The following is a 144,179-nucleotide window of genomic DNA, read 5'->3' as shown; positions in this document are numbered from 1 at the left end:
TGACTAGTAAAGTTGCTTTTAGTAGCCCCAGAGCCAGGAAGAAGAATTCATATGGAATTGTTAAAGACGCCCACTCTTAGCGTTAATTACAGCGCAACATACATTTCTTGAGGAGATTTTCCTGGGACAAGTGAATACCCTCTACATTTTCTTAACTGGACGGAAAAAGGATTTTCTGCCCATACATCTTGCTAATAAATCAAATCTCTTCTTCAGATTCTTGAGTGAAACATTTAAAATACAGTTTCTTTAGAAATAAAAAAGTATGAGGCATTTTAAATTACGTGACAAAAAAGTCAATGCTCTTGCGCTCTTTACAGTAAATAGATTGTGTTTACTCATAGGATACAGAATCATGGCTCTCAAACATCAAAAATAAATTGTAGAAATAGTATCTCATTTTCTGTTGCACATTATTAGCCTGTCTCTCATTCCATCATTTGTTCTTTTGAACTGGAAAATTGTGGGCTCCTAGTCACTGCACTAATCTAACTGAATATCCAACTACCAGAAAAAGTTTTTTCCTATCTCAAGTTTGTCAGTTGCTTTATACGGTTAAGGGTGTTTTTGCCACCCTGGTTGTGTTCATGATTACCACTGAGAAATGTCACTGTTATTAAAATACATTCTGTGTTCCAACTACCTGCCTCTCTGCCTTAGCAGTTTCTCTCCCACCTCCCTCAAATCATTGACTAAGGTCTTTCTGGCAGTAGCTTCTAGCTATTTTCTGGAAACTGGCTTCTGGTACACCTTAAAAATATTGTTAATTATTCCACATTTGCTAAAGTGTTTATATTTCATGGTCTCTCTGCTCTTACACATCTGCCTTCCCTGCAACTAGATGTCATCATTAGATTGGAGAACCGCCAAACACCTAAACTATATGAAGCTAAAGTCTAAGAAAGAGCCCATCCAGGCCAGGCTCATTGGCTCGCACCTGTAATCCCAGAACTCTAGGAGGCCAAAGCGGGTGGATCACAAGGCCAGGAGATCGAGATCATCCTGGCTAACATGGTGAAACCCTGTCTCTACTAAAAATAAAATAAAATTTAAAAAAATTAGCCAGGCGTGGTGGCGGGCGCCTGTAGTCCCAGCTACTTGGGAGGCTGAGGCAGGAGAATGGTGTGAACCCGGGAGGCAGAGCTTGCAGTGAGCTGAGATCATGCCACTGCACTCCAGCCTGGGCAACAGAGCGAGACTCCGCCTCAAAAAAACAAAAACAAAAACAAAAGCCATCCTAGCACTTTGGGAGGCCAAGGCGGGTGGATTACCTGAGGTCAAGAGTTCAAGACCAGCCTGGTCAACCTGGTAAAACCCCGTCTCTACTAAAAATACAGAAAGTTAGCCAAGTGTGGTGGTGGACGCCTGTAATCCCAGCTACTTGGGAGGCTGAGCCAGGAGAATTGCTTGAACTTGGGAGGCAGAGATTGTGGTGAGCCGAGATTGCACCATTGCACTCCAGCCCAGGCAACAAGAGCGAGACTCCATCTCAGGAAAAAAAAAAAAAAAAAAAAGCCCAACGTCATTTCAACTTAGCCTCCACAATGAGCTAAAGAAAGCACACTTGTGCTGCCTGAATCTAGCAAGTGCTTGGCATGCATCATTTACACACAGATGCCACAGACAGTCCAATCTTCTTGGTGTAACCCAGATTGCTATGCTTCAGCTTACAGCCTTTGCAATCCTGCAGAAATGTTTTTACAGAACTATGACTGAATTTATGTCTTGGCTTTCATCAAATGGATATTTTTTAAAGCCATACATGAAATATTGCTATGTGGTTTTTGTTCTTCTTACTGTTTTGAAAACTGCTCTTAGGAGGTTTAGGAAGGATAATTTCGAATGCCTCTCTCCTCACATCAAACTGGGGACCAGCTGAGAAATGAGATGCAGAAATCAGACAGATGGAATTGACAATGTCAGTTTTTAGGTTAATAAAAGAGAATTTGAAATCATGCATGAATCTGCAGCACCCATCAAGCTCTCTAATACTTAGGGCCTCCGTGTTCAACTGGGGCCCTGGGGTAGCCCCCCTGCAGAAAAGTAAGAGTTAATCTATCCTGGAGGACAAGCAAACTTACCCCAAAACCCATGCCTGCAGTCACTTGACTTCATCTTGGGGACAATGAGAGAAGGATCCCCAGGCCAAACTTGAGGGCTTCTATCCTCAGCACATAAAAGCAGTCTGTTCTGTAGACAGGCTGATCAGAGAGAAAGGGAGCAGGCGTTTTCATCCTCCATTGCTTCTCCCAAATTTACCAATGGGATAAGTCACTCTGCTTCCTTTAGGGAGGAGGAAGTGAGGATAGAGAGACGCCAAAAATTTCTTCTTTTAGCAAAACTTGAGGTGTGAGGAAGAGGTATTTCATGTTGCATCACTGTGTGCCATCTTGTGCATACAGCATGATGACAAAATCAGTTCCTACTGAAATACCATTGCTCAAATACTACCCTAACCCTGGACCCTGGTCATGTGTCCACTAGTCTTGAACTCCCCTTGGGCCTTAGAAACCATCTGCCACCCTGACATCAATGCCTGCCCTTTCTCCAGCCTAATGTGCATCTCTGTGGCCTATTTGGTTCCTGTGCCTGCTGCAGCTTGTAAGTAAAAATGAATCCTGGGGCCAGGCGCGGTGGCTCAAGCCTGTAATACCAGCACTTTGGGAGGCCGAGACGGGTGGATCACGAGGTCAGCAGATCGAGACCATCCTGGCTAACACGGTGAAACCCCATCTTTACTAAAAAATACAAAAAACTAGCCGGGCAGGGTGCCGGGCACCTGTAGTCCCAGCTACTCGGGAGGCTGAGGCAGGAGAATGGCGTAAACCCGGGAGGTGGAGCTTGCAGTGAGCCGAGATCCTGCCACTGCACTCCAGCCTAGGCAACAGAGCGAGACTCTGTCTCAAAAAAAAAAAAAATGAATCCCTTCCTTAGTGTGCCATACGCCAGTGTGGTTTCATATTAGTAGTTAAGTAGAGGTCAGGCAGCTGATTTTGTTCAAATAAATCCTGGCAAGGGTGTTTTTGCTTTTTTTAAAAAAAGGTATTTGTGAATTATGACCACTAATCACAATTAACTATAAAACATGTTGTGTTTCTAGACCGGTACAATCCAACATAAATATAATACAAGCCATATATGTAATTTTTATTGTGGTAAAATTTATCATTTTAATTGTTTTTAAATGTACAGTTCAGTGGTATTAAGTAAATTCACATTATTGTGTAACTATCATCACCATGCATCTCCAGAACTTTTTTATTGTCCCGTACTGAAACTCTGCACTCATGAAACTCTTTCCCCTGTTCTTGGTAACCACCTAATATAGTTTGACTATTTGCCCCCACCCAAATCTCATGTTGAATTGTAATCTGAAGTCTGGAGGTGGGGCCTGGTGGGAGGTGTTTGGGTCATGGGGGCAGATCCCTCATGGCTTGGTGCTGTCTTCATGATAATGAATTTTTTTTTTTTTTTTTGAGGCGGAGTCTCGCTCTGTCACCCAGGCTGGAGTGCAGTGGCCGGATCTCAGCTCACTGCAAGCTCCGCCTCCCGGGTTCACGCCATTCTCCGGCCTCAGCCTCCCGAGTAGCTGGGACTACAGGCGCCCGCCACCTCGCCCGGCTAGTTTTTTGTATTTCTTAATAGAGACGGGGTTTCACCGTGTTAGCCAGGATGGTCTCCATCTCCTGACCTCGTGATCCGCCCGTCTCCGCCTCCCAAAGTGCTGGGATTACAGGCTTGAGCCACCGCGCCCGGCCGATAATGAATTCTTACCAGATCTGGTTCTTTAAATGTGTGTGGCAACTTCCCCGCTGCTCTCTCTCTCATTTGCTCCTGCTTTCACCGGGTGACATGCCTGATCCCCCATGACCTTTCGCCATGATTGGAAGCTTCCTGAGGCCTCCCTAGAAGCTGAGCAGATGCCAGCACCATGCTTCCTATAAAGACTGCAGGACCATGAGCCAAATAACCTCTTTTTTTGTTTGTTTTTGTTTTTTGAGATGGAATCTCGCTCTTGCAGTGGTGCAATCTCAGCTCACTGCAGCCTCCGTGTTCTGGGTTCAAGTGATTCTCCTGCCTCAGCCTCCCGAGTAGCTGGGATTACAGGCATCTGCCACCATGCCTGGCTAATTTTTGTACTTTTAGTAGAGATAGGGTTTAGCCGTGTTGGCCAGGCTGGTCTCAAACTTCTGACCTCAGGTGACCCGCCCACCTCAGCCTCCCAAAGTGCTGGGATTACAGGTGTGAGCCACCACACCCAGCGCTAAACATCTTTTCTTTATAAATTACCCAGTCTCAGGTATTTCCTTACAACAATGTAAGAATAGTGTAAAACACCACTGTTCTACTTTTTGTCAGTACGTATTTGACTAATAATCTAGGCACCTCATATAAGTGCAGTCATACAATATTTGTCGTTTTGTGTCTGGCCTATTTCACTTATCATTATGTCCTCAGGGTTTATCCACGTTGAAGCATGTGTCAGAATCTCCTTCCTATTTTAGGCCAAATAATATTTCATTATTATCTACCATGGACATTGGGGTTGTGTCCACCTTTCAGTTGTTGTGAATAATGCTGCTGTGAATATGAGTATGCACATGCCTGTTTGAAACTCCGTTTTCAGTTCTTTGGGGTATGTACCCAAAAGTGGAATTGCTGGAACAAATAAGTCTAGTTTAATATTTTGAGGAAATGCTACATTATTTTCTACAGCTGCAACATTTTACATTCCCACCAGCAATGCACAAGGGTTCCAATTTCTCCACATCCTCACCAACACTTTATGCTTTGCTTCGTTTTATAGTGGCAATCCTAATGGGTTTGAAATAGTATCTCACTGTGGTCTTGATTTGCTTTTCCCTAATGATTAGTGATGTTGAGCATCTTTTCATATTATTATTGGCCATTCGTATATTACTGTTGGAGAAATAGCTATTCAAGTCCTATACCCATTTTTGAATTGAATTATTTGCTAATTTATTGTTGAGTTTTAGGAGTTATTTATATCTTCTGGACATTAATGACTTACCAGATATGTGATTTGCAAATCTTCTCTCTTATCCTGTGAATTGTCGTTTTACTCAGTTGAATGAACTTTACTCCAAAAGTTTTAAATTTTTTATGAAGCCCAATTTGTCTGTTATTTCTTTTGTTGCCTGTGCTTTTGATGTCAGATCTAGGAAGTCATTGCCAAGTCCAATGCCTTGAAGCCTTTCCCCTGTGTTTTCTTCTAAGGGTTTTATAGTTTTAGTTCCTACATTTAAGTCTTTGATCTATTTCATGTTAATTTTTGTATTTAGCATTAGCTAAGGCCCAACTTCCTTCTTTTACATGCAGATGTGCAGTTTCCCCAGCACCATTTGTTGAAAAGACTGTCCTTTCCCCATTAAATGATCTTAGCACCCTTGTTGGAAATCATTTGATTTCCAACAAGTATGGATCTATTTCTGGGCTCTGTACTTTATTCCATTGGTCTGTATGTCTGCCTTTATGCCAGTACTACACTGTTTTGATTACTGTAACTTTGTAGTAAATTTCGAGATCAGGAAATGTGAGACCTCTGATTTCTTTACAAGATTGTTTTGGCTATTTGGGGTCCCTTGAGATTCCATATAAATTTTAGGATGGACTTTTCTATTTCCACAGAAATATCAGTAAGATTTTGATAGGTGTGTTAGGCCATTCTTGTGTCACTATAAAGAAATCCTGGGCCGGGCGCGGTGGCTCAAGCCTGTAATCCCAGCACTTTGGGAGGCCGAGATGGGCGGATCACGAGGTCAGGAGATCAAGACCATCCTGGCTAACACGGTGAAACCCCGTCTCTACTAAAAAATACAAAAATCTAGCCGGGCGAGGTGGCGGGCGCCTGTAGTCCCAGCTACTCGGGAGGCTGAGGCAGGAGAATGGCGTGAACCCGGGAGGCGGAGCTTGCAGTGAGCTGAGATCTGGCCACTGCACTCCAGCCTGGGTGACAGAGCGAGACTCCGCCTCAAAAAAAAAAAAAAAAAAAAAAAGAAATCCCTGGGCTGGGTGCGATGACTCACACCTGTAATCCCAGCACTTTGGGAGGCAAAGGTGGGCGGATCACCTGAGGTTAGGAGTTCAAGACCAGCCCGACAAACTTAGAGAAACCCTGTTTCTACTAAAAATACAAAATTAGCTGGGCATGGTGGTGCATGCTTGTAAATCCCAGCTACTCGGGAGGCTGAGGCAGAAGAATCACTTGAACCCGGGAGGTGGAGGTTCCGGTGAGTGAAGATCACGCCATTGCACTCCAGCCTGGGCAACAAGAGCGAACCTCCGTCTCAAAAAAAAAAAAAAAAAAAGAAAAAAGAAAAAGAAATACCCAAGGCTGGGTAATTTATAAAGAAAATATGTTTAATTGGATCACAGTTCTGCAGACTATACCAGCATGGCTCCAGCCTCTCCTTCTGGTGAGGGCCTCAGGAACCTTATACTCATGGCAAAAGGCAAAGGAGGAGCCAGTGTTTCATATGGTGAGAGCAGGAGGAGGTACCACATATTTTTAAACCACCAGATCTCACAAGAACTCATTGTCACAAGGACAGCACCAAGCCATGAGGGGTCTGCCCTCATGACCCAATACTTGCCTCCACACCGCACCTCCAACATTGGGATTACATTTCAACATGAGATTTGGAGGGGACAAATATCCAAACCATATCAATAAACAATGCATTGAATCTGTAGATCACTTTGAGTAGTATTGACACATTAACTATATTAAGTGTTCCAATCCATGAACATGGAATGTGTTTTCATTTATTTATTTATCTCTTCTATAATTTCTTTCAGCAATGTTTGTAGTTTTTAGTTTATAGGTCTTTCCCTTTCACGGTTAATTCCTACATATTTTATTCTTTTTGATGCTAGTATAAATATAATTGTTTTTAAATTTCCTTTTCAATTGGTTCATTTTTAATGTATAGAAATGAAACTTTTGCATGTTTTATATTCTGCATCTTTGCTAAATTCATTTATTAGTTTTTACAGAGTTTTTAAAATGTGGAATCTCTAGGGGTTTCTGTATTAAGATCATGTTGTCTGCAAACAGATAATTTTACTTCATCCTTTCTGATTTCAGTGCTTTTTCTTTTTTTTTTTCTTGCCTAATTGCTCTAGCTAGAACTTCCGTTAGTGCTGAATGGAAATGATGAAAGCAGGCATGTCTTGTTCCTGATCTTGAAAGAAAGGCTTTTAGTCTGTAATCATTCAGTATGGTGTTAATTATGTTTTTTTAAAATATATTGCCTTTATTATGTTGAGGTAGTTTCCATTCCTAGTTTGTTGATTGTTCTTATCGTAAAAGAGTGTTGAATTTTGTCAAATTCTTTTTCTGCAGCAAATGAGATGATCATGTGGTTTTTGTCCTTTATTCTTTTAATGTGGTGTATTACAATGATCCATTTTTATATGTTGAATCATGCTTGTATTCCAGGAATAAATCCAACTTTGTCATAGTGCATAATCCTTTAATATGCTGCTGAATTCAGCGTGCTGGTATTTTGTTGAGCATTTTTGCATCCATGTTCATAAGGGATACTGGTTTGTATTTTTCTTCTCTTGTGGTGTCCTTGTCTGGCTTTGGTATTAGGGCAATGTTGGCTTCATAGAATGAGTTAAAAATTGTTTCCTCTACCAGCCCGGCCAACATGGTGAAACCTTGTCTCTGCTAAAAATAAAAAACTTAGCCAGGTGTGGTAGTACATACTTATAATCCCAACTCCTCAGGAGGTGAGGCAGGAGAATTGCTTGAAACTGGGAGGCAGAGATTGCAGTGAGCTGAGATCACACCACCGCATTCCAACCTGGGCAACAGAGCGAGACTCTGTCTCAAAAAAAGAAAAAAAGAAAAAAAAATGTTTCCTCCTCTTCAGTTTCTTAGAAGAATTTGAGAAGGATTTATACTAGCGTAACTTTAGTAGCATATAGAAACTCTACTTCTAGGCCAGGCGCGGTGGCTCACACCTGTAATCCCAGCACTTTGGGAGGCCATGGTATGCGAATCACCTGAAGTCAGGAGTTCAAGACCAACCTGGCAACGTGGTGAAACCCCATCTCCACTAAAAATACAAAAATGAGCTAAGTGTCATCGTGCACACCTGTAATCCCAGCTACTTGGGAGGCTGAGGCACGAGAATCGCTTGAACCTAAGAGGCAGAGGTCACAGTGAGCCAAGATGTGCCACTGCACTCCAGCCTGGGTGACAGAGTGAGATTCTGTCTCAAAAATAAATAAATGAATAAATAAAATAAAGAAACTCTACTTCTATACAGCTTCATCTCAACCCCTTTAATTTATTAATTGCTACAAGATTCTAGTTTTATGTAGTGTGTGTCCAAAAACATAGACTAATAATTGTTTTTTTAAGCATTATTCTCTTAAGGCATGTGAAAACAAAAACTGGAGTTACAAACCAAAGTTACAATAATAGTAGCTTTTATAATTTCAAGACCAACCTGGCCAACATGGCGAAACCAACATTTTTAAAATGTGGAATCTCTAGGGGTTTCTGTATTAAGATCATGTTGTCTGCAAACAGATAATTTTACTTCATCCTTTCCGATTTCAGTGCCTTTTCTTTTTTTTTTTTTTTTCTTGCCTAATTGCTCTGGCTAGAACTTCCATTAGTGCTGAATGGAAATGGTGAAAGCAGGCATGTCTTGTTCCTAATCTTAGAAGTAAGGCTTTATCCTTGCTGGAGATATTTCTTCACATGGTTTTGATCTACTGTCTCACATCCTTTCATTTCAACCTATAGGACTCCCTTTAGCATTTCTTGCAGAGTTAGTCTAGTGGTAATAAGCTCTCTCAGCTTTTACTTATTCTGAAATATTTTAATTGCTCCCTCATTTTTGATGGACAGTTTTGCCAGATATAGGAATCTTGGTTGGCCATTTTATTTCTTGCAGCACTTTGAATATATCAGCCCACTGCCTTCTGGCCTCCAAGACTTCTGATGAGAAATATGCTGATAATTTTTTTGAGCACCCTTTAGTGTGATGAATGACTTCTGTTTTGCTGATTTTAAGATTCTCTCTGTGTTTGGTGTTTGACAAATTCTTTTATTTTTTTTTATTTTATTTAGGAGAATGTGTCTCAGTGTGGGTTTGTTTGTCTCCCTCTTCTCCTTCTGTAACTCACAAACTGCATATGTTTGTCTGCTTTATGGTGTCTTACAGATCTCACAGTCTCTGTTCACTTTTCTTTAATATTTTTTCTTTCTTGTTCCTCAGGCGATAATTTCTTTTTTTTAATTTATTATTATTATACTTTTAAGTTCTAGGGTACATGTGCATAACGTGCAGGTTTGTTACATATGTATACTTGTGCCATGTTGGTGTGCTGCACCCATCAACTCGTCAGCACCCATCAACTCATCATTTACATCAGGCATAACTCCCAATGCAATCCCTCCCCCCTCCCCCATCCCCATAATAGGCCCCAGTGTGTGATGTTCCCCTTCCCAAGTCCAAGTGATCTCATTGTTCAATTCCCACCTAGGAGTGAGAACATGCAGTGTTTGGTTTTCTGTTCTTGCAATAGTTTGCTGAGAATGATGGTTTCCAGCTGCATCCATGTCCCTACAAAGGACACAAACTCATCCTTTTTTATGGCTGCATAGTATTCCATGGTGTATATGTGCCACATTTTCTTAATCCAGTCTGTCACTGATGGACATTTGGGTTGATTCCAAGTCTTTGCTATTGTGAATAGTGCCCCAATAAACATACATGTGCATGTGTCTTTATAGCAGCATGATTTATAATCCTTTGGGTATATACCCAGTAATGGGATGGCTGGGTCATATGGTATTTCTAGTTCCAGATCCTTGAGGAATCGCCACACTGTTTTCCACAATGGTTGAACTAGTTTACAATCCCACCAACAGTGTAAAAGTGTTCCTATTTCTCCACATCCTCTCCAGCACCTGCTGTTTCCTGACTTTTTAATGATTGCCATTCTAGCTGGTGTGAGATGGCATCTCATTGTGATTTTGATTTGCATTTCTCTGATGGCCAGTGATGATGAGCATTTTTTCATGTGTCTGTTGGCTGTATGAATGTCTTCTTTTGAGAAGTGTCTGTTCATATCCTTTGCCCACTTTTTGATGGGGTTTTTTTTTCTTGTACATTTGATTGAGTTCTTTGTAGGTTCTGGATATTAGCCCATTGTCAGATGAGTAGATTGCAAAAATTTTCTCCCATTCTGTAGGTTGCCTGTTCACTCTGATGGTAGTTTCTTTAGCTGTGCAGAAGCTCTTTAGTTTAATTAGATCCCATTTTTCAATTTTGGCTTTTGTTGCCATTGCTTTTGGTGTTTTGGACATGAAGTCCTTGCCCATGTCAGGCAATAATTTCAATTGTACTTTTCTTCACATTCACTGATTTTCTCTTCTGCCTGTTCAAATATGCTTTTGAATCCCTCTAATAAAATTTTCATTTCAGTTATTGTACTTCTCAGCTCAAAAAAAAAAAAAATTTGTTTTTTCTGAGAGAGTCGCACTCTATGCCCAGGCTAGAATGCAGTGGCTCAATCTCAGCTCACTGTAACCTCTACCTCCCAGGTTCAAGCAGTTCTTGGGCCTCAGCCTTCCAAATAGATGGGACTACAGGGCTGCACCACCACACCCAGATAATTTTTATATTTTTAGTAGAGACAGGGTTTCCCCGTGTTGGCCAGATTGGTCTCAAACTCCTAACCTCAGGTGATCTGCCCACCTCAGCCTCCCAAAGTGCTGGGATTACAGGCATGAGCCACCACGCCTGGCTCAAAATTTCTTTTTTGTTCCTTTTTTGTTTTCTATTTCTTTATTGATAATTCCATATTGTTCATACATCATTTTCTTGACTTTGTCCACCTCTTCCTTTAGGTCTTTGAACATCTTTAAGACAGTTGTCTTTGTCTAGGAAAAAGTTTTCTACTCTTTGGTCTTTCTCAGAGACTATGTCTGGTGAGTTAATTTTTTCCTTTGAATTAGCTATACTTTCCTGTTTCTTTTTATGCCTTGTAATTTTTGTTGAAAACTGGACATTTGAATTTTATATTTTGGCTAGTTCTGGAAATCAGATTCTCCTCTTCCCCAAGGTTTGTGGCTTATTGGGTTTTGTTATTGCTGTTGTTTTTTGTTTTTGTTTTGTTTTGTTTTTCGTTTTTTGTTTCTGAGACAGAGTCTTGCTCTGTCGCCCAGGCTGGAGTGCAGTGGCACGATCTCAGCTCACTGCAGCCTCCACCTCCTGGGTTCAAGCGATTCTTCTGCCTCAGCCTCTTGAGTAGCTGGGACTACAGGTGTGCACCACCATGCCTGCTAATTTTTTTGTATTTTTTTTTTTTTTTTGAGACGGAGTCTCGCTCTGTCGCCCAGGCTGGAGTGCAGTGGCCGGATCTCAGCTCACTGCAAGCTCCGCCTCCCGGGTTCACGCCATTCTCCTGCCTCAGCCTCCCGAGTAGCTGGGACTACAGGCCCCTGCCACCTCGCCCGGCTAAGTTTTTGTATTTTTAGTAGAGACGGGGTTTCACTGTGTTAGCCAGGATGGTCTCGATCTCCTGACCTCGTGATCCGCCCGTCTCGGCCTCCCAAAGTGCTGGGATTACAGGCTTGAGCCACCGCGCCCAGCAATTTTTTTGTATTTTTAGTAAAGACAGGGCTTCACCATATTGGCCAGGCTGGTCTCAAACTCCTGACCTCATGACCCGCCCACCTTGACCTCCCAAAGTGTTGGGATTACAGGCGTGAGCCACCGCGCCTGCCCTGTTGTTGCTGTTCTTACTGTAGTAGGGTGACTTTGTGCCAGGCATTCACCCAAGGTGTAAATTTAATCTCTTCTGGGTATTTTCTGAGCCTAAATCTTTCCCTGGATATATGTAGTGACTTTCTGAATTCCCTATATATGCAGCTGCTTTTTGATGTTCCATTGTTCAGATGTGGCTTCCAAAAGGGAAAAGAAGGAATAACGAAGGCGGCAGGAGAAAACAGGCTCTGGGTCTTTAAATATTCTGAAACCTACTTCAGATGGTGAGGTTGCAACAGTGGAACCTGCCTCTGTGTCTTCACCTCCATGATCAGAAGCAGCATTCAGAACATAGATCCCTGATATCTGGAAGACAAGGTCCTTATTCCCTTCTCTAACTTCCACAAGCTGTGTGCAAGCTGCACCAGGTACACATGCATGACGGACTCCCATGGAGCTGGGAAAAGGGGATGGTTAGCCACTACCATGCAAAGAGCTGAAATTGACCAAAATTCATTGCAATTTACTGTCCAAGCCTTCCTTTGGCAGCTGCAAGCCTTTGAATAGACTCCAGAGCTCCAAAATAGTTACATCAAACAGATTCTGCCAGTGTAATTATCTAGATAGGGAGACAGAGTCCTATATTTCCCACGCTACCATCTTGCCTGACGTCATCCACATATATAGTTTTAAATTTTTTAGTAGCTTCTTTAAAAAGTGAAAAGGAACAGATAAATATTTTAACAATATATTTCACTTAAACCGTTGTATTCAAAGTATTATTTTAACATGTAACAATATAAAAATTGGTGATTTTTATACTAAATATTTCAAAATACATTTTGTATACCTAGAGAACATCTCAAAGACGCTAAATTTTCAATGACTAAAGTGAAATGTATCACTACCAAAACAATAATGTTGTGCTTCGCAGAAAAATATTTTATTCTGCTTTAGTTTCTAAATTAAAATTTAACAAAATTAAAAATTCAGTTCCTCAGTCTCAGTAGCCACCTGTGGCAGTGGCTGCTGTACTGGCAGCACGGCTATAAGCACCCGCTTCCAAAATGGGATGTGTGAGGTAAGGTTTGATTTGGTTCTCTTGTTTTTTGTTGTTGTTGTTGCTGTCGTCGTCGTTGTTCTTGTTGTTGTGGGGGCTGTGGGGGACGGAGTCTTTCTGTGTCCGGCAGGCTGGAGTACAGTTGCGTGATCTTGGCTCACTGCAACCTCTGCCTCCTAGGTTCAAGCAATTCTCCTGCCTCAGCCTCCCTAGTAGTTGGGATTACAGGCACCCACCACCATGCCCAGCTAATTTTTTTGCATATTTAGTAGAGACCAGGTTTCGCCATGTTGGCCAGACTGGTCTCCAACTCCTGACCTCAGGTGATCCGCCCGCCTCGGCCTCCCAGAGTGCTGGGATCACAGGCGTGAGCCACTGTGCCCGGCCGGGTTTACTGAAGGGCATTCTGTTCCTTCCTTTTTCAAAACGCACACTGGATTAGGTGAGACGGTTCCCATGCAAAGAAGGCTTCAATCTGTAGAAGGCTGGGAAGTCGCTGTTAAAACAGAAGCCTCCACAGGGAATCCCTCCATCCCTCCTAAGACTACCCCTCGACATGTGGGTGAGTGGTTCTATCTTCTAGGCCATAAGCTTCCAGCAGGGAGAGATGGGCGTGTGCACAGCCATTTTGTGCTCGTCTTCTGTTCTGGAAGCAGCAACACTTTCATTCTCAGTCCAGCATAGAGCCTGCCACTTCCGATAACAGCAGTGCTGGCAGCAGCTTCGGCTTCATTTTACAACCCTGAGAAGTTCTGCCCTGTTTGTGGGGATTCGTGCTGTGAACATCCATGCAGTAGAATTCCTGCTGCTTGCAGGAAGTTTTTAATAGAGCTGATTGAGCAAGACAAAGAGGACTTCTGAATTTTTTTAGGTTTTTAATTTTTCAAATTTAGTACAAGATGGTAAGCCTCAGGAAATGCAGATTAAAACCGTAATAAGAGGCCAGGCACAGTGGCTCATACCTGTAATCCCAGCATTTTGGGAGGCTGAGGCAGGCAGATTGCCTGAGCTCAGGAGTTTGAGAGCAGCCTCGCCAACATGGTGAAACCCCATCTCTACTAAAAATACAAAAAATTAGCCGGGCGTAGTGGCACGCGTCTGTAGTCCCAGCTACTGGGGAGGCTGAGGCAGGGGTTGCAGTGAGCCGAGATCTCACCACTGCACTTCAGCTGGGCAACAGAGTGAGGTTCTGTCTCCAAAACAAAACCATAAAATGATACTATTTTACAACCGTCAAATTGGTAAAAGAAAAAAAAACTTGTCTTTGTCAACAGCCATCCAAGAGCCTGTAAGGATATGGACTAAAGCGAACCCTCATCCAGAACTAGCTGGACTGTAAATTAGTTCAGCCACTTGGGAAAACAACTGACATTATCAAATGAAGTCAAAGGTGCAGATCCTTCACTGAATGTACACACTGGAGAAACTGCATGTGATGGAGGAGTCACTCCCCAGGTTGCTCAGAGAGCACTGTTTGTAACAGCAAGAAGTCGGTTATGAACCCAAATGTTCATAACAGAAGAATAGATACATTGGATATATTCACATAATAAAATACTATACAGCTGTGAAAATCAATGAAGTTATGTCTATCAACATGGTGATGTCACATATACAAAGTACCACACAAATCAGGATGAATACATACACTGTGATTTCACTTACAAGATCAAAAGGAAGCTAAACTGGATAGCAGGCCAGGCGTGGTGGCTCACGCCTGTAATCCCAACACTTTGGGAGGCCAAGGTGGGCAGACAGCTGGAGGCCAGGAGTTCAAGACCAGCCTGGCCAACATGGTGAAATACTATCTCTAGAAAAAATTTTAAAATTAGCTGGGCATGGTGGTGTGCACCTATAGTCCCAGGCGTTTGGAGGCTGAGTGAGGTAGGAGGATGACTTGAGCCCAGCAGGTCAAGGCTGCAGTGAGCCGTGACTCAGTCACTACACTCCAGCCTGGGCAACAGAGCGAAATCTCTGTCTCAAAAAAAACAAAACCAAAAAAACCTCAACTTGATAGTGTATTGTTTGGGAATACATTCCTATGTGGTGAAACTATAAAGAGAAGCAAGGCAGCCTGCTTGTGGTGGCTCACCCCTGTAATCCCAACACTTTGGGAGGCAAAGGTGGGAGGATTGCTTGAGGCCAGGAGTTCAAGACCAACCTGGGCAACAGAGCAAGACTCCTTGTCTACAAAAAAATTTTAAACATTAGCTGGGTGTGGTGGTGCACACCTGTAGTCCCAGCTACTCAGGAAGCTGAGGTGGAAGGACCTCTTGAGGCCAAGACTTAGAGGTTACGGTGAGCCATGATCACTTCACTGCACTCCAGCCTGGGCAACAGAGTGAGACCCTGTCTGTAAAAAAAAAAAAAAAAAAAGGGGGCTGGGTGCGGTGGCTCACGCCTGTAATCCCAGCACTTTGGAGGCCAAGGCAGGCAGATCACGAGGTTGGGAGATGGAGACCATCCTGGCTAACACAGTGAAACCCTGTCTCTACTAAAAATAGAAAAAAAAAATATAGCTGGGCATGGTGGCGGGTGCCTGTAGTCCCAGCTACTCGGGAGGCTGAGGCAGGAGAATGGTGTGAACCCAGGAGGTGGAGCTTGCAGTGAGCAGAGATCATGACACTGCACTCCAGCCTGGGCAACAGAGCAAGACTCCATCTCAAAGAAAAAAAAAAGAGGGAAGTGAAGCACTGGTTAAGAGAAAACCCTTAGAGTGGTTACCTGTTTTCATGCTCTGAAGTTTGGTTGAAGTCACAGTGATCACTGCCATTCTGTGTACCTTCCAACATACACAAATTTGGAAATCTGAACTATTTCATAACAGAAATGCCACCTAGCTTAGCTAAAAGGAATTATAGGAAATATACTTCTCTATAGACTCATGTGCATGCTCAATTAATTAGTCACATATTATATATCATGTAGGTGGTTAAAGAGCAATGTAAATAAAACATGGTCCCTGCCCCTCAAGAATGTGCCATCTAGCAGACTGAGAGGCTTGCCCATCTGTGGCACAATGTATCCTGACAGTCACAGCTGGCCTCCTCTGTGCAGGCATGAGGTATTCATTAGATTAGCTAGCATGAAGGCTCTGCCGTATTAAGGAAGTGTAATGGGGGTGGCTTATAAGTGGGGGTGCCCAAGGAGTGGGCCTGACCAGTTGGTAAACTGGATGATTAGTTTGAAATGGCAGGATTTCAAATACATGCTTCACCCATTGTGTAGTTTTGCTGAAATCAGTCCTGAATCTTAGGGGTTCTGTGGCAAATAAAAGGCAGATATCATATCCTCGTTTTGCCACTGGAAGAATTGAGACATTTTCTGGCTTACTCTGGTCAGAAATCTTGGTGCACGGAAATATCCCAAAGGAACCCCGGTGGGTTTATACTTCGTTCTGTGTGTCCTGGTGTTTAACAAGCTGAGCGTGCTCTACCTCGGGAAGTGTAGGTCTCCTTGGGTGGCACTGGCTTCCAGGCCTGCGGGGAGCATCATTTTGGAGCCCATGCCAGTATTTTATGGGTAAATTTTTCATCCAGCATCCTACTCCCACCTCCCCCAAACCCTCTTGATTCTGAGCAGCCATGGGCCAGGCCTTTGCACCTAACAGGTAACATTTTGATAGGTGTATTGCTGGACGGCTCAAGAGCACATGGATCTTTAAAAGGAAGCAAATCAGGGTAGCTGAGAAAAAAACACCAAATCCAGTGCTCAGTGGGAATTTATAGAATTCTATGGACTATTTTATCAGTCTGACTAACGGAGGGACCAAATACATCCTCACAGTTACTTGACATGATCTCTGCCCTTACTTGTTATTATTCTATTTTTATGGTTATTTTTATTAACAAGAAAACTATTGTTTCTAGTGAACTTAAGATGGCTAAATATCAAACCTAACAATTTAGGATGTTTTCCCAGAGTCTTCCAATCATTCCTCCAAAAAATGAGGGAGCATTTGATTCCTAACTTCCTCTTCTCCCTTCCCACGACAAGCCATAGAATTATAAGCACAGGCATAAATATCTTCCAGCTGATTAAATGGTGTCCTGCCAAAAGAAGATTTGTTTTGAGTGTAATTTTTTGGATGCTCTTCTAAAGGAGAATGATCTTTCTTTAGAGGCCTCCATGGAAACGCAGTATTACATTTTCCATTCTTTTAGAAAAGGGGAACAAAAGAACTATCTTCCTGTTGAAATCAAGAAATCGAGGGTCGGAGGATCCTAAGCTGTCCAGAACCCTATGACTGAGTCAGCTGATAATTCCTGTAAGAACTTGGCGTTTTCGAAGCCGCCCGGGCCGGATAAGTCCGGAGGTCCAAAGCAGCCTTCCAGATCAAGTCCTGCAGTGGAAGCACCTCCTCCCCTCCTCCCTCCAAATCAGGAAATGTGCTCAGAGCTAGGTTTGGGGATAATTTAAACAGACAGTCCTTGTTCCCTGCCCAGCACATTCCCGCCTGGTGGGAGCTGAAAGCCGCAGCAGGGAAGGGTCTGTCCCTCTGAGGGTCAGGAACATAACGGGGCTGCAGCGTTCGGTCCCTTTAGCTCTTCTGGGTGCCCTGCTTCTCCTGACCCTGGAACCCAACCCTGTGCTCCTGGAACTTACGTACCATTCTCTTCCTGTCAAATGGGAGCCTTCTGTGAAAAACAGTGCCTGGTTGAAGTTTCCCTGCGAAGCCTGCTTGTTTCAGACACTGAGATCTGCTAAGGGCCCAGATGGCAGGATCTCTGACCAGCCTCCTGTCGTTGAAAAAGGCTGTCTTTTGTTGAGAGGATGCATTAAATCCTTCTCGGTGGGGTCAGCCCCAGTCCCTGCATAAATACCTCCTGTGGATTCGGTCTTGAAGGATGGGTGGATCCCAAAAGGAGGGCACCTTTCCTGAGTTCCAGAAGACCTTCCTCAGCTCTTTCCTGTACTATACGCAGCTGTGGCTGCATAGAGGAAATTTATCCTTTCCACTACTGCAGGCCAGCAGGCCCCGTGAGAAACGAGTGCTGAACACGATCGTGTTTCTGCAACACTTGCCTACCTGTGACTCCCAGAAACAGTAGCATCCGTGTACCTGGAGAGCAGCAGCCCCAGGGGGCATCTTCCCACGGCCACACCTCCAGCCTGGCCTTCCCTAAACCCCCTTCCACACAGCCACCAGAGTGGTGGGTTTGATCACTGAGAGGCTAAATCTCTGTCATGTGACTGAATGACCTGCTGACCATCTGTCATTATTTTAGGGAAATATTTGTTAAAAGGATTTTTTTTATAAAGACAGGTGACTTTCCTAAATGCTCATGTAAATGAAATAAAGAGTTTTAAAAAATTACCACTCACAACCATAAATATCCTTTTTTGTTGTGTGTGTGTACCCACACATACGTATACAGATACACACAAGACATACACAATAAAACTGCAGTGTTATAAAGGTTCTCATAAATTGGAAATTGGCTTCTGTCCTCCACTCAGGCCCTGGCTAAAGCTCTTATCCTACTGGGAGGAGAGGAGACACAAAGGGGCTGGCGAGGTCAGGTGGCAAAAGGGAAGGCCCCACTGAGGCCCGGGGTGGAGAGGCACAAGTGGCACTCTGCGTTCCCCCATCCTCCCGAACTCATGCCTTCAAACCCGGCTGTAAGATCCAGAATTGTCCCCATCACTATGCAAGCTGCTGCCAGTCTGCATAAGCCAGACCAGCTGGGGGCTCCCAGATGGACCCTCAGACTCAGGCCTCAGGCTTGACGGGCTGCCTGCAGCCTTTGCGTTGACCACTCGATAATGCAATCCTGCATCTTCTGTGATGGAAACTTTTAGTCCCACACTAGGATAGAAATATATACTATTTTTATTTTATTTCATTTATTTATTTTTGAGACAGAGTCTCACTCTGTCACCCAGGCTGGAGTGCAGTGGCACCATGTCAGCTCACTACAAGCTCTGCCTCCCAGGCTCAAGTGATTCTCCTGCCTCAGCCTCCCGAGTAGCTGGGATTACAGGCACGTGCCACCACGCCTGGCTAATTTTTGTATTTTTAGTAGAGACAGGGTTTCACCATGTTGGCCAGGCTGGTCTCAAACTCCTGACCTCAAATGATCCACCAGCCTCGGCCTCCCGAAGTGCTAGGATTACAGGCGTGAGCCACTGCGCCTGGCCTGAACTATTTTTTTTAAATAGTAAAATGAACAGCAGTGTACCTCCCATCTATCTTAAAAAATGAAGTATTCCCTCTGCCTTTAAACCTGGTCCCCTGCCGCCCAAGTACATTCCCTTTCCCTCCCCGTAAACACTCACTCTCCTGAGTTGTGTGGAAAGCAGCCCCTTGCTTTTCTTTATGGGAGTGCCACATATGTGCATGTTCCTAAACAGGTTATTGTTGAGTTACTTGTTTTTGACCTTTAGATGATGAAATTGTACTGCATATATGCCCCTGTGACATGCTTCTGCCACTCGATTTTACGTTTGTGATACATACTCACCATGCCAATAAGTGTAATAATAGTAGTTCATTTCTTTTCACTATTCTCTGATAAAAAATAATTATCCTTTCCACTGTTGAAGGACATCAATTTCCAGTCTGTGATTTCTCTAAAGTGCTGCCGTGAACATGGCTGTTCATGTCTCCTGGTGTCCATGTGTGCAAACATTTCTCACACTTGGATGTGCATCAGTCACCTGAAGGGCTTGCTGAAACCCAGGTTGCTGGGCCCCAGCCCTAGAGTTTCTGGCTCAGGAAGTCTAGCGGCTGGAGAATTTGCATTTCTAACAAGTTCCCCCGTGATACTGACGCTGCTGGTCTAGGGACCACTGCCCTAAAGTACATCCCAGGAGCAGAGTTACGCGCTGTAGGGTGTGTATTTGTTCAAACCTTTTAGGTAATGCAAAATTATTTTCCAAAGTTGAACCAATTTGCAGTCTTGCCAGCAATGAAAATGAGTTCCTGTTGCTCAGAATCCTTGTCAACATTTGAATATTGTCTAACTTCAAAATGTGTGCCCATCTGGTATGTGTGAAATAGTGTCTCATGATTTTGATTTGCATTTTTCTAAATACTAATGAGGTTGAAATTTATCCTATGTGTTTTGCTCACTCCTCTTTCCTCTTCTATGACAGACCTGTTCCTATCTTTGTGTGTGTATGTGTAGTTTGCTATTAAGTTTTTAGTCTTTTCTTACTGATTCAAGGGAGGGATTGTAAAGTCTGTTCTGCACAATAATCCATATTGGTTGTCTAGGTGCAAATTTATTTTCCTAGTCTGTAGCTTGTCTTTTCTCACTCTGTATTTTCTTTTCTTTTCTTTTTTTTTTTTTTTGAGATGGACTCTTGCTCTGTCGCCCAGGCTGGAGTGCTGTGGCACGATCTTGGCTCACTGCAAGCTCCGCTTCCTGGGTTCACGCCATTCTCCTGCCTCAGCCTCCTGCGTAGCTTGGACTACAGGTGCCAACCACCACGCCTGGCTAATTTTTTTCTATTTTTTTTTTAGTAAAGACGGTGTTTCACCGTGTCAGCCAGGATGGTCTCACTCTCTTGACCTCATGATCCACCACCTCGGCCTCCCAAAGTGCTGGGATTACAGGTGTGAGCCACTGCGCCTGGCCTCATTCTGTATTTTCTTTCTTTGTTAAACAGAAGTCCTTAATATTAATGGAGTCAAATGTATCCATCTTTTCCTTTGTGGTTCATATTCTTTGTGTTTCCTTTACGGTTCATAATTCCTTTGTATTTATTTAAGAAGACCTCCCTACTTTGGAATTTTAAAGCTACTTTCCTGCATAATATTCTAAATGTTTTATGTATTTGTGTTTTACAGAACAGTATTTAGTCTACCAGAAATTGATTTTTGAGTAGGGAGTGATATTGGGATCCAATTTTATTTTTCCTCTTGGGATACAAGGATAACTTCTCATCCTTGTATGAGAGGTTTATTAACTATCCCGTCTTTTCCCACTGATCTGCCTTGCTGTCTCTATCAAAACTCAAGTTTCCTTATATGGACAGGTCTGCTTCTGAACTCTCTATCTGTCCTGTTGGACTACTTTAAGTCAGTGCCACGCTCTTTTTTTTTTTTTTTTAACTTCTGTTTTTTGAGACAGGGTCTACCTCTGTCACTGAGGCTGGAGTGCAGTGCAATCTCAGCTCACTGCAACCTCAGCCTCTCAAGTAGCTGAGATGGCAGGCACATGCCACCAAGCCTGGCTAATCTTTCCTTTTTTTTTTTAGACAGGTGTCACTCTGTCACCCCAGCTGGAGTGCAGTGGCACGATCACATCTCACTGAGCCTTGACCTCCTGGGCTCAGCCTCCCAAGTAGCTGGGACCATAAGCATGCATCACCACATCCAGCTAATTGTTATTTTTTGTAGAGACAGGGTTTTGCCATGTTACCTAGACTGGACTCAAACTCCAGGGTTCAAGAAATCCACCTGCTTCGGCTTTCCAAAGTGCTAGGGTTACAGACTTGAGCCACTGTACCCAGCCATTTTTACTATTTTCTTTTTATAGAGATGGGTTCTCACTATGTTGCCCAGGCTGGCCTTGAACTCCTGGGCTCAAGTGATTCTCCTACCTCAGCCTTCCAAAGTGCTGAGATTATAGGTGTGAGCCACCATGTGCAGCCTGAACTTTTGCTTTTAATTGACCATAAGAATTGTACATATTTATGGGGTACAGTGTAATGTTTTCATACAAGTATATATTGTGTACTAATCAAATCAGGGTAATGAGCATATCCATCACCTCAAACACTGTGCAGGAAGTCAGGGACCCTGAATGGAGGGACTGGCTGGAGCCGCAGTAGAGGAACATAAATTGTGAAGATTTCATGGACATTTATCAGTTCCCAAATAATACTTTTATAATTTCTTATGCCTGTCTTTACTTTAATCTCTTAATCCTGTTATCTTCATAAGCTGAGGATGTACGTCACCTCAGGACCACTGTGATAATTGTGTTAACTGTACAAATTGATTGTAAAATGTGTGTATGAACAATATGAAATCAGTGCACCTTGAAAAAGAACAGAATAACAGCGATTTTTAGGGAACAAGGGAAGACAACCATAAGGTCTGACTGCCTGTGGGGTTGGGCAAAAAGAGCCACATATTTCTTTTTGCAGAGAGCCTATAAACAGATGTGCAAGTATGAGAAATATTGCTACATTATTTTCCTAGCAAGGAATATTAATACCCTGGGAAAGGAATGCACTGCAGGGAGGTTTATAAACGGCAGCTCTGGGAATGTCTGTCTTATGTGGTTGAGATAAGGACTGAGATATGCCCTGGTCTCCTGCAGTACCCTCAGGCTTACTAGGGTGGGGAAAAACTCCATCCTGGTACATTTGTGGTCAGACCGGTTCTCTGCTCTCAAACCCTGTTTTCTGTTAGTTAAGATGTTTATCAAGACAATACGTGCACTGCTGAACATAGACCTTTATCAGTAGTTCTGCTTTTGCCCTCTGCCTTGTGATCTTTGTTAGACCCATATTAGTAGTTCTGCTTTTTGCCCTTGGAAGCATGTGATCTTTGTATCTACTCCCTGTTCTTACACCCCCTCCCCTTTTGAAACCCTTAATAAAAACTTGCTGGTCTGAGACTAAGGTGGGCATCTCGGTCCTACCGATATGTGATGTCACCCCTGGTGGCCCAGCTGTAAAATTCCTCTCTCTGTACTGTCTCTCTTTATTTCTCAGCTGGCCGACACTTACGGAAAATAGAAAGAACCTATGTTGAAATATTGGGGGCAGGTTCCCCCAATGAAACACTTGTCATTTCTTTGTGGTAAGAATATTCAAAATCCTCTCTTCTAGCTATTTTGAAATAAACAATACAGTATTGTTAACTATAGTCACCCTACTGTGCAATAAAACAGCAGAACTTATTTCTTGTATTTAACTGTAACTTTGTACCCGTTAACCAACTTCTTCCCATTTTCCCCTGTCCCCCACCACCTCCCCAGCCTCTGGTAACTACTATTCTACTCTCCACTTCTACGATATCAACTTCTTCAGACACCTGATATGAGAGCATGTGGTATTTGTTCTTCTGTGCCTGGCTTATTCACTTAACATTATATCTTGTCTGTTCATCTATGTTGTCCCAAATCACAGGATTTCATTCTTTTTTTAAAATCACTGAATAGTATTCCATTGTGTATGTGCACCATGTTTTTTTTTTTTTGAGACAGAGTCTGCCTCTGTCACCCAGGCATGGAGTGCTGTGGTGCAATCTCAGCTCACTGCAACCTCTGTCTCCTGGGTTCAAGGGATTCTCATACCTCAGCCTCCCGAGTAGCTGGGATAACAGGCATGTGCCAACATGCTGAGCTAATTTTTGTATTTTTAGTAGATGCGAGGTTTTACTATGTTGTCCAAGATGGTCTCGAACTTTTGACCTCAAGCGATCCACCCACCTTGGCCTCCAAAAGTGCTGGGATAATAGGTATGAGCCACCACGCCAGGCCACGCATCGCATTTTTTAAAATCCATTCATCTGCTGATGGACACTTTGGTTGATTCCACATCTTAGCTGTTGTGAACACTGCTGCAATAAACATGGGAGTGCAGATATCTCTTTAATATGCTGATTTCCTTTCCTTTGGTTAGACACCCTGTAGGGGGATTGTTGGATCATAGGGTAGTACCATACTCTTTTATAGTACAGCATTACTAAGTCTAACTATCTTATAGAGCAATATCCATGACCCTATTCTTCAAGAATTGCTTGGTTGTTCATGGCCTTTTGCACTTCTATATACAATTCAGATTCAACTCTTCTAATTCCACCAAAAAACAAACACCAAAAAAAAATATTTTGGTGATTTTGTTTGGAATTATATGTCACTGTGGGGAGAATGGACATCTTTAGGGTACCTTATCTTTCTGTACAAGAATAAGGGTATGTCACCAAAATAATATAACAACGGCAGTACTGACATTCTCAACTTAATGTCTTTTAATGCTTTTTCAGTAAAGATTCATGATTTTCTCTCTGGAAACCTTGCATATCTTTTGCCAAATTTATCAGTAGCTCTCTACCATGTCTGATAGAGTTCAAATTTGAAAAACTAGAATTCATATTTGAAAACCTATCTCCTAATTGAAAATGTATCCCCTAAAACAGCTCTGTGGCCATTTTGCCAAGTTCTGTCCTAAGAAGTGACCCAACATAGCTTTTGTCTTTTCTCTCCATCAGCACACACAGAAGAAAGGAAAAGTTAAGTGGGTAGCAGGGGAATGGGCCACTCATAATTTCTACTTAACACAGATTTTTTTTACCTGTGAGAAAAATGATCTGCTCTAAGAACATATACAATTTGGATATTTGCAGAGGTCTCAGATGGAATCTTCAGTGACAAGGCCACATCTATCCCAGCTCACTCAAGCATTTTTGGTTGCATTGTTTCTATTACAACCCAGGTGGATCCTTGCTGGGCTCCTGCCAGCAGCTTCCACACACCTGGAGTGGGTCAGCTTTTCCTGCAGTTTTGCTTCTATGCCAGTTCCTGGGAGCAGCTGTCTACCAGGACACAGCTGGGGAGCTGACAAACACACAAAAAAAGCATGTTTGGCTCCCCAGCCAGATGGCAAGGCCTGAAACCCCTGACCGTTTTGGAAAGGTTTGCTTTACTAATGGGATAACATTAACCCTGCTAGCACCTGTGTTGGGGAAGCCTTCTTACCATGTCCCTCGGTGGCAGGGAGGGAGCCTACACACTTATTCAGGGTAGTTTGCTCGCCTGGACTAACCCCCAGCGGGAATTTCAGCCTCTTACTTGAGTCTCTAAGAGGACAGCCATTGCTTGCATTTTTTTCCCCAAAGTCACAACAGGAGTCAAGAAAATCAATGAAGAGTATTCCTAGGCTCCGGAGTCCCCCCGCTGTCAGTGGAAAGCCCTGTGCAGAGACAGTCACCTGCCACTGGGACAGGGCAGGATAGGGCATGTCCCCACCCAGGCTCAGTGGCAACGGAAGCCCTTGGGTGGGGCTCAGCCACAGCCACAGAGAAGGCTGGGCCTCCCACTGTCACACTCCCTTCACTCCCAGAATAGTTGAGGATGTTTGGGAAATTCACACTCTAAAAATAATTCATCTTTTCCATATAGGCAAGATAACAGCAGAGCGACAGTGTGTTACTAAGAACGCGGTTCCCTTGTTATGTAACATGGGCAAAAATAGTGTTTGGGGCCAAAATAGGGCTGAGAAAGAGGAATGTGAACAAACAGCATGGACAAGTCATTATTTACTCAAATCGTCCTGTGGCTGGGGGGCTTTGGAAGAGCTTTGATGGTGTCCCATCACTGATGACCCAGGTCGGACTGGCCTCTGTCCACAGCCGAGGCCACCTTTCTGAAGCAAAGTTTAATGGAAGCAAAGGTGTCTGTAGAGGAGGCTGTTTAAGGCAAGGCCCTGGCCCAGCAAACAGACAGGCGGGGAGACTCCTGGATGAGTGAGGGACGGGGACCGCCTCCTGGGACACCATCCCATTTCGGGGCACATGCTGAAGAGGAGGGGCCATCCCAGAGCACAGGTCGCGCAGCGCTCCTGTCATGGCGCTTGGGGGTGGGCTGGTGGCAGGGCCCCAACCCTGAGGGGCTGGGCCACGTCCCCACCCTCTCTGGATGCGGTCCCAAGTTGGGGGTCTTCCGGTTCAGCTGCATCCTTGGCTGCTAAGGCCAAGAGCGCCCCCTGCAGGAGGCGGCACTGCTCACTTTGGAGGGATCATCCGTGACAGCCTGTCAGACACCACAAGCTGCCAGGGGAGGAGTTCAGTCTCTGCCCATAGAGTTGGCAGAGAAGTTGTGCTTAGATGGAGTAGCTTGAGTTTGTGCTACAAGAACTAGCCAAGTCCCACTTTTGAGAACCAGAGAAATGCCAGCGGCAGAGTCCTTGGGCTTCCGGGAGCTAATATTCTCAAGCGTAGTCTCATGATGCCCGATGGTCATATATTAGAGGCCAGAAGATTTAAACACAAGAGTGGGGCCCCTTTTGCCAGAAAGGCATCGAGGCATCCATCCATCCATCCATCCACCCACCCCTATCCGTTACAGTGTGCCCAGAAGAAAGGAGCTGGCAGTAGGGGCCAGGGCAGTAGACAGGGCCACCTGTTGGACTGAGGCAAACTGGCGGCTGCTTCATGACCTTCGCCCCTTCCACATCCTGCCCACCAATGCCTGGCAAGGAGCAGTGCAAGAAACCCAAACCGCAACTGGCTTGGGGCAGAAGTTTTAAGGGCACCCACCCTGCTAGCAAAGGAGTACTGACCTTCCCAGACTGCCCTCGAGGCAGCCCTTCTCTATTCTTTCCCAGTAACAAGTATTTGCCTCTCTCTGAATGCATTTGCTCCTCTGCATAGACAGACACAACAGTCGCCTTTTAGTCCTCATCTTGTCATCCTAGTGGCATTTGACACAGCTGATCAATTCCTGCCCTCTTGAAGTATGTTTTCTCTTAGCTTCAAAGACATCACGTTTGGTTTTCCTTCTGCCTCTGTAACTATTTCTTCTTCATCTTTTCTGCCGGTCCTTGTCCTCCTCTTCCTCTCTGGCTCAATCCCCAGACCTCTTCTGCTTGGGTGACCTCATACTGTCCCTGGCTTAAGTATTATCTAAGTTTCCCGATTTATTATATTATAAGCCCTAACCCTTTCCTTAAGCTCCAAACTTACACAGCCAACCACTTGGGTATTAGTTATCTATTGCTGCCGAATAAATTACCCCCAAATTTAGCAGTTTAAAATACACATCTTACAGTTTCTGAGAGTTAGACATCTGGGAGTGGCTTAGCTGGTAGTCCAGGCCCAAGGTCCCTCCTGAGGCTGCAGTTACCTGCAGGCCGGGAGGATCCACTTCCAAGTTCACTCACGTGGCTGTTGGCAGGGACCTTCCATTCCGCACCATGTGGGCCTCTCTTTAGGAACCAAAATAGAAGTTGCAATGGCTCCTATAACCTAACCTTGGGAGTGACATTCCAACACTTCCTCCACGTTCTGTTGGTCAGAGACTAACCCTGGTACAATGGGTGTGGGGTTCGGGGGCTACACAGCGTGTGAGTTGGAGGCAGGAGGCTGGCCACCACAGCCATCTAATAAACCTCTCAAAATTAACATGCCCTAAGCTCGAGTTCAGCACTCGCAGCAGCCCCACAACTTGCTCTTCCCTGTCTTCCCCATTGTAGTAAATGACAGCATCATTCACTCAGGTCCCAAACCTTCAAGTCATCCTTGACTCTCAGACCCTCGCTGAATCCATTGGTAAATTCTGTGCATTCCGCCTTCAAGATCTGTATCATCTCTGATCCCTTTTATGCTCCGTGGCTACCACACCAGTCCAGAGTGCTCTCACCTCCCCTCTTCCCACTAGTTTCACTACTTCCCCCCCAGCCTCTGCAGTGTATTCACCACACAGTGGCCAAAGGGATTTTTTTTTCTTTCTTTTTCTTTTTTTGAGACAGAGTCTCACTCTGTTGCCCAGGCTGGAGTGCAGTGGCACGATCTCGGCTCACTGCAACCTCTGCCTCCCGGGTTCAAGCAATTCTCCTGCCTCAGCCTCTAGAGTAGCTGGGACTACAGGTGGGCGTCACCACGCCTAGCTAATTTTTAAATTTTTAGTAGAGATGGGGGTTTCACCATGTTGACCAGGATGGTCTCAATCTCCTGACAGATGACCCGCCCACCTCAGCCTCCCAAAGTGCTGGGATTATAGGCACGAGCCACTGCACCCGGCCCCAAAGAGATTTTTAAATGTCACATCATGACATTCCTTGATTCAAACTCTCCAATGACTTCCCTTCTTAGTCAAGAAAACAAATCTCAACTCGTACGGCTGTACGCATCTGGCCCTTGCACGTCTACAACTTTCTTTCCTGCCCCTCTTCCCCTCACTCCCCTCCAGCCACACCGGCCTTCCTTCTGTGCTTCCCATGTGCCGGGTACACCCCTGCCTCAGGCTTTTCATTGGCCAGCCCCTGTCTGCAATCTTCTCCTAGTCATCTATACACAGGACTGCCTCACTTCAGTCTCTGCCCAAATGTCACCACCAAATGTCGTAAGCCCTCCCTTATCACCTCCTAGAAGGCAGACTCCCTCCCTAGACCAGCTGTTGACACTTGGTGTCCCATACTGTGAGCTTCCTGAGCACCAGGTCTTCCATGTTCTAGTCACTGCTGTCTCCCTGATGCCTAGAACAGTACCTGGCGCATAGCAGGTACTGAATAAACATTTGCTGGACTAATGAATGAAATATAAACATAAATGCGTAGGGTTTTAAAATACTCCAACTTGAAGAAAAATCTGAATTATTCCAGTGGTACAGGAATGTATGGGGGTGGGAGGGCCCCAGAGAGGCCATTTCACAAGCACGTGCACCTCTTAGGAGCACAGTCTCAGGCACACAGGATTAAAAAACACTATAATTGCCACCTTCCTTCTAAGGAGCAGACAGTTTCGCTCAAGATCTAGGACAGCTGTGTACTTTCTTAGCCTCTCCTCTCCTGCCAGTGTGGCCTTTCTAAAACCCACCATGTCACTCCCCTGCACAAAACCCTTCAGTGACTCACTACCGCCCCAAAGGCAAAGCCCTAACTAACTTATAGCTGCGGCTTCCCCCGAACTTCTTGGTCTTGCCTTAGTTCACCTCACCATCTTCATTTCTTGCCCCTTCCCACTCTAGATACCATACTTCAGCCAAATAGAAAGGTTGGCTGCTCCCCAAATAGACATCTTCCCTTATTTCTGGGATTCTGCCCATTCCGTTCCTCTGCTTGTAACACACTTTCCGTCCCCTCCTGTCAGTTACCTTTTGCCCCAACTCTCACCCTAGAGCGAGTTTCTTCACAGTGGCCTCCAGGCTCCTGGCAAGAAGGGAGGGCAAGCCCCAGTGTGCAAGGACTTGTTAAGTCTCTGTCTGTTGACCAAAGAAAGACACAGCCGAGACCAGATTGAAGAGGTGGAGAAATAAAGCACTTCACAATGAAAATCGTGATTTCACTGCACACAGGGCTAGAGGAACGCCTGGTTCTCTGCAAGCCATTTCCCACCCGCCCCCCTCATGCTTTCCCAAGCGCCTGCTCAGCTTCTGGTCTCAATCCCAAAATCACATCCTCTGGGGTAATTTTCCTGATCCCCAAAGCCTGGGTGAAGAACCTTTCCTACAACACTTTATGATACTGCTGCATTTATTACTCCGTACTGCCAATGAATACACGAATGTAGGATTACATTCAATTATTTGTAGGAGAAATGCAGGCCCTCCGATCCACACGGCGGAGGTGACTATACTCAACATTTTGTGGCACATGGTGTCAGTTCTCCCTATAAGGGAGTGTGTTTTGGTTTCTGTTTTATCTTCATTGCTCGTACTGTACCTGACACAAAGTGGGTACTTAAAAATATCTGTGAAATAAATACATAACTACAATAAAAATAAAATGGAGTACTTTAAAAAGGCACAAAGAATGTTCTGGGGACCACTGCCTTGTTAGGCTCAGCAGGCTGCAAACATTAGAGCTGAGACAGCACAAAACTACGTGAAATGAGAATGAAATGCCTCAGCAGGAGAAAATGAGAGAAACACTACAGAAAGCGACACTTTCCTTTTATTAGATTCACAATGCTTTGTAACGCCCAACCTCTCCTTTGTAGAATTTTTCTTTGTTAGAAAACAGACAAACTGTGTCCTTAGGAACTATCTTCTACTTGGTCCAGCGCTGGCCTCAGGCCGCCTGCATCTGCGTGGACCAGTAAGAATGAAATCCAGCGGCATAGAGAAAAGCATCATAAACTGGAAGGTCACCCCCAGGGCCTCCCCGACTTCACATACACAGAGACGTGTGCGTGTGGCACACACATTATATATAGAGATATGTATTTTTTTTTTTTTTTACAAAAAATAAAATAATTTGCACAGCTCTATTAATTCTTTAAAATTACACAGGCAAGGTTTATGCTTCAGTATAACCATTTTTACTTTGGATTGAAGTGAGAATTTTAGGCCTAAAAATAACTTAACATTACCAAGCAGAGGCCATCTAGCAACACAGACACAAGACATCTTGAGCTCCATGAAACTAGAAATGTGGTGATGTCATCCTCACACAGGGGGCTACACATCCCCATCGATTATTTTAACTAAAATACAAAAGCAAAATAGTGTGTTAAAATAATCCTCTACTCAGTGCATTAGCACATATACCAAATTATACTATCTGCATGACAGTCTCTAGGTACCAAGACTGTATTTTTGCAAGTGCTATTCTCTACTTCATTAAACAGAGTACCCAGCCAGCAACCACAAAAAAGGAACGCATGCTGTACAGCAAGAGAAGGGGAGGGAGACGATTTTCAGGGTGATAACTTACATGGCAACCAAAAGGAAAATAAGTAAGACAAACCTCACAAGATAGATATAAAACTAATTTGCAGTGACATTTGATATGTAGTTTTATCAGAAGTAATACATTTAGGTTACAGTTATGTGAAAAAGAGAAACTATATGAAATTATAGGCTTTCTCCTAGAATATCCAAAATGCTTATCAACAGTTAATTAGTACAAGAAAGATGACCACCAGGTGACTGAATAGATAGAATGTCATGTAGTATTTTAAAAACACAGATTCTGGGACTAGAAGCTACCACCAAAATATCCAGAAATCTGAGTTAACAGGTCCTTTACTTTGCACACTTGCTGCTGATATATAGAACCACGAAGTGTTAGCACAGACCACAAATGCAACCGCTAGCCTAGAGGCCCGTCACAGAAGAGAAGGCGATGAACACCATCCCGCCAGGGTGAGGACAGGGAGTGTCGGATGCGTTTGTGTTCCCCCCCATATACAAAGGCCATCTCTAGCGCGGAAATCTCTCAACAGCTCAAGCCCATTCTCGCTGCCTCCTCCGTGAAACAACAGAGCTCAAGCTTGGTGCTGGGAAGTCTTTCTGATGCTGGTTTGATTTCTGATCACCCAAATGGACAGGGCCCTCTCCAGGACCTCCCAGGTTCTCCCTGGTACCTTCCCTCCCGCAGGAGGAGGCAGCACTGTCACTGACGCCACCAACGAGTAATGCTCCAAGAATCAGAAGAAGGAGGTATCTGATGAAAAGGCACCTGCAAGTCTAAAGTCCTCTTTGGTGAGAACACTGTACATCCGCTGAGGCAGAGCTTTGGAGTAGGGAGCAGGGCGCGGCACAGTGGTGCGCAAAATGAATTCCCGGCCGGCAGGGGGTGGGAAGTCTGACACGGAGTTCTGCCTTCTTTCCTCTGGGGAGCCCATTCTCTTCGATTCCTCCTCTGGTGGAGTCATGGCTGCAGCCTGGAAAAGAATCAAATGCTAAAGCCAAAAGCAGGTCAAATGCTAAACTCAGATGCTTTTGAAGGACAGGTGATTTAATATGATAAAGATATGAAAATGCCCCAAGTTACTCAGTAATGCAGTCAGCTATATGTTAAGATTACTCAAAAACCACATAACACAGCAAATGCAAGAAGCTGGAGACACTGCATGAGCAGCCGGGCTGGAGACAGACAGGAGGGATGATGACTGCCAGGCAATCTGCTCTGAGGAGAGAAAGCCACATTCAGACATCTGATGAAAAAGGACCTCGGAGCTGTGTTGCTTTCTACGTTTCTTCCAGCGATGACCCAAGTCTACATCTGATAGCCTTAGTCCAGTAAGGAGCTGTTTTTCTCCAGAGTGAAAAGATGATTTTCATCTTGACTCTGGGTCAGAATTTTTAATAGATTCTTTTTAAGGTTCACTTGCCAAATTAAAAGTAGGAGCACTGGTCTTGCTTGCTGGGCAGCTAATGTGATGCCGAAGTGATAGAGCCCCATATGGCAACCACACAAGAGAAGTTCTCAGTATTAAAGGCATCTATTTTTTCATTGAAATGACATAAAATGCATATTCATTTACAGCCTACAATTTTAATTCTTATTACTATACTTTTTTAAATACCATCAATTTGGAAAAAAAATTGTTTTGGCAATGAAAACATGAAATCATGTTGCGCTAAGTATCAGCAAGAAAGGTAAGCCAAATCCAGACTGTGAGAGAGGTGGTTAGTGTTAATGACCTTATGAAGTTCGAGGAATGGGAAGGAACAAGGAACTATGAGGGGCAAAGGCTATTTTGTTACCTCATCAGAAGATTCAGTCAGCTTGAGAAGGGGTGAGAAAAGAAACAGTGATGAAAGGGAAACAAGCAAGATGGTTTAAATCGGGCTAGACAAGGGAGTTCAGGATTATTTCAAAGACAGCATGCACTACATTAAGGAACACGATCCTATCAAAAGAATATTCAAGACAAAGTCACACCACACACAGCACACCTAGCTGTCAACTACAGCAAACATCTACTACTACTCATGCATCCATGGCTCAACAGGTGACATATGATGTCATTTAATGGGAGAAATGACCAACAAAAACCTAGCTCTTTTACTGGGAATTACAATGCTTAAAAAAAAAAAAAAGTGCTCATGGCTTGAAAAATAGATATTCCAGTGAATTTAGGAATAGGTGCCTAAAAGTTATTCAATCTAGCAAGTCTGAAGCAAAATTCAGTTAAGTCATTTATTTGCTGAATTCCATTTAAGTATGTACATACCAGGGACACCTGTAATCATAAGGCTCATTACTATTTATAATTTTAAGGAAAAGTTATAAATATATAAAATTACTATAAGTTATAAAAATGCCAAGTGAAATTACATCACAACTTTTTTAAGAAAATGTGTTAAAATCTTGACTAATTAGTAAAATTGATACAAAGTATCAGCTAATGAAAATAAAAGTTACATGAATAAATTCTAACACTTTACTTCAGCCAGACATTTAAGTACTGAGTTTAAAAATGAACCAATCAGATGCTTGTTATATTGATTAAGACAGTCTATCAATTCCCTGAAAACACTGACTACAAGGTCTGAAAACTTTTAAAATTTTTTCTTAAATGACATAATGTAGATGAAGGTACAATTTCAGTAGCCATTAAGGGAGTTAGCTATACAATGAGGCTACTAAAAGATGACATACTATGTTCCTGTATTTAGTGATTTTGAAAGATAAGTATATTAAGTGGAAAACAAGAATAACAAAGTAATTATATAATATAACCATTTTAAAATTTATACATATGTATCTACTAGATGTTAAATCATCAATGGGTAGTGAGATTATGTGATTAATATTTTCTTATAATTTTCTAGGCCAGGTGTGGTGGCTCACACACACGTATAACCTCAGCACTTTGGGAGGCTGAGGAAGGAGGATTGCGTGAAACCAGGAGTTCTAGATCAGCCTGGGCAACAAAGTGAGACCCCGTCCCTACAAAAAATACAAAAATTAGCTGGGCGTGGTGGTGCATGCCTGTGGTTCTAGCCTCTTGGGAGGTTGAAGAGAGAGGATTGCTTAAACCTAGAAGTTCAAGGCTGCAGTGAGCTATGATCGTGCCACCACACTCCAGCCTGGACTACAGAGCGAGACCCTCTATTTAAAAAAGTGAATAAATAAATATAAAATTTCCTATACTGTCAAAGTTTTACTTGCAGTCAGTAGAGGGGGTAAGGAGGTTATTTCTATTTTGGGGAAAATAATTTTGTTCAGTTATCTAAAATAAGTAACAGTCTCAGGACTAAAGATATAAATACTTCAGATTTTAAATCCTCTTAACACATAACTTTTTTTTTTTTTGAGACGGAGTTTTATCGCCTAGGACAGAGTGCAGTGGCACGATCTCAGCTCACTGCAACCTCTGCCTCTTGTGATTCTCCTGCCTCAGCCTCCCAAGTAGCTGAGATTACAGGTGCTCACCACCACGCCCAGCTAATTTTTGTATTTTTAGTAGAGACAGGGTTTCACCACGTTGGCCAGGCTGGTCTTGAACTCCTGACCTCAGGTGATCCACCCACCTCGGCCTCCAAAAGTGCTGGGAATACAGGTGTGAGCCACCATGCCCAGCCAACACGTCACTTTTTAAAAATGATCAAAGAGGAAGGAATTTTTGCAATACGAGGAACATTCATATGGGTGGCTAACAAGGAAATGTGCTTGTAAGCTTCTGGGTAGTGAACTGGATAGATATTATCAGATGTGGAACCAAACTCAGTTCTTGTTTTCATGCCAGAGACAAAAACAAAATAAATCAGAGCAAGTATCTATTATTCATTTGAAATTCTGAAGTTTAAGGAGCTGCCCCACAAACAAACTGAGATTTGAGCTCTTGCTAAGAATTCCTATCGGTGTATCTGGCTATGAATTTGAATATATTAACTAGCTGTATTCCAGACCAACTCTATGGGGATTAGCCAGTTGCTATTCCCTGTGTAGACCTACAGAAATTCTTTTTCTTATTTGTTTCTGAAAATTACACTCTCACAACTGGGTCATTCTAGTGTAATCACAGTGCCACAGAAGGGGAAGTGTGTAATTAGTGCACATCATACCTTTATCAGAATTCCTAATATTAATGAGCACTGAACTGAGAATTATCTGTGGGATGCCAGAGCCCTTAACCAGTAACCAAGATACTATATAATTTTAAAACCTTTACTTTCACTACTAGAGTAATGGTTATGATAATTTTTCAAACTGGGCTTTCTTTCTGTGCTGAAATCTGTTTCCATAGCCCTAAAAATCTGAAGTTTTTCCTCTTCTTTTCTAGGAAACCTCAAAGGTAGATCTCCTCACCATTACAAGCACAATTATATTTATAATTTAAGCTGAGTTGTGAATCCACTTTGCCCCACATGGGGTTTAAAGATGGTAAAACTGAACTCCATTCTAATTTGAAAGTTCCTATTTTTTTCCCACAGCACAACTCTGGCCATTGCTAACTGAGTCCCTGCCAACTTCTATAACAATGGATTTTGGACTCTTCTAATTTTTAAAATTTAGGTCCTAGAATATACTTATCATTTTAATTCAACATGTAGGAAATCAAATGGATTTCAAAGACTCAGAAGTCATTGTTTCTTCAGTGTTCAAACCCAATGCCCAGGCTTACACTCAGGTGGCATGAGTGTGATCAGCCATGTGTGGGAACTAAGACAGCCTCTTCTCCAGTAGAGGTTTGGAGAGATCATGATGGAGTCAATAATGATTCTCACATACCCTCTGAGCATTCACAAACAGCTTGTGAATGATCCTGCCAGCATGTCCTCTTCCTGCACCGGTGACTAACACTTCAGGCTGCTCCAGCAGGCAACTCACAAACCTAGGAGAGAGAGACAGGCAACGAAAGGATGGAAAGTGAGCTGTCCAGGCCACTGGGCGTCCATCCTCCCACAGGAGTTTTGTGGACAAATCCTCAAGCTGATACTGGCTAAACCCAACAAAGTTGGAGTGAAATTTTACAGCAAGATAGATTGACATTTGCAATTATTATCGACTTAACTGACAATCTTCCTACTTTTTCGCCTGTGTTAATAAAAAATTTTTAAAGCCCATCTCTGTCAAAGTGTAAGAAAAAAGTCTATTTTTTTCAGACTAGCTTAGAAAATGCTACAGTTAATAAAAGATGAAAAAAATTTTGTATGATATAAACTAAGTTACATTTATCCAATAAAAGCAATGATCCATATTTGTTTTTGTTTTTTTTTAAGGGGTGTGTGTCTGTGTGTGCACGCACACGTGCACATATGCTTAAAATACTTGTGTTGGGCAAAGTCGCAATTGTAAACTGTTCCATTAGATGCTGGAAACACTGAACTTCCAAGTATGTCACAAATAACATATGGTGGAACTAACAGAGTTGAAGGCACAAAGCCACCAAGCCTGCACCACCTGCTCTTAATTCTTACTACTATTTTAGAAACAAGTCCCTTGATTACAGCTTATTCTTCTCATTTAAAAGGAAGAAATTTTCAAGAGCAAAGTAGTCAGGGAGAAAACTTCACTCAACAAAAGACATAAAATGTAAACATGAACTTGTTAAAAGACAGCAAATGCCTTGCCATACAATATTAACTATTTAGCATCAATAATGCCATTTCTTATGGAAAGGCTCATGAAAAATTTTAAATGACAAATTTAAGCCACTGAACAAGCTAATTTGTAAACACTTTATCACACATTAAAACAATATTGCCCTTCCAAATAACATGGGCAAAAAATGAACAGGACCTCACACTGATCTAAGCTCCACTGGTAATGGTGTTGAGTCTCATAAAGAGAATGCCCCAATCATTTGCTTCATCTGAGAAAAGCCATCTGGTCACTCTTTCAAAACATAATTGCAAGGTGCATAGGATGTGTACCTTTGCTATCACAAATCTTGTTTAAAATAAACAACTAGGAACAGTAAGCAGAAATGGTTTCAGCACCTGCACCCTGAGGTCAAGGAATAGTAACAGCTGCAAACAAAGTTTTGGGGCAGGGTGAGCAACACAGTTAACAGCTCCTCCACAAGAAATTACAGACACCACATCTCCAAGAGCAAACCAAGGAATCCCTAAAAAAGGAGGCTCTAGGAGACTGTTTCTAAAAGTGGGAAGAATGGAAACACCTGGTAGAGACTCAGAAATACAGGAGAGGTCAAATGCTATAATAATTATTTCTGTCTCTAGACAATGCTTGTTTCAAATAATATATGAGTACCACAAAAGAGTCTCAATATCCTATTACAATTTTTCTTAAGAGAGTGGTGGCTTTTCCTACTGCAGACAAAACCGAATTAGCCAAATAGCAATTACCTTTCAAGATCTTCCTTTTCCTCCTCCTGTTCACATTTCTCAGTTCCAAACTTGGCTTTTAGTGACCGAGCTCTTGCAATGAGAGCTTCCACATTAGTAATCTGGTGAATGATTTCCTGGTGGTGGAAAAGGAAGAGGCATACGTTGGGAGATGGCAAAAAAGCAAAGCCCTTTGAAAATGCATCTTAAAAATTATTTTTGCCAACTGAGGAGAACACTTGGCAAGATTCTGACACTACATCAAACTTACTTCCAATTTCTTGTCTTCTGGATTGGGGAAGTGCAAAACTTTACTGGAATGGGATATTATCTGCTTTATGATCTTCTTAACTGAAGAAATGTTTTCCAGACTTTCTATTTTAAAGAAGATTAAAACCAGCATTAAATAAATTAAGCAAAATATACTTTCACTTTGGAAATGACTAATGACTAGTTAAATATGACATTTACCTTCTTCCTTTACCTTGAGTACAGCTGCATGAATCACAGAAGGTAACAGGTGCCGAGCAAGGTCTGCAGGTTTCTGGATTGCCAGATAGTGCAGCACCTGAAGGAGGCGCAGCGCACACAAATGATCAGCACAGGTGTCAAAGGATGAAGCAGCCACTTATAGAAGTGCAAATCCTCAGCCACTTGTCTTAATCCTTAACAAGACAGCACTCCTCCAGGCAGGCAGCCACCACCCCAAAGGTGAGGATAATGTTACTGAAAGCACCTCAGAACTTCAATCTTTAATAATGACAAATATTCTATTTTTTTCCTGCTTTCATATGTAATACATGCAAATAAGGAAAATACAAAGAAAATTAAAACTACTGATAAATTATAATACAGAGAGATAAAAATCATTAACAGTGGAGCGTTTCATTTTAAGACACAGAATACACATACTAAAGGCACTAATATTGTATATGTAAAATACTGCCTTTTAACCTGCTTTTCTCATTTAATATTTCTAAACAGTGTTAGTGACTTTCCACACATATTTTGGTTTTAGTTGTTCTGTTTTTTTTTTCCAATTCTTATTATAAGAATACAGAGAAGTATGTACAAAACACAGACCCTACCTTTGGGCTACTTATTTGACAGTAGTAAAGATAAAAGAAGTATAACCCTATAAATATGTGTAATTCTTTTACATCAATAAACGAAATTTTAAGAAGTATAATCTCATAATGTGAGTCTGACTGATAAATGCTCATGGACTTCAAAATTTAAAAAATACAGGTGATGCAGAAATTTTCCTGAAATCCTAATTCCCCAAAACCACATTTTCATGTTTATCCTCGCAAACTACTTGTATGTCCATTTAAACACAGAGATGCAGATGCATATGTAATTTCTTAACAAAAATTAATAACTTACATACTGTTTTATTATTTGCTTTGTTTATTTAATGACTTGTGGTAGACTTTCTTTTTTTTTTTTTTTTGGCTTGGAGAGTTTTGTCTGATTTGAAACTTCTTTAAATTAAGAAATGTACATACTAGAGTATTAGAAATAGTTTAAAGAAAACACCAGCTTAGGAAACAGAATGTTACCAGGCTTTTCCAAGTCCTCCTGTGTACCCTCCATCCCCAGAATTAACTACAAATCATTCTTTTGCTTTTCTTTATAGTTTTTTTCTTTCACATATGTAGCCTTAAATAATATACTGTTTACTTTTGTCTACTTTTGACCTTTATATTAATGGAATGTTTCTGTTTATACCCTTCAGTGAGTTGCTTTTTTTATTCAGTATTGTTTTTGATATTCGTATACCATTCCAATATGCCACAGTTTACTCATTTTCACTGCTGTGTTAAAATGTTCCTACACTAATAGTGGATAGCTCCTCAGTTTTTGGCTATAACAAATAATGCTCCTAATACATTATCGCACATATTTCCTGGTGCAAATGGCACATGTACAACAATTACTTTAGGATATATACCTAAAAATTGAAGTAGGAAATGTACAAGATAATTACCCTACAAAATGTTTCAATAGATTTACATTCTTATCTAGAGTAATGAGTTCCCTCTGTTGTACCTCCTTGCTAACACCTGCCTTTCTGAATTTTGTTTTCCTTAATTCACAGGAAAACAAATTTGCAGGAACAACACGAAATATGTTATTACCCTTTACCTGGATTCACATATGAACTGTCTCCCTCCTGTTCTGGACCCCTTGCTCTTTCTCTGCTCTCGTGTGTGTACACACTACAGACATAAACTTGTTTCAAATAATTTCAGAATAAGTCGCATACTCATGTCCCTTATCCCAAAATATGTGTATTTCCTAAAATTAAAAATATTTTATTATATAATCAAAATGCAAATGATTCTGATTATATACAATAAATTTAACACTGATAAAATAATTGTAATCTAATCTACTATCTTTATTGCAGTTTTGTCAACTGACCCCATATGTGTCTTTTTTTTTTTTTTTTTGAGACAGGGTCTTTCTCTGTTGCCCAGACTGGAGTGCAGTGGTGCGATCTTGGCTCCCCGCAACCTCCACCTCCCAGGCTCAAGTGATTCTCCTGCCTCAGCCTCCCAAGTAGCGAGGACTACAGGCACGCAGCCACTACTGCCCGGCTAATTTTTGTATTTTTAGTAAAGACGGAGTTTCACCATATTGGCCAGGCTGGTCTCGAACTCCCGACCTCAAATTATCCACCTACCTCAACCTCCCAAAGTACTGAGATTACAGGCGTGAGCCACCACGCCCGGCCGCATGTGTCTTTTATGACCCTTTCCCTCAACCACTACACATCTTGGTAAGGATCATCCATTGCCTTTAGTTGTCATAGCTCTTTACTCTCAAGTAATCTGGAACAGCTTTTCACTGTTTTTTACAACATTGACGTTTTGAGTATAGTTTCCTCTGCCTCCGAACTTTATGGCTAACTAAATTCCATACTGTATTCAGATCTCCTTAGTTTCTAAAAACTGAGCTATAACTCACATAGCATAAAATTCACCACTTTAAAATGGGTAACTTCAGTGGTTTTTAGCATATTTGCAAGGTTATGTTACCATCACCATTATCTAATTCCAGAACATTTTCTTTCATCTCCCCCAAAAGAAACACAGTACCCCAAAGCAACCACTCCCAATTTCCCCCCTTCCCAATCTCCATTGCTGCCAACTACTAATCTAACTTACTGTCTCTATGGACTTGCCTATTCTAGACCTTTCGTATAAATGGAACAATGCAATATGCGGCCCATTGTTTTCTGGCTTTCACGTAGCATAATATTTTCAAGGTTCATCCATGTTGTAACACATATCAGTGGTTCATTCCTTTTTATGGCTGAATAATACTCCATTGCATGGACAGACCATATTTGGCTTATCCATTCATCACTGATAGACATTTGGGTTTATTGTATTTTGTGGCTGTCATGAAAAATGCTGTCAGCATGTATGTATGTACACGGTTTCCTTAGTTTTTATCTAATGTCATTTTCCTGCTCCAGGATCCCCTTCAAGATACCACATTATGTTTAGCTGTCATATTTCTAGGCTCCTCTTGGCTGTGACAGTTCTCAGATGTTCCTTGTTTTTACTGACCTTGACAGTTTTGAGTTCTGGTCAAGTATTTCATAAAAATTCCCTCAATTATGGTTTATCTGATGTTTTTTGCTCATGATGAAGCTGGGTTATGTATTTCTGGGAGGAAGACCAGAGAGGTAAAGTGCCACTGTCATCACATCATGTCAAGAGTACATACTGCCAGTATGGCTTAGCCTGTGGATGTTAACCTTCATCACCTGGCTGAGACAGTGTCAGTTGGGTTGCTGCCCTGTAACGCCACTCCTTTTCCCCTCTCTGTGCACTGTACTCTCTGGGAGGAATGCACTACGTGCAGCACACACTTGCGAAGTGGGAATTAGCTTCACCTCCTTGAGGGTGGAGTATCTAGATACATTTAGAATTCTGCACAGGAGATTTGTCTCTTCTGTCCCATTAATTTATATATCCAATCAATTATTTTTATCAGTATGAACTCAAGGATACTTATTTTGTACTCTGAGTTACAATCCAATATTATTTTATTTTGTTGTTCAAACTGTTTCAGTCTTGGCCAGTTGGGAATTCTGATTTCAGTTGGCTCACGTGTCTTTAATATGCTCCCAAAATTGTGCAAATTTTTCTTTTTTCAAACTCTTTTAAAAATAGAATGTTCCTCATTTTGGGTTCATCTAATGTTCCCTCACAATTAGACTCAGATTTTACATGCCTAGACCAAATAGCATATAAGTGGTATTGGGTACGTCAGAGTATCACAGCCCAATGTGTACGATCTCCATTTACTCCTCATTTCTGATGTTAATTTGGAGATACTGTCCTATTTCTCCACTTTCCTTGCAATGCAGACGCATTCTATAGAGAAACACTTAAAAATCATGCAAGATGATGCTCTTCAAATTTCCACCTAGACTTAATATCTATTCATGATTCTTGCTGAACCAATCTTTACTATGAACATGGTTACAAAATGAAGACTTCCAAGTCCAACGTATCCTCTACATTTACCAATCATCTTTTTTCTGTAGGAAATGACCTCCCCTTTCCTCTAGTTCTTTGTTTATCCATTAATTATCAATATGGTTCCAAGAATTCCTGTTTTTTCCAACGGTTTATAATCATTCCTGTCCTTAAATATTTAGAACTCAAATTGTCCCAGATTTGGCCAATGTGAGTGAGTCCCTTCAAGTTAGCTCTCTATGAAATGCCCCCATCTTTTTTAAAAGCACTTCCCTTACTGTCTAGCAATCCAGGATGTTCCAGGTTCATCTTGTACCTTCCTTGCCTCAACCTTGAAATCAGTCATTTTTCTGAGGAAAGCATGGTTACTAAAAGTAACCACAAGGAATGTGTAAAAAAAAATCAAGCTACGTGTGCTCACTGCTATGAGGGTGTCAGTGCTTCTAGACTCTTTCAGAAGAAAGCCGGGGAATGTTTGCTTGTATATATGCGTACACACAAATACTTACTATGTCCACACACCTATCCATATATTAAAAACCCGTAAGTCCACACCAATACCTCCAATTCCAATTCATTGACACTGGGTTCTTCCTTGCCTTCCTTCATTTCATATTTGCATCTCACTTCCGCAGTAAGAAATTCTGACTTCCAACAACACCAACACATTTAGTTACTCACTTCGCCCAACCAATAATGCATTTCTGAAAGAGTTTCAGAATTGCTCTATCCATATCACTACAAAAAACAAGCTTAGATAATAGGGTTCAAGATTTTTTTTTTGTTTTTGCGATGGAGTCTCACTCTGTCACCCAGGCTGTAGTGCAGTGACGCGATCTCGCCTCACTGCAACCTCCGCCTCCCAGGTTCAAGCGATTCTCCTGCCTCAGCCTCTTGAGTAGCTGGGGTTACAGACGTGTGCTACCACCCCCAGCTAACTTTTATATTTTCAGTGGAGATGGGGTTTCACCATGTTGGGCAGGCTGGTCTTGAACTCCTGACCTCAGGTGATCCACTCGCCTCGGCCTCCCAAAGTGCTAAGATTACAGGCGTGAGCCACCGCACCTGACCTCAAGATATTTTTGTAGTCCCATCCTCCACCACAACTGAGAGTATAGAGTCAAACACATTTGATGTGTCCATAAATCACTTGGATTAGATTTTCCATCCTCCCTTCACCAATCCCTGTCGGTGTGGTTATGTTACTTATTTAAAATACAGCTGGATTAATGTGTCTCAACTTGCTTTCAGGTTTAGGTTATTTTTCCTCTTTCCATCCTTGTTGATTTATTTTTTAGAATAAGTAAAGCACAGGTTATAGCACAGTGGCTCACACCTGTAATCCCAGCACGTTGGGAAGCTGAGGCAGGAGAATTGCTTCAGGCCAGGAGTTTAAGATCAGCCTGGGCAACACAGTGAGATCTAATCGCTATAAAAAATTAAGAAAAATAATTAGTCGGGCATCATGGTGTTCACCTGTAGTCCTAGCTACTAGGGAAACTGGGCCAGGAGAATCACTTGAGCCTAGGAGTCTGAGGGCTATCTTTCTATTGTTCAAGTGTGTTTTTGAGAAGCATTTTATTTTCTTCATTAAGATTTCAAACATTTTCTGTTAAGCATTTTACCTTTTTTCCCCTTACAATGAAAATTATATTTAGATCTTCTAAATGGTTATTAGTGTATATGAATGCTACTGATTACTGTATGTTAACTATATATCCTGCTGCCTTGCAGGATTCTTCTGTTTTCATTAGTTTTAACATTGACTTTTTGAATTTTCCAATTTACAGTCCTATCACTGCAAACAGAGTTCTTCTTTCAACTCCCATAACTCCGCTTTCTCTTGCTAATTACACTAGCTAATAACTGCAGAACAATTTTGATTGGCAGTGGAGATGGCAGGCATCCTTACTTTGTTCCTGACCTTAGTGACCCCCTATGGCTTCCCCAATTAAGATGCTGTGTTTAGGACTAAAGTTTCTATATGTTTTCTTATTTTAAGGAAGTAGCCATCTATTCCACTCTTTTCCCAAGAGTTTTAAGTTAAATGTATCAAAAGTTTTTTCAGCACAAATGGAGATAATGATATAATTTTCTGCTTAGACCTATTAATGAAGCAAATTATATAAACAGACTTCTAAATAATCATCTCATATTTGATCAACATGTATTATGTTCTTAAAATGATATTAGAGTCTGTTTACTTCAGATTTTGCATTAAATTTCTTAAGTATTATTGGTCTGCTATTTTTAAAGATATGCTATCTTTATCAGGTTTAGGTACCAATGTTATAGTTGCTTCATAGAAGTTGGAAAATTTCCTCCAATTATCATGTGTTGAAATAATTTATGTAGCATTGAGACTATATGGTTTCTTGATATTTAGTTGAATTTCCCTGTGAAACTATCTGGGCCTGGTTCTTTTTAATGTGGCAGTTCCTTGATAATTGTCTCTATGAAAATTTGTCTGTTTATACTTTCTGTTTTTACTGGGGTTGGTTTTGATATAAATTCTATTTTTGGTAGGAATTTCCCTAGGAAATTGTCTAATTCAACTTGGTTTTCAAATTTACATACACAGAGATGTGCAAAGCAGTATTTTTAACACATTTCCTCTGTATCAGTAGTTATTAATATGTGCCCTTTTTGTCATTTATTTTATTTTACATATGTGCTTTCCCCTTTTTTCTTGATTAAATTAGCTAATGGCTTCTCTATTTTGTTGACTTTAAAAGAACTAGATTGAACTCATTCATTTCATCTGTTTTCACCACCCTCTCCTTTTCATTTGCTTCCTTTTGTTTCCTTTTGATTTGACTTTTTTTTCCTCGGGTTTTTAGTTAGGAATTTAATTCATTTATTTTCATTCTTTTGTTTTTACTGATATAGGTGTTAGGGCTATGAAAGTTCCTTTCCTCAATTTCTTAAGTATAGCCTATAGGTTCTCATATGTAGTGTTTTCATTCTCATTGTTTTGCAAAAATTCCGTACTTTCAATTTGTATTTTCCCCTTTCACCCATATTGTTTAATAGAAAGTTTGTATTCCATTAATTTTCTAGCCTAAGTAAGTGGTAGGCTATACCATCTGGGTCTGTATGAGTACACGCTATGATGTTCCCATGACGAGAAAACTGCCTAACGAGGAGCTTCTCAAAATGCATCCTCTTTGTTAAGCCATAGGACTGTATTAGTTCTGTCTTAGTGTTCTGATTTTTCTCCTTAAAAGGAAACTAATGAATTGAATATTCCTACTTTTCTTGTCTTTCATTTATACTACTTTCTCTTCAATTTCTTTACTGCTATATCTCATTTTCATCCTCTTGGTTGTTTCCCACTTTTCTTCAATGCCTTTTATAAATTTTAAATATAAATCTATTCTCTTTTGGGCCTCCTGTAATTTAGTCTTCATTTTTTATATGGTTGTCTTTTTTTCTTTTACTTCTATCCTGAGCTAAATCAGTTGCGGTTTCATTTCTTTGTGGGTTTTTTTTGGTCCATCTCTGTTCTTGATTTTAGTATTTCTTATTAAACATGGTTTTTTCATATCCTCCTTAACTGTTTGAGGATATCTGATTCAGTTTCGAATGTTATGTTACAATTTTCTTCTGTTTTGTGACTGATTTTCTGGGAAATATTTTCATTAGCTGAAATGATCTGATTTTCATTTTCTGTTTTGTAAAGTAGTTTTATATGGATACGGTCTGTTCTATTCCATTCCTAGTAATATCACAAATAGCTTCAAAGTCCCCTCTTCTGAAGTTTCTTTAATGGACAGAGGGGGGTGAGGGAGGCTGGTTGTCTTGTTTTCCTTTCATTTCTGCAAGATCCTTAATTTTCCCCTCTTATTTCCTTTTTTCCCATCATTCCCATCCACTGCTTCTTTGTGTATCTGATCTTCTCCAAGGCTCCATTTCTAGTCCTGTTTACATTCAAGCCCCTTCCCTGTGGCAAGTGCTGTGAACTAGCAAACCCTACCTGTGTTCAGTGTTTCGGCATGTAGTGTTAGGCTCTCTCTTTCTGGGGTGACTTTGTGTTTCATCTAAGTCTTCTGTATCTCTTGGCTCTTTGTCTTTTCCTGCCCCCTACTCACTATATCTACATAGACTTATAGCAGTGGGAGCTCCACTGGAATTTGGTTTATTTCTATTTACTGTTAATTTGAAGGTCATTGAAATTTCTGTCTCTTAGTAATGCTGAATGCATGGATTTATTTACTTATTGATTTCATGGGACTTTTTTGGCGGGCTGGAGGAGGTAGGAAGGTGTGCAGGGCAATTCAATATCAGGCAGGTGCCATTATATTCTCCATAACTCCAAATGTTTTTTAATAGCTGCTGCAAAGCTGGCCGCTAAGGTATATACCATAATTTATTGAACCAAGTCCCCGTTGTTGGAAACTTTGGTTGTTTCTACTTTTTCACTTAAGAACTTTGTTGAACATCATTCATATACATAGGTCTTTGTATACAATTTCTCATTATTTCCTTAATAAATGTTGTGGTAATAATGGAAACTGCTAGCTTAAAGGACATACCCATTTTTAACACTTTTAACATATACTGTGAGACAGTTCAATGGTAAGCAGTCTGTTTAAACTATGCATGTCTGTTATTTGCCCTATTTGCAACTAGTTCTAGAACCTTAAATGTGAAAGTAGATATATAAAAGGCTCATTGAATTTCAATGCTTTGCACCTCAAGTGTGTCCAGAGCTCTCATGTCTATGACAGTGAATTCCTAAATTGCAAGAACAGTAATTTGCATTTTAGTATTAGAGACTCAAATCTCAATTACCTTTTCTGCTTCCCGTGTATCATCAAAGAGTCTCCTTTGCCTTCTAGCAGGAACTGGCTTAGCTGTTTCCCAGGCTTCTACCCACATATTGCTTGGAATCTTCATCCGGGCACTCAGTTCTCCTTTCAGCACCACGTTGCCCTTTTCATCGATCACCTCCTCTTCAACATAATCCCGGGGTGAATACCACCTCACAAAATCTTCCAGGGAGCAACCTGGATTAGCTGCCTAAAATAAGACCAAAAAATTCAGCAGAATCAAACGAAAATCAACAGTTACTGATAAGCCTGTTTGCAAAATTGTATTTTCAAAAAAAAGCCTATCTAATCTTTACAATCTAATATGTAAAATGAATTTGGATGTCACCTTTAAAACAGGTCAGATGTTAAAGTACCAAAATAATTTTATTTTTATTTTCTCAGCTTTATAGAAAAATAAAACACTTTCATTCAATGAACTTGGATATAAAAACTCGATGTAAAGAGAAAATCATTTTCTTAAACATATTATGTGCTATATAACTTAGTAAACGAAAACATTTTCATTCAATGAATTTGGATATAAAAACTCGATGTAAAGAGAAAATCATTTCCTTAAACACATTATGTGTTATACAACTTAGTTTAATATTACAATATAATGACTACTCAATACTAAGAAAAGTAAAAATTAAATAATATACCACATGATCAGAATAACACAATGATGGAAAAGTTCTGTTCTTCTTTTCCTCAATAAATCAACACTGGTTCTGCAATAAATATCAGCTAACCTCAAAACTGTTCTATTCTGCCATCAAATTCTTATACTTTATATAACAAATTACCATCAAATTAATCGGTTTTGTGCTGTTAAGCAGCTGGAATTCAAACTACTGTTTTTCACGCTTCTGGAACCAAACTGATTAAAGTTTACTCGGTGGATAGTTCTATAGGACTAATGATGATGTATGCCAAAAACTTTTCAGTGATTCTAACTTCAAGCCTGGAAAAAAAGACGAGGCTTCCCAGTGTTTGTGGTAAGGCACAGAGGTCTTTCTGCAAGTGTTCCAGTGATGTACTAGTAGAGTCCTAAGGATGGGCATGAAAACTACCATGATGAGAATGTTCTGTCTTAAATATGAAGAGTAAAACTACCAGTTTCTCCTCACTGGGCTCAAGGGCTACCAGCATGACTATCCCTACCATCTTAGGATATACCCCTCAGGGCATATCCCCTAGAAGATCCTTCACTGACTGTCAACAACACAAACATAAAAGGGTTATGATACAGTCCATGGCAAAAGCAGTGGGTCAAGATTATTTCATGATACTGGGTGACTCAGGATTCATGTACAAAGATCTAGATCTTAGTCAGTCAACATCATACCCACATGAAAACATCCTAGGAAACCAGAGGCCTGGAGTAAAGAGCATAAACTTCAAAAGAAAATAATATTCACTCACACACTATAGATTGTATTAAAGAAAGGCATTTCATACCAAAATTCTTCCTTCTGGTTGTCCTTACTATACCAGGCTGAACACAGCTACCAACAGAAGGCCAAGGCTCACTTGAGCTTATCTTCTCTTTATTGTTAAAGGTACGTACCACAAGGGCATGCTCCAGAATCCACCCTCTCCTTCTGGAATTCTGAGGTGTAGGTGTAGGTGCCCAGGCCCATATTAGTATGTTTCCAATACTCTGGGAACTCTCAATAGCCCCTAATACTAACTCATCCCTATACAAAAAGTAAAGGCAACCATATCTGTTTTAGAATAACTACGTATTTCCTTAAATGTATTATCTGATTTTGACATAAGGGCATGTATGTAAGTTGACTATTTAAATTACTGTCTATTTTCTGGTGAAAACAATGTCAAGAAAGATTTGTAGGTACCCAGGTTAGCCCAAAATAGTCTAATGAATCACAGTTTTGCTGAAGGGCAGTGTTAGAGGAACTATATAGAACCTTACCAAGAGGGACTAGTATGTTTCCGCGGGGAAAAACTTTCACAGTTCCTATTTGGAATGTCCTCCCATGCATGCCTCTGCAAAGACACTGCAGCAGGATAGGGACAGATGACTCTGAAGGCAGCTAGAGGTCAGATGGAAAATTACTGCTGCGGAGGCTGGTATTTCCTGCTGTGCATACACACCTTAAGTCAATTCCCTTCTCTACCTTTTGGTCTGACATGTGCCCCAAGAGCCAACTGGCTTCTCTTTATCCACTGTACCAACTAATTGTTTTAAAGCAACTCATCTCTTTCTTGTCACATGGCAGTGTAGAACTTGCAGACTTTCTGTATCATTTTAGTCTCCAAGGAAACCATACAGCTCTTAAGAGGTTCACTGAAGAGTTTTTCATTTAGTAAAGATGGGTAAAATAAGCAGGAAACAAAAGGCTCCCTTTACTGTCACTTAAAAAGGATGAAAGTGGCATAGGTGTTTGTGGAGTGTTTATGTTTAAAAATAATACAGAAGTGTTTCAGAGAAAAATCAAACTCACACTGGCCTAAACAGTACAGAAGCAAGACTGAGTAGGGGCAATGGATTGGGAAGGTGGAGGCCACCACAGGTTAAAGAGGGAAGTTTGGGCCTGGGGATAGTTCAGACTATCAGCAGTAGGAAAGGAAGCCCTGTAGCCCATGGGGCTACCCACTTGGGGTTTTAAAATATACGTGGACTTGCCTTTGCTTTCAAAAATAAAAGTCCTTTCTTCATTCCTAGTTTTTAAGCTAATAAGCCAAATGTCACCATTCCCTGAATCCTATATGTTCGAAATACTGACCTATATCCAACCCTAAAATATTCTTCAGATAGCAAATGCCTACTCATCTGAAATAGTGACTCTTCTGAGAAACCTTTCATGACCTACTCAGCAGAGTCAGTCTTTTTGACCCTGTCTTCATAAGAGAACTCATGACAATTCCTTACATATCTCCTCCCACAACCTCAATTGACTGTAATTGAGGGTAAGCACTGTATTTCTTAACTCATCTAATCACAGTGCAAGGCACACAATAGGTACTCAAAAGTTCGCTGAGTGAAGTGACCCATGTTAAATCCTAAGTTTCCTAAAAGTCTTCATTAAATTGGCTGAACACAAAGAAACCACTGCAATTCACATATAAGAATGATTCTATTCTCAACCTTCAACTATTAATAACACTGGATCTTTGCTTTTTTAAAACTTCAGAAACAAGTATGACTATGTCCTCTGGGGGGATGGTGGCAGAGTGCTGAACTACTAATGAAATCCAAACACTTAACAAAAAGACATTCGCCTTTATACCACTTTACAGAGTGACTTTCACAGTTTCATCCCAGAATAGCTCAAAATAGACCCCAGAGCTCTGCAAGTGTGACCCACCTTAAAAGACTCCATATCTGAGAGCAGACAGGCACTCTGCATGCGTGCTCGGAGGTGAGCCCCTTCTGCCGATGTACCTAATTTAGCTAAAACCTCAGACTGCTCTTCTAGCAGATCTTCTGTCATAGGTGCTGGTTCCTGTGAAGCACAAAAGGACAAAGCTCACAAACAGTCCTTTTTAGAAAAAGAAGTACCATAAAAATAGAATAAAGACAACAATCATTTCAGCTCTAGCAGTCACAAGATGAGTATTTTTAAAAATCCAGAGAAATGCCTAAGTTTTTTAGAACTTACATTAAAAAAGGAACAAATTAAGAAAAATAAATATCACTTTCAGGCTTTCTCCCCATCACAGGTAAGATTACCATGTTTCCCTTGACAAGGATTGATAGTAAAAGACAAAGGAATTTGGGTCCACTAAGCAACATTTTCCTGCCTGTTACTGACAAAGAAATGAAGTCCTAACGATATTATTATATATGCCGTCACTAGTAGCAACAAAATTTTAATTATAATAGAAATGGTTTGATATAGAAACAATGGGAAAGAATTGCTCTAACAGGGCCGGGCGTGGTGGCTCACGCCTGTAATCCTAGCACTTTGGGAGGCCGAGGCGGGCGGATCATGAGGTCAGGACATTGAGACCATCCTGGCTAACACAGTGAAACCCCGTCTCTACTAAAAATACAAAAACAAAAATTAGTCAGGCGTGGGGGCGGGTGCCTGTAGTCCCAGCTACTTGGGAGGCTGAGTTGAGAGAATGGTATGAACCCAGGAGGTGGAGCTTGCTGTGAGCTGAGGTGGAGCCACTGCACTCCAGCCTCGGCAACAGAGTAAGACTCCATCTCAAAAAAAAAAAAAAAAAAAAATTGCTCTAACAATGATCATCTCTGGCTATAGAAGTATGAGTTTTTATTTTCTTTTCTCTACAATGAACGTGCATCACTTTTAATTATCCTGCAAGTACTAAGCAAGAATCTCACACTGAGATTTAGGGTTGAATAGCAACTAGTAACTAGTATTATATACTGGTTAAGAGCTTGGGCTCCAAAAACTATATGCTATGTGTTTGAATCCCAGCTTTGTGACCTTGGGCAATCACTCAACCCTCTTGTGACTCACTGCTGTGAAGAAGAGATCCTGGCACATGCTCAAGACATACTAGCAATTAAAGACAAAATACTTAGATTATATTATAAGCTTCCTACTTTCTTTTTGAATAAGGGTCAGTATACTTCTCAAAGTATTTCAGTCAAGTTCACAAATTATATTCAGTCTCTTATGAAGGAGTATACTCAAGAGCAGAGGCCTTCATTCTTTCTACTAAGAAGGGGCTACATTTCATTGGCCTACAGCCCTGAAATCACAGGATGGGAGAGAAAGAAAGAGATATTGAGAGGACACTGACTATCTCTCCCACTTGGAAATTTGAGCCACCTGTAAGTATAGAAGAACATGATAAAGAGGAGAATAAACAGCAAGTTGCATGTGGGCCATACATTTTCACATATACTGTTTCTGAATATGCCCAAAGCTTTCTTATATACAGGACCCATGGGATCACTGAGAGGGGTCAGGGAATTTTGCAAGTGATGAAAATGAGACGCAGAGATAAAGCGCCTTGCCCAGGATCACCAAGTGGCAAAACTACCAAGCAGCAAACAGAAAAGAGAATCCAGGACATCAGTTTAATGCTGACTTTAAGAATTACTAGCTTGAGGCTGGGCATCATGGCTCAAGCCTGTAATCCCAGCACTTTGGGAGGCTGAGGCAGACAGATCACTTGAGGTCTGGAGTTCAAGCCCAGTCTGGCCAACATGGCGAAACTCCATCTCTACTTAAAAAAAAAAAAAAAAAAAAAAGATACAAAAATTAGCCAGGCATGGTGTATGCCTGTAATCCCAGCTACTCAGGAGGCTGAGGCAGGATAATCGCTTGAACCCAGAAGGTGGAGGTTGCAGTGAGCTGAGATCACGCCACTGCATTCAGGCCTCGGTAACAGAGCAAGACTCCCGTCACACACACACACACACACACACAAAAGAATTACTAGCTTGGTTCCAATCCACTGGCTAAGGACATTTTCTTCTAGCCCTGGCTCTAGTACATTGGGGTAAAGTCTTCAAACTTTTTCTAGCCATGTATTTTATGTTGTGACCTAAGTCTACATAAATGGAACACAGAAGTATGTTTGAATTCTTATGAAGCAACTACATAAAGTCTTATTATTTTTCAGTGAAGAGGCAACTGATTAATGGCATATTTTGAACCAACTTCTAAAGCTTGAAATTACATTGGTTTCAACTGGGATCATTTTGAATTCCAACCATTTCATATAAGTACACTTATAATGATTACAATTCAAATAAAATTAACCTAAAATAAGAAAGTAAAATGGATGAAAATTTTGCCTAGATTTACCTAAAGGCAAAATATAAAAATTAATTTCTAAATACATAAAATGTACATTGAAAGAAGAGTAAGTCAATCCAGATTTAGACTATACATTCAAATGTGAAAATTCAAGCATCTGAAATAAGGGAGGGAGCACAGGCCTTTGAAGAAAAATAAAGCACTAAATTTAAAAAGTATTATTTTTATTTCAGGAAAGCAGCAGCCTCGGCTTCCAAAATAACTTTTTCAGACTGTTTATTAACCCAGTCAAACCAAGGAAACAAATGTACAATTAGCTTATTAAAAACAGGGACTCCAACCTGGGCAATAAAGTAAGACCCTGTCTCTCAAAAAATTAAATAAGTAGCTGGGCATGGTGGTGGGCGCCTATAATTCTAGCTACTTAGGAAGCTGAGGTGGGAGGACCACTTCAGCCTGGGAAATTGAGGCTGCAGTAAGCTATGACTGAGCCACCGCACTTCAGCCTGGGCAACAGAGTGAGACCCTGAGTCAAAAAAAAAGAGGTGGGGGAAGGGACTAGAACTAATTAAAATCTGGAAGGAGAAAGGATACAAAAAAAAAATTAACCTTTGCTGAACACTTACATGCCAAGTGCTTTCAAATATGATATGTGATTTAATCCTGAACAAATTAGAATAATATAAACTATTATTGCTTTTTAAGAATTCAATATTTATTAAACAGATAAAGAAGTAGGGTTTTAAAACTGCAGATGTGTTAGAACAAGATAGAAACACTTGGCCGGGCGCAGTGGCTCACGCCTGTAATCCCAGCACTTTGGGAGGCCGAGACGGGCGGATCACGAGGTCAAGAGATCGAGACCATCCCGGCTAACACGGTGAAACCCCGTCTCTACTAAAAATATAAAAAAAATTAGCCGGGTGTGGTGGTGGGTGCCTGTAGTCCCAGCTACTCGGGAGGCTGAGGCACGAGGATGGCATGAACCCGGGAGGCGGAACTTGCAGTGAGCCGAGATCAAGCCACTACACTCCAGCCTGGGCGACAGAGCGAGACGCCGTCTCAAAAAAAAAAAAAAAAAAAATAAAAACACTTTTTTTTTTTCTTTTTTTTTTTTTTTGAGACAGAGTCTCACTCTGTCGCCCAGGCTGAAGTGCAGTGGCATGATCTCAGCTCACCTGGGTTCAAGCAATTCTCATGTCTCAGTCTCCCCAGTTGCTGGGGTACAGACATGCACCACCATGCCCAGCTAATTTTTGTATTTGTAGTACAGACAGGGTTTCATCATGTTGGCCAGGCTCGTCTTGGTCTCCAGACCTCAGGTGATCCACCTGCCTCGGCCTCCCAGAGTGCCTCCCAGATTACAGGCGTAAGTGACCTCTCCCAGCCCTAAACAACTTTTTAGAAGTATAATCAACATACAATAAAATTTAAAGGCACATTTGATAAATTTTCATATGTGTGTGTTTATACCCCCATGAAATAATCACACAATCAAGATACTGAATATATTCATTACCTCAGAAATTTCCTTATGCCCATTATTTTTGGAATGTCCATTAAGAGTGAATGGATAAACAAACTGTTGTATATCTATGCAAGGGAAAACTACTAAACCTAAAAATGTATGAACTATTGATACATACAGTTGTGAATCTCAAGATAATTATGTTGAAAGAATACACACAAAAAATGTTATTCCATTTGCAAAAAATTCTAGAATATGGAAATTAATCTATTTCTGTGTTTTAAGATGAGAAAAACAAGGCTCAGAAAGGAAACATAGCTTGTACTAGCAATACTGTTAATAAATGGTGATGAAGGATATTAATCCAGTTCTGCTAGATCCTAAAACCCAGGTCTATACAAGACCTCAATACCTACTGCATTCTCCATAGGAAGGTTAGAACAAATATACACTTGGAGTCAGGGGCGATGGCTCAAGCCTGTAATCCCAGCACTTTGGGAGGCCAAGGTGGGCAGATCACTTGAGGTCAGGAGTTCAAGACCAGCCTGGCCAACATGGTGAAATCCCATCTCTATTAAAAATACAAAAATTAGTCAGGCTTAGTGGCAGGCACCTGTAATCCCAGCTACTCAGGAGGCTGAGGCACAAGAATCACTTGAACCCAGCAGGCAGAAGCTGCAGTGAGCCAAGATCACAATCGCACCGCTGCACTCCAGCCTGGGTGACAGAGCGAGACCCTGTCTTCAAAAAAAAAGGAACAAATATGCACTTATATACTTGGTTTCTAGCATTAGAAGATTCTGTTCTAATACTAAAATTTAATCACGAAAAACCTAAATTCTAACTTACTTTTAAAAAGGTATAATAAAGCAAATAGCATAAGGGCTATCAAAAACAGAACAAAAACCAAACCTACTAAATTATACCTGGCAAAGAAACAATATAAGCATGGATAATAAAGTTAACAGAATTCATGTTTCAAATTATTATTTACTTCACTATACCTGGTACTTTACTAAAATTCATAACTATTAAAGCATATTTTCATATACCACAAAAAATCCAAGTTGAGGGATATAATGCAAAGCACACAACTCCCTTTACAAATATTATAATTCATCAACCCATTTCAGAATATAAAGACTAGTTACAAAAACTAAGTAATCCTTGCATCTTGAGGGGCAATAATAGCCACTTATGTAAGAAAATGTCTTCAGAAGAATAATAGCTAAAAATTGTTTATTTTGAATTAGACATTATGTTAATCACTTATCAGGTACCATGTCATTTAAATGATGTAGGAAGTACTATGAACTTATAGTTGAAAAAACTAAGGCAAAGAAAGATAAAACATGTATACCCCAAGTCATACATATGCTAAGTGGCAGAAATGGAATTTGAACTCAGGCAATCTAACTCCACTGACAGTGTTCCTAACTATCATGCTGTGAGCAAATGATATAAGAACTACGTAAAACTAGAATAATTACTAGAGGTTGAGAAGCATGTGTGTGAATGTGTGTGTTCACTGTTAATAAATGGTGATGTAGACCAGCCTGGCCTTCAGAAAAATTCAGAAAAATACAATCTAAAACACTGAGAGACTATTTTTGACCATCATGTTAGCAAAAATTTATATGGTTGGTAATACCAATTGTTTATAAGAAATTAAGGCTGGGTGGCCGGGCGCGGTGGCTCAAGCCTGTTATCCCAGCACTTTGGGAGGCCGAGGCGGGTGGATCACGAGGTCAGGAGATCGAGACTATCCTGGCTAACATGGTGAAACCCCGTCTCTACTAAAAATACAAAAAACTAGCCGGGCGTGGTGGTGGGCGCCTGTAGTCCCAGCTACTTGGGAGGCTGAGGCGGGAGAATGGCGTGAACCCGGGAGGCGGAGCTTGCAGTGAGCCGAGATCAGCCACTGCACTCCAGCCTGGGAGACACAGCGAGACTCCATCTCAAAAAAAAAAAAAAAAAAAAAAAAGAGAAATTGAGGCTGGGCACAGTGGCTCATGCCTATAATCCCAGCACTTTGGGAAACCGAAACAGAGGATCGCTTGAGGTCAGGAGTTTAGGACCAGCCTGGGCAACATAGCAAGACTCCATCTTTACAAAAATTTTAAAAGTGAAAAACTCAGCCTGGCATGATGGTGAGCACTTAATAGTCCCAGCTACTTGGGAGGCTGATGTAGGAGGATCACTTGAGCCCAGCAGGTAAGGCTGCAGTGAGCCATGATCATGCCACTGCATTCCAGCCTAGGCAACAGAATGAGATCCTGGCTCAAAAAAAAAAAAAAAAAAAAAAAAAATCCATAAAACCGTGTGTGTGTGTGTGTTGGTGAGGGGTGGTATGAAGAGAGGTTAGCTAATGGGTACAAACAGAAGGAATAAGTTCTAATGTTCAATAGTAAAGTAAGGTGACTGGCTAACAACAATGTATTGTATATTGCAAAATAACTAGAAGAAAAAACTTGAAATGTTCCCAACACATAAAATGATACACAAGTGACAGATTTATCAATCACTTTGAGGAGGAGGAGGAGAAGGAGGAGGAAGAAGAAAGTGAATAGATAAGCAACAAAATACTTGCAATAAAAGTATCTAAGGACTAATATCTAGAATATATGAAGAATTCCTACAAAGTAATAAGAAAAAAAGACAACTGCTTTTAAAAAAAAAAATAGCCAAAGGCCTTGAACAGGCTTTTCACCAAGAAGATAGACAAATGGGCAATAAGTATATGAAAATCTCTATATGCTTCAGGAAAATGTAAAACCACAAGATCCTACCTCCTACCCTTCAGAAAGGCAAAAATTAAAATGACCAAAAACATCAAGTGTGCAGAAAAGAGTTAACATTGCAGGTCGGAGACTGCCATTCTTAGAAAGACCTGCTTGCAAAGTTGGCCTTTGACTAGCATCTGAGAACCTGGATTTTGAGAAGGTTTCCACCATTCCCAGAACTGATAAAAATGACTCACTATGCCTAAACAGTTTGTGCAAATAATATGGTGTTTGCTGAACACCTGCTTTCTTTATGGGAGTCTAGGATTTTGGTATGGTTAACCCTAAGCTTAAGCAAAGGATGCCTACTTGGCCAGCCCCTACTGATCACTGCTGTGCCTCTAACAAGCTTCCCGGGGAAGACGACATTTCACACATGTGGTCACAATTTGTTGCAACAGGAATTAAATGCACTCTGTGTAACTATACTATGAGAAGCTTTTTGGAAGCTTAAGCCTCTTTTCTTCCAAACTTCATCCCATGTGCCTTTTCTCTTTGCTGATTTTCCTGCAATAAATTTTAGCCATGAGCACGATTACAGGCTAAGTTCTATGAGTCTTCCTAGAAAATCACTAAACCTGGGAATGGTCTTGAGAACCCACCAAATTGGGAGGATTATGTAGAATAACTACACTACTATAAATTGTTGGTGAGAAGGTTAACTAGTTCAACCACTTTGGGAGACTATTTAGATACATCTACTAAAGCCAAAACATATTTGCACCATATAGTCCAACAACTCTACTCTTAGGAATATATCCAAAAGAAAATGAGTGCCTGTGTCTACCAAAAGAAACAAGAATGTTCACAGCAGCTTTATTCATATTAGCCCAAAGTGAAAACAACCCAAATACCCACCAACAGGTGAATGGATAAACAAATTGTGACAAATTCATAGAATAGAGTACTACGAAGTAATAACACATACACAAACACTGAAGCCTGCAACAAGGATGAATCTCAAAAACGGTAGTTAAATAAAAAAGCTCAATGGTATATAATGTATGATTATACAATGAAAGAGTATACAATGTATGATCACATTTATATACAAAAGAGTAAGCAAAGTATGCCATTTAAAAGGTTCAAAAACTGGCAAAACTAACCTATGGTGATTAAAAGTTAGAGAAAGAGTTGCTGGAGGGGAATACTGGACTTCACTATCCAATGCATCTGGCTATTTAATTTAAATAAATTAAAATTAAAAATTTAATTCCTTAGAAACATTAGCCACATTTCAAGCACTCAATAGTTACATTTGGATAATGGCTATTGTATTGAATGGGAAAGACAGAGAATGTAGAGCATTTCCATCTTCACAGAAGGTTTTATTTATCAGCACTGTTCTAGGATGATAGGAATTTTCTATATCTTGATCTGGGAAGTAGTTACATGCATGTATCAATATGAAAAAACTCACCAAGCAGTATACTAAAGATTTGTGTGCTTTTTATTTTCTTATTTTTATTTTTTGAGACAGGGTCTTGCTCTGCTGCCCAGGCTGGAGTGCAATGATGCAATCATAGCTCACTGCAATCCCTGCCTCCCGGACCCAAGCCATCCTCCCACCTGAGCCTCCCGAGTAGCTGGGATTACAGCCATACACCACCACGCTCAGCTAATTTCTGTATTTTTTGTAGAGATGGGGTTTTGTCATGTTCCTCAGTCTGGTCTTTAACTTTTGAGCTTAAGAAATCTGCCCATCTTGGCCTCCCAAAATGCTGGGATTACAGGCGTGAGCTACCATGCCCAGCCAAGATTTGTACACTTTATTATATTAAGTTATAACTCAAAAATTAAGTAAATACATGAACGTATGTTTTTAAAATGACCAGCAGAAAACACATACAATACATATAACTGTAGATTCACATCTAAAATATGAAGAATTCATATAAATCAGTAAGAACAGGAGAGCAACCTAAAAGAAAAATCATAGGTGATTCACAGGAAAGGATGGCTAACATATTAAAAGATGCTCAGGTTCATGAAAATTCAGAAAAATACAATCTAAAACACTGAGAGACTATTTTTGACCATCATGTTAGCAAAAATTTATATGGTTGGTAATACCAATTGTTTATAAGAAATTGAGGCTGAGCATAGTGGCTCATGCCTATAATCCCAGCACTTTGGGAAACCGAAACAGAGGATCGCTTGAGGTCAGGAGTTTAGGACCAGCCTGGGCAACATAGCAAGACTCCATCTTTACAAAAATTTTAAAAGTGAAAAACTCAGCCTGGCACGATGGTGAGCACTTAATAGTCCCAGCTACTTGGGAGGCTGATGTAGGAGGATCACTGGAGCCCAGCCACTGCATTCCAGCCTAGGCAACAGAATGAGATCCTGTCTCAAAAAAAAAAAAAAAAAAAAAAAATCCATAAAACCATGTATTAATATGTACACGCATATATGTATTATACATCAATGCATTGAAACAGGTATAAGAAATATAACCCAAACCAATAATACTTGTTAGTTACTAGTTACTTCAAGGAATGTGAGTCAAAATTAGTGGATGGTGGCTTTCACTTTTTTTTTTTCTTTTTTTTGGGACAGGGTCTTGCTCTGTTGCCTAGGCTGACACAATCACAGTTCACTGCAGCCTCAACCTCCTAAGCTCAACTGATGCTTCCACCTCAGCCTCCCAAGTAGCTGCAACTACAGGTGCATGCTACCCCACCGGGCTAATTTTTTTTTTTTGGTAGACACAGGGTTTCGCCATGTTGCCCAGGCTGGTCTTGAACCCCTGGGCTCAAGCAATCCGCTCCCACCTCGGTCTCCCAAAGTGTCGGGATTACAGGCACTGAGCCACTATACCCAGCCTCTTTCATTTTTACTAGATTACAATTTTCACAATAAAATGTTTTCAGGCCAAGCGCAGTGGCTCATGTCTATAATCCTAGCACTTTGGGAGGTCCAGGCAGGCAGATGGCTTGAGTTCAGGAATTTAAGAACAGCCTGAACAACAGGGTGAAACCTCACCTCTACAAAAACCACAAAAAATTAGCCAGGCATGATGGCATGCACCTGTAGTTCCAGCTACTTGAGAAGCTGTGGTGGGAGGATCGCTTGAGCCCAGGAGGTCAAGGCTGCAGTAAGGCATGGTCATGCCACTGCACTCCCCACCTGGGCGACAAAGAGAGACTCTGAGTCAAAAAAACAAAACAAAACAAAACAAAACCCATAAAAACAACTATTGCTGCTGCTGTTTTTGAGTTATTGCTGTTCTACATCCTAATGGTGTATATGGCGTCAAACTATATTTTTGAGCAGATAAAAGCTAATCATATAATTGAAGGATATTTACTTCTGTTCTCTCTACATATTTTTGGATTTTCTTTTTTCAAATCAATAAATTTTTATTCAAGGAATTCCATGTCGTGATTTCTTCCACTGTCCATCAAGGTCACTTTAGATCCTCTAAAGAGCTGGAGTCAAAAGATTTATCTTCAAGTTAGCCTTTCTAATGAAACTGAGGCTTATTTTAATCCAGTTGTCCTGTTAGCCCATAATTCTTTTATTTTGGCCTCTGTCGTCTCCTTTTAATATGGATATACTGAAAAAGACTTCAAAATTCACCAAGAGTCTTTGGGATCTAATTTCTTCAACCAATTTACTTTAGGGTCCTTTTTACTGTAGGTGATGGATCTGCCTGGTTCTCAATTTGACACCCTAAGCGATCATACTCAAGAATAGTACGGATGTGTGGAATACGCCAATACCTTTAACTCCAGACATCATGTTCTCAAGATAAAAGCCTTTAAAACAAAAAGCCATCATATGTATCAAGTCAACATGAAATTGGAATGCAAAATCAATACTGCTGAGGATTCCCCTCATATCCCATGCTGTTTAACTATCTCTTCGACAGTCCTAGAATCAATTTTTTTTTTTAGTAAGAGACAGGGTCTATCTTTGTTACCCAGGCTGGAGTACAGTGGTGCCATCAAAGCTCAGTGCAGCCTCTAACTTCTGGGCTCAATCCTCCTGCCTCAGCCTCCTCTTTCTGAGTAGCTGCAACTACAGACACATGACCCAATACTCAGCTAATTTTTAAATTTTTGTGGAGATGAGGTGTTTGTTACTTTCTTGCACAAGCTGGTCTTGAACTCCTAGCTTCAAGAAATACTCCCACCTTGCTATGGGGATTGCAGGCTTGAGCCACTGTGCCTGGCCTGGGACCAACCCTTATGGCTATCAGTACTCCCATCAGTTAATTGTGTCAGGTATCATAATATCCCTTCTTATATGTATCAAAACTCATACTGAACAATGAGTTCTGGGTTGCAAAAGAGGATTTATTTTTTGCACCTATTTATAAGTCTTTGTCCACAAGTTAAACAAAAACATACATAAGTGCAGTTGGATTTTCTTTTTTAAACATCTGAGCATTCACCACTCAGTTTAACAAATAATAAACCACCTTATATATGATGAGGTGATCTACTTAAACTTCAAAACATTTCTCAATTACAGAAATGGCAAACCTAAAAACCCCAAAAGTTTACTTAGATTTCTTTAATCTTTAAACATAGACTTTGTTCAAGCTTTTAAAAATCCTTGATTAAATCAAGACCACATTTATCTATGTCATTGGGAAATCTTTACCTTTAGTTTCTTTAAACATAGTCTATATGTTTATTTTTAGACATAAACTTTTTTTTTTTCTTCTGAGACCAAGTCTCGCTCTGTTGCCCAGGCTGGAGTGCAGTGGCGCGATCTTGGCTCACTGCAACCTCCGACTGCTGGCTTCAAATGATTCTCCTGCCTCAGCCTCCCCAGTAGCTGGAAATACAGGTGTGCACCACTGCGCCCAGCTAATTTTTGTACTTTTAGTAGAGACGGGGTTTCACCATGTTGGCCAGACTTGTCTTGAACTCCTGACCTCAGGTGATCTGCCCACTGCGGCCTCCCTAAGTGCTAGGATTACAGGCGTAAGCCACCGCACCTGGCCTAAACATAGACTTTTTAGAGAATTTTCCTTACCCCAAGCCCTATCTTCTACCAGGATGAAGTTATATAAACCATAAAATAAATTAAAATGGAAAGAACTAGTGCATCCTACCTGGGTTACTGGAATGTAGAGAGGTTCTCCATTATGCAGCAGTGTAAGTTTCCCATGCTGATAGAGCCGTCCTTCCGGCCTTAAATTTGCCATCTCCTTAGGTCCTCCTTTCTTGCCACTCTCTTGTCCATTTCCTTTAAGTTCTTCAGTATCACTTAGGCATTCAAAAAATTCTTCTTCGCTGTCACTCCAGGAATCCCAAGATTTTCCTACCTCTCCCTTGTCCTTATCTGTTTCTTTTAGATCATCTGGCCCCAAATGGTCTCCTGCTTTTCCAGCATCCCCTGGATATATATTAGTGACATTATCTGAAGCACTTGTCTTTTTCCCCTCATCACGTGCCTTCTTTCTTTCAATACAACAATTTAACATCTTAAGAAAAGAGAAATAACATTTATAGTTGAATTAGTTACAGAAAAATAAAAATCTACCTACTGCTTGAATATTTAATTTTCACTCTCCACTTCTCAGGACATTGTGAACTGCAGTGACTACTGACTATAGATAACCTACAGCAGCACCATGAGAACATCATGTAACCCATTATCACATTTAGTATTAGAATAATCTCTGACTAAATCAAGACCACATTTATCTATGTCATTGAGAAATCTTTACCTGTAGTTTCTGATGCAGTAAACAACACCTCAGATCTGGGGGTCCACTTGCTAATCTATCAAATAAAGTAAGGAGAAAAGACAGCTTAGTTTTAGTAAAATTGCTTCAGATATGATTATTTTCTATACTACCATAATTTTTAGCTATATTGATAAGAAATCAAAACTAGATTTCCACACGTAAGTGAATTCCAGAGGGGGAGCACATAGAATTAAAAGATGAAAATTTATTTTACACTCCTAGTCCACAAATCACCAACAGCAAATATAACAGATACTTCAAAACATAACAGCAAATTAGTGATAGTTTTCAGGCCAATAAAAACTCAAAATGAGAAAAAGTCCCTGAACCCCCTTCTAGGAAGTACTAGCACACAGTATTTCACACCATACAAAATAAATCAGTTTGTGTATTCAGTACTAAATTCTTACAGTGGATTCTCACTGTAAAAACCACGATCTCCACCTGTATTTCAATAGGACCTCAGACTGTCTCTAGTTCTAGGTTCCTCTAGACCACTAGGTTCCCAGCAATCAGCCAGAGGCACTCTCTCACATTCAACATGCTTCTGGGTCTGTAAAACGTTCCAGAGCAAACTGTCTAGAACCAAGAGAGAATCCAGCTAAGCAGAGATTGGAAAATGATATAAATGTTTTTGGATCAGTAATCATTTTATATTGCTCATAATCATGATTCTCCTATCTTAGCATGGGTAGATGAGCACTAAACTATGCAATATCAACCTATGTGCTAATGAAAATGTTCTGTTTGATTAAGTAAAATGTCAATTACAAAATGCAGGTTTATTACAAAAGACTTTGAAAATACATAAAAGTATAAAGAACAAAATAAAAATATAATTTCACACTGGAAAAAACTGATAGCATTTCATGTTATTTATAATCTTTTTCCTGTACAAATATAGCAACATAATTAAAAGCACTTTGTATATGTATTAGTATATTATACTTTATTAGAAACAATATGAACATCTGTTATTAAAGATTCTTGGGGAAAAAATTGTAATCAATCTGTAATTTTCTATTATAGAGATACAGTACAAGTTATTTATTCTTTTATGTTTGATATTTAGGTTTTGCCTTTTTTTCTATTATATTAATAAATTTGCTGCAGTGAACACCTCTAACATAAATCATGTCTAAGCGTCTTGCCACTTTCTTAGGGCAGATTTCCTAGAAGAGGGAAAAATAGGTCAAAAGTCAAATGTCTGCTAACAAACAAAATCCTATCTAAACAACTGAAAATTGAAATTATTACCCTGGAATTAGAAAGTTGTTTTCCCATCGGAAACGCATTTCAAGAACAAATTCCTGCCAGAGGTGTGCCACTCCTTTCAACCCTCCATGGTAAAAATTGATCATACAGAGACACAAAGCCAATTTGTATGTTAAACTGTCAGATGGTGCAGACTTGAACTGATTGTAGAGATTCTAAATTTAACGAAACAGAAACAAAGCAAACTTGTTACCAAAATATTTTACACATATAATTGAAGAGTTCATAGGGAGAGATTTTAGTTCTAAAATTAACCTATCCCACCTAAACTAGGCATTATCAAATGTCTAATACACTACTGCATAAACTATTCTTAGGCAGTCCCACATTTTCAAGATTTCTACTAAGATTAAAAACATAAAGCTATAGTTTAATGAAGCTAAAGTTGTAGCTTTCAATTTCTTCTGTGGAATCTCTAGGAAATATTCCAAATTTCATGTGTTGTTTTAAAAATCTTTTAATTACAAAATGAGCATGTCTAAACAAACAAATATCATAACTGTCTAAACTGAAAATGTAAAAAGCCTTTGCTTTTTTCTCTCACCTCATGAAATCTACTTTTCAACAATAACTGTAAAGTTTGACATATATCTACTCTTGTCATTTAAATTCTTCCACTTCTTAATTTTTCAAAGACTAAACAAAGAGACCATGAAAATTTACCTAATTTTACACATTTTACTTCATTAAAGAGTTTTCCATTTACTAACTAGTTTTAAAATATAGAAAAGAATCTGTTGAAAAACATAAATTTAATGATTTCACCAAAACTCTACAATGAGAGAAATCCTACAGCTGTGTAGAGTATATTCATGCTATTTTTTCATTGTTTCCAGAAAAATTCTTGCTACTCAAAATGTGTATCTGTGCTAGTTATCTAGGTGGAAACCATGATCTCCCATCCAAAATTCCCAAGGTGATTTTTAAAATAAAAAGATATTAAGCTATTAAACTAGAAATATATAGAACCTCTAGAAATTCAGTGCATTTAAAACATTTTAATATTGAACCCCAAATCAACTTACATAGTCTTCACTCTCTGATGGAGGATAATTATTATCTGTTGAAGTAGTTACATCTAGTGGTTTCTCAGAAACAGCATCAGGGAATAAGAACTTGAAGGAAAGGAAAAAAACAATCGTGTTTTAGACCACATTTCCTATTTTGTTGACTTTTATAACTCATATAGACATTATTTAACTTTTTAATGGTTTTGCTGCTCTAACAATAGAAATGTTCCAGTTGTAATGGCCAGTTTGTTCTACAATCTCAATTTTTTTCTATTTTTCCTTGAAAATACACAAGGTTTCAGTGACTAGCCAATTTTAGAAATTAGAATTTTTTTCTTAAAAGTAATCACTTGATTCTGTAAGCTGAATGGTGCAAAAGCAAAATCTCATCACTGTGACTTCATGCTCATCCAAGGCCATTACATTTTTTTAGAGTTACTACTATTTAAAAAACAAAACCATAAAAGACAATTTAAAAACACCCATGTACTCATGAGGATCTGAAGAGTTATATCATCCACAGGCTTTCATATATAGACTACTAAGAGATGATATTCAAAACCCACAATTTTATTTTATGATACCCCTGGAAAGTAAGAAGCAGTCTAAACCTATAATAACCGACGTACCTTTTCCATGTGGTTTCTGTTTATATGTACGTGTAGGAGTGGTCAAAACAATCCAGTGTACATGACAACTAAGCTACATGATTTGAATAACATTCTTTAAGAATACAGTCTTGCCGGGCGCGGTGGCTCAAGCCTGTAATCCCAGCACTTTGGGAGGCCGAGACAGGCGGATCACGAGGTCAGGAGATCGAGACCATCCTGGCTAACACGGTGAAACCCCGTCTCTACTAAGAAATACAAAAAACTAGCCGGGCGAGGTGGCAGGCGCCTGTAGTCCCAACTACTCGGGAGGCTGAGGCCGGAGAATGGCGTGAACCCGGGAGGTGGAGCTTGCAGTGAGCTGAGATCCGGCCACTGCACTCCAGCCTGGGCTACAGAGCGAGACTCCGTCTCAAAAAAAAAAAAAAAAAAAAAAAAAGAATACAGTCTTAAAAAGGAGGCTCTCTACAGAAATTTATTTATAGTCCTTTTACCACTGTTCTTCTCAATTGTTTTGTGGTATTGCTGATTAGTAATTCCTCTCACTATGTATACTTTGCCACATATTATAGAACATGTCCAACACTTTTAAAAATTAGATGACCTACTATGTGCCAAGTGCCAGTACCAGGCACAATTACCAGCATTGTCCTATTCTCATACAACTGTTTGAGCTAAGTATCACTGCCCACATCTTACGACGTACAAGCTAAAAAGTTGGCTGAGAGTTTTGTTCAGACAAATGGTAGATAAGATTAACATTAAGTTTCCAAGTACAGTTTTCTTTTCAACACTTTTCTTGAAGGTTTTTCCCAATGCACAAATTTCCAGGAATATGATTTTAACCACAATTACAGTAAAAATAGCTATCATTTATCAAAGGCCCATATATGCCAGGCAGTGTCACAGAAGATCCTGTAATCCTCACAGCAATCTCGCAAGGCTTTGTTAGCCAGATTTTATAGATGAGGAAACTGAAGTGACTTATTCAAAGTCACGCAGTAAGTCATGCAGACATTAAACCATGGTGTGGATGCCCCCAGGCTGGGGCCATTCCATCCTGTTATACCTAGGAGCCACCTTAGCCCTCTACTTATCTCCCTCTCATTCTCACTAAAAGCTTTCTCTCAACTACTGTCAAAGCAACCTTTCAAAAATATAATTCTGGGGCCAGGTGCAGTGGCTCACGCCTGTAATTCCAGCAGTTTGGGAGGCCGAGGCGGGCGGATTATGAGGTCAGGAGATCAAGACCATCCTGGCTAACACGGTGAAACCCCATCTCTACTAAAAAAATACAAAAAATTAGCCAGGCATGGTGGCACGCAACTGTAGTTCCAGCTACTAGGGAGGCTGAGGCAGGAAAATCGCTTGAACCCAGGAGGTGGAGGTTGCAGTGAGCCGAGACGCGCAACTGCACTCCAGTCTGGGTGACAGAGCGAGACTTCATCTCAAAAAAAAAAGAAAAAAAAATTCTAATCATTTTGATCTTCTACTTAAACTGCAAGATAAAAGCCAGTGCTTCAGCATGGCAGGTTATCTACTACTTTCTCCAGCCTCAACCCTGGTCACGCTCTGGGAAGCACCCTACAAAATGTCAACTGTTCAGCATGCTCTCAAACCTCTGCTATTCCTCTGCTTCTAAAGCCTTCTTTTCATCAAGATTCAGCTCAAATGTCCCTCTTCATGAAGCCTTCCCTGATTCCCACTGCCCAGACAGGGACAAATGCACCTCTGCTGTGCTCTCTCACAGCCCCCTTGCCAGATTTCTCACGTGCAACATGGTATCATAAGTACTATTTACTTTCCTTCTCACCACTAAACTAGTAGGAATTTTCTATATGTGGTAACTGTTTCACTCATTTTATATTCCAAAGTCACTGTCTACCACATAGAAGGAGCTGAATATATAATGAATAAATGATTCTGCAGATAGACCTATAAAGACAGAACATTTAATTACCAGGAGAATAGTATTGAGGACATCATTATTTAGCGGTGACTCCTCTACACCTCTGTGTTTTCGGATTTTCTTCTTTGCAGTGTGTACCATATTTGAAACTGATAATTTATGAATTGGAACTGATGCCGGCTCTGTCAATTTTGACAAAGCATGAGTTATATCAGCAGTTTCTAAAAAAAGAACAGAAATAAATATAAATTATATTGCCAACCTTAGCAGGTGAAAGTGATGAACAAATTGATGATTGTATAGAATATTTTACTCATTCTTTTTACTAGTGTTACATGGTCTTGGAATTATAAAATATTAATATACACATTCAGCTTTATGTGCAAGCATGAGTGACAATGGTGTCACACAAATTATTTCTCCCCAGGAGACTTCAAAATTTAACCTCTAAAACTCTACTTTTCAAAATATTTTACATTTTTGGTGGAAAGAACTTATTAAATGCCCTTAATGTCTTAACAAGCACTGGGTATAGCCTGGAAAGGAACTGTAGCTGTCTAGTCCATCAAAACTTGATTCTCCAACTTAATTCAAAATGAGAAAATAGATGAAAAGTTGCTGAAAAATGTGCCAAGGAAAAAGAGGAAGACATCTGAAGGTAATGTTAAAAAAAAAAATGTAGGTTACCTTTGCCTTCTTCCTCAAATGCGGATCGTCCAAGAATCTCATCAGTTGACTCCTTTCGACGGCAAATTTTAAAAAATTCAGTGACAAAATCACCTATGTAGGAAAAAAGTTATCATTTTTGACACTTAAGTGAAAACACAAAATCAGTCCTATAAATTAAAGTATGTTTTCCACAAAAGCTATTAACTAAGATATGGTAGAAAGTAAAACCATTCAGTTTTTCCATTGAAAAAGGCAAGAATTTAATCCTATATCAAAGGTAGCCTTGTTCTTTTCTTTCTCTCCATGTCCCAGGATATTTAAAAAGCTTTTCCTTAGAATTCCTTCTAGAAGGAAAGAAAAAAATAATTGTACCTAATAGTACTTACTATATGCCTCAATGAGACCCAGCATCCATCTGTCATTAAGTTACATAAGTAACAAGAACTTACTCCAGGTATGTAGTAATCTTTCCCCAACTGCTACACTACTAGAATCTAAATCCATTAATAAATAAAATTAAGAAGAAACACTAAAGATATGTTTCTAGAGGATTAGGAAATCATGTAGGATAAATATATCTCAGTTTCTGCTACATATTAATGGTATTCTTTCTGTCATTATTATTATTTTTGAGACAGAGTCCTACTCAGTCGCCCACGCTGGAGTGCAGTGGCACAATCATGGCTCACTGCAGCCTTGACCTCCCAGGCTCAGGTGATCCTCCCACCTCAGCCTCCTGGGTAGGCTGGGACTGCAGGTGTGCATCACCATGCCCAGCTAATTTTTGTATTTTTTGTAGAGACGAGGTTTTGCCATGTTGCCAACGCTGGACTCAAACTCCTGGGCTCAAGCAATCCGCCTGCCTCAGCCTCTCAAAGTGCCGGGATTATAGGCATGAGCCATTGCACCCAGCTGTCTGTCATTATTATAAAAAGAGGTAAAGTGATTTGAATCTTCTAAAGAGCAACAATGTTTACACAAATAAATGAATGCTTGACAAATACTATCAGTACTAAGATACATCAAGTACATCTAAATTTTATAATTCACCAACTAATTCTGAATTAACCCATAACTTTTTGGGGGCTTCCTCAGAAAGGTAGGAAAAGTCTATAATCTAGTCATACAAAATATTATAAGAAGTAAGGTAAGATCATGGAACATTAAACTAAAATGAGAATACTTTCAATTCTGAGATCCTCAGCAAATATCACAGAGTCACAAAATGAGGAATAATAATGTTACTAAGAAGCAACTTAGTACGTAAACATAATATGTAGTAATTCAATGATTAAACAACAGAAAGCATTTACTGTTCATTTACTATAACAAAGGCACTGTTAAATGTGATATATATACATGCACACAGGTACATAATCTCATTTGATCCTCCCAATAACCCTATGAAGTAAGTACTAATGTTATCTCTATTTTACTTATGAGGACTCTGGGGCTTAAAAAGATTAAGAAACTTGACCAATGTGGTCAATCTAGGATTTGAACTGAGGTCTGTCCAACTGTAAAACTCTTGACATTGACTCTACACTGTTGCCCTAAAACCCCAGACAAATTCGCCAATGGTGGACTTATACATTATACATCTTTGTTTTCGCTATTATATAGTTAGCACAAATGGCAACTACTAATCAGCATTTGACAAATAGCATATGAATGATAAAGAGCCCAAGAAAACAATGCTTTAGAGAAATGCATCATTACTGTCATAATAAATATTTGGTAACTCCATCAGTTAAATGGTAATATATCAAGTGATAGGGAGTTAAGGTAGCATAGATGAACATTAAAAAAAGGAGAAAATATTATGTGTACTAAATATAAGGAGGAAAAAGATGACAAGGCACATTGAGGAGATGGGTTCAAAAGACTTCATGAAAGAGATACACCTAAAAAAAGAGAAGGGGACGAATCCCAGACATAAGATACAATAATAGTATCTGAATAGCAATTAATATTTTTCAAAGTACTTCCATTTATGTTATTTCACTTGATCCCTCAAATAACCTTGTGAGGTGTATAAGATTATTCACATTTCTTTTCCCGTATCAGAAATAGGCTGCAGATGTGACACAACTCTACAGAAGGGCTCTAATGTGCACTATCAAAAACAGTGCTCTTCGGGCTGGGTGTGGTGGCTCACTCCTGTAATGCCAGCATCTTGGGAGGCCGAGGCGGGTGGATCACGAGGTCAGGAGATCAAAACCATCCTGGTTAACATGGTGAAACCCCGTCTCTACTAAAAACACAAAAAATTAGCGGGCGTGGGGGTTGGCGCCTGTAATCCCAGCTACTCGGGAGGCTGAGCAGGAGAATGGCGTGAACCCGGGAGGCGGAGCTTGCAGTGAGCTGAGATGGCGCCACAGCACTCCAGCCTAAGTGACAGAGTGAGACTCCGTCTCAAAAACAAAACAAAAAAAAGAGCGTCAGAAAAATAAAGCTGAGATAATGAGAAAATAATGGAGAATTTGCTGGCACTATTCAAAAAAGGATTCACTGCTATTGGCAATGATTGTTTTCCTACATGGTGTTAACTGAGGAGGTGACAAAGTATAAGGAATGTATGCAGTGTTTCTGATTTGGAAGTTAAGCAGATCAGTGGTATTTCAGGAATGGAGCATAATATACCTTACCTAGCAAACACTGAGGATTCTCAGCTTTTCGAACTCTAACAGACCAATGCGGAGCTTGAATAGGATCCAAATCACTAAAACGCAAACCAATAAACATAAGATCCTAATTATGACAATCTGCAAGATTCATGAACTTATTAAAATGCAGTCTAATGAAAACATAGAAGGACAAGCAATCCATTTAGCCTCCCTTAAACTTACTCTTATCCAGATACAAAGAGCCATTTGGATAAGTTTTTAAAAAATAACATCATAAGAAATCAAAGTCCTTAGACAATAAAACACAAAAGGGAACACTAAAATCAAAAGAAAACAATAAAAAATGCACATAAAAATTACTAGCAATTTGAGAGTTATTCTACTGAAGTTTTTTAATCTCATTGTATTACTACTCTTAACATACTTACGAATAAACATCATTATCCACAATGATCCCTTCAGTCAGATGAGGCCATGTAGTAGCTAAATGGAGTTCACTAAAGTAAAACATAAAATACAACCAAAAGCTTTAATACTGACTCAGCAATTATATTTAATACTTCTAGAAAACTATTCCAAGAAAACAAAAGTATGTTACAGTGGCATTATTTATAATACAACAAACTGGAAACAACTTATTTAGCAAATGGTAGCACATCCTTATGAAGTTAATGTTTTGCAAACATTAATCTCATTATACATAATAGTCAAAAAGCATAAATAACCCACCAACTAATGAATGGATAAACAAAATGTGGCATATCCATACAATGGTATATTTACAGTCATAAAAAGCACAGAAGTACCTTAATTCCCCCTTATCCACAGCCTCACTTTCTGCAGTTTTAGTTACCCTAAATCAACTGCAGTCTGAAAATATTAAGTGAAAAATTCCAGAAAAAAAAATCCATAAATTTAAAATTGCATGTTGTTCTGAGTAACATGGTGAAATCTTCTGCCATCCCACCGCAGTAGGTGAATCATCCCTTTGTCCAGTGTATCTACACTGTCTATGCTATCTGCCCTGTTATTCACTTACTAACTGTCTTGGTGATCAGAGAGATCACAAGAAGAATGTGCATGGTACAATGAGATATACTGAGAGAGATAGATCACATTCACATAACTTTTATTAAGGTATATTGTTATAGCTGTTCTATGTTATTATTAGTTATTATTGTCAATCTCTTACTGTGCCTAATTTATATTTATTTTATGTATTTATTTATTTTGTATTACTACATCACCTGGAAATCTTACTGTGCCAAATTTATAAATTAAATTTTACTACTTATATGTATGCATAGGAAAAAACAATGTATTTAGTGTGTGGTACTGTCCATGGTTTCAGTCATCCACCGGGGATCTTGCAACATACCAGCTGTGGATAAGGGGTGACCACTATACTGATTCATGCTACAAGATGGACAAACCTTGAAAACATGCTAATTAAAAGAAGTGAGACACAAAGAAAGCCACATGTCTCATGATTCCATTTATACAAAATGTCCAGAATAGGTAAATTCAAAGAGACAGAAAGTATATCAGTATTTGCCTAGAGTCAGAGGGCTGAGAAGACTAGGGGGAAATGATGGCTAAGAGGTGAAGAATTTCTTTTTAAGGTTATGAAAATGTTCTGGAATTAGATGATTATGATGGTTGCACAGCTCTGTAAATATTAAAAACCATTGAATTGTACACTTTTAAATAGCGAATTTTATGGCAGGTAAATTATATCTCAAGTTTCAAAAATGTTATAGATCAGGAGTTGGCAAACATTTTCTATAAAGAGCCAGAGAGTAAGTATCTTAGGCTTTGTGAACCATGTACAGTCTGTTTTATTTTTTTTCTTTTATAACCTTTAAAAATGTGAACAACATCCTGACTTCACTGACCATACAAAAACAGGCTAATGGCCAGATCTGGCCCAAAGGACACAGTTTGCTGAATTACAGATGAATATTAAATCTCAGAAAGTTTTCATGTAAAATTATAAAATAAAGAAAGCAAATGTAGGTCTTTCTTTCTTTTTTTGAGACGGAGTCTTGCTCTGTTGCCCAGGTTGGAGTGCAGTGGTGTGATCTTAGCTCACTGCAACCTCTGCCTGCCAGGTTCAAGTGATTCTTGTGCCTCAACCTCTTGAGTAGTTGGGATTACAGGTGTGCGCAACCACACCCATTTAATTTTTATATTCTTTCATAGAGACGGGGTTTCGCCACGTTGGTCAGGCTGGTCTTTAATACCTGACCTCAGGAGTCGCCCACTGCAGCCTCCCAAAGTGCTAGGATTACAGGCATGAGCCTGTGCCTGGCCCAGGTGTACATCTTTCTTTATTTCCAGTACTACATTCATCCCAGCAGGCTATAGCATCATAAAGCACAGTAAAATCAATATCAATATAAATTTGAAGTAAAATATTCCCACAATTCAAATGACAGGTTGAAATTCTCACCTAATAGGATCTTCGCAGGCACCAAATGGTAACTTGCCAAACTCCAAACCTCCAACTTCTCCTCCTACAAGGGCATCTATGTCTAAACAAAAGAAATATTTTTCCATCATTTGGGAAAAAATACAGAAGAGTCTATTCTAGTTCAGCCCTTTGGAATATTATAGCTTTAAAAGTGTCTACAAGAGAACACATATAGCAAGTTAGCAAGTTAGAGCAAGTTACAGCATACGTAGTCTAACAAATATTTGACTTCCCCAGAGAACGTTATAGTAAAAGGGCACACTTATTTCCTATTTATCCAATATTTCATTCAGGCCATGTATTTTAAATTTTGCCCTTCTCAAATATTCCTTAAATATTACTCAAGAGAATATTACTTCTGTAATTTTTTTGCATTTTAAAAGAATGTAATTAATATAATCCAAAAAGAGTATCCAAGTATTTAAAAATCTATTCAGCAACTACATTAATCAGTTTTGCTGTCAGTAATTTCTGAATAGGAAATTAGTACATTTGTCATCATTAATAACATTATATTTTGGTTGACAGTAAATGGAAATATATAAGATCAGAAAAGAACCTCCTTTCCATTATGAATGGCACACTAGACTAGAAGAGAACTTAGAAGGTAAATCATTCCTCTTAGTTCTGTGTCTCCTGAGGAAGTAATAAGCATTTCTAAAAGTCATCAAAAGAATTTTTTTCTCTTTGAAATAATACAAATTGTGATGTTTAATTATTCACATTACACAAGGATTTCCTAAAATTAAAGCCTACTGAGTTAAGAAAACTTCCCATATTTGCTAAAATCACATCTGATATTTATCTACATCCTAAGTAAATGATTTAAAATTAGTCATCAAATATGAATCAATTACTTGATTCGGTAAATTTTCTCAAGTCAATTCCATTTTTCCAGCTAAAGAATGCTTATAATAAGAAAGATCACAATGACTAGCATTGTTACAAGTGAGTTTGTAAAAGTTCAAAATTACGACCACATTTTTATAAATTAGTAAATTAAAAATTACTAAAATATAACTGTTTTAGCTGAATTAAAAAGGGAGAAGCAACTCGTGGAATGAAAAGCGTATTGGGCTTGGAGTTTGACTAGTGTTTGTACGCAAACTTTATCACATGGTGACCATATGACTTTAAGCCACTCACGTGAGTTCTTTAAAAAACTTACAATCTAAGAAACTTACATCTCTAAGAAGGATAATAATACATGTCTTGGGCCGGGCACAATGGCTCAAACCTCTAATTCCAGCACTTTGGGAAGCTGGGGAGGGTGGATCACCTGAGGTCAGGAGTTCGAGATCAACCTGGCCAACATGGTGAAACCCCATATCTACTAAAAAATACAAAAATTATCCAGGCATGGTGGCGCATACCTGTACTCAGGAGGCTGAGGCTGAGGCAGGAGAATCGCTTGAACCCAGGAGGCAGAGGTTGCAGTGAGCCGAGATCATGCCACTGCACTCCAGCCTGGGTGACAGAGCAAGACTCTCTCAAAAAACAAAAGATAATAATAATAATTGTCTCATAGGTAAGTGAAAATTATACAAAATAGGATATAAAATATGAAAAGCACAGTGTCTTGTCCATATTATATTACATGTTCAGTCCCTTTCCCCTTATAAAGGAAAATGTTAAGAATTTATATGACTTTCAACTTACTGAGGGAGAAGGTTAATATTTTTAATCCCCATTTTAAAAACTTGACAATAGAAGATTAACAAAGACCTTATTGGCAATCTTATAATGCTAAGGTTCTAACTCTTGGGCTTCTTCACAGATCATGAGCAGAACACACTACCTCAGGAAAGCTTTAAAACTGCTTTGTAAGAGAGTAGCCTTGGGGGAAAAAAAAAGTAAGATAAGAATGGAAACTTCTAACTAGATGTATACTATAACTTGTCCAGTGGGTACTGTTATCTGGGAACTAAAATCACCAACACAAACATTTGCGTGTTTCTTCTGATATAAATCTAAAGCTTAGCTTTTATTTCTCTGTTGTAGTTTAGATACGGTCCTTTCATAGTGTACATTAGAGTTGCAAATTATTTTGTGATATATAAAATAAAATAGTAGTAGTACATATAACTGCCAAAAGCTAAGGATATATTACATTAAAAAAAAATTTTTTTTTGAGACAGAGTCTCACTCTGTCACCTAGGCTGGAGTACAGTGGTACAATGTCGGCTCACTGCAACCTCCACCTCCCAGGTTCAAGGGATTCTTCTGCCTCCGCCTCCCGAGTAGCTGGGATTACAGGCTCCTGCCACTGCACCTGGCTAATTTTTGTATTTTTAGTAGAGACAAGGTTTCACCATGTTGGCCAGGCTGGTCTTGAACTCCTGACCTCAGGTGATCTGCCTGCCTTGGCTTCCCAAAGTGCTGGGATTACAGGTGTGAGTCACCATGCCTGGCCTGTATTATATTAATTTTTATATCATCTCATGCCTACCAATTATTTTCAATCCTATAACTAGCCAACTACTTAGAACAAAAATAAACAATAAAGAATATTAGTTTATTTTATTTCTCTTTAGGGGAAGGTAGATTAAAAAATGTTTTCAAGCTAGTGAAATTCTTGTATTTTATAAGTTTGTGTTATATTCCTTATTAGATGGGCTTCAATATAATCAAACATATGAAAGAAACACCCATGAATCAAAATGTTAATTAGGACATATGTCCATGAAACTGAGGTAATGTGTTGTTCATATTGCTGTCCTTAGCACTGCCTAGTCTATTACAGGTTAATAATTAATAATTGTTGAATGAATCTGTTTATCAAGGGTAAGCAGGCAAATTGATTTTGATTATATTTCTATAACATACAAGTTAATTATTATTTTCCCCTACATATATTTTTCTTCTCTGCTTTCCTTGTTTAGCCCCCTTTCTTGAAACAATACCCTCTTTAAAGTTTTTTGCATGTCTGTTCTCATTTTATGAGGGTGAGCTGAGAACAGCTCTGCTCTTATAATAGTCTAAAAACAGACATGTTAATCATTCGCTACATTTATGGCATATGATGTGCCACAGCAAGGGGTGCCTTATATAAGGCTTTTAAAGACAGATTGTCAAACATAGAGTATTACTATCTCTAGAAAACCCACAGTTTTTCTTTAAGAGAAAAAAAATGATAAGGGCAATGAAAGCAACAATATTACATTTAAAATGAATCACAAATATTTCTAATGTAAAACACTTGAAACTCTTGTTAAGTAATTGTAATTTCTGAATGTATCTTCTTTCCCATTTATATTCAGTAAGTTAAATATAGTTCTAAATGCTCTCACCTGGAGGTTGCTGAGGCCAAAAATACTGTTGCCAATCTTGAAGTACATAGGTAAATCGAATAGCAATACTAACTGGAGGCAATGGAGTTAAAGGACATCCCTAGGAAATACATGCAAAGACAATATCATGTAAATGCTGGTACCCTTTCGTATTAATTCAACATCAAAATTTCAAACTTATGGAACGGATTAATACTACCTTTAGGAAACCTGGATTTTCAGATTCTAGTCTTAAACAACAGGGTGCATATTCTAGTTATTAAAAACATGATATGCTAGCCATTCGAAAGGAAAAATAAGTCACTGAAGTCATTAGAGCCACAGATGCAAAACTTAGGAAATCCTTTTCACAGAAGAAATTTTCACAGTCCAAAAGCTCAAGAAGTGGATCAGGGATGAACAAGAGGAAAGATCCTATACCAAGCAACAGTACTGGCAATTGTGAGACCGGGTTTTAAAAAATGGAAAAGTAAACTTTCCAAAGAATCACTGTATTTTTGTCCACATATTTGTGTGTACAGAAGGATTTCCATAATTTCTGCATACTGCTTCCACAAATGTTTTCATTTGATGTAGCTAAAAAAAGTTTCTAAAACAATGCCATAGCTTTAAAATAAAGCTGTTTAAACTGTTATTAGAAAAAGAGATATTACATTCTATTAAGCAAAATGTTCTTTAAAGTATCTTTTACTGTTTTAATCATAAAACACCATTTCTTACTATTCACTTCAGACATATTAAATGTGAAAAAAAGGTGATTCATTTTTCAAATAAGTAAAAGTATTAGAAAAGTATAAGACTTGGTTTGGGGAGAGAATGTCTCTTCTTTCTTTTAAATGAAAATAAACTCAAATGAAAGCCAGCCTTGAATATTTAACCAAAATTTCAGACTAAGAGAAATGACTGCTCACTCACACAAAATAGATTAACGAATCAGTTAACAAAAGAAAACTTAGATTTATCTGTCAATTCATGAAAAATCACAAAACCTAATACTGTCATTTAAACATCCTATGACCTCAGCTTTCCTTCACAATGCTTAATCTGAACTAATATAAAATAGGACTTAAATATGCATAGGAATCACCTAGGGAACTTGTGAAATGCAGATTCAATACTCTTCTGCATATCTAACCAGTTTCCAGATGCTGCTGTTCAGGAGACTACACTTTGAGTAGCAAAGGAATACATGACATTTACATTTAGCTCAGCAGCAGCATCTATAAATGTCACTAGTAGCTTTAAGAACACAAACTCAGTCTGAAGTCACAAGAGTAGATAGCTGCTCCCAAAAAACTGAATTCAGTTTTGGGCTCCTGTGCCCAACAGCAAGGTGAGATTTTGGCTGGTCAGTGTATCAACTTTTTAGTCATGTCCAGATATCAAATGAGCATTCACCTATAATAAGGAGTAAATGTTCTAGAAGCCATAACAAGGCCACTTTGACACATAACCTCTGATCCAGTCACACAGATAAATACAAAAACAGATTCCCAGAAAGAAAGAATTAGGGCCAGGCATGGTGGCTCACGCCTGTAATCCCAGCACTTTGGGAGGCCAAGGCGGGTGGATCATTTGAAGTCAGGAGTTTGAGACCATCCTGGCCAACATGGTGAAACCCCATCTCTACTAAAAATACAAAAACTAGCCGGGCAGTAGTGATGTGTGCCTGTAATCCCAGCTGTTTGGAAGGCTGAGGCAGGAGAATCGCTTGATCCCAGGAGGCAGAGGTTGCAGTGCCTCACCACTGCAGTCCAGCCTGGATGATAGAGTGAGACCCCATCTCAAAAAAAAAAAGAAAAGAAAGAAAAGAAAAGAAGAGAAGAGAAGAGAAAAGAGAAGAGAAGAGAAAAGAAAAGAAGGGAGGGAGGGAGGAAAGGAAAGGAAGAAAGGAGAGAGAGAGAGAGAAAGAAAGAGAGAGAGAGTAAGAAAGAAGGAAGGAGGGAGGGAAGGAGGGAGGGAGGGAGGGAAAGAACGAAGGAAGGAAAGAAGGAAGGAAGGAGGGAGGGAGGGAGGGAGGGAGGAAGGAAGGAAGGAAGGAAGGAAGGAAGGAAGGAAGGAAGGAAGGAAGGAAGGATGGATTAGGATGAAAAATGATGGAAATATCTTTGTGGACCCTGGAGGATAACTGGGGTTCAAGGCACATGCCTTAAGGTATGGAAGGCAGCACTGACAATCTAGGATGAAACCAAAAGGGCTCAGTCCAGAATGAGGACATTGCAAGACTCTCTGCTTAAGCCAGACATTGGGACAGGTCACTCCTGCTTGGCACAACGGCTTTATTGGAAGGTATGGGACTGGGGGCTATTGTGTGAAGGGAAAAAACCCTCACCTGCATGTGGTGAGCAAGCAACCCAAGATTCTAAGACCAGTTGTCAAAACCCCAACATTACTACAGAGCAAGAGACTCCAAACACTATTTTAAGACCTAGTTCTGAAATATTCTGCAGGTAGGGAGTAACCATAAAACCACAAAATCACTAGAGAGGATGGATGGGAGTGAACATTAAAAATTTAAAATGAAACTCATTCAAAATGAGCCTACAAACTAAACTTCTCAAAACATAAAAAAGTAGTTCTAAAAGAGACAAACATCCAAATCAACAGTCATAATATAATACCATAAAATGTAAAGAACATCTCAAGAACTAAGAATGTCTAAACTGAAAAAGAAAAGACGATGAAGTTATGAGAGTTTTCAAATATTTACAGGATTAAACTTAAGCGCCCAAACCAGCTCTTAAGTTCAATTTTCTCAAATCAATTTTGAGAGATGTTTCTTATCAAAAAAATAAGTTTTAGGTTTGTCAGATGATGAGATAAACTGATTAAAAACTTTTTTTAAAGTACTGCTAATAAATAGCCAAGATCTAAGTTGGGTTCCAGAGATCAATGTATTCCCTACCTTCAAAAAAGAGATGTGACATAAAAGACCTGAAGATAATATTCATTAATGATTTCTTAAGAAGAAAGACTAAGGCCCAGCGTGGTGGCTCACACCTGTTATCTTGGTACTTTGGGAGGCTGAGCAGGCGGACTGCTTGAGCCTAGGAGTTTAAGACCAGCCAGAGCAACATGGTGAAACCCTGTCTCTACAAAAAATATAAAGATTAGCTGTGTGTGGTGATGCACACCTACAGTCCCAACTACTCAGGAGGCAGAGGTGGGAAGATTCAGTGACCCCAGGAGGTTGAGGCTACAGTGAGCCATAATCATGCCCTACACTGCAGCCTGGGTGATAGAGTGAGACCCTGTCTCAAAAAAAAAGAGGAAGAGAAAGAAGAGGAAGAGGAGGAGGGAGAGGAGGAGGAAGAGGAAGAAGAAGAAGAAGAAATGAGGCATTGATATTTCCATGTGACCAGAAACTTGATCTAAAAATTTTAAATATAATTGAAGACTTATGGTAAGAGCAAAGGAAAAATAATGGAGAAGATACTAATACATACTTGCCTTTTACAAAAATTTCCCAAACTATATGTGGAATTAAACAGTACCCACAGCACTTCAGAGCCCAGAAGGTTTTTGAAAAGAATATTACATATATACATGGAATTCTCTAAAATCGAAGCATCTGTAATTTTTCTAATGGAGATAATCACAAGCCACTGCTAACAGTTGTCACTTTGAGGAGACAGGTGGAGAGGTAAAAGAAGCTTTTACTTTAATTTCCTAACCTGGTAAATGCATTACATTTTTTTAACATCAAAGGGATTTATGTAGTTGGTAACAATCCTACCAGCACACTATTTAGGTCCTCAACACTAAAAACATATCTTTATGATTAAATTCTAATCCTAAATATCTTTCTAACAAATGTTACCTATTTAAAAATAAATTTCAGCAATTTTTTCTTAGAATTCTTTTTCTTTTGAAAATTCTCAAACCTTCAGAAAGGTTGGAAAACTAGTACAATGAACACCCATATGACTTTCACAGAGCTCATAATCAGTAACACTTTGCCACACATACACATATATATATTAAGTATATGACTTTTTTTTGGCTGAATCTTCTGAAAAAGGTAGGCATCATAACAATTCACCCTTAAATACGTTAGCATGTAATTCCTAAGAACAAGGACATTATTCTATACAACTATAATACAATTATCACACTCAATAAATTTAACGTTGATACTATTTTCAATATACAGTCCATATTAAAATCATCCCAATTGTCCCAATAATGTCCTTACTGACTATTTTGTTTTGATAAAGGATCCAATCAAGAATCATGCGTTGCATTTAGCTGTCAGGTCCCATTATCTCCTTAAATCTAAATTGCTTCCAGTCTTTATTTTGCCTATCATCATACTGACCAGTTACTGCTACAAAACAGGGCTCACTTTGGAAATATGTGATTGCTTCCTCATGGTTTGATTTATAGTATGTTAAACATTTTGGCAGGAATGCCACATATGTAATTATATATCATAATTAATATATTTACTTATAATCAATGTACTTCATTATAATATACATATAATCAATATCCTAATCAATATACTTATATATTTAAGTGCTAAAGCTGCCACTATCTCACATAAGTGGCCAAATGTGATTAACAGCCATCACACGACACATGATGTCAGTTTATTAATCAACTGTGAGATAGTGTCATGTTTAGCACTTAACATACTCCAAATTTAAATCAGCATCCTAATAACCTAAGAGTAATATTTCTCTAAATAGAGGATCCCCTCCACTACTTGGTTATCTAGCTTTCTCTATTTTCTAGAGGTATTCACAAACAGCTCCTCAACTTAAGCCCTAATCAGCCCCATTCCCCCAAGCCCCGCAGAGCAGCACAGGCAAGTCCTCCACAGCTATAGACAGTGTTGTTATAGAATATAAGAATATATTTAGCATGTCCCATTTAGCCCTGCTGCTCTCAGGCCTAGGATATAAGCCAGATTAACCATGAAAATTAAATCAAAGAAAGATTTGAGGGAAAAAATGCAATTCAGAACCCAAAGGGTTTAGACCTTAAGGAGTTCATAGTCAAATGCTTCAAATGCTCAAACAAGCAGCTACCTGAGCCCCATTAAGCTTGGGAGACTGGCAATATTGCCAACAGAGGACAAGGAGTAAAAGATACACGGTCAATAAATGCTAACAGACCGAACAAACAAACAAGTCAGTTGTTGCTTTAGCATTAGTACACTAAAATTATAACTGGATATTTTGTTTATTTGAAATTACAAAGTAATTTATGTAGTCACTTAAAGCTTTCTTCCAAGCAATTACATTATCAATATTATAGAGAAATGTTTCTATATGCTGAAAAAAATGATCAAATCTCTACTTTTATCTGGATCTTGGATAAGACTGATAATATCAATCCCAACTCACGATCTTTGATTTGAAGATATCCAGCAGACCTGATAAGTGAGTGTACTGATTTGGCACTTTTCTAAGATGAACCATTTCGAAGTCAGTTCGTACACCAGGACCTTGACATTCTCCTACATACATTCTTCGCCATTTGTGGTGAATTTGCACGAAGAGTGGCACCTGACTGCAGGACATGATTAAATAGGAATAGAATACAAGCTCATTAAACATTAAACCTGAACCCAAATTTTTTCCAAATTATTTTAATCTCAAGAATTTCAAAGCACTAAACTGGAAACACAACAAAAACACAGGTTTGTGTTTATAACAAAGACATTCTGAGTTCCTTTTTCTCCCTATACTACTAAACTACAGAAACTATCATCTAGAAGTACTTTGATTAGTCTGAAAAATTGTTTTAGAACAGCCAACTAAAAGTCAGAAAACATCAGAATGAAAACTGTCTTGCATAAAAGTGATTATTTCATATTAGTCTTTCCAAATTAATAATAAAACCTAACTCACAGGTATTAAACAATATAAATTAAGCCAATATTGTGGTGAAATATTTTTCACATCATTTAAAGACAAAGTAGGGCTCCTAAGCACAAGGAGGTTGTGATGTGCCTTACAGAGAAAATACATGTTAATACACGCATTTTCCCAGAAGCGTCGTTCATGCACAAGTTACATCGCTTTTGGCTACAAGTTCAATGTTAATGACTCAACATTGTATATTAAATAAGCTATCTTTAAACAGAAACACACATAAGAGAAGGTTATGTATTAACTGGTTGACAAAAAATGTGGCCAGAGGCTCGAAGGAACCGCATTTCTCCTTGGAGAAATAGGTGAGGAATTGATAACTTAGTGTTGGTGGCAACTTTAAAGCACACAACTACCTTAAATAACAAGAAAGGACTGCACAGATACATCCCCAAGTTAATAATCCTACAGCAGTAACTATTCTAGCAAAATTATTCACTTAGGATACACCACGGAGTACATCCACTAAAATAAATTAATTATTCCCCAGTAGATTTAGAGTATCATAGTCTATTCAATACGCAAACGAAATACAATTCAAAACAGCAGAATAGTGATTAAACAAATTTCATCTTCTTCAATACTTCCATTTAAGAATAGGGTCTAAAGGTACTGAAAATTAACTTTTAAAAAAGTTATTCCAAATACACACTGAATTATTTCAGGAAGATTACCTTTAGAAATGGCCTCCATTTAGGTTTTACTAGTTTTGTCCTTATATACCAAATTCCAGTATAAAAATATGCAGGTATATTGTTAAAAGAAAAATTTTCAACTAATTAAACTTAATGGAGTTTAAGGCAGGGCACAGTAGCTTATGCCTAAAATCCTAGCACTCTGGAAGGCTGAGGTGGGCGGATTGTCTGAGGTCAGGAGTTTGAGACCAGCCTGGTCAACACAGTGAAACCCCATCTCTACTGAAAATTTAAAAAATAAAAATAAAATCAGCCAAGGGTGGTGCACACCTGTACTCCCAGATACTCGGGAGGCTGAGGCAGAAGTCACTTGAACTCAAGATGTGGAGGCTGCAGTGAGCCCAGACTGTGCCACTGCACTCCAGCCTGGGCGACAGAGCAAGACTGTGTCTCAAAAAAATAAATAAATAAATAAAACATTTATTTGAGCAAAGAATGAGTTGAGAATCACATAGTCTTCAGAACCAGTGGAGGTTCAGACAGATCAGCTCTGTAAGGTGGGCAGGCAGCATTTATAGACAGAAAATGGAAGTAAGGTACAGGAACAGCTTGATTGGTTACAGTTCCGAGTTTGCTTTATTTGTGCATGCTCTGATCAGTTGGCCTGTGATTGACAGAACCTAAGCTGCTGTGATTGGCTGGGACTCAGTGAATTGTTCCAAAAGTATACTCCCAAATTAAGCTTTCAGTTTGTACATGAAATAAGTTAGGTAGCAGTTCTTTATACAGGGAGCAGGTACAGAGGTAACCTCAAGACAAATTTAGTTTAACAATATATATGCACTAAGTTCCTAATTACAACAAAAAAGCTAACATTTAATAACTGTTGCCTTCATAAATTACTGTTAAAAACAGTTTTTTTGTCTAGGTTTTAAAAAATGTCCACTCACCAGCCAGTGTTTCCCAAGGCAATAGAAACAGAACTCAGAAGAAGGTTGCACTTAGATTCGCTGAGAACAGCATCACTGTGTGCAGCGGGAGCAATCACCACGAACTCACGCAGCCCATACCTTAAAAAACAGAATTAACTGCATTAAACAGGGGAAACCTCAGAACAAAAATCCATTACTTGAAAAACACAAAAAAATTTCCCTACAGAAAATTTAACAAGTCAGGTTCAAACTACAGGTGTTTCTTTTGATGGCAACCGAACCTACAAGAACTCAATTTTAAGAAGCACTTCTATCATCCACCTACTAGTTCCCCTCTATTCTTTACAAATTAGAAACAATTAGAAACAATCTGCTGAAATCTAAATTTGATTCGACTAAAATAGGCTCAGATATATTTGCATGCCCATCTCTCTCTCTCTCTGTGTGTGTGTGTGTGTGTGTGTATGTGTGTGTGAAAGAGAGAGACTTTTTCCGCTTTGCCTACTTTATGTTGTATACTCATGTGTTTACCAACAAGTTGATCACACGGGTGTATTCATAAGACCACTGTAATACTGATGTCACTGTTGCTGCTTGAGAAAAAAGGTCAACAGCTGATTCCTTAAACAACTGTCACAGAATGGCTGGGCTGAGAACGCTGCCCAGAGCCCTGCAGCTGGTGGGAGAGGTGTCTGGTGGGAGAGGTGTGGGTGGGAGAGGTGTCTGGTGGGAGAGGTGTGGGTGGGAGAGGTGTCTGATGCCTCGGTCTGCTGCTTCACATCTCTCACTCGAGAGTTTCTTCTGGTTTCATACTGTTTAACCCCTCTGTGCTTTAGCAGCTGTGACCTTGCCTTCATTGCTTCATCCAGTGCAGGTCTGAGATACTGAGGACACCAAAGTGTTTCTCTTTCAGCTTGAAAACCAGGCAGGTTTACATATGGGTTTCAGTGTATTTGCCTTTGAACCCTTAACTAAACTTTAGCCTTTTGGCTGGTGTTGAATACCTTTAGCTGGGGTGACCTGGGACGGTGCTGCGGTTTACCGTCTCCAGCTTTGGCCTTTCCAGAACCCTTGTGGAGGGCAGTGTCGGCTGCAGGTTTTATCATCATATTGCAGTTTGAGGTCACCACTATTTGGGGGACAAGCTTGCATCCTGCTGAGGGGCAGGGTTTTCAGCAGAGGGTCAGTGGTGGGGCTGAGCCATTGTGGAGGTGGCCCCAGGGGTCGTATGGCCATGCGCATGGCCATGCTCTAACACACTCCGTGTGGCCTGCTCAGAGTTGGATGCCACCTTTGGGCAAGGTTTACAGTCTATTTTCTGAAGTTTTAAGTATTTTAAGAGGTATTGAGACTAATGAATATAACAGTTCAGTAATTTAAATGTTTATTTTTAATGAAAGCATTTTTATTAAAAAGAAGCTAATTGACATGGAAATGTCAGTGAAATTTCTTACCTGCAAAGAGAGTATTTTGTATTTAAGTAAACTATAATGAGCACATTTTAAGAATAAAGAAATCTGATATTTGAAAGGAAAAAAAAGAAACGATTTGCTGAAATCACAAGGACCATTAAATGATAGTTTTGCCTTCAAAGTTAAGTTTACGAGATAAAAGAAGAAAGCAAGTATTGAAACTTTGCTTTAATGAACTGATACCACTAAGTCTGTAAATGAAGAAGGTTTGACAGATTCCCTAAACTGCAGGAAAATTATCAGCAATGATGTATATGTCCTTTCTAAATGTGAGAACACAGTTTACTAAGTATCCTAATTAAGGAATTCTTGTGTACTTTTACTCAATAACACATTAAAAAGGGGTAAAAAAATATCATAAAACAGCTTAATCTTGCTATGACATCTACATTAATTAAAACTTCTCATTCAGTTGCCATATCCTTTAAAGTCACAAATTTGCTGCCAAACTTTTATGAAAATATACAGTCAAATTGATTATCTTGTCTACTGAAAATCCCTCTTATTCACTCTTTAATGTATTTATATTTAATATTTTTTGAATCAAGAAAATAACTTATGAGAGATATTACTCTTTTGCCTAATTTATTACCTCTGGTATATAAAGAGTTATTAATGCTTATTTTTATAAACATCCTACTCAAGAAATCCCCCAAACAGGAGTAATGATTTAAAAAATTAAGTCTAATTCATAATGTTTATTATTTACATGACAAAAACTTACTTCATTTCCTTACCCTACCTCCACCCTCCTAGCCCTGAAATCAAAATTAGTTATGTAGAGACAGCATAAAATAATGACAATAATCTACAGCTTTAAAAACTAAGCTCTAAAGATCTTTGAAAAATAGTTTTCTTTTTTTCAAATGTCCCTGGAAGAAAGAAAACAAAACAAAACAAGTGAACATCCCCCTGTTCCATCCTCTGTACTTGTATAAAATCCCTGTCAACAGTCTCTTGGTTATTCTTCCACAAATGTTCCATTTACCACATAACCACCCTACCCTCAAATATGATTATACTATTTGTATACACTTTGTAAAGCTTCTTTTCAAAGGACAGTACCCTACTGATCAGGACTTTATTTCCAGTTTTATGCTGCTACAACCATACTGCAACTGTCTTTCTACATGTATATCTCTATAACAAATTTCTAGTGGTTGCTGGATAAAATAACATTTGCATTTTTACACTGATAGCTGTTCCAACCTTCTTACTATAAACACACACAATGCCACTGTATACAAGCCATGAATAACAAGCCAAACTGAAGTGCAATTTATCTGCAATCTACCTTCTATCCCCTAAGCCTTTCTTTCCTCTTTCTATTGATAAAATATCTCCCTCTCATCCACTCTACTACCATTAGTAAATACCCAAATCCTGACAAGTTATTTAAAGATTTACCTTGCCAGGTGTGGTGGCTCACACCTGTAATGCCAGTATCTTGGCAGGCCAAGGCAGGAGGATCACTTGAGCTTAGGAGTTCAAGACCAGCCTAGGCAACATAGCAAGACCCACTCTCTATAAAAAATTGTAAAAATTAGTTGGGCATGGTGGAGAGCACCTGTAGTCCCAGCAGCTTGGGAGGCTGATGTGGAATAACAGATTGAGGCGAGAAGGTCAAGGCTGTAGTGAGCCATAATGACACCACTGCACTCCAGCTTGGGAAGCAGAGTGAGACCTCATCTCAAAAAAAAAAAAAAAAAAAAAAAGATTTACCTCAAATATCACCCCATCACTCTTGATAAATGTACTCTCTTCTTTATGATCTTCAAAATGTCAATATAAGGCATTACTTTTTCCCCAACAGTTCTACTTGAATCCTGAGACTATGTCTTCATCGAAAGTAAACAAACATTAAGTGGGAGGTTTAAAAAAAAAAAAAAAAGCAAAAATCAACAACAACAAAAAAAACAACCAACCTGATTTTAAAATGGGCAAAGGACTTGGATGGATGTCACTCAAAAGAAAATATACAAAGGCTGGGAGCGGTGGCCCACAGCTGTAATCCCAGCACTTTGGGAGGCTGAGGCAGGTGGATCATGAAGTCAGGAGATCGAGACCATCCTGGCTAACATGGTGAAACCCCGCCTCTACTAAAAAAATACAAAAAAATTAGGCGGGTGTGGTGGTGGGTGCCTGTAGTCCCAACTACTTGGGAGGCTGAGGCAGGAAAATGGTGTGAACCCAGGGGGCAGAGCTTGCAGTGAGCCGAGATCACACCACTGCACTCCAGCCTGGGCGACAGAGCAAGACCCCATCTCAAAAAAAAAAAAAAAAAAGAGAAAAAGAAAAAGAAAAGAAAACATGAAAATGGCAAATAAGCACATGAAAAAATTCTCAATATCACTAATCTTAGAGGAACACAAATCAGATCTACTATGACATACCACCTCATAACCATTAGGATGGCTATTACCAAAGAAACCAACAATAAGTGTTAGCAAGGATGCAGAGAAATTAACATCCTTGGGCATTGCTGGTAGAAATATAAAACAGCTAAGCAGTATAGATTATTTTTTTAAATGAACACTAGCCATTTGATCCAGAGAAATGAAAACAGATACTGAAATAGATATTTGTGCACCCATGTCTGTAACAGAGTTATTCACAGTAGCCAAAAGGGAGAAACAATCCAAATGTCCATCAACAGATGAATGGATCAATGTGGTATATACATACAATGGAATATTATTTAGCCTTAAAAAGAATAAAATCTGATACATATTGCAACACAGCTGAACTTAGAAGACATTATGCTAGGTGAAATAAAAGCCAGTGAAAAAAGGGCAAATGTTACATGATTCCACTTACATGAGGTACTAAAAGAATCAAAGTCATAGAGAGAAAGTAGAATGCTGGTTCCAGTGGCTAAGAGGGAGAGGAGAGAAGTCATTGTTTAATGGTTACAGAGTTTCAGTATGGGATGATAAAGTTCTGGAGGATAGTGGTTGCACAAAAATGTGAATGTACTCAATACCACTGAACTGTACAGTTAGAAATGGTTAAAATTGCAAATTTTGTTATGGATGTTTCACCACAATAAAAAAGTTAAATATAAAAGAATGAGAAAAAACTAATACACATTTTATAGAATAAGAAATATAAATAGTTAATAAGTCTATTAAGAGATGTTCAATCTCATGATTAAAAAATAAAAATTAAAGAAGATATCACTGTGGCAAAAAATATAAAATACCGATAGACTCCAGTGTTGGCAAGAGTGCTGGGATATGCCACAGGTGGTGATATAAACTTTAAAAGCATTTTTAGGCTGAGATGGGAAGATCGCTTGAGGTCAGAAGTTCAAGACCAGCCTGGGAAACATAGTGAGACCCCATCTCTACAAAAAATTTAAAAATTAGCTTTGCATGGTGGTGTGCACCTGTACTCCTAGCTACTCAGGTGGCTGAGACAGGAGGATCACTTGAGCCCAGGAAGTCGACACTGCAGGGAGTCATGATCACACCACTGCACTCCAGCCTGGTGACAGAGCAAGGCCCTGTCTCTTAATAAAAAATTTAAAAAAAACATTTTTGGAGAGCAAAAGGGCAGAATATATCAATATTTAAAATGGACAAAACTCAAATGAAGTACACATATCTTTATATCTATGCTACAAAACCATTCATACAAATGCAAAAAGGTGTACATACAGTGATATTCACTATAATATTTTAATTCAATTGTAAAAATCTAGAAACAACCTAAATATTTTTCAACAGAGGAATGGCAAAATAATTACGGTTACCACCACCAATACCACCACACACACACATAATAAAGAGATATTCTATATTCACGGATAGGAAGATAATATTATCAAGATATCAGTTCTTTCCAAGTTCATCTACAGATTTAATGCAATCTCAATCAAAATCTCAGCAAGTTGTCATGAGGATATCCACAAACTGATTCTAAAGTTTATAAGCAGAAGCAAAAAAAGACTCAAAGTAGCCAATAAAATATTGAAGAAGAAAGTTGGAGAACTAACACTATCAAACTTCAAGCAATACTATAAAGCTACAGAAATCAATACAGTGTGGTAACGGCAAAAGAACAAACAAATGGAGATCAATGGAACAGAATAGAGAAGCTAGAAATAAACCCACATAAATATAGTCAACTAATCTCTGAAAAGGAACAGAGGCAATACAATGGAGATAGTCTTTTCAACAAATGGTGCTAGAACAACTGGGCATCCACATGCAAAAAAATTAATCTAGACAGGCTTTACATTCTCCACAAAAACTAACTTAAAATGGATTACAGATCTGAATATAATGAAAAGTTATAAAACTCCTAGAACACAGAATAAAATCTAGATAACTTCGGGTTTGTTGATGACCTTTCAGATGCAACACCAAAGGCACAATCCAGGAAAGAACAACCTGATACGCTAGACTTCATTAAAATTAAAAATTTCTGCTCTGCAAAAGACACTGTCAAGAGAATGAAAGAGACAACCATAGTCTGGGAGAAAATATCTGCAAAAGATTTCAGATAGAGGACTGTTATCTGGAATCTACAGAGAACTCTTAAAACTCAAAAATAAGAACATAATTCAAGTTTAAAAAAAAAAAAAAAAAGGCCCAAAGGCTTCAACCAGACACCTCACCCAAGAAGATATAAAGATAGCAAACAACCATATGAAAAGATGTTCCGTATCACATGTAATCAGGGAAGTGAAATTAAAACAACAGTCAGAGACCACTACATACCTACTAGAGTGAGTTTCATTACTAAATCTTTATAGTTCCTACAATTTCTAGCCCAGTAACTTAAATTTATTAGATCAAATGTATCAACACAAATTAAAATGTCACAATTGCACTTCTTAATAAAAGAACTGTTTCATCTGAATAACAGACTGCATATGTCTACTAAATACTATATTTAAATATAAATGTGTCTTAGCATCCCATCCTCCAAATGAGAAAGGTAGGACAATCAACCATTCATTTTTAGTTTCAGATGCATTTTTCTTTTCTGCACCAATAAAGACCAAAAGTAACAACAACAAAAAGTTAGCCAATATTTGATATATTTGTTGTTACTCTCACATAGGCAAATCATAAAACTATACCACTTACTTTGAATGTTCCCATTCTACAACTCTCACATACATTACTTTAGAAAGAAATAGATTAAGGACCTTTTAAAAAAAAGGTATAAAAAAGTTAAATACCTATCACTTACAAAAATACCTGGGAAATTGGAGGTGTTCAAACAACAATTCATTTTTTGAATTTATTTTTAGTAATTTTTTTAGATATTACAATACACATCTTTAATTTATAATGTATTCAGGTTATTCCAGTAAAATCTAGCAATTTTATACAGTATAGCTCCATTCCCTCCCCCTCTTCCTTTGTGCGATATTGTCATATATATTACATATTACATGTATGTTATAAACCCAACAATACAGTACTGTCACTATTGCTTAAGCAATCTTACGCTTTTTTAAAAAATTATGAGAATATATTTATTGTATTTACTAGAGTATTTCCAATGCTCTTCATTCCTTCCTATGGATTCAAGTTACCCTCTATTTCTTTTAGTATTACTTGTAAGGCAAGGATGAATTCTGTCAATCTTTGTTTACATGACAATGTCATTATTTCACCTTTATTTTTGAAATATAGTTTCACTGGATATAGAATTCTTGGTCAACAATGGTTTCTTTTTCCCCCCTTTCAGAACTTTGTGTCACTGCACTGTCCTCTGGCCTCCATTGTTTCTGATGAGAAGTCAGTCAAGAGTATTGTTCTCTTGTAAATGACAAGTCATTTTTCTCTTGCTGCCTACAAGATTTTCTTTCCATCTAGGGATTCAGCAGGTTGCCCATACTATGTCTGGGGGTGGTTCTCTTTTGTGTTTATCCTACTTAAAATTCACTAAGACTTCTGGTTCTGAGTGTTTTTAATCAAATTTGGAAAATTCTCAGCCATTATTTCTTCAAATTTGTTTTTCTACCACTTTCTTTCTCTTCACCTGGGAGTCCCATTACATGCATGCTTTGGAACACTTGACACTGACCTACAGATCTCAGAGGTTCTGTTCTTTTTTCTTCTCCAAACTTCTTTCTCTGCTCTTCGGACTGGACAATTTCTGTTAATCTTTCAAATCTCCCAACTCTTTCTTCTATCATCTCAGATCTGCTTTTGAGCTCATGTGAAGAAAGTGCATTTCAATTATACTTTTCAACTCTGGAGTTTCCATTTTTTTTTTTTTTGTTGTTGTTGTTTTGTTTGTTTTGTTTTTTGAGATGGAGTTTCACTCTGCTGCCCAGGCTGGAGTGCCATGGCAGTATCTCAACTTACTGCAGCCTCCCCGTCCTGGGTTCAAGTGATTCTCCTACCTCAGCCTCCCGAGTAGCTGGGACTATGGGCTACCCATACCACCACACCCAGCTAATTTTATTTATTTATTTATTTATTTTTGTATTTTTAGTAGAGATGGGGTTTCACCATGTTGCTCAGGCTAGTCTTGAACTCTTGACCTCGAGTGATCTGCCCACCTCAGCCTCCCAAAGTGGTGGGATTATAGGCATGAGCTACCACACCTGGCCACCATTTGGTTCTTTATTATAGTTTCTATTTATTGAGATTCCTATGTAACTCATTGTTAGTATTTAATTCTTTGAAAACCCTTTCCTTCAATTCTCTCTACATACTTGTAATAAATGTTTTGATGTTATTGCTAAATCTAATATCAAGACCCACTAAGAGCCCATTTCTACTATTTTTTCCCCTTGCATGGGTCACACATTCCTGTTTCATTGTACATCTAGTAATTTGTGGTTGAAAACTGAAAAAAAATCACAAAAACGAATATTTCTTTCTTTTCTTTTTTTTTTTTGAGATGGAGTCTCACACTGTTGCCCGTGCTGGTGTGCAGTGGCACGATCTTGGCTCACTGCAACCTCTGTCTCCCGGGTTCAAGCAATTCTCCTGCCTCAACCTCCCAAGTAGCTGGGACTACAGGCGCGCACCACCACGTCCAGCTAATTTTTGTATTTTTAGTAGAGACAGGGTTTCACTATGTTGGCCAGGTTGGTCTTGAACTCCAGACCTCGTGACCCACCCGCCTCAGCCTCCCAAAGTACTGGGATTACAGGCATGAGCCACCGTACTCAGCCGAAAATGAGTATTTCTTAAAAGCCATAATAATTATTCAACTACACAGTCTTCACAAGATTATTTGTGGATTGTTCCTTTGTGGTGACCAACAAAGCATGACTAAAGCTAAAGGCCCAAAGACAACGCCCGACACAAAGGCAGAGCCATGGGGACAAAAATGTGTCCTCCCTTAAACCTAGCTGTGCTTTCAGTATATTGTTCAACTCTCAATGGAGCCTCTCCAGGCATCTACAGCTTTCACACTGTTACTTTCTGTATTAGTTCATATTGTTGCTGTAATAAATTATTACAAGTTTGGTGACTTAAAACAACAAAGACTGATCATCCTATAGTTCTGCAGGTCAGAAGTCTGAAACAGGTCTCACGAGGCTAAATTCAAGGTGGCAGCAAGGCTGTATCCCTTCGGGAGGCTCTAGCGGAGAACCCATTCCAGTTTCTAGAGGCTTACCCTCATTACTTGGTTCATGGCCCTCTTCTTTCATCTTAAAAACCTACATCACTGGGACCAGTTCTTTTCATACTGCTATGACACTAACTCTCCTCTGTCTCCCTCTTCCACTTTTAAGAACTCCTGTGATTATACTGGGTCCACCCAGATAATCCAGGATAAATCTCCCTACCTTAAAGCCTATTGTTAAGCAATGTTAATACCATATGCTCCCTTAATTCCTTTTGCCACATAATTTATATTCACAGGTTCTAAGATTTAGGTCATGGACCATCTCTGGGGGCTAGCAGGGTTCATTATCTTGCCTACCACACCTTCCTATTAAAATCTCTGCTCATGAATTTCCATTTGGACATAAATGTTTGCTACGGTTAAAGTCTGTGTCATTTCCAGGGCTATTTATATTATCATGAAGCATAATAATCAAGAGAAAAAATCTGTAATGATGGTTTCAGGAAACACCCACTAGAAGATATTTAAAGGAAAAAAAAGAAAAGTATTTAAAGGATAGGTATATTAGAAGGCTGAAACACATCCAGTAAAACACATCATTAAGATCAATTACATTGCCACGAACATAAAATTTATCATGCCCATATATCTTTTAAAGTCCACCTTTATAAAACACCCTTAACAAAGTTAAATAGGCTTGGAGCTAATCTGGGAGGTGCTTGATATGAAAACTGAAGCCAGAAGATCTCAAAATAGATATAGATCAATAGACAAACTTGAACTACCAAAATTGAGCATTGGACATAAATACCAAAAATCTATTTTCTAGAATTGATTTGAAAATATAAATTAATCATACATTATTTTAAAATCACTCTGACAGGGTCAATCTATACTAATTGTATGTTTATGGTATAAATAAGTACAGATGCATATATTGCAAAATCATTTTCAAATTTTCACTGTCATTGCTTTAATTCTGGTTTAACGTTTTAAAATTCAAATTTAAATAAATGTATAGGTGAAAACTTCTGTGTCTGTTATTCTTCAGTATCTCTGAAGCATTACAAGTAATTTGTATCCTTGAAATTTTTGAGAAATGTATTTATTAGCAATTACAATAAAAATTATATGAATAAAACAGAAAGAGAATATTACGAAATCCTCTTAGGATGTCCGGTTCACATTAGTCTTAAAATACCCATATACCAAAGTCCTTCTCATCGTTTCCCATTCCCAACCCTCTACTGCTATACCCAACCTTACCAAACTACCTACAAGTTTCAAAAGTTCATTTAAACATCATCACCTCTACTAATTCTGCCTCAAGTATCTTTTTACCTAACTTATTAGTTAACCTTATTCACCTGGCTTATTCTCACGTGTCTTTCAGGATTCAGGTGTACCTTGTCTAGAAACATTGTCCTGACTTAATCTGTCTGAATTACAGGTACCTCTTATGAGTTTCCATCAAACCTGTGTTCTGCCCTCTATGAGAGCATTTATCACAAAATGTTATTGTTGTCTTGTCCCTTATCTGTCTTTCTACTAATCCCAAAGATTACTAAGGCAGGAACCATGTTCTATCCTTGATATTCCTGTATCTGGATCACAGTAAATGTTTAAAAATAATGTTTGCTGAATAAAAGAAAATGCACACACATTTAATATGCTTAATTTTTAAACAGTTCTCAAAAGCTTTGTTGTTGGCTTCCTAAACTTTAAGAAAGTTCAAGTAAGACAAAACTGAATGTGACTTCCAACCATATGGCAAACTAACATGACACAGGCCCCCCTTGACCCAAAACACACAAAAACATACCTGATCAAATATGACAATGTTGTAAAAATACACAGCTGAATTTGAAAAAATAAAAAGGAGATTCCTGGGTAACAGAAACAAAGAGTATACTGAAAGGCAAAAGCGAGCGTAGAAGGTGACTGAAAAATACCAGGGGATGATAAGCTTTGGCTATAGGCCCCAACAGTTGGGCACTGGGAACTGGGATTTTACAGGGTAAGCCTTTTACTGTTAAAAGTCTGTTAGTTTGACCTATAAAACTGTTTGCAAAACTGACTATGCTGTGTTAGACTGGAGAGAACAAGAATGATGGAAGAAAAGTCTGTTTATGTCTGACAATACCATATATTTTAGCCTAGCAGTCATAATATGAATTATGTAACTCTGAGATGATGAGGTACACCCAGACCAGGGAAAGTGGTCTCTGGCATGCATCTAGATTAGGCTATGTCCAAGAATGCCCCAGTCTCATAATAATAAATATAAATAAGTCTAGGCCCAGAAACTAGGCTTCCAGAAGCACAATATCACTCAGATATTATCCGTAACTGTGCCTCTGCTTATAAGGCCCTGGGACTTGGAAGCTGCATATCTTTCTGGTGAGATTACCAATCTCTCTGCTATATAACCTAAACACAAAAGCTTCCTTATATATCCTTTAGATTTGGATTTCCTGCATCAATCCAAATCACTGCGGAGGTTGTAATGTTTTGAATGGCCTCTCAGGGATATGGGTATACATGAGACAAGGTACTGGAACTGAGACTTCTACTTACATCCTGGACCCTAGAAGGAACTGCCACCTGAATAAAGTGAGAATGCCAGGCCCAGAAAGTTTCAAAGGCAAATTCTATCAGTTAAAAAAAAAATCAATTTTACACACTCTCTCAAAGAAAATAAAAGAGAACAAAATACTTTCTGACTTCACATTATGAGGCCAACATTACTGATTCCAAAACCAAAGCATGAGAAAAGAAAACTAAAGACTAACATCCCTCATGAACATAAACACTGAAGTCCTCAACAAACTATTAGCATATCAAATACAGCAATATGCATACATATACATATACACACACACACACACACACACACAGAGAAAGAGAGAGAAAGAAATACAAATTACACCACAAAGAAGTGGAGTTTATCTTGAGAATGCAAAGCTGGTTATATATCCAAAAATCAATCAATGCAATCAATATATTAAAAATCTAAAGAAAATAAAGCATATCAACTTAAACAGAAAACAACAATCATATCAATTTAAACAGAAAAAGGATTTGACAAAATTCAACATCCATTCATAATAAAAACTCTCAGCAAAGCAGGAACAAAAGGGAACTTTCTCAATCTGATAAAGAGCATCTACAAAAAAATACACAGCTAACATCATACTTAATAGTAAAAGACTAAATGCTGTCCCTCTGAGATGAGGAGCTCTTATTCAATATTTTACTGGAAGCCCTGGCCAGTTTTAAAAAGAAAAAAAAAACCATGAACAGACGGCTTGATGGTATACATTTTTAAAAAAATACATATTTTTAAAAAAGAACTGAGATTAGAAAGGAAATAATACTATTCATATTCAGAGACAGTGATTATATACATAGAAAATCCCAAAGAAATGACAACTCCTAGAACTAGCAATTGTGTTTAGCAAGGTTACAGGATACAAGGTCAACCCCTCAAAATCAGCCATATCCCTACATACTAGAAACGAACAATTGGAAATGAAAAAAAATTTTTTTAAATATCATTACAATAGCTCCTTTATTAAAAAGCAACAAGTAGAAACATAATATATAACATTTACAGGATCTTCGTGCTGAAAACTGTAAGACATTGCTGAAAACTGTAAGACATTGCTGAAAGAAATCAAGTAACATCTAAATATCAAAATGGATAAATTGGGATTAGGGGTTTTTCGAAAGAATACTACAGGCCACTGCCACCCCTTTTGCCAGCTAGGTAATGGATCTGCTACCACCATCCCCAGCATCCATAAACAGCTGCTTTCACCCTCAGATTTTGAATAATTCCAAAATAAAATAATTTTTTTAATAGGAGAAAGATTTGTGACCTAGAGCAAAAAGTCCTCAGACATGGCCAAAAACACAATCCATACAATTAAAAATTGATAAAACTGAACTTCATTCAATTTTAAAATTTTTGTTCTAGAAAAGACATCATAAGAGAAATTAAAAGATAAGTTACAGTCTTATCTGTTACAGATAAGCTTTTCATTTCTCTTAGCGATGTCTTTTCTAGAAAATTTTTGGAAATCACACATTATAAAAAAGATTTATATCCAAAGTACACGACGAACTCTCAAAACTTAACGGTAAGAAAAAAATCCCCCAACTCCAAAAAAGAAAACAAATAACCCAATTAAAATATGTGCAAAAGACTTAGACACTGTAATATAGAGAAGATATAAATGGACAAACACACAAAAGATGTTCAAAATTAAAATTAGGATGAGATACCACTATGCACCTACTAGGAATGGCTAAAAACAAATACTGATAATACCAAGTGCTGGTAAGGATATAGAAACTGGAATTTTCATACATTATTGATGGGAATGCAAAATGGTACAGCTACTCTAGAAATGTTTGCAGTTTCCTATAAACATACAGTTACCACATGACTTAGCAATCCTACTCTAGGTATCTACCCAAGTGAACTGAAAATGTGTTTTCACACAAAAATCTGTATACAAATATTTATAGTATAGCTCTATATAAAAATGCCAAAACCTAAAAACAATCCTAATAACCCTCAACAAATGAATGAGTAAACAGTGTGGTATATCCTTATAATAAAATACTACTCAGCAATAAAAAGGAACAAACTATTGATAAGTAGAATCACCTCAAAGAATTTCAAAGGCACCATGCTGAGTTTTAAAAGCCAGTCACCCATGGTTACGTACAGTAGAATTCTAATTATATGACTCTCTCAAAAGGACAAAACTATAGTGACCAAGAAAGATCAGGGATTCCAAGGATTATAAGGATGTGGGGAGTATGGTCAGGTACAGTGGCTCACGCCTATAATCCCAGCACTTTGGGAGGCTGAGGTGGGAGGATCACTTGAGGCCAGGAGTTTAAGAGCAGCCCAGGCAACATAGCAAGACACTGTCTCTACAAAAAAATAAAAAACCAACTTAGCCGGGCATGGTGGTGTGCGCCTGTAGTCCTAGCTACTCAAAAGGCTGAGGCAGAAGGATCACTTGAGCCCAGGAGTTCAAGGCTACAGTACCCATGACTGCACCAATGCATTCCAGCCTGGGTGACAAAGCGAGACCTGTCTCTTAAAAAAAAAAAAAAAAGTGGGAAGGATGTGTCTATGCTTACTAAGATACAAAAGGGACAATAGGGCTTTTTTTGGCAGCAGAGGTAAGGGGGTGTTATAGAACTGTTGTATCTCCTGATGTTGGTACTAGTGAAAAACTATATAAAGTGCTGAAGTTCAGAGAACTGCTCACCTCCACAAAAAGTCCAATTTTACTATGTTAATTTTTAAAATATTTTAAAAAGTAAATGGAAAGGTTACAAAAACCACCCTACTAACAAGTTATTTATATTAATATATAGAAAGGTTTCATTACTTCATTTAATATTTAGACTACGGACTATGTAACAGCTTGAGGAAATACGTATCAAAAAGCTGAAATCATGTTAATAGCATTTAGATTTTGATAAACATACTAGGTGCCATTATCTTATTTGATCCTCATAACTGCCTTGAAAGTGCATATTATTTATTATTCTTAGTTTACCAGTGTAGAAACAAACTACAAGAAATTAAGTAACTTGCCTAGAGTTGCAGAGATACTAAGTACCTGAGTTAGGAATTAAACCTAATTCAGCATGTAGCCAAACAGTAAGTGTTCAATTAATGTTGAATGAATGAATGAATGCATACAAAGCTCGTGCTCTGATACTATGGTGCCTTCTGATAAATTTAATCATATTAAATGTATATATTCATATTTTAAAAGGCCAGAATAGAATGTGGAAGGATTAAATTAAATTTAATATAATTATTACATCTTTTTTAGTTAATTGCTTAAGTGAACAAAAGGTCATACTAAAAGAGGAATATTTATGAAACACTATCCCGTTTACCTGCATTTACAAATAATTTTCTTTTTTTAAAGTGCTACACAGCCTATTTGCTATATGAAATGAAGAAAAACATAAACACAGATTAATATCATTTTCCCCTCCCTTAGAATTCTTTAATTTGAAAAAAATCAAAAGACCAACTGATACCAATGGAACAATTTCAAACCAGTATATAAACTTTCTTTAACTAGGTCTCCTTTCCTAAACATATACTCTTTACTAGGGCCATTTTGGTGGTAGCATGTTTTAAGACCACTCCATCCAAAATAAATAAAAGTTCACAGACACTTGGAATAATTGAAAAAGACAGAAAAGACCTTTTAAATGTGATGCAAATAGTCCCCCTTATCTGTGGGAGGTCAGTTCCAAGACCCCTAGTGGATGCTTGAAACTGCAGATGATATCGAAGCCTGTATGTACTGTTTTTTCTCTATGTATCTGTACCAATAGAACAGTTATGACAATATTTTGTAACAAAAGTTACATAAATGTGGTCTCTCTCTCTCTGTCTCTCTCAAGATATCTTATTTTACTATACTCACCCTTCTTGTGATCTGTCAATCTGATAACCAAGGTGACTACTAAGGGCCTAAGGGGCAGGTAGTGTATACATTGTAGATACACTGGACAAAGGCATGATTCACCTCCAGGACAGAACGGCCCAAGACTTCACCATACTACTCAGAACAGCATGAAATTTAAAACTTGTTGTTTTTGTCTGAAATGTTCCATTTAATATTTTCAGACTACACGTGACCACAGGTAACTGAAAGCACAGAAAGCAAAACTGCAGATAAGAGGGGGAAGACTACCTCTTACATTAATGTGTCACATTTATAGTTTAGACACAGTGAGTTTTGATTTTATCATATAACAGATCAATATCCAATATATTGAGTTTATTTCAATATTCAATAATATGTATTAAAATTTCTATGATATTTAAATGTTCTTGTCATGCTTGTCATGAGACTACAGTTAAGCACTACCCTGGATTATGAAATATATTGTGCAGAAAACATGAACTAGCAGGGCTGTGACTGCGTATCCTTAAAAAAGCCTGCCTGCAGCCGGGCGCAGTGGCTCACGCCTGTAATCCCAGCACTTTGGGAGGCCAAAGCAGGTGGATCACGAGGTCAGGAGATCGAGACCATCCTGGCTAACACCGTGAAACCCCATCTCTACTAAAAATACAAAAAAATAGCTGGGCATGGTGGTAGGCACGTATAGTCCCAGCTACTTGGGAGGCTGAGGGAGGAGAATGGCGTGAACCCGGGAGGCAGAGGTTGCAGTGAGCCGAGATCACGCCACTGTACTCCAGCCTGGGTGACACAGCAAGACTGCATCTCAAAAAAAAAAAGCCTGCTTGCAGAAAGGAAATCCATATACTGAAGGGAAATCTCTACTCCCATGTTTACTGCAGCAGTATTCACAATAACCAAGATATGGAATCAACCTAAGTACCCATCAACAGATGAATGAATAAAGAAAATGTGGTACATATACACAATGGAATATTATTTAGCCATAAAAAAGAATGAAATCCTGTCATTTACAACAACACAGAAGGAACTGAAAGACATTTAAGTGAAATAAGCCAGGCACAGAAAGACTAGTATTGCACATGTTTTCACTAATATGTGGGAGCTTAAAAAAAAAAAAAAAAATGAATTCACAGAGATAAGAGAATAGAATGATGTTAGTGTCTTATGGATAGTCATTTAAGTGTGTAAACATGGGTTAGAAGTGGGAAACTGGGTAGAAGTTTTATAAGAAGATTTAAGATAGCCAGGGAGCTTAAAACGGCTAGCTATGAGAGGTGATATAGAGTTGACATATCTCTAAGTAGAATTACCAGATGCTTAGAAGGGTAGTGGGGAGTGGGGCATAAAGAGGGGATGGTTAATGGGACAAAAATACAGTTGGATAGAAGTAAGACCTAGAGTTCAGTAGCAAAATAGGGCGCCTATAGTTAACAACAATTTGTTGTATATTTCAAGATAAATAAAAGAATGGAATTGGAACGTTTAATTGGGGAATCCATCACCTCAAGCATTTATCATTTCTTTTGAAGATGAATATGTACAACTATTACATATGTAAAACTATTATATATCCATAATAATTAAAAACAAAAAACAAAAAGAAAAAACAAACCAAAAAAATAAAAAATAAATAAAAGCCTGCTTGCAAGGTTAGCTCTTGGCCAACAGCTGGGAATTGGGATTTGGGTAGGGTTCTCACCATTTCTGGAACTGATTAAGCTGCTCACTAAGCCTAAGTTGTTTATGTAAACAATGTAATTTATGCTGAACACCTGCTTTCCTTCTGTGAGCCTGGAATTTTGGTATATACCAGCGAAAGGGTGCTTATATGACCAGCCCCCTAATTAAAAACCTGGGGTGCTGAGCCTCTAACACTGTCTCTGATAGATAATGTTTCACATACGTCGTCACAACTTGTTGCTGAGGGCACTGAGTACATCTTGCCTGACTCCATTAGGAAAGAACTCTTAAAAGCTTGTACTTCCTCTGGACTTTGCCTCATGTGCCTCTTCCCTTTGCAGATTTTGCCCTGCATCCTGTCTCTGCAATAAATCAGCTGCAATTAAATGCTGAGTCTTCTGAGTCTCCTTACCAAATCGGTGAACCTGGGGACAGTGTTGAGGTCCCCCGCAACACACATACTAAAAGGTATCTGAGTAAAATATATACCTACCATCTTACCAGGCAATGTGCTCTTGGAGGAAAGTCATTATTCATACACAGCAAATCTTGCATAGATTGTGGAATAACATCTACAAAAACATTTGATAATGAAAAAGTTAGTATGTTCATGATCAGGCAGAGTTTTATAATCTGCTTTGAGGAAACACATGTCTTGCTAGACCATGCAGTTTTGATATCGCTTTAAGATTCATATCTAAAGATAGCTTGAGTACAGGGAGAGGGATTTCTCTTTTTTTTTTCTTCAAACAAAAGTAGCCTATAAAAAAGACATATGCCACTCCCATGTTTAAAATATTGTTTTGCTTCTGAGTCATGACTCACACAATTCCTCACCCTTACCAGAAAGCTTTGTTTTATTTATTCTTCTTGGCCTTACCTTGCCTCTACTTTTCTTCAACATTCTATTTAGAGATATGTCAACTCTGTATAACCTTCCATAGCAAGCCTTTTTAGGCCCCTGTCCATCTTAAATGTTCTTGTAGAACTTCTACCTGGCTTCCCACTTCTTTTTTTTTTTTTTTTTTTTTTTTTTTTTGAGACGGAGTCTTGCTCTGTCCCCCTGGCTGGAGTGCAGTGGCGCGATCTCGGCTCACTGCAAGCTCCGCCTCCCAGGTTCCTGCCATTCTCCTGCCTCAGCCTCCCAAGTAGCTGGGACTACAGGCACCTGCCACCGCGCCTGGCTAATTTTTTGTATTTTTAGTAGAGACAGGGTTTCACCATGGTCTCGATCTCCTGACCTTGTGATCCGCCTGCCTCGGCCTCCCAAAGTGCTGGGATTACAGGCGTGAGCCACCGCGCCCGGCCCTGGCTTCCCACTTCTAAACCATGTTTACACACTTAAATTACTATCCATGATAAGGTACTAACATCAAAGATCATTATACTCATAAACACATGATAAATTCAATGCATAAAAAATAGTATCCATTCATAAAAACAATTTTTGTTGTATAGCTATCATTGCTTAGCAAATCTATACTTTTTATTTTGCTAAAAGACTAAAGAGAATGCTAACGATTTGATGCTTTTCAGACCAAAAGCAATAGGCAACTCCAACAAAATAAATGATTAGTGCTCAAATCTCCTGACCTCTGATAATATAGTTTTAAATGCGTATCTGTAAAACTGAGCTGATGGTTTGGCTTGTAACTCCCACCATCAGTTATAGCCTCAATCAACCAAATTAAAAGAAAACTGCACTTTATATGTACACATGCAACGATGCCTTAACTAGCCTAAAATTCATTCACCTTTCGCTGGGCCCAGTGGTTCACGCCTGTAATCCCAGCACTTTGGAAGGCCGAGGCAGGATCACCTGAGGTCAGGAGTTCAAGACCAGCCTGGCCAACATAACAAAACCCTGTCTCTACTAAAAATACAAAAAAAAACTCGGTGTGGTGGTTGGTGCCTGTAATCTCAGCAACCTGGGAGGCTGAGGCAGGAGAACTGCTTGAACCTGGGAGGCGGAGGTTGCAGTGAGCCGAGACTGGAGGTTGCAGTGAGCCGAGATCGCGCCATTGCACTCCAGCCTGGACAACAAGAGCGAAACTCCGTCTCAAAAAAAAAAAAAAAGAAAAAAATCATTCGCCTTCATTGTACCACAGTCTCCTTCATCTGTTCATCTCAGACCTCTGATTCTAAGCCTCCTTACTACAGCAGTTTTTCCTTGATGTATGGTCTTCCCTTAAATTAACAGCACTTAAATTTTCGCTACTGAATAGTTTCTTCATTAATTGGCAGAATGTTGAACCTGAAAATTGCTGGCCATTATGAGACCTCCCACCAACTGCACACACTTCCCTCTTCATCTTAAAGTTCTCATATTCACATTCTGGCTTAATTATTTTATTTTGCTGTATAATTCCTTCCATATATGTATATATGGTTAGTGTTATCTGCCCTGGTTTATGAATCTGAATGCACATATTATCTAATTGTTTTGTTTCTAAGAAGAATATACATAATAGAAAAGGTGACATAATTCTATTCCTACACAAGAAAAAGCACAGATTGTTTTCAGGTCTGAGCTTACAAATGACAATCTATTACGATCAGAAAAAATTTAACACATTCTACCTATTTATTTGCTTAGTGAATGAAGAAGGATATTTGACTGGCAGCTCCAAAGTTCATGTTTATTCAGTATCTTGCTCACTCACTGTTATGCACTAGTTTATCTCAGGACAGAAGATTTTGGATGATTTGACCTATTAACAATCATAGACACCATTTACTGAGTACCTGGCATGGGTCAGGTACTGAGATAGTTGCTTAGGTACAATTTCTCATTAAATCTGCACTTAGTAGATTTAATACTACCTTCAGGTAGTATTACTTCATTTTGCAATTGAAATAACTCAAGCTTAGAAGGGTCAACTAACTAGCAAGTAGAAAAAATAAAATTTTAATCCACTTGTTTTGACTCCAAAATCTGGAGTCAATCCAAAATACTACCCTCTAATCAACAGATTTTCCTTTATTTGTAATCCTTCAAAGCCAAAGTTACTTGCTTAATTCTCCTTCTCTAATTTCCCAATTAAAAGTGATCTTTTCTCCTCTGAATTCCAACATAACTTTATCTGTACTTCAGGATGCACTTATCACTTTTTACCTATTACTGTTACTTACTTACGTATCTTATCTTCCCTACTGGAATGTAAGTTTCATTTAAGTTTGGGTTCTACAGGGCTTGGAAAAGTACCTGGTACATGTTAGGTACTCAATAAATATGAGCTGATTTAATTAATTAAAAAATGAATGACACTGTAATTCATCCTCTACCTCAGATGTGGTGAAACAACTTTGCCTATGTAAAACAGTTCCAGAGGAACTGACACTACAGAAGAAAACTAAATTCGTCATTCAAAATTACAGCCAATCTTAAAAATCAGAAGTTAATTATTATTATACAGAAATAACTTACCCTCTAATAACTCATCCTTTCCTTCTTTATCAGTGGACTCTTGTACAAGATAATGATGAGTGACTGAGAACTTGAAGTCAGCAAAGAAAATTTCATCTGATTTCTCTTCCCATGTGCCAGAAGTAAATATACCCTACATGTAACAATAAAATGGAAAAATATTTACCTTAATCAACAGCTATCATTATATTTACTAACGACAGGGATATTTTCCCCTTTTTCTGCCCTATAAATATCCTCCATACAAAGAAAAAAGAAAAACATAAAAGTGAATACAACCAAGAGAAAATTATTTTATAAATGATTTATCACAGTGTTCCTTTAAAAAGAAATTTCTCCTAGAATATTAACTATCAAGTGACTTACAAAGATTAATATTTTTTTCAAGGATGTCTCTATATAAAATCATGAATACATCACTGTATATTAATAATACAGCATATAGCATTATTTGACACCAGAAACTGCTTCATAAAGAAGCAGTCTGCACAATCAATTTAATGGCATGACACCTGTAGCACTTATTTAACAGATTCCTGCTTCTTTATCAAGCTTTGGCATTCAAGTCTTTCCATTTGAACAGCAACTTCTTGAATGGAAAACATATATTAACTAAGAGTTCCAAAGAGTTCCTTAGTTATACATAACCCTAACCATAAAAAAGGATTTTTCCCACAGGGCTTCTAATCTCCCATAGTTACTTTTTCCAATGGAGAGGTAAACAGTCATTACAGCATAGCACCACTACGAGGCAGGAAATACCAACCAAGCAACTAGCTAAGCACAGATAGCCCCAAACTAGACTGAAAATGTATAAGCAACAAATCTGTGAGTTACTATTTTTAAAATGTTTTCATGGCCATCCCTAGTGTAAACACCTGAATGTTTTATATATATTCCTGGAAAGATATTTATAATTCTAAATTAAATGAAATCCTATTTTAAGTGTCCTAAGTATATATTACTACATAAGTACATCAAATATCAATCTTTTCATTAGGATTTGAATTGTCATGTATGATATACATCCAAAATCATAATTTTTTTTATTATGCTTTAAGTTCTAGGATACACGTGCAGAACATGCAAGTTTGTTACATAGGTATACACGTGCCATAGCGGTTTGCTGCACCCATCAACCCGTCATCTACATTAGGTATTTCTCCTAATGCTATCCCTCCCCTGGCCCTTTCCTCCCCCAACAGGTCCCAGTGTGTGACGTTCCCCTCCCTGTGTCACATGTTCTCATTGTTCAACTCCCACTTATGAGTGAGAACATGCAGCGTTTGGTTTTCTGTTCCTGTGTTAGTTTGCTGAGAATGATGGTTTCCAGCTTCATCCATGTCCCTGCAAAGGACATGAACTCATCCTTTTTATGGCTGCATAGTATTCCATGGTATATATGTACCACATTTTCTTAATCCAGTCTATCATTGATGGACATTTGGGTTGGTTCCAAGTCTGTGCTATTGTGAACAGTGCTGCAATAAACATACGTGTGCCTGTGTCTTTATAGTATAATTATTTATAATCCTTTGGGTATAGACCCAGTAATGGGATTGCTTGGTCAAGGAAATAAGAGAGGACACAAACAAATGGAAAAACATTCCATGCTCATGGATGAGAAGAATCAATACTATGAAAATGGCCACACTGCCCAAAGTAATTTATAGATTCAATGCTATCCCCATCAAACTACCATTGGCTTTCTTCACAGAATTAGAAAAAACTAAATGTCATATGGAACCAAAAAAGCCCTCATATAGCCAAGACAATCCTAAGCAAAAAGAACAAAGCTGGAGATGTTGGGAGACCCCCTGAAACTATTGCTATGGAATAAAAGATGAAATGCTCCTGATTATTGTAAATACAAAATTGCATGCAGGATTGTGTAAAGACAATGCCAGCTTGGACTGCCAGAATGAGCCAACAGCACGTGATGTTCTTCCCCTGCAGAGAGCCTACGAATGGACGTGCAGTCAGGGACATTTCACATCACCAAGATTCCTATCCCAGAAAAGCAGATGTTCATAGCTCTGGGAATAGAATGTGACCCTTGTGGAGAGTCTATAAATGGACGCTTGAGGAGCGCCTATCCATATGGATAAGACAGGGCTATAAACGCCCTCACCTTGCCATGGATCTTCTAGGCCTCTTTAGGGTTAAGGCATACTCCCTTCTGAGAATTTCTGGTCTAACCGGTTGTCTAGCTTCATGTCCTGTTTCTATGGATTGTTTGTAACCAGCTTTTGCTGCAACTATTACTGCTGAATAATATCTTGCTAATCACAGGTTATGGAAAGACTGTGTTTCTGTTTGAAGGCTCTGTTAGAAATTACTGATGCACACACTATATTGTAAATTCTTATCTCTGTATATTGTACTTCTGCATACAGATGTTATGTTAAAGAATTACTTCATCCCCATGTGACCATCTCACCTCATAATCAAATGACCCTAAATCCCTCACTAACCTACCCTCCCCTCACTAAACTTAATAATAAATGCTGGTGTATCCAGTGCTTTGTTGGCACCGCGGGACCAGAAGGCAGTGACCCCCCTGGACCCAGCTTTCACTATCTTGTGTGTGTCTATTATTTCTTGACCTGCTGATCTGCCTGGGAACAAAGAAAGAGCCCTGTTCCATTACGGGATGCAGGCCAGATCCCACAATATGGAGGCATCACACTATCTGACTTCAAACTATACTACAAAGCTGCAGTAATCAAAACAGCATGGTACTGGTACCAAAACAGAAATATAGACCAAGGGAACAGAACAGAGGCCTCAGAAATAACAAGACACATTTACAACCATCTGATCTTTGATAAACCTGACAAAAACAAGCAATGGGGAAAGGATTCCCTTTTAATAAATGGTATTGGGAAAACTGGCTATCCATATGCAGAAAACTGAAAGTGGACCCCTTCCTTATACCTCATACAAAAATTAATTCAAGATGGATTAAAGACTTAAACGTAAGACCTAAAGCCATAGAAACCCTAGAAGAAAACCTAGGCAATACCATTTAGGACATAGGCATGGGCAAAGACTTCATGATTAAAACACCAAAAGCAATGGTAACAAATGGGATCTAATTACTAAAGAGCTTCTGCCAGCAAAAGAAACTATCATCAGAGTGAACAGGCAACCTACAGAATGGGAGAAAATTTTTGCAATCTATCCATCTGACAAAGGGGTAATGGATCCAGAATCTACAAATAAACAAATTTACAAGAAAAAAACAACCCCATCAAAAAGTGGGCGGAGAATTTATTTTTTTCTTTTTTTTGAGACCAAGGCTCGCTCTGTCACCCAGGCTGGAGTGCAGTGGTGTGATCACGGTTCACTGCAACCTCCGCCTCCTAGGTTTTTTTTTTTTTTTGAGACGGAGTTTCGCTCTGTCGCCCAGGCTGGAGTGCAGTGGCCAGATCTCAGCTCACTACAAGCTCCGCCTCCCGGGTTCACGCCATTCTCCTGCCTCAGCCTCCCAAGTAGCTGGGACCACAGGCGCCCACCACCTTGCCCGGCTAGTTTTTTTGTACTTTTTAGTAGAGACGGGGTTTCACCATATTAACCAGGATGGTCTCGATCTCCTGACCTCGTGATCCGCCCGTCTCGGCCTCCCAAAGTGCTGGGATTACAGGCTTGAGCCACCGCGCCCGGCTCCGCCTCCTAGGTTTAAGCGATTCTCCTGCATCAGTCTCCCGTGTTGTTTGGATTGCAGGTATGCACCACCATGCCTGGCTAATTTTTGTATTTTTAGTAGAGACCAGGTTTCACTATGTTGGCCAGGCTGGTCTTGAACTCCTGACCTCAAGTTATCTGCCCACCTCAGCCTCCCAAAGTGGTGGGATTACAGGCATGAGCCACTACATCTGGCCAAAAATCATAATTTTTATGTGTGGGGTGGGTTTCTTTACCATGAGGTTGACCTGTGTTAAATCAAGGCATCAATGGCCTATACAAAAGGCTCAAGAGCCAGTAAGTAATATGGTAATGTACATAAGAGTTTGTTATGCTAGAAGAAATGTCCAATATAAAGCAGTGATAGCTAAAACGAGGTAAAAGAAAGTCCAGAAAAGGAGAGAGAAATTCCTTTTTCAAGTTTGCAGTAAATCTAAAATACTCTTTTTAAATGATACAGTGATACTGTCTGACCCTAATTCTGGATTCTGGTACTATTGTCAACCTTACTGACATCTATCTAGAGGAAGATTTGATTGTATTCAATAAGCGACAAGGCAACCAAGTTCTGTCTCCAAAACAGACTCAACTGATAAACAACACTCTAACATCCCATATTCAATTCCATCAGGATATAGTCATTTGATACCAAATTCCAGTATGGTGAATTTTTAAATCATCATGTTCAGCAAAAAAGTTAGATATGAAGAGTGATACTGTATGAGTCTAGCTATAAAAAGCTTAAGAACAGGAAAAACTAAAATATACAGTGAAAGAAGTCAAAACTGTGATTACCTCTGGGATTAAAAAACAAGCAATCTTTCTGGGATAATGAAAATGTTCTATATTTTTATATGAATGGTGGTAACATGGGTATATACATTTGTTAAAACAATTACATACATGAGCTCTGTAAACTTTGCTGTGTATAAATCATAACCCAACAAATTTAAAAAATCAATAAAATATCCCTTAAAAATGAGATAAAGAAGTGGAAAAATAACTTCTGAGGAAAATGTGAGCGTTGGTGAGAGGAAGATGCTCTTTTTCCAAAAGAAAAGACAGTAATGGCAATTATGTAACAACAGCATGCTACTAATCATCATAATTTGGCACCAACAATCCTTTCCATTTATCTTTCTACCTACTCAATAAACATTAGGTAACTAAGATAGAGTCTAAGTCATAACTTTGGAGGGCCAAAGACCTCAGTAAGATAAAGATCACTGCCTTAGTTAACCCCTTCACAATATGTTTCCTGGACTGTTTTAATAGCCTTCCATCCTTCTACGTCGTTATCTTCCTAAAATACAAATATGCTATTTTTCCTCCTCCACTTAAAATTATTCAACAACTTTCCATAATCAATAATAGTGACCTCTATCAGTAAAAATCTAATTATACACCTCCATATATTTATTTCCAATTATGTATTATAGTATTACACATATTGTATAAAAACAAAAAAACTGACATAAAAAGGATATAAAAATGTAACATAATTAGAAGTTATAATACACAAATATTTCAACATGAGCACATTGGTGGAAATACAAAGCTTACAGATCTGACCCTATTCCTTTCCAGTTTTACCCCCACATCAACCTTCCATCTTCCTTGTATTACAACTATGCCTAACAACTTGTTTTTCCCCAGAGGCATGCTTTCTTCATAAACCTGTGCGTAGGCTATTCCTACTGCTCTTCTCTGCTTCATTCTTTTAGTATACTTTTAGCTCATTCTTCAAAACTCAACCTAAATATTAATTCCTATTGAAAATCTGCCTTTGATTATTTTCAAGCAGTTATTATTTCTTAGCATCTTGTTCAAACACAAGAACAATACCTTATTCTAATTGCTTATTTATACGTCTATTTCTCCACTAGATTGTGAAAAGCAAAGACTATTGTTCTACTCATATTTGCAGCCCAGTACTTAACAGTACCTACATGCTTAATATGTATTTGGGGAATTACCTTTGTTCAGTATTAATAATAACCCCTACAACTTCCAAAGGTACTAGAAAATATTTCCTAACCAGTAACGTACTGGATATCCATATATTTGAGTAATATATACACTGTGATCTAACAAGTTGAAATAGCACACAACCCCATCATGTCTTGAACTGCTGCAACAACTAGATATCCACATGCAAAAGAACAAAGTTGGATCCTAGTCTTACTCTAGACTTCAAAATTAACTAAAAATGGATTGCAGATCTAAATGTAAGAGCTAAAACTATAGATGCCATCAAGAAAGTAAAAGGATGACTCACAATGATACATGCTGCAACATAGAGAATGGGAGAAGATGTCTGCAAATTATGTACCCCATAGGGACTTGTATCCAGAATATATAAAGAACTCTTACAATTGGATAAGGAGAAGACAACCCAATTTTATTACTGTTTTTATTTTCTGAGGCGTTTCACTCTTGTTGCCTAGGTTGGAGTGCAATGGAGTGATCTCGGCTCATTGCAATCTCTGCCTCCTGGGTTCAAGTGATTCTCCTGCCTCAGCCTCCCAAGTAGCTGGGATTACAGGCATGCACCACGACATTTGGCTGTTTTATTTTTAGTAGAGACAGGGTTTCACCATGTTGGTCAGGCTAGCCTCAAACTCCTGACCTCAGATGATCCACCGCCTTGGCCTCCCAAAGTGCTGGGATTACAGGAATGAGCCACCGCACCTGGCCGACAACCAAAATTTAAAATGGGCAAAGGACCTGAAAAGACATTTCTCTAAAAAAGGTATACAAACAGCCAATAAAAACATCAAAAGATGTTCAACATCATCAGCCATTAGGGAAATGCAAATCAAAACCACAATGAGATACTACTTCATATCTACTAGGATGGCTATAATTTAAAAAAAAACAAGAACAAAAACAAACAACAGTGTTGGACACAGTGGCTGACACCTATAACGCCAGCACTTTGAGAGGCTGAGGCAGGAGGACTGCTTGAGGCCAACAGTTTAAGACCAGCCTGAGAAACAATGAGACCCCATCCCCAAACGAAAAAAAAAATTTTTTTTGAGTGTGCTGGTACATGCCTATAGTCCTACCTACTTGGAAGGATGAGGCAGGAGGATCACTTGACACCCAGGAGTTTGAGATTACAGTGAACTATGATTGTGGCACTGCAATCCAGCCTGGGCAAATAGAGTAAGACCTTGCCTCTAAAAAATAAAAATAAAAATAAAAATTTTTCTCAGGAGTCCTATACATGGCTGGTAGAAATGTAAAATCAAAGAGCCACTCTGGAAAACAGTCTGGCAGGTCCTCAAAAGGTTAAAAATAAACATAAGATCCAGAAACTCTACTCCTAGATATACAGCCAAAAGAAATAAAAACATACGTCCACCCAAAAACTTAATGCTATAAATGCTCACAGCATTACTCACAATAACCAAAAGGTGGAAACAACTCAAATTCCCATCAATAGGCAAAGATAAATGTGGTATATCCCTAAAATGGAATATTATTCAGCAATGAAAACAATCAGCCCTCCACATCTGCAGATTCCATATCCCTAGATTCAACCAACTATGGGCTGAAAATATTCAGAAAAAAACCCATCAATACAACAATTTAAAATAATATATATGTATTTTTAAAAATACAGTATAACTACTACTTATACAGCATTTACATTGTACTAGGTATTATATGTAATCTAGAGAGGATTTAATGTGTGGGATAATGTGTGTAGGCCATCTGCTAATATGCCATTTTATATAAGGGACTTGAGCATCCAGGAATTTTGGTATCCACAACAGGCATAGGGGAATGGTGTCTTGGAACCAGTCCCCCCAAGGATACCAAGGGATGACTACACTGATAAATGGCACAATATGACAAACCTGGAAAACATTATGCCAGGTGAAAGAAGCCAGTTACAAAAGTGTACATATTGGCCAGGCATGGTGGCTCACGTCTGTAATTCCAGCACTTTGGGAGGCCGAGGCGGGTGGATCACCTGAGGTCAGGTGATCATGACAATTTGAGATTAATAAATAGTTTCTAACCATTGAACAAAAACAACCCAGTCATCTAGATACATTCCACTCCATACAGGTGGCCTGGCTGGCCTTCAGCCTGGATCAAGATCATCCCACTAAAAGCACAAAAGCACAGAAAGGAATGATATCAAGGCTCAGTCCATTAGCCCTTTTGTATGCAACTTTTGACTTTCATTCCACAAGGGAAATTCAGAAACAAAGGGGAACTTGAGATAGTCCTTCTTCAGTTACCAAGAACCACAATTCATCCAGACAACATTCAACTACCTAAGAACTGTCATAGGGAGAGATCCTGAGCAAAGGGGACACAGCCAACTGTTAAGTGAAAAACCAGACGAAATATAAGAAGAAATCCTCAGGGAAAAGAATCAGCCAGGTATTGATTCACGTAGGCATGAGGTACATTGGTTAACACAAATAAGCCTTCTTTAAAGGAAACAAGTACCCTTTAGCATCATCTCAGGCACTCAGATCTAATAGGCACTTGGGCCTACCTTAGCAGTCAAAATTTATACTCCTTTCTGAGCCAGCCTGGCTTCATTTTAAGCCTGTGTATTTTATTTCCTGATCTGACCTTCTCCTCTGTATATATGATCTTCTCATCTGCTCATAAATACGTATCACATTTACGTATATCCACCAAGGATTTTAATTACTCCAATTGCATATACTTGAAGTTCATTATAAGTATTTTTTTTAAGTAAAAGCAGACTGTACAAATTAATTTCCTGCTCTTCAGGATAGGATACTCACATCTCTAAGTACCTACTAAGCCAGATAATTCATGTATTTGTGTGCCTGTGCATACATAAAATCTTTTAACACTGAAATTAAACTTACATGAGGTTAAGGATTAACCTCATTCTATGGATGAGAAAAGGTTAAGAGACTGAAAAACCTGTCCCAGGTTACCAAACTATTAAGTGGTAAACTGATTTGTCGTATCATTTACCAGTAGCGTAAGTGGACATGATTAAGGACATAACTAAGGACATGATTGGATAAATGCCAGATGAGTAAGCCATCAGTAGATTTGTGAAGAAAATTGGATCCCTGTTAGCCTTTAGGTAAGGTAAAACTGATAAGAACAGATGAGGATTTGGGGCAGGAAATTGAACTGCGAATTTAGGAAACAACCCAGCTCAGCTAAAGTTCCCTATCGGGGAGTAGAGAAAAAAGGTGGAGAAATTAGGGACCTGACCATGGAAGCCTATGAATATCAGTCCTAGTTCAGACTACCCTGTAGGCAATGGAAAGCCATTGAAGGCTTCTGTGAAGGATCATAATATAATGACAGCATTAGTTCAGGAGAAGTCATCTGAACACACTGGAAGGAGAAAAACAAATGAGAAAGAGAAGGTAAGGAAGGGGAAAGCATGGAGAAGTAATAAAGACAATCAGAAAGTAGTATAGAGGCCAGGTGTGGTGACTTAGGCCTGTAATTGCAGCACTTTGGGAGGCCAAGATGGGAGGATCACTGGAGCCCAGGAGTTCAAGACCATCCTGGACAACACAGTGAAACCACATTTCTGGCTGGGCACAGTGGCTCACGCCTGTAATCCCAGCACTGTGGGAGGCTGAGGCGGGCGGATCACAAGATCAAGAAATCGATACCATTCTGGCCAACATGGTGAAACCCCGTCTCTACTAAAAAATTTTTAAAAAATTAGCCAGGCGTGGTGGCACGTGCCTGTAATCCCAGCTACTCAGGAGGCTGAGGCAGGAGAATTGCTTGAACCTGGGAGGTAGAGGTTGCAGTGAGCCAAGATCGTGCCACTGCACTCCAGCCTGGGCGACAGAGCGAGACTCCATCTTAAAAAAAAAAAAAAAGAAACCACATTTCTACAAAAAATAAAAAAATCAGTGAGGTGTGTTGGCACATGCCTGTGGTCCCAGCTACTCTAGAGGCTGAGGCAGAGGATCACTTGATCCCAGGAGGTCAAGGCTGCACTCCAGCCTGGGCAACACAGCAACACTGTGTCTCAAGAAAAGAAAAGAAGAGGGAGAGGGAGAGGGAGAGGAAGGAGGGGAGGGGAGAAGGGAAGGGAAGAGATAGGGAAGGCAAAAGAAAGGGAGGGAAGGGAAGTATTAATATAGCCCAGTGACTGCAGAGGAAAATAATGGGAGGGTATTTGTCCTACCAGAATGTATAATAAATTTATAGTAATTAAAAAATAAAATGATATTTACATAGGAATAAACATTATTCAGAATCCAGAAACCGATCCAAATACATATGGGAACTCAGTACATAATAAAGGGAACATATTCAATGGGACAGTTTGGAAAAGTTGGCTATCCAATAGCAAAACAAAAAAAGTCTCATTTCACTCACAAAAAGTAATTCTAAGTAGAATATCTAAATGTTAAAAGAAAAAATCTTTCTTTAGAAGATAAGTACTAAAAAATAGAGAAGTATAAATTTATCAGAGTAAGGTCAAGAGACCCTTTCTACATACAGGATGAAATCCAGAAGTCATAAAGAACCTAACTACTTAAAAATATAAACTCTTACCTTACATTACACATAAAAATCAAAATGGATCAAAGGTCTAAACATAAGAGCTAACAACTATAAATCTCTTAGAAGTAAACAGGGGAAATCCTTCATAACACTTGAATTTGCAATTATTTACTGAACAGGACACTAAACGCACAGGCAACAAAAGAAAAAATAAAATGAATTTCATCAAAATTAAAAACTTTTGTGCATCAAAGTATACTATCAACAGAGTGAAAAGGCAACGCATGAATGGGAGAAAATATTTGCAAGTCATATATCACATAACAGATTAATATCTAGAATACATAAAGAACTCTTACAACTTGACAACAAAAGAAATAATCCAATTGTAAAAATAGGCAAAGGACTTCAATAAACATTTCTCCCAAGAACGTAGACAAATAGGCAATAAGAACAGGAAAAGATGCTCAATATCCCTAATTATTGGGGAAATGCAAATCAAAACCACAACCACTTCATACTCATTAGAATGATTATCATTTTTTTCAAAAAAAAAAAAAAAAAAAGCACCAGGAAATAACAGTGTAGAAATTGAGACCTTAGGCATTGCTGGTGAGAATGTAAACTGCTACAGCCACTGTGGAAACGACGTGATGGTTCCTCAAAAAATTAAACAAAGAATTACTATAGGACCCAACAATTCCACTTCTGATTGCATACCCAAAAGACACCAGCAGTTTCTTGTTTTTTTTTTTTGTAGAGATAGGGTCTCGCCATCTCTATAGGTTATGTTGCCCAGGCTGGTCTCAAACTCCTGGCCTCAAGCAATCTTCCTGTCTAGGCCTCCCAAAATGCTGGGATTATAGGCATGAGCCACCATGCCCAGGCTACACAAAGGAACTGAAAGCAAGTAGAACAGATACTTGTATAACACATGTTCACAGTAGCATTATTCACAATAGTCTCAAGGTAGAAGCAACAGATGACAGATGAATGAATGGATTTTGTTGTTGTTGTTGTCGTTGTTGTTGTTGTTGAGATGGAGTGTTGCTCTGTCACCCAGGCTGGAGTGGTGCAGTGGCTCAATCTCATATCACTGTAACCTCCACCTCCCAGGTTCAAGTGATTCTCCTGTCTCAGCCTCCTCAGTAGCTGGGACCACAGGCGTGCGCCACAATGCCTGGCTAATTTTTTTATTTTTAGTAGAGATGTGGTTTCACCATGTTGGCCAGCTGATCTCAAACTCCTGACCTCAGGTGATCCACCCGCCTTGGCCTCCCAAAGTGCTGTGATTATAGGTGTGGGCCACCATGCCTGGCCAATGAATGGATTTTAAAATATGGTATATACATATAATGGAATATTATTCAGCCTTCAAAAGGAATGAAATTCTGACACATGCTACAACATGAATGAACCTTGAAGATATTACTTCATGTTTCATGTTAAGTGAAACATGTCAGACACAAAAGGACAAATATCGTATGATGCCTCTTATGTGAGGCTATTATTGTTTAATGGGTAGAGTTTGTTTGGGATGATAAAATTGTTCTAAATATGGATGATGGTAATAATTGCACAACAATGTGAATATATTTAATGCTACTGAACTAAACATCTAAAAATGGTAAATTTTATATATTTTGCCATAGTAAAAATACATATAAACTCTTGTGAAGCATAAGACATTCAAATTAAAAGCAAAATGACAGACGAGGGAAAATATCTGCAACCCAGAGAGTCAGCATTCATAAAAATATAAAAGCCCTTGCACAATCCAATGAGACAGCAGAAAATTGGTTAGTGTATCTAACATGCCATCAAAAAGGAAATTCTAATATCTAATAAACACTAACGAATGCTCAATCTCACGAGTGCTCAGGAAAATATAAATAAAAATGAGATAGTTTTAGTCTGTTATATTAGCAAAAATATAATGAAAATAAACAGTGTGGACGGAGTGAGGATATGGGTGCTTTCATATACCATATGTGGAAAAACTACAAATGCAGTCAACTATTTTGGCAGAAAACATGGCTGTATTTATCAAAAATAAGAATCATGTTCTCTTTGACCGAGTAATTCCACTTTCAGAAATCTGTTACAGAAGGCCGGACGCGGTGGCTCATGCCTGTAATCCCAGCACTTTAGGAGGCTGAGGCGGGTAGATCAGGAGGTCAGGAGATCGAGACATCCTGGCTAACATGGTGAAACCCTGTCTCTATTTAAAATACAAAAAATTAGCTGGGCGTGGTGGCACATGCCTGTAGTACCAGCTACTCGGGAGGCTGAGGCAGGAGAATCACTTGAACCCAGGAGGCAGAGGTTGTAGTGAGCCGAGATTGTGCCACTGCACTCCAGCCTGGCAACAGAATGAGACCCCGTCTCAAAAAAAAAAAAAAAATTCTGTTACAGAAATATTCATACAAATATGCAAGAGTAGTATTCACAAGGAGGAGGAGATTGGTGGGCTCAAATGAAAATGTCTACAGAGACTGACACTCCGTGACCACACAATGAAATAAAAAAAGTTTTTGATCCTATGAATCCCACGAATTTTAGTTCCTCACTCTCAAATGAGTAGCTAGAGATCATCAGATATTTGAGGAAAAACCCCATATGAAGGAAACAGTAATCCCCCAACAAGAAAAAGACAAATATGCAAGAGTATGTAGAACAATGCTTACCACCACAGTACCTTAACTGCAAAAACTGCAAAGTAAATATTCTTCAATAGGAATATGTATAAACCCATCATGATAATCATACAACAGACTACAATGCAAGCATTAAAGTAACAAGAGATGTTTATGTCCTATCTTGCAAACACGCCAAGATACAGTTTTAAAAAAGAAGATAACTGTAATAAAAAGTGATTGATCTTTTTTTCAAGGTATAATGTATGCACATGGAACTGTTAAAAGTTGTTCTGAAAAGTAGATGGAGAAGTGAGGAGGAGGGGACTATCACTTTTTTATACATATGCATCATTTGGTGTGGTTACATTATTTTTATAATTAAAGGTCTCTAAAATTTTTTAATGAAAGAATTTGCTACTCAAAAAGTAGAAAAGAACAAGGGAAACAATGGGGACTGGTTCCATAGGACAGTCTTCTAGGCCCCTAGACAGATGCCTTGCCCTAAAATATTTCCCCATATAATTTTAAAGTGTTGACTTAACTTTTCTTACATTTTTCTGAAATTCCAGAAGCATTTTTTTTAAACGTTAAAAACTTGAGGACTAAATGATGCAAAGTGTGGAGTCCTGATTAGTAAGCAACAAGGAAGGGTTCCTGGGGGGGGAGAAAAATTGTTCCAAGAGACAACTAATCACAAACAACCTGCTGGCACAACATTCTGTTCCCAAATACCTCACCCGTACATGGCTCCTTTGTCATGACCCTACAAAACTTCCCTCCACGGCCAGGCGCGGTGGCTCACGCCTGTAATCCTAGCACTTTGGGGGGCTGAGGCGGGCGGATCACTAGGTCAGGAGATCGAGACCATCCTGGCAAACATGGTGAAACCCCGTCTCTACTAAAAATACAAATATTAGCCGGGCGTGGTGGCAGGCACCTGTACTCCCAGCTACTCGGGAGGCTGAGGCAGGAGAATGGCATGAACCTGGGGGGGCGGGCGGAGCTTGCAGTGAGTGGACATCACGCCACTGCACTCCAGCCTGGGCGACAAAGCAAGACTCTGTCTCACAAAAACAAAACAAAAACAAAAACAAAAACAAAACAAAAACTTCCCTCCAGCTCCTGCCCCTTAGTAGACAGCCCCTTCTCTGCTGTGCTGCCAGTATCATATCTTCATACTTTCTCTAATACATACTTCCTCTAAATATATCTACGTACTTTCTCTAAATCTGCCTGTCTTTACCTACAACTGTCTTGGTAAATCCTTTACTGTCCAAGACACTGGCCCCAGCCAGTGGCACCTGCAACATTTTGGTGGCCCTTCTGGGGAGTGCTTGGGGACTGCTTGGGGAGCTCTCTCTTACTGTCTGCATTTCCTCTCCTCCAACTCCAGTATCTTGATGGACAGTGCCCAAGCCTGGAGACAACTGAAGGTTCCTGGCCAGGGCCAGTAAAAAGATGTCTGACTCGCTACCCAATTGGGTAAGAATTCAAAGTTTGCTTTCCTTTTTAGTCTTCTGGCAGACAAAGTCTAGTATTCCTCCGGCAATGAACAACAGCTGGCCAGGGCCACTCCCTGGTGTAGCCTGAAGGCTAGGGCCTGAACAGATTTGGCTGCCTTACCCAGAAAGGATAGGAGAGAGCCTATCCTTTCTGGTCAAAAGTCCCCAAACCCTAAGTTCGGCATAACTGGCAGCAGAAGCTCGACCAGGGCTAACCTATACACATTTGGCGGAACTCAGATATCCTCTTTCTCACTCTCCCACATAAGGCAGCCAATCCTCCTGCTCTAGATATCTTAAGCCAGGTAATCCCAAACAGCACCAGGACAGTGAGTCTTCCCTCAACCCTTTCCCCTCCTACCTGGATTGAGCACCCAGCGCAATTTGTACCTAGACTAACCTGGGGTCTCTCACCTAGTGTTCATCCAGTGTAAGGCCCTAGTGCCAGGAGATCCCTGCCAGTAGGTGGAATGCCCCTTTGGAAAGTGCATCGAGAAGTCCCTCAGCAATGTGAGTGGATCCCTTATCCCTTGGTGGGATGCCCTGGGAGAAACTGCAGTTTGCATCCCCAGCAGACATTTTTTACAGTCCCATCATGGGACAAAGCCCCTCAGTTCCCTCACACTCACCCCTGGGCTATATTTTAAAGCACTGGGATAAATTTAACCCTCAGACTCTCAAAAAGAAATGTCTAATTTTCTTTTAGCATGACTGCTATGCAAGAAATTCTCAAATTAACCTCCTCAGTCTTTTATAACTGAGAGTAGAATGAGGAGGACAGGGCTAAAGAGAAAGAAAAACACAGGAACACGAGTCAGGCTCAATTGCTGGCTGCTTTATAAGCCCCCAGCCTCCTCCAGGTTTCCCTAAGGACACTCCTCCAGGTAACTGCCACCGGTGCAGAAGGCCAGGCCACTAGAAGGCAAACTGCCCCAATGAGATACATGGGAAAGAACCCTGTACAGTTTGTCCCTCTGTCACATGCTCAGTCATTAAAAACAGGACTGCCTGAGGGCCAAAGGGCCCCAGGACAATCCCAAACACTTATGGCCTTGAGCTGAGGGGTCTCTCTGCTCTACCTGCCTTCCAAATCAGACATTGGCATCAACAAAACAAAGCCAAGGGTAACTCTGTAGGATGCAAATGAAATTATAAATTTCCCTTTTGGGTTCAAGAGCTGCCTACTCTGTACTAATCTCCTTTCCTGAGCAACATTCCTCCAAATTCTGTTGGGTAATGGGGGCAAATGCACTTCCTCTCTCCATCCAAAAGAAAAAAATCACACCCCTTTATATTACTTGAGGGACCAATTACCATTCTCCCACCAGTCTTGGGTAATGTCTAAATATTCCACACCCCTTTGGGGCAAAAATATACTTTCCAAGATGGGTGTCTGCTTAATATTTACCCAATCTCTGAATTAATCTTTCCCTCTAATAGCCCTATTTCTCCCGGGAAAGCTACCTAAATCTTTAACCAATAACTTCAACCTAGATAGTCCTACCCCTGGGCTTAAAGATAGCCCACATTTACTCAGATAGACCCTAGCAGGAAACCTAACTGGGCAATCTCTTGAAAGGGGATAACTTCTACAGTATGTAGACAACTTCCCTATCTGCTCCCCTTCACAGGCTCACACAGCAATAGGTAATACAAACCATAACTCACTAACAGAAGAAAAATAATTTCTGCCTAATTAAAGGTTATAATGGTAAAGAGGTATTGTTGGTAAGGAAGGTTATAAAAAAGTATTTTATATGAGAAAGAATCTTGTATGGTAATTTCTTGTCTTAAAGTAAAATAACTGGTTGTTTAAAAATAAGAGATGTTCAGGACAAGTCCAAAAAAGTCCAAGCATATAATAGATGGTCTACGTAAGTCACAAGAAAATCGTGACAGGAAATTTATAAAAAGAATATTGTATATAATTAAAGCATAATAGTCTCTCTAAAATTCGTTCCCTATGTTGCGTCTAATTAAATTCAAACACTTTTTCATCAAGTTTGACTTCCAGGTTACCCAAATGGGCTTCCAATAAGGACAAAAAGACACATTGCAAAAGGTTTTTTCCCTTTTTGATACCTGGCTTAAAAAACAAAACTTTCTCTTCTAGAATTCTACAGTTTCACCTACAAATGACACTGCAAACGGGATATCAGTCTCTCCCCAAAGATGCCTGCTACCTTTATGAATCTTCCCTGGATTCAGTTGAATGCTAGTTATGTCTTAACGTGCTCCCCTTCTCTGATAAGCCCTGCCTCCAACAAGATCCAATATCTGGCTGAGCACCATGGCTCACGCCTATAATCCCAGAACTTTGGGAGGCTGAGGTAGGAGGATCACTTGAGGTCAGGAGTTTGAGACTAGCCTGGTCAACATGGTGAAACCCCATCTCTACTAATACAAAAAAGTAGCCAGGCATGGTGATGTGCACCTGTGGTCACAGCTACTTGGGAGGCTGAAGCATGAGAACTGCTTGAACCCTAGAGGTGGAGATTGCAATGGGCCAAGATCATGCTACCAGATTTCAGCCTGGGCGATAAAGTGAGACTCATCTAAAAAAAAAAGAAAGAAAGAAAGAAAGAAAGAAAAAAAGATCCAATGCAATATTCTAAGTCCCACAATCCAGGACAATGACCCACAGAGTCTCCTGACAGACCAACAGCCAACGGCAGGGCCAGTGCCATACCCACGGTTAGCAGGATGCGGTTGGGAGATGAGACCTCCACCCCCAATGTCAGAGACTTGTCATTGTTGTTCTGCTGGGGGGGAATGTGGAATCCTGATAGGTAAGCAACAATAAGGAAGGCGAGCACGTAGCCCCAGGAACATAACCTCATCCTGCACTTAGCCCCCTCCAGCCCCTTCCTCTTTACAGACAGCCCCTTCTCTGCTGTGCTGCACCTTGCACCCTTGCAACGTATCTTTGTATCTTCATACTTTCTCTAATAAACCTTCCTTTTTTTAAAAAAACCTACGACTGTTTTGGTAAATTATGTTACTACCTGCAACACCAGCCCCAGCCACTTGCACCCACAACAGAAAGGAATTCAAAGATAGGAGCCTAAAAGAAGTTTCTCTGAATATTTTAGTAAAATACGAAACCAAACTAATCCATTCAAATATTCAAATATTTTATTCATCCATTCAAATATTTTAAATAAATTAATAAAACTGCTTCCCACTGATTAGGATTAGCATAGTACTTTGGACACGGGATGAAGATGGGGGTAGAGACTGGAAGCAAAGGAAAAAAGTGGGTAATTTTGGAGCATTTAAGGGCCAGTAAAATGAGGCTCTGGACCTCAAGGCCAGGATACTAGGATTATGAAAATGGGTAAGAAGGTAGAAGGGTATCAAGGACAAATTTCACCAACTTAAAAACTACCAGATCTGTATGTGAGTAAACTGTGACTTCCACACAAACCTGTAGTCTCTATCATACAAACTGTCCCAAAAGTACATGTTCAAGTAAGCCTGTGTATATATATTGTCAAAATGAAACATATTAATTTTTAAAATAAATATATACCAAAATATTTTTAAACATTAGCTTTTATTTAACCTTTTTGGGGTCATGGGCTTCTCTGAGTATCTGACAAAAGTTGTGGACCATCTCCCAAGAAAATTCACATTCAAAATGAAGAATGCATACAATTCAAAGAGACCCAAGACTCTGGATTAAGAATTCCCTTTATAGGCCAGGCACAATGGCTCACGCTTGTAATCCCAACACTTCGGGCAGATCACAAGGTCAAGAGTTTGAGACCAGCCTAACCAACATGGAGAAAGCCCGTCTCTAGTAAAAATACAAAATTAGCCAGGCATGGTGGCAGGCACCTGTAATCCCAGATACTCGGGAGGCTGAAGCAGGAGAATTGCTTGAATCCAGGAGGCGGAGGTTGCAGTGAGCCGAGATCACACCACTGCACTCCAGCCTGGAGACAGAGCTAGACTCTTGTCTCAAAAAAAAAAAAAAAAAGAATTCCCTTTATAGGCCAGGAGTTTCAGACCAGTCTGGATAACATTTCAGGACCCCATTTCTACTTTAAAAACTAAAGACAGAAAGAACACCCATTATATACCATGGTAAAGTCCTATCCACAATGAGCTATATGGCTTTTAAACTGGTTGAACTCTAACTGCCTGAACAGTTCCAAGTCATTAGCTACACATGTTGACCTAAAAGAAGAAGCTGAGGCAAAATTAACAAAGGGAATTTGTTTGGGCCAAAGTTGAGGACTGCAGCCCAGGACATATTTCCAAGCTGCCTTGGGGAGTACTCTGTCTGCCTCTGTTACAAACAGGTTTTTAAAGGAAACAAGGAGTGGGCTGATACAAAGTTGTTTGACAGGAATTCTCATTGGTTTACAGAGATAATATTGATTAGTGATTGCCTATACACTGTTAAACTACAGGGTATGAATTATAATATCCATCATATGGCATTGTATGGCTACTTGGCATCAATTAACAACCCACGTAGCAAGTGGCTTCAAGGTAATTATTCAGCTCAGGAGAGGTGAGACTGCTGTCACATTTTAAATGACTCTCTGTGATGGATAATTTAAAGAAGCTCCCATTCTTCAGACAAAAAGTTTTTTTTCCTTTCCTGGAGGGAGGCACAGAAAGAATGACAGCTGAGATAAAATGACTGTGGAGTAAAGGGAAAAGGGTTTAACAATCTGGAGGTGAGGGAGGGCAGGGGGAGAACGTTGTTTTAATAAACAGGAAGTGAGGGGGATAATTCGTACTGCACAGTAGGCTCTCCACAAATAAATGTATGAAAAAATGAATAAAACAAAAGAACAAAAAGAAGTAGTTGAGAGGATGAACAGTCTTTTATGACATGGCCCCAGAAGTAGAAAGAAAAAATTAATATTTTATTTGCTACCCTGTAAACGTATCTTAAACATATCCGTTCTATAGAAAAATGCAACTGAAATTCTCAACAACCATTTTTACAAAGTTTTAGAAAATGACTCATCCATAAAACTTGCCAATTTATATAAAATTAATTAGATGGAAAAATCAAATTTACTAAATCAAAAACCTAAAGGGAAAAATTACTAAATAAAGAAAAAAAGTACAGAAAATGGTTAATTATAAAACTAAATGCAGAAAAATTCAACCACAGTTATTTTAAAACGTACCAGACCATCCAGAAGACTTTCCATCTTCTGTATAATGCTTTTAAAAATGCCACCATCACCATATTTTAACAAAATTCCCAGGTAAGTAAATGTGGTGTGTTTACACTGCATATCTTATACAAAGTGAACATGCCGAGTTCAAGGGGTTACTTGTGTATTCTGGGGAGTCAATCAACAAACATGTACTAAGCATACACCAGGCAATGTGTCATGTATGTAATAAATGAACTATCAAATAAACTGTTATTACTAATGATACCAAATTACACCCTCTGTATGCCAGACCATAAAAAAGGTTAAGAGTCACCGCAATAGAGATGTAACTGCCAAAATCCCCCATAAATGATTACGGCTTTGTTAATTTTTTGTGAAAAATCTTTTTTTGTTGCATTTGTTATAACAAAATGTGATCCCTACCCAGTCAAGTGGTAAAATTTAAGTTAGGGTGTCATGTAATGAAAATGAGTATTAATTTATGAAAAGCTCTCACAGGAGACTGATGTTCTGCTGTTTAGAATCACAGTGAAATTTCATTACATCACTGTCTAAAATAAGTATGGACTTTTTTTTTTTTTTTTTGAGATGGAGTCTCACTCTATCACCCAGGTAGGAGTACAGTGGCGCAATCTCAGCTCACTGCAACCTCTGCCTCCCCGGTTCAAACGACTCTCCTGCCTCAGTCTCCCAAGTAGCTGGGATTACAGGTGTCTGCCACCATACCCAGCTAATTTTTGTATTTTTAGCAGAGACAGGGTTTCATCACGTTGGCCAGGCTGGTCTTGAACTCCTGACCTCAGGTGATCTGCCCGCCTCAGCCTCCCAAAGTGATGGGATTACAGCCGTGAGCCACAGCGCCCAGCCTCTTTTTTTTTTTAAGAGAGATTTTTATAGTCTACTTCCTTTAGTGGCATGTATCTTAAACCAAATTTAAGTTCAAAGTAAAATTCATAATGTATTTTGAAAATTTCACTTATCACACTGAGAGAATAATTTATCACACATTTAGTTATTGTGCTATAACTAAATGGTAAATCATTAAAAATATACAAATGAATTAGGAAATAATAGAACTAAAAATGTGTACAGAAATATTTTATTCTTATCTATCTCAGAATTAAACTTGAGCTTTCTCAGCCAGAATCTATTACATAAAGCTTTCCCCCAGCTAGGTGCTATGCTTTTAGCTGCCAGGTGCTCTAAGAAACAATGAATCATTTTTATTGCAATAGATTGTTAAATAATTCTATGTTTATATTCTACTCTACTTAAGCAAATATCATTTTACTGACTCTAGTAAATACTTGTAAGAGGCCAGGCTCAGTGGATCACACCTGTAATCCTAGCATTTTGGGAGGCTGAGGCAGGAGAATCACTTGAGTCCAGGAATTCAAGAGTAGCCTGGGCAATATGGTGAGACATTGTTTCTACAGAAAAAAAAAATTCAACCAATTACTGGGCATGGTGGCATGTACCTGTAGTCCCAGCTACTCAGGAGCCTGAGGTAGAAGGATAACCTGAGTCCAGGAGGCTGAGGCTCCATCCAGTGAGCCAAGATCGTACCACCACACTCTAGCCTGGGTAACAGCAAGACCCTCTCTCAAAAATAATAACAGCAATTAAGACAGAAAGACAAAAATAAATAATGACTAACAGTAACTGAGACAGCACAATGCCACAAAGCAAATGAGCAACAGAATTCGGATTCCAACACAAGCTGTACAACTTTAGAGTGCATATTCTTCATCACCTATGTATGCTATTCTGCCTCTTAAAGATATCTCCTATTTTTATATTACAATAATACAAATGTTGACAACAATAACAGCAAAAAACTCCCGAAACTTCCAATTCGAAGGAATCGGAGATATAACAAAACACCAATTTTTTTTCTTCTACATAATATCCAAAGAAGCTATAGTTACAATTTACAATTTAAAGGAAACAATGGTTATGGTTACAATTTAAAGGAAAAATAAAAATGAAGAGGGAAAAAAAACAAACTACAAACCTTGTCTTACATGTCCCATTATAACAAGGTTGTGAGCAGCTCAATGTTGCTTTTGTTTTTATTTACTTCATTTCAGAAACACTGCATTCTCATCAGTGACTGATCCTCAACCTTCTGTAGTTTCAAAAAACTTCAGCTTTGAGAAAACATACACTCCCCCATATTAAAACTCCATAAAACACCGAAATGTTTGGAGATAATGCAAATAAAGGAATCTAAACTGGTTATATAAAGTTTATATAAGTCCCAAATTTGACTTATTGTCATAACTTAGTTTGGGAAGTTTCTAATTGAGAAAATGTATAATTCAAATTCATCTTAAATTTGCCATATGAACTTTAAAGTACTGAAATGCCATTCCAATCTACTGAGTGGGTATGAAAAATGTGAACTCATTTCAACATTACTGTAGTCATTATTCTTCTATTAATACTCTAAAGTTAATTCTTCTTCCATGAATTTTTCAGGGACATACGAGTCAGTCACTGACTAAACAGTTCTATTACTGGATTATGACATACCTAAACTTAACATTTCATTAAAAGTACTTAAAATTTTTGCTAAATAGAATCATAAAATTACAAAGCTAAAAGGAACTTAAAAGGTCATTTCTTTATTTCCCTTGCCTTCAAGAAGGATCATACTCATACCACCAAGATTTTTATCTATTTTATAAAGCCCCAGACAACAGAATCCCAAAATCTGCCTTAGAAACCTATTTTAATACTCATTCGAAGTAATTTTACTCACGCTTAAATTGCTGAAACCAAAAAGGACACAGTAAAGTAGAAGCAACATGAGTTTTGAAGGCAACACCTAACTTTAATCCCGTTTATACCAAAACTACTGGCAAAATGACACTGGGCAAATTACAGTACCACTCAAAGCCTTATTTCTTGTCCATAAAATGGGGTTATAACTGTTGAAATTTGTTTAAGGATTAAATTAACAGACACAGTCCCAACTATAGTGCATGATACCAATACCATACCTGGTGCTCAATAATTGCCATTTCCTTCCCTTTTAAAATCATTTCCCAGCACTTTGGGTTCTGGTAATGGTGAAGCAACTTGGTCAGATACACTTTCCTATAAAATCTGGACAAAAACACCATTTTTCAATGCTCTGGAGAGAGACCAAATGCAGACAGAAGCTGAGAAGAGTTTACCCATGAAAAAAAGAAAGTGTATCTGACAACAGGCACTTGTTTATACCTTTTTGTCTAACAGCAATTCTCAAACTTTCTGGACTCAGGACCCCCTTACACTCTTAAAAATTACTGGCCGGGTGCAGTGGCTCACGCCTGTAATCCTAGCACGTTGGGAGGCTGAGGCAGGCAGATCACAAGGTCAAAAGATTGAGATCATTCTGGCCAACATGGTGAAACTTCGTCTCTACTAAAAATACAAAAAAAAAAATTAGCTGGGCATGGTGGCATGCACCTATAGTCCCAGCTACTCAGGATACCAAGGCAAGAGAATCACTTGAACCAGGGAGGCAAAGGTTGCAGTGAGCCGAGATTGCACCACTGCACTCCAGCCTAGTGACAGAGTGAGACTCCCTCTCAAAAAAAAAAAAAAAGAAAAAAGAAAAATAAATTTCTGAAGATCCCACATTAGAAATTTTAAGAGATCCTTTCATAGTTCGAAAGCAGGACATTTAAGTTTTCATCCACACATGAGATGTGCCTCCCTCAAACATTGTCACAACATCGGTACATTACCATCTGACATGAAAATACAAAAAAACTGAAAGGAAAAAAATTGCAATTTATTAATTCATTACAAACAATGAACTTTTTATATCTTAACATATAAGTTGTAACGACATTTTCTGGAACAAACAAAAATATTAATGAGAAGAGTAGCCCTGTTCTACCTTTTTGCAAATCTGTTTAATGTATAGTTTTTAAAAAGTTAACTGTATTCTCATATCTGCTTCTGCAATGAATCACTGCAATCCATTGTTCTAGTTGAAGTACATGAAGAAAATTTGGCCTCAAGTACACACGTACCTAACTGGAAAAGGCAGGGACCCTGATCACCCCTTGCAAAGCTCTCAGAGACAACGGTCCTCAGATCACACACTGAGAACTGCTGATCTACGGGGGCTCTAATCTGTGTACAACTTGGGAAGCAGCAAGATACAGCTCTACCGAATTTAGGTGACACCAGACAATGTGTGAGGTTGACAGGGCAGTTCTAACAATGAGGTGTAAATTCTGGAAAGGAAGAAGCCAACAGGGGCTAAGTCCCCAAAATTTATGTATAAACTGTCCCAAACCTTGGCTATCTGCTAAACTATGCATGTGCAGAGGAGATTCTAGGGTACAATGACAAAGAAAGAGCTAGAAAGAAAAGATTTCAGCTGCTGCCATCACTGAAAAGAGAATGCAGTTTTAATCCAGCCAAGCAAAACACTCACTAGAACCAAAAAAAAAAAACTCTTCAGAGGAACACAACATAAATGTTAGAAAGTTTATGAATGAAAATTTATGCTTACATTATAAATAAAATGTAGACTACATTTCGTCTCTACACTTCATAATGTAAGCATGAAACTTTAAAATTACTGGATAAACATACCAAAATAAAAACACCTCAGAAAAAAAACCAAAAAAACAAAAAAACAGCAAAATGTGACCTATATTCAAAAAAACCACAAAAAAACAAAAACAAAAACAAAAAACAGTCAACAGAAACCAACCCCAAAAAGACCTAGTCATGCAACTTGCATTAGACTAGCTATAATAAATACACTCAAGGACTACAGAAACTATTTTCAAAACAAACTTAGAGATGAGGAATCTCAGAGAATTGAAAATTACTCATAAGAATCAAATGAAAATTCTAGACCTAAAAAGTATAACTGAATTGAAAAATACAGCAGGTAGGCTTAACAGCAAGTCAGAATCAACAGAAGAAAGAATAAATGAACTCGAAATCAAGATAAACTATCCAACCTAAAGAACAGAGAGAAAAAAGACTGACAGCAGAACCTCAGAGACCTACCTGGGGGTCGGGATCAACAAGTCAAATGTTAAGTATAGCTTAAGTCACAGAAAAAGAGTAGAGAATGGGGCAAAAAAAAAATTGAAGATATAATGACCTAACACGCCCCCAATGTGGTGAAAAACAAAAATTTATCCAATATCAATATAAACCCTATGCAGCAAAAATACAAAGAAAACATATCTGTGCACATCACAGTCAGATGGCTTAAATAAAATTTTTTTAAAGAAAAGAATCTCAAAAGCAGCCAGAGAAAAACAAAGTCAAACAAAAATATGAATATATCTACCTTCTCCTTAGAAACTACAGAGAACAGAAGACAATGGAACTACATCTTTATAGAAGTGGAAAAAATAACCATCAAGCCAGCACTCTTAAGCAAAACTATCCTTCAAAAATATGGCAAAATCTTTCAGGAAAACAAAAACAAAATTTGTAGCCAGCCAAAAGTACGGCAGTTCCCCAGAAAGTTAAAAATAGAATCATCAAATAATTCAGCAATTCCACTTCTGGGTATAAACATAAAAGCACTGAAAGCAGGAACCTGACAGATATTTGTACATTCATGTTCATAGCAGCATTATTTATAATGGCTAAAAGGTAGAAGCAATCCAAGCAACAAGGAGTTCTTGTTTAACGGGTAGTTTCAGTTTGTGCTGATGAAATAAGTTCTGGATGTGGATGGTGGCAATGATTGCACAATAATGTGAAAGTACTAAATGCCACTAAATTTTACACTTAAAAATTGTTAAAATGGTAAATCTTATATTTTACAACAAAAAAATTGTTTTAAATCAACATAATTTACCATATTCAGAAAATAAAAAAGAAAAACCATATGATTATCTCAATAGATGCTAAATAAGATTTTGCTAACTTGAATACTCATTTACAACAAAAACAAAATACTTTCAGCAAATTAAGAAAATAATTTACTCAGTCTTCTGGACACCTATTAAAAAACCTACAGTTAACCTAAGTTTTGAAGCACTGAACATTTCCCCCACCTCAAATTTAACAAGGGCAAGGATGTTTACTTGCAGCAGTTCTACTCAACATGTTACTGAAGGTTTGGGATAGTAAAATAATAGTAATAAAAGTATAAAAATTGGAAAGTAAAACTGTACCTATTTGTGTGCAACATAACTATTAATGTAGAAAAATGCAGAAGAATTAAATGATTATTATTTAAAATAGGTGTGTTTAGCCAGGTATTATGACACAAAGTTAACATACAAAATTTTACTGTGTATCTAAGTACTAGCAACGAACAACTGGAAAACAAAACTAAAAAACAATTCCATTTATTTTTGCATCATACAACATAAAACGCTTAGTAATAAAGTTAACAAAGGATATACAAGACCTCTACCAAAACTGCAAAATGTTGCTGAGAAAAATTAAAGATGACCTAAATAAATGGAGAGATGTGCCATGTTCATGATTGGACGTTTCAAGACTGTTAAAATGTCTCCAAAGTGATCTACAAATTCAACACAACCCCAATTACAGTCTCAGTATAATCATACTCCTTTTTATAATAATAAGCAAGCCTATTCTAAAATTCATAATTGAAACACAAAAGATCTAAAATCTTGGGAAAACAACAAAGATGGAGAATTTACATTAACATCAGGATTTACTAAAAAGCCATTCAATGGTTCTCAGCTGGGGCCAATTTTGTCCCTCAGCAGGCATTTGGCAATATCTGGATACGATTTTGGTTGTCACAACTGGAAAAACGTTACTGGCATCTAGCAGGTAGAAATCAAAGATACTATTAAATATCTGACAATGCGTAAGACAGCCTCACAACAATGTGGCCCAAAATGTCAATAGTGCCAAGGTTGGGAAATCCGAAACTACAGTAATCAAGACAATATAGGCCGGGCACAGTGCCTCATGCCTACAATCCCAGCACTCTGGGAAGCCGAGGCGGGTGGATCACCTGAGGTCAAGAGTTCAAGACCAGCCTGGCCAACATGGTAAACCCTGTCTCTACTAAAAATAAAAGAGCAGCCAGGCGCGGTGGCAGGTGCCTGTAATCTCAGCTACTGGGGAGGCTGAGGCGGGAGAATAGCTTGAACCCGAGAGGTGGAGGCTGCAGTGAGCCAAGATTGAGCACTCCAGCCTGGGTGACAGAGTGAGACTCTGTCTCAAAAAAAAAAAAAAAAGACAATATGGTATTGACATAAGGATAGTCAAATAGATTAATGAAACAGAATGCAGACTCCAGAAGTAGACTTCTTAGGTCAACTATTCAATAAAGGTGACAAAGCAACCCAATGGAAAAAGTGTTTTCCAAAGTAGGTTCTAGAACAACAGGATATCCATACGCAAAAAAAAAAAAAGAAGAAACTTGATCTCTACTTCCCTCCATAAAGTATTGCTCAAAATAAATCACAGACCTAAACAAAAGTTAAATGATAAATTGATAAAGTTGCTAGAAAATTGCATTAAAAAGATCTTCACAACTTAGCAAAACTACTGAGAAAAGACTTAAAAGCAGAATATATAATACAAAAAAAAAAAACACTAAAAGAACTCCTACAACTCAATAAAAACAAAATCCAATCTTTAAAATGGATAAAGAACTTGAAAAAGACATTTCACAAAGGAAGATAAACAAATGGCTAAGTGCATGAAAATTCAAAGTGGTCAGTATTAATATCATCATAGAAATACAAACTAAAACCAAAATGAGAAATATAAATTAAAAGCACAAACTACATACCCATTAAGATGACTAAAATATACAAGACTGCAAACAACTGATTGTTGGTGAAAATGTAGAGCAACACAACCTCCCATGTATTGATGGTGGGCAGGTAAACAGTACAAAAAGCTCTAGCTGTTTCTTATAAAGTTACACCTATCCTACTACCCAGTGATTCCAATCCTAGGCATTTACTCAAGAGAAATAAAAACATAAGTCCACAAAAGGCCTCATACAATAAGGTTCTGCTTTATTCCTAATAGTATGTAAGTGGACAAGTGAAAGAAACCATGTATATTCATAAAACAGACCACTTATTACACAGTGATAAAGAGAAATGAAATTCTGATATGTACAACAACCTAGATGAATCTAAAAACATTATGGTGAGTAAAGGATGTCAGGGACATTTATGGTCACCTAAATGTAAAATTCTAGAGCAGGTGACAGTAATGTATGTTTATTAAAAAAAAAAAAAAAAAAAAAAAAGGCTGGGACCAGTGGTTCCCACCTGTAATCCCAGCACTTTGGGAGGCCAGGGCAAGCGGATTGCTTTAGGCCAGGAATTGGAAATCAGCCTGGCCAACATGGCGAAAATACAAAATACCAGAAACACAAAAATAGCCAGGCAAGGTGGCACATGCCTGTAGTTTCAGTTTCTTGGGAGGCTAAGGCATGTGAATTGCTTGAACCCGGGAGGCAGAGGTTGCAATGAGCCGAGATCACATCACAGCACTCCAGCCTGGGTGACACAGCAAGACGCTGTCTCAAATAATAATAATAATAATAATAATAATAATAATAATAATAGCAGATGACTGGAGGGCATGGGAATTAACCAGAAAGGGTCACTAAGGATCTTCCTGGGGTAACAGAGCTGTCCTCTATCTTGATAGGAGTGTAAGTTATACCCATGTGAACATTTGTCAAAATCAAGCAGTTAAGTTTTATGCATTACAATGCATATAAGTCTTACCCAAAAAAACTATCTAAAAAATCTAGTGGAGGCAGGGGATTAAACAGAGGTACCACTCAAACAAGAAATGGCAAAGTATTAATTGTTGACGCTAAGTGATGGGTACATGGGCGTTCATTATACTATAATATTCATTATACTTATTCATTATACTGTTCACCTTATGTATGTTTGAAATTTTCCATAATTAAAGGTTTTAATAAAATAATTTCCCTTAATTCCCCCTCAGTGGAGGAAGAAAATTAATAATCACTGTCCTTCATATAAATTAAAATCTTCTAAGGAAGTCTCTAAACTTTCTTTTCTACACCAAACAATCCCTGTCCTCTACACTTTCTTCCTATTCATCATAGTTACAGCTCACCTTGAAATCTGCCCATATTTTCTATATCTTATTTATGTACTACTATCTAGTAGGGAGAAACAGACTGGAACTAACACTTCATTAGCCTCTACTACATGCCTGGCAGTATGCTACCTACTTTAAATAATTACCCACTTAAATTCCAAAACTGAATTTAGCATCTAAAACTTTAACCCTTAGAGTGACTTTAGGTAACACTAATTGACTGTACATTTCAAAATAGCTAAAAGAAAGTAATTTGTATGTTCCTAGCATAAAGATAAATATTTAAGGGTTCCCAATTACACTGATTTGATTATATGAATGTATCAAATTACCACATGTACCCCAAAATATGTACATCTATCATATATCAATTTAAAAATTAATAATAATATAAAATTTTAATGTTTCTTCACTGATCACCCTCACTAGAATTTATGTTCAACAGCAACACTGATCTTATCTTGTTCACAATTTCTTCACATCAGGCACATAGCAGATACTCAGTAAATACACGTAAATCAAAGAATGAAAGAATATCAGAGCTCCTAAGTACCCGATCTAGCTCTCTTTTTGGTAGTGTAAATCATTTCCTATTCTAGCTATATCCAGCTTATTTTGCCTTTAATCTTATTGGCATCTATATCAATTGTTATGTATGTGTTTCAAGTGGAATAGAATGACCCGTGTTTGAAAGTGTCACATTTTCTTTATTCACACACGTAATGTAGTAAATCAATTTATATATTGCCAAGAGTCTTTAAATGATGTATTCCTTATATGTAGTCTTACTTTTTCTGTTCATATTGATACAAATAAGGAGATTTTTTTTCCTTAAGAGACCAGGTCTCACTATGTTGCCTGGCTTCCTAATGCATTTTGACAGTGTCTTTTTTGATAGTATCACCATCACAAAGCTGAAAAACCCTAGCAAATATTGAAAACTCAAAGTTCCTAACACAGGGTAAATTATAACTAAATTACCATTGAATTAATAATTACTGAGTTAATAAGTTATCACTGAGTTAGTAGTATTGAGTTGTAATAAAATCAACCATAAATTTTATTTCAAAAGAATTTATCTAACAAACTAAGCATCTACATAAACTTAAAATCAAATTGTTAGATCCCTTCACAGTGAATCTAGGTTTGTTCTCAGAGTACATTCTTCATTAAACATTTGGGATGTGGCTTATGAATAAAACTACCAATACTTTAGATTAGAATTTGATTTCTATCTCAATTTCAAAGAGTAATTTTTTCATCTTAAATAAAATCCTTAAAACATCCGTAAGTTAAAAAGTTTAAAACAGCAGGGTGATGTTACTAGTGATATTCTAAAATACAAAAACGGAGTGAAATAGTTGTTAACTACAGTAAATCAGTGGTTAAGTACTAGAATTTTCCTCATTTGTTAAGCAAAATATGCTACCAAAGAAGCTGGTCACTGCAATGTTTCTCTGACAAACTAAAAAACTTTTAAAAATATGTTTTAACATTCCAAGGGAGACGGCAAAAGAGAAGCAAATTTCACTCACAAAGAATCACTCACAAGAATATTTTATATATATATATATATAACTTTATTATTTAAACATTTCACAAATGTCTTACATATATCATTTGCCACAGATTTAAATCCAAATTCTTCCAAATGCCATTTGATGTTTATAGATTATACATAACTTTAAAAAACATTTAATTCAAATGTGCCAAACGCAGCAAAGGGTTGGAAAATAGAGGTTTCAAAGTAAATAGTCATTTAGAGACACCAGCAAATAGATCTGACCTTTTCAAGTGGCTTTCCCAAAGAGTTTCCAATCAGTTTCCAGTCATTCAAGACTTCTTCAACTTTGGAAATAAACCTAGGAAGTGGGGAGAAAGCTTCTAAATACAACAGCACACATTTTTTCCTATTATTATATAATTTCTTTAAAAAGGTATTTTTATATTTTGACAATTTGACCAGAGAGGACTCAGTACACTTAGTATTGCTAACTTCATTTATGGATATGGGGTAAGACAAATAATCTTTCATTCAAGAATTCTTAGGTTTTGATTCATTTATATCTACTACTTACCCAACAAAAGCATTCTGCCTTCCACAAAATGTAAATTGAGAATTAACGAATTTCTATTAAAACGAATAAAACAAATTTGGGGCACAAATAAAAACTGACAGACTAAAATGATACTATTAAAGATAATTATGGGCTGGGTGCAGAGGCTCATGCCTGTAATCTCAGCCCTTTGGAAGGCCGAGGTGGGCAGGTCACCTGAGGTTGGGAGTTTAAGACCAGCCCATCACAAATACAAAAAAAATTAGCCCAGTATGGTGACACACATCTGTAATCCCAGCTATGCAAGAGGCTGAGGCACGAAAATCACATAGAAGCAGACATTGCAGTGAGCAGAGATCGTGCCACTGCACTCCAGCCTGGGCGACAGAGCGAGATTCCATCTCAAAAATAAATAAATAAATAAAATTATGAAACCAATAATCTCTCTCCTACCCAAAATAACTGACCTACTTAAATAAACTTTTCCTTTAAATATATTAGGAATTCCCTGATTTACTCCCCCCACCCCAACAAAAAAAGAAAGTATTATTTGGGAACTTGGTTCATGAAACTAAAACAAGTTTTAATAGACAGCTGACAAGAAATTACAAGTAAATATGTCAATTTTAAGGATAACTGACAGATCTTAAAACTATTCACTAATCTTTAAATCCAATGATCAAGAAGGCCTATTAAAAAGAGAACTGAATTTTGACTAGCAACATGTTCAACATCACTAAATGAAAACTGTCAAGTCTCAGTCAAAGACACATTCAGAAGACTTGTTATTACTCTAAGTTGACTTCTTATATAAGCTAAGTATGATGCAATCTAACAGCAACATTGCTCCCTAAACACCTAGGAAGTACTACTAGAGTACTAGAGTTAATTTTAGTCAAACTGTATGAAAAGGCAACAGATTTTTTTCTTCAGTGACATTATGAACTAATATTTATGTTTTAAGGTAGTAATAATAAATCTATGATTCATCTGAGGCTTCTTAGTAAATCCTCTTTAAAATTAAATGCAGTATCAATTCATACACTAATTCATGGCAGGGGGTCAGTCATGACAATTACAAGGTTTGAAAATGAGTGCTCTAGAAACAAGTTTACATGTTTACCAAAAAGAAAAAATTTAAATACATCCATAGGCAAGCAAAAATTTGCATGAAATGTATACTATATTTATGAAAGTAAAAAAACTGGAAGTTACCTCAATGCCCAACTGCAGCAAACCCTTGTAAATTAATGGTATGTTCATCCACTCCGAGGACTAATATGCACCCATTAAAAATCATGTCAGTCAAAAGAAAATACACAAAGGCCAGGCACAGTGACTCACGCCTGTAATCCCAGCACTGTGGGAGGCCGAGGCAGGTGGATCACAAGGTCAGGAGTTCAAGACCAGTTTGTTCAAGACGGTGAAACCCCATCTCTACTAAAAATATAACAAAAATTAGCTGGGCACAGTGGCACGATCCCAGCTACTCAGAAGGCTGATGCAAGAGAACTGGTTGAACCCAGGTGACACAGGTTGCAGTGAGCCAAAATTGTGCCACTGCACCCCAGCCTGGGCGATAGAGTGAGACTCTGTCTCAAAAAAAAAAAAAAAAAGAAAAGAAATACTAATATTTGATCCAAATAACACAGGTTAAAAGGAAATACGTCCAAAAATTAACAGTAGTTATTTCCTGTGGTAAGTTTACAGGTGATTTTTATATTTTATTCTACTATAAGGCATTATTGTTACAGTTATAGAAGAAATTTTTTTTTTTTTTTTTTTTTTTGAGACAGTGTCTGAACTCTGTCACCTAGGCTGGAATGCAGTGGTGTAATCACGGCTCACTGCAGTCTTGTCCTCCAGGACTCAAGCAATCCTTCTATCTCAGCCTCCTGGCTAGCTGGGACTACAGGTGCACATCACCACACCCAGCTAGCTTTTGTATTTTTAGTAGAGACAAGGTTTCACCATGCTGCCCCAGCTCCTCTTGAACTCCTCAGCTCAAGTGATCCGCCTGCCTCAGCCTCCCTAAGTGCTGGGATCAGGCATGAGCCACTATGCGCGGCCAGGAATGTCTTAAAATACTTATTATAAGAATAATGAATTCTATCAGTACTAGCTAAGAGACTTGGACTTTATCCTACAAGTACTGAGATTTGACTAGAAAAACTAAGTAATTTTTCCCTTAAAAGCTCTCAGGAAATGAAGGGTCATTTCCTGATTCCTTATTCTATATTAGGTCCCTTTGTTATAGGTTCTTATAAGACCAGGTTTCCTTCCCTTTCTAGCTCTTACATAAACTCGTAATTACACACTTGTATTACTTGATTTGTGTCTGTAATGCACTAGACTGTACATTTAGTAAGAGCAGAAACCGTACCTGTTTTACTAACCACCACATCCCTAAATCCCTAATATGCACTATGCTTGACACATGGGGATTCAATAAATATTATGTCAATGAACAAACGATAAAAAGAGTTATGGGCTTCTATACAGTTCTCTCAATAAATGATCTACATAGTTCATAACATATTGTATTAATAAGATCTTTCATTTAAAATTAAACTCAAGGTTTGAGACTTCAAAGTCTTAACATTTTTTCTCATGCATTGTAAAATGCACACTACAAACAGTATAAAGGCCAAAAACAGAATTTTCTACTTTGCAATAGTTCTTATAACTACATTAATAATTATTTCCATATGCAAAGCTAAAGGACTTAATATTCCACTTCAGGATATTTTTAACTAAGGGAAAGTGATCATTTTTCCATTAAAAACTCTGATGTTTGCCTACCCCCACCCTCCAAGATTTGAATTACATTTTTCTAACTACCTTCAAGACATCAAATTATTTCAAAATCAACAGGTTCAAAACAGGTTCAAATCTTCTCACTCTGACACTTCCTTATCTTCATTCTTTCAGGCAAAAAACTGCAGTTCACATTTGATTTTTCCCACTCTTAACGTATCATCAAGCTTATTACCTAAATCTCTGAAATATGTTACAATCCTCCCTTCTAGGCTCCCTTTGTATTCCAGTCCACAAATCACCATCCTAATTACGAATCAAGTTAAGTCTCCTGCCATTATTCTACACCATGTCCTAAAACCACTCTCATCATATCACCTGGCCACTCTAAAATCAAGGGTCTCTCACTATTGTCTTAACCAGTGGTTCTTTCTAAGTGCAGTCTCCTGACCAGCAGCATCTGAATTCCCTGAGACCGTGTTACAGAAGCAAAATTTTTAGTCCCACCTCAGACCTACAGAATCAGAAACTCTGAGAATGGTGTCCAGCAATCTATGACTCTGATGTAAATTAAAGTATGAGAATCACTGGTCATAGGAATACTGAATCTGGATTCCTGCATTTAGTTTGGGAAGATGTCCATAACCCAATCCCATCTTCCTCATTAACCTTATTTATTTCCCTTCAATAGACAGTCTTCACTCTAGTAAAGATACAAGTCCCTTCAAAGGTTCATTCTCACCTGTCTCTGCCCATGTCAGTCCATTCTCATGTTTAACCGACCACTTCCCACTTTCAAGGCCCAGCTCATTTCCTATGTTTTCTATGAAAATATCTCCAACTATTGTAGCCCACAATATCACCCCTATTTAAATAATAATTATTTTAATTATTATTTTTATAGGTAGTATAAATTGGCTTACATTTTAACTATTTGCTGTTTGTTGTTTTTTAAAAATATATGGGTCAAGTTTCTGCTTTTCCCTTTGTATATAGCTCTGGACTCCCAGTACCTGCTCAGTGAAGTCTTGCCAGTGTGGCTATGTCTTACTGATAATTTTATGAAGGGTACCACAGGTCTATTATTCCAATAAGGACCACCTAATGACAGGACATCCACAAATTTCCTCTCCCAACCAGAAAGATTATAAAATGTTATAACAGCGTAAACACTGACTTCGACACCCAGAAAACTGAAGGCTTTCTGAGACACTCAACAGAAACCTTCTCGATCTAAGCTATCACTCCTCCATAAACTTGGCTTTCAACTAATTTCAGTGATAGAACAGTTTCACCCAGACAGCTGTTCACCTGAGTTTGATAAGCACAGGAAGCCTGGGCACAGTACCCACTGAAATGTAACAACTTAAATCAAAGCATTCCAAAGCCATATGCAGACTTTTTTAAAAGGTTATTCTAAAAGACAGGATAGGCCAGGCGCGGAGGCTCACGCCTGTAATCTCAACATTTTGGGCGGCCGAGGCTTGAGTCCAGGAGTTCAAGACTAGCCTGGGCAACACAACGAGATCTTTAAAAAATTAGTTTGGCGTGATGGCGCGTGCCTGTGGCCCCAGCTCCTCCTGAGGCTAAAGCGGGAGCGTCACCTGAGCCTAGGAGTTCGAGGCCGCAGTGAGCTATGACCTCGCCACTGCACTCCAGCCTGGGCGACAGACTGAGACTCTGTCTCCAAAAATAAATAAAAATAAAAAATTAAAGACAGCATGGAGATGGTGGGAGTGTGACAGACGGACAACCACCAATACTCTGAAGAAAGACTTCCTCCTGAAAAGGGTATACCAACGTATACGGGATGGGGTGGGGGACGCACCTGCCAAGTTTACTGCTTACGATAATGAGTTAAACGGTAATGAAAACCGGAACGGGTGTTGCAGCCTCGGAAATTGTTCTTACGAGTGGGTAACAACCAGAAAACCAAAGTCTAAGGAAAGCAGTCTGACAGTAGAGAAAACAAAACTTTGGGAGAGCCTGAGCCTCAAGGATTGGCTGACGGGGGCGGGCCGCGTCTTCCCAGACGCGAGACGCGGCAGAGGCTTGCGGTTGACCAGAGAAGAGAGGAGGAGGGGACCCGGGACCCATGGTATTACCGTCCCCGCAGAAGTGGCGTCACTTGTGGTGTGTCTGGGGTCAGGGAAGCGGCTAGGGGACTCCAGGGCCCATGGGAGCTGGCAACCAAAAATGCGATTCACTCACCTTTCCCATTCCGAGGCAGTGGTGAAGTCCGTGATCTCAAATACCTCGGATTCGGGCTGCGGGAAGGGGAATAAAAGAAAATGAAATTAAGCCCCAAGGAGACGACATGGAGGAACGAATTTAGATAGTGACTAGGATTAAGTAGGGAGCAAAGAAATCACCTCACTGTCAGCAGCCATCTTGAGGAGCGCCGGGCCGGGCGCTAAGCCTGCCGGGAAGAAGAGCGAAAGAGATGGGGAAGCTGGATGGTGAGTTGCCGTGGGCGGGGTCTGGGCGGGGCTCCGGGCGGCCCCGCCCCCTGACTCCCCGCCCCCTGTTCCTGAGTCGCCCTGGTAAGTAGGAGTGCTGCTTCTTCGTCTGGGTCTGGAAGACTTTAGTCCGCCCTCAACTGGTTAATAAAACTCCGCTCTAGCTGGTTTAATAAAACTTGAAAATTTCCTGTAATGAATACAGAAAGGGAACAGAAGCAAGGTGGTAGGACAAGACCTTAAACTCATGTGGATAAGATTGGATTAAAAGACCTAAAGCCTGTTGGGTTTGTTTTCATTCAACCACTATTTGTAGTTAGTACCAGTTGGCTTACATTGTAACGATTGGGTTTGTTTTCATTCAACCTCTATTTATTGATTGCAGCGCACTAAGCTAGGTGCTGTAATACTCACCACTTCTACCCTGCGGCCCCTGACCCTGTAAGAACTTGCCTAGTTGATTGTCCTGAAATAAAATCATACTTGTTACCTGGTTTCTGGGAAGAGCAACATGCTGTTCAACAAACGCTTCATTTTTTCAGTTGTTGAAGAACAGAAGGGGTGTCAGCTAGCAGTTAAGAATTCTCTTCCTGAAATATTTACAAATGAAATGCTGCCACATCTGGGGTTTGCCTCAAAGTAATGAGAAGGAGAAAAGAGTAAGGCTAGGAATGAAATAAAAGTTATGAGTGGATAATTGTTTAAACCAGTGATATACTATTTCCTCTACTTTTGTTTAGGTTTGAATGTTTACATAATTCAAAGTTTTTAAAAATTTAATCTCATTTAATGAGTTTTGCAACCCACAGAGGGAATTTGGAGGTGGGGAACTGGGAGATACAGCCTCAGTGATAAAAATTATTATTGGCTGGGCATGGTGGCTCACGCCTGTCATCCCAGAACTTAGAGAGGCCAAGGCAGATGGATTGGTAGGTCAAGAGATCAAGACCATCCTGGCCAACATGGGGAAACCCCATCTCTGCTAAAAATACAAAAATTAGCTGGGCATGGTGGCACACGCCTGTAGTCCCAACTACTCAGGAGGCTGAGGCAGGAGAATCACCTGAACCTGGGAGGCGGAGGTTGCAGTGAGCTGGAATCGCACCCTTGCACTCCAGCCTGGTGACAGAGCAAGACTCCATCTCAAAAAAAAAAAAATTATTATTATTATTATTTATTAATTAATTTATTTTTTTGAGATGGAGTCTCACTCTGTTGCCCAGGCCGAAGTGCAGGGCACAATCTCTGCTCACTACAACCTACGCCTCCCAGGCTCAAGTGATCCTCCCTCCTCAGCCTGCCGAGTAGCTGAGACCACAGGCTCAAGCCACCATGCCTGGCTAGTATTTTGTATTTTTGGTAGAGACAGGGTTTCACCATGCTACCCAGGCTGGTCTTGAACTCCTGAGCTCAAGTGCTCACCCGCCTCAGCCTCCCAAAGTGCTGGGATTATAGGTGTGAGTCACCGCACCCAGCCAAAAATTATTAATCTTAAAATAAGAATGAAAGGTATCATTCTTTTTTAGTGATGTAGATAGACCAGATGAGGAAACTAAACATTAGAAGAATTTTGACAACAGGTTGTTACTGCTAGTGCCAAGCCTTGAACTCCTGTCTCTTGATGATCCTTGTGGTTTCTATCCACTACACTAGTGAGGAAGTATGGGTTACTACTGCAGCAATCTTTCCCAAAACATCTCAACTTGCACCTTCACTCACTTACAGGCATTCATTAAACACCCACTACAAGCCAATCACTATGTTAGGCTCCAGGGATATGAAAATGTATTGTAGGTACAGAGTTTGACTTCAAAGAACTCAGGGTCTTGTAGAAGAACTGGAACTTTGCTGCATGAGCAGAGAGAAGAGGTGCCACATATGTCAACATGGCTATTAGCAATGTGGAGGCCAGTGGTAACCTTGACAAGAAGAATCTTGGAGGAGAGCTGAAGGATAAGATAGAGGCAAGTGAGTTAGGGGTGGGGAAGGCTTCTAAGCAGAGGAAATAACTTATCCAGAGGCTCAAAGGTAGAAAAGTCTGATTCAGCTAATGAACTGAAGGAGTGTCTTGCACCTAGAACACAGTGTTTGTGATAGAGTTGAAGAGATTGGCATGAGCCATATCACATAGGGCCTTCTACACCAGGGTTGGACTTTATTTTAAGTACACTGGAAATCACTGAAGTGTTTTAAGCAAAAGAGCAATGTAATCCAGTTCACATTTTGCAAATGTCTGGATGCTACATGAAGAATACATGGGAGGGGGCAAAAGAAGAAGAAAGAATAGCTGGAGACTATTAAAACATCCAGTAAGAGAGGGTGGAGAATCTTTGACTAGAGTAGTCAACAGGCAAAGTGAACTAATTTGATATGTATTTTGGAGGTAGGTCAGACAAGACTTGTTACTGTATTGAATTCAGGGATAAGGAAAAGGTAAGAATCAAGGATAATTTTCAGATATCTGGCCTAAGCAACTGTGTGAGGATGGTGCCATTTCCTGAGATGGGGAAAAGTGGAAGGAGCAAGAAAACAAGAGTTGAATTTGGCAGATGTTAAGTTTGACAAGCTTGTCAGATAGTTTAGGGGAGATGTCAAGGAGAAAATTGAGTGTAGGAATAGGACTCAGAGGCAGGACCTGGGGTTGAGATGGTATTTTAAATCACAAGTCTAGGTGAGGTGATTCCAGAAAAGAATATAGAAAGAGAAGAAGTGGCACCTCATATAAAGTCCTGAAGAAATTCTATATTTAGAGAATAGATAGAGGAAAAATATCTAGCAAAGGGAGAGAAAGAATAGAAGTGGCTAGAGAAATAGAAGGCAAAGAAAGAAAGAGTGATGGTGTAGAACCCAAGGGAGAAAACTACTTCAAAAGGTAAATACGGACCGCTGCTGAAAAAGCAAGTAAAAGAGGAACGTAGTCTAGGATGATTGGTTGTTTTTTTTGTTTGTTTGTTTTGTTTTGTTTTTGTTTTGTGTGTGTGTGGGGGGGGTTTGTTTGTTTGCCTTTAGAGCAGAGTATAGCAGACCTGTTGGTATGGTGGTGGAAATACTCTAGGAGAGAGAGAGATTGATGGCCAAGAGGAAATGGGAGAGCTGAAGGAAACAATTCCTAATAAGGTGAGAAGAAAGGAAATCCACAGAGCTGGTAGTCACATAGCTCCAAGGGACACTACTCACATTGTGTTCTGAAGTCTTGCTTCAGGAAGTGCCACCCGCAGAGAACTCCTTGTGAATCACACCCCTTGGATTTGTGCATCCGGGCAGTGGAGGAATTCAGAGCCCACGCAGCAAGAGGGAATGAAGCATATGTGGTGAGGCTGGCCTTTTTTGAGAAGAGAAAGAAGGAAAGGAAAAGATGGATATAGACATAGGGAGATTTGTGCATATAAAAGGAAAACAGTTTCTTGTTCACTTATGTGTTAATATTCTCCTCAAGTGAAGAAAGTCGTTGGGTTTTAAGATCAGATAGATCTGGGTTCAGTCATTTATTAACTATATAACTTTGGGAAAATTACTTAACTCCTCTGAACCTGTTTCTCCAATAGTAAAATGGGACTTGTAATACCTATTTCTACATAGGATTTGGCCAAGTTCTATGTTCATATGTAAAATGGTCAGCACAATGTCCTGGCATGTAACAGATGATCGATTATCATACTCACATTTATAATGAATGTACCAGGAAAACCACGAAGTGCTACTCACGTGTAAGGCATTATTGTTTTTCCTTCCAGCTTAGCCATGAAGAAGTGTCAATACATAAAAAAGTCAGAAACTCAAAAAATCACGAAAGCTTCATCGCATGAAGTTAAATTTTAGAAGCTGCATGAAACAGCCTATCAGGTTGCTAGGTAAAGTTTTCTTCCAAGATATTTTTGGCTCCTTGCCTTCTCCCAGGAGAAATTTTTAAAATAAGTTATTTGTTAAACCAAAGTGCGAAGCCAGGATGCTAATGATGTAAAATACCCAGGGGAGACATACTTTTATTAGATTTCACTGGTTCACAAGGCAGAAAAGATTCTGTTTCTTCAGTATTAAGAGCTATTTTGCTACACATCCAAAGGCAAGGGCTTTTCCATTCAAGTGCATTTCCTTTCTGGCACAATTCAGTTATATTTTGAGGTGTTGTCAATAATGGCCACAGGGAGATAGTCTAATGCATAGGCAATTTAAGGGATTAGAAGCCTGGAAAAATCACCCTCAGCTTAGTCCTCGGAGGAATGTAGGGGCATAACAGTTTAATTAGATCTTAGTTATAGAGCAAACATTGTTTGTGAAAGGAGCAACAACTCTGAGACTGACTATAGCATCCTCATCTATCTGGATGGCCTTTATGCAGGGAGAATCAAGAATTCTCTGTGAGAACCAGTGCAATAGAAGGTGCAGCTGGAAGAGGAAGACTTGTATGAGAACAAGAAACTCTTCAGAGAAAAATTCTCTAAGTCAAAATTATCGGACAGCATTTTTTCATTCATTTGGTCATATCTATCGAGTGTCTGCTGTCTTGGCACTATGGTCAATCCTCTGGAGGGATTCAAAGAAGCTCTGCCTGTTGGGTTCTCACAGTCTGAGAATCTAGGGATGAGACATAAATAACTATATATGGTTTTTAAAGGGATGCATGATGGCTATCCAACTTCTTAAAGCTCTTTGTAAAATCAACGTCAGAAAAAAATTCAAGGACTTTTCAGAACACACACATAAGATGTGTGTGTGTGTGTGTGTGTGTGTGTGTGTGTGTTTTTAAAGTAGTCCACTATTGATTGAACCAGAAAGCAGTATAGTCACCTAGGCAAGGCATCTCCAAAGAGTTTAATTTTTTTCTCTTTTCAGGTCAGACGGGTAATACACTGACATTGTAACAAGGTTCAAGGGTGGCGCATCTCACACATGCGCGTGAACACCCAGTCATCGTGTTCGTGAACTACAAAAGGATCACGAATCTCCATAGAATTTCAAGAGAAATGATGCAATCTTCCATTCACTCACCTGCCATTTTTTCACTCAGAAAAGATTTGTTAAAGGC

General features: G+C 38.9%; 2 protein-coding genes and 3 non-coding genes across 9 annotated transcripts in view; 2 read left to right on the top strand and 3 right to left on the bottom strand.

Annotated features, from left to right (window-relative positions):
* ZRANB3 (zinc finger RANBP2-type containing 3) overlaps nucleotides 1-642 on the top strand; it is a 310,204-nt gene extending 309,562 nt beyond the window's left edge. For both annotated transcript variants that reach the window (XM_025405290.1, XM_025405292.1), the window contains exon 21: nucleotides 1-642. This exon is cut by the window's left edge and continues 2,787 nt beyond it. The gene's annotated coding sequence lies outside the window, so the exon portion shown is untranslated.
* Nucleotides 643-29,370: 28,728 nt separating this feature from the next.
* RAB3GAP1 (RAB3 GTPase activating protein catalytic subunit 1) lies at nucleotides 29,371-139,131 on the bottom strand. 4 transcript variants are annotated; one of them, XM_025404558.1, is made up of 25 exons: nucleotides 139,067-139,131; nucleotides 138,906-138,961; nucleotides 133,667-133,742; nucleotides 103,351-103,483; nucleotides 100,417-100,495; nucleotides 82,763-82,882; nucleotides 80,650-80,815; nucleotides 75,299-75,398; nucleotides 71,988-72,069; nucleotides 69,964-70,032; nucleotides 69,557-69,630; nucleotides 66,927-67,019; nucleotides 66,291-66,460; nucleotides 63,738-63,827; nucleotides 62,695-62,867; nucleotides 61,417-61,471; nucleotides 60,799-61,170; nucleotides 49,107-49,244; nucleotides 45,755-45,982; nucleotides 36,933-37,029; nucleotides 36,733-36,836; nucleotides 36,483-36,598; nucleotides 34,903-35,005; nucleotides 31,929-31,949; nucleotides 29,371-31,102 (listed from the first exon to the last, which is right to left on the bottom strand). In XM_025404558.1, the coding sequence occupies exons 1-25, from the start codon at nucleotides 139,082-139,084 to the stop codon at nucleotides 30,866-30,868; spliced, it is 2,970 nt and encodes a 989-aa protein (XP_025260343.1). In that variant the 5' UTR covers nucleotides 139,085-139,131; the 3' UTR covers nucleotides 29,371-30,865. The 4 variants fall into 4 exon arrangements, with proteins under 4 accessions (XP_025260343.1, XP_025260345.1, XP_025260344.1 ...); XM_025404560.1 differs by lacking the exon at nucleotides 31,929-31,949 and having other exon boundaries at nucleotides 34,899-35,005; XM_025404559.1 differs by lacking the exon at nucleotides 31,929-31,949.
* Nucleotides 59,967-60,094, bottom strand: LOC112636819. The gene has a single exon (XR_003122292.1). It is a non-coding gene; the product is annotated as a small nucleolar RNA SNORA40 (small nucleolar RNA).
* LOC112636852 lies at nucleotides 126,460-126,560 on the top strand. The gene has a single exon (XR_003122320.1). It is a non-coding gene; the product is annotated as a small nucleolar RNA U13 (small nucleolar RNA).
* Nucleotides 139,132-143,985: 4,854 nt separating the features above from the next.
* On the bottom strand, nucleotides 143,986-144,089 carry LOC112636832. Its single transcript, XR_003122303.1, has one exon. It is a non-coding gene; the product is annotated as a small nucleolar RNA U13 (small nucleolar RNA).
* Between the last annotated feature and the right edge of the window lie 90 nt (nucleotides 144,090-144,179).

The sequence above is a fragment of the Theropithecus gelada genome, chromosome 12 (genome assembly GCF_003255815.1).
Source record: "Theropithecus gelada isolate Dixy chromosome 12, Tgel_1.0, whole genome shotgun sequence".
Lineage (NCBI taxonomy): Eukaryota > Metazoa > Chordata > Mammalia > Primates > Cercopithecidae > Theropithecus > Theropithecus gelada.
This window is presented reverse-complemented; position numbering and strand designations above follow the sequence as displayed.

What these genes read in the sequence shown, in the direction of transcription:
- RAB3GAP1 (XM_025404558.1), bottom strand. An exon ending in ATATCTTCAAATCAAAGATC is followed by an intron (nt 75,399 to 80,649) that starts GTGAGTTGGGAT and finishes TGTATTTCCTAG; the next exon opens with GGATGTCCTTTAACTCCATT. An exon ending in TGACTGAATCTTCTGATGAG is followed by an intron (nt 31,103 to 31,928) that starts GTAACAAAATAG and finishes ATTCTTTTCCAG; the next exon opens with GCTGCAGCCATGACTCCACC.